Genomic DNA, 144179 nt, shown 5'->3' with positions numbered 1-144179 from the left:
ACATTTCTGTTATAAACTGACTTGACTTTCAGCCAATCGAGTCAACCTTTTATGTCAAACAGGACATATCTTCGTCCAGATCTAGCAAACCAGTCTTGTGTACCCGCTACAGTGGACCTCACAAGGCTGGTCACACTGGTTGTCTTTAAAGTTAAGTGGGGATCATTGTCCACGTCGGACCTGTTTATGGGTTAGCGGTAGTCAGAGGAGCGTGTGACAGACAGACAGACAGACAGGGTTGATGTGAGGAGAGCGGGTGTGACGCTGCCCTTCACTGGACGATGGGGCCTGTCTCACAGCCTGCCTGTCCCCATCAGCGTCACCCCTCCATCAGGCCCAGTCATAAACCCCCCTTACCCCCCATCCCCACCAAACCCCGAACCCCGCTGGGGGCCGCTCAGCCGCCTTCACACACGACTACCAAAATACCCCCTGTCACCCCAGCAACAGCAGCAACAGGTGAGGGAGGCGAGATTTGGCCAAGTTGACCTGCAGCTGAGCTGACCACCGGAACGGGGATGGGACTAACTGACACCTCTGCCAGGAAACAGCCTGGAGGGAGGGGTGAGAACATGAAGTGAAGGGGTTGAAGGGAGAGACAGAGAGAGGGAGACGGACAGAGAGAGACAGAGAGGGAGAGAGAGAGATGCATGGATGGGTTTATTGGTGTGTGCATTGTGCTTGGGTCTAGGAAACAGGAATTGGAGGTTAAACGGAAGAGGCCGAGAAAAACATGTGAAAGGGTCGGGAGTTTCGTCCTAAGTGACTAATTACTGTATTTCATTTCTTGTTGATTTTATTTGTTGTTGATTGTTATCGTGACCTTCTTGTCTCCTGCTGTCCTTTTAAGGCTGTGGTTTAATTGAACAATTGAACAACAAAGCCCAAAGTTCTCCAACCATCTCTGGCAATCAATGCGGCTGTTGTAGGTTAAATCAAGACGAAAACGCAACAAAACAGTATCTGTGTGACAATGAAAGTGTTGTAGTCCACACACACCCACGCCCAGGCATGTATACACACAGATCCCACACACACCTTCTGTGTGCCTGCTTTAATGTGATGTAGGGAGATCAGAGAGCAACAGCTTGTCCTGCTGAGCCCTCAAGCTAATTATAACTTCACGGATGGTCGGCTAATGAAACACAAGATTACCCACACCCTTTGACCTTTCAGACACCGTCTGTAGTTTTCTTGTCCTGTGAAGAAGCCAAATGGGGAGGGACTTGGAAGCCATGGTTAAAGAGTCCAGGATGGGGGTGAAATGTGATCTCGTAATTATTGCCCCCTGCGTCATCGATGTGGGCGCTAGGGGGAGAGAGGGGAGTGTGTCGGAGGAAAGGGAGCAGGGGGAGGGGATGGGGAGCCCATGCAGGGCGGGTGGTGGTGTGGTGTTCCATGATGTTGTGAACTCTATTCCCTATATAGTGCACTGGACCCTTATCAAAAGTAGAGCACTATTTCGGGAATAGGGTGTCATTTGGGACATGATCTTACTCCCTCTGTGAAGTGGTTCACACAGTCCCTTCACCTCTATATCACCTGTTAGGCTGGGGGCAAGTAGCCTAGCGTTGGGCCAGCGTTGGGCCAGTAACCGAACGCTTGCTGGTTGGAATCCCCGAGCTGACTAGGTTAAAAAAAATCTGTTGATGTCCCATTGAGTAAGGCACTTAACCCTCATTTTCTCCAGGGTCACAGTCAATAATGGCTGACCCCTGGCCGTGACCCCACTCTCCAAGGGTGTGTCAGGGGGAGTGGGATATGCAAAAAACACATACAGTGCCTTGCGAAAGTATTCGGCCCCCTTGAACTTTGCGACCTTTTGCCACATTTCAGGCTTCAAACATAAAGATATAAAACTGTATTTTATTGTGAAGAATCAACAACAAGTGGGACACAATCATGAAGTGGAACGACATTTATTGGATATTTCAAACTTTTTTAACAAATCAAAAACTGAAAAATTGGGCGTGCAAAATTATTCAGCCCCCTTAAGTTAATACTTTGTAGCGCCACCTTTTGCTGCGATTACAGCTGTAAGTCGCTTGGGGTATGTCTCTATCAGTTTTGCACATCGAGAGACTGACATTTTTTCCCATTCCTCCTTGCAAAACAGCTCGAGCTCAGTGAGGTTGGATGGAGAGCATTTGTGAACAGCAGTTTTCAGTTCTTTCCACAGATTCTCGATTGGATTCAGGTCTGGACTTTGACTTGGCCATTCTAACACCTGGATATGTTTATTTTTGAACCATTCCATTGTAGATTTTGCTTTATGTTTTGGATCATTGTCTTGTTGGAAGACAAATATCTGTCCCAGTCTCAGGTATTTTGCAGACTCCATCAGGTTTTTTTCCAGAATGGTCCTGTATTTGGCTCCATCCATCTTCCCATCAATTTGAACCATCTTCCCTGTCCCTGCTGAAGAAAAGCAGGCCCAAACCATGATGCTGCCACCACCATGTTTGACAGTGGGGATGGTGTGTTCAGCTGTGTTGCTTTTACGCCAAACATAACGTTTTGCATTGTTGCCAAAAAGTTCCATTTTGGTTTCATCTGACCAGAGCACCTTCTTCCACATGTTTGGTGTGTCTCCCAGGTGGCTTGTGGCAAACTTTAAACAACACTTTTTATGGATATCTTTAAGAAATGGCTTTCTTCTTGCCACTCTTCCATAAAGGCCAGATTTGTGCAATATACGACTGATTGTTGTCCTATGGACAGAGTCTCCCACCTCAGCTGTAGATCTCTGCAGTTCATCCAGAGTGATCATGGGCCTCTTGGCTGCATCTCTGATCAGTCTTCTCCTTGTATGAGCTGAAAGTTTAGAGGGACGGCCAGGTCTTGGTAGATTTGCAGTGGTCTGATACTCCTTCCATTTCAATATTATCGCTTGCACAGTGCTCCTTGGGATGTTTAAAGCTTGGGAAATCTTTTTGTATCCAAATCCGGCTTTAAACTTCTTCACAACAGTATCTCGGACCTACCTGGTGTGTTCCTTGTTCTTCATGATGCTCTCTGCGCTTTTAACGGACCTCTGAGACTATCACAGTGCAGGTGCATTTATACGGAGACTTGGTTACACACAGGTGGATTGTATTTATCATCATTAGTCATTTAGGTCAACATTGGATCATTCAGAGATCCTCACTGAACTTCTGGAGAGAGTTTGCTGCACTGAAAGTAAAGGGGCTGAATAATTTTGCACGCCCAATTTTTCAGTTTTTGATTTGTTAAAAAAGTTTGAAATATTCAATAAATGTCGTTCCACTTCATGATTGTGTCCCACTTGTTGTTGATTCTTCACAAAAAAATACAGTTTTATATCTTTATGTTTGAAGCCTGAAATGTGGCAAAAGGTCCAAAGTTCAAGGGGGCCGAATACTTTCGCAAGGCACTGTAGGACAAATTATTATGATTATTATTATTATTATTATTGTACCACTGGTGTCTGTTGAGTGAGAGTGAAGTAGCGCTTCTCTTCCCTCCAACTGAACCAACAGACCGTCTTGCAGGTGGTTTATGTTTTACCATACCCCGATGATTCCTGCCACTGTTTCGCACAACAACTGAATGCAAATGCCAAGAATTTATTGGAAAGGGGAAACGAAAAACAAACACCTGCATTTATCCTTCCTTAGATTGTTTATGGCTCCCATGACACTGCCCCCGTGGTGCGGTGCCCTGGTAAAGCCAAAGGCCTGTTTTCGCCGTTGACTGGAGGCTTTTTTTTAAACGCCTGCTGGGCTTACCCTTTGATCTGGGTGGTCTGTGTACTGGTCCCCAACACTCCATCTGTTACTGAGACGCTTTAACATGCTGTGCTGAGAATCCATAATGGACTAGGCATTTCATTCTTTTCAACCAGGGCTAATACCTTCTGACTTCAAAAGGTTGAAATTCAATGATATTCACCCACTCTGCCCAGAGTGTTTCACTTCCCTATGTTTTAAAAGTTTTTTTTTACCAAGACAAATGTGTTCTGAGTCGTTCAGTGGGGCCTTTTCCTAACATATCACTAACATTATGTCCAAGAAGTCGGATTTTGTAACCTAATACATCCGATAATAAGAACTGAGCTCTTGTTGACAAACTGGCGCCGCTTTGAGGATTTGACATGTTGTGGTGGTCATATGAAAAGTTGTTTCCGCGGGTCTCAAAAATAAAAAAATGAACATGACACAAAGCTGAATTAAATGTTAAAGGCTTTGAAAATAAAACGCTTGCGTTACACTCAGTACTCTGTTGACATTTCACGGAGATATGCATCGTCTGCCACTGCCTGTCAGGTGTAAGATGGATGGCTTTGCTCTGGGGGGCATTTATCAGGTATGGACAAGCATCTGCTGAGGTGGGGAGGGGAGGGGCAAACATACACGCTCCTGGATGACCCTGTGACCTTATTCCCTCCCAAAACACAAAGTAAAGTCTCAGAGGATTCACAAGAAGTTCAGATTCACAGACAGTAGAACGTGAGTGAGCTAGATTGAGTATCTTTCCGCCATTTAGTGTCATGAAAGATTTTGGAGCTCAGTTAAGTCGTTGGCAAGTGACAAGCCGATAGCTCGTTATGTCTGATTTGCCTTCATGAAAACCTCTTACAAGTCGATTCCCACTTTATCTTTCAGTAAGGAGATGTACAGATTCATACACATTTGGAATAGTTAGTGTCACAGATGTCATTATTCCCTGTGTCTGTGTGTGTTATCTCACTCCATCTTAGTACACAGGTCCAATAGGGATATTGGACAATATCTACTATACTGTACAGTGGTAGGTCTGAAAGCCAGTTACAATGAAGGTTTCCCCATTTCTTGGCACGAGGTATGGAGCCTCTTTGCCTGTCTCTGTCTTTCTATTTCTCTCTGTTTATCTCTCTCTCATTATCTCTGTCTCCCCAGTCTTATAATCTGTAAGGATCCAGAGCTGCCCAGGAGTTACTGAGGGAGATAAGACTAATTAGAAGTGCACTGGGCTTTGCAAATATTGCAGACAGGCTCTGCTAGTGCCTGTTGTCTGCCTCTAACAAGGAAATGAATATACAAAGTAAATGAATCCCCCCCCCCCCTGATAAGTTTCAAGTTTTAATGTCACGTGCACAAGTACAGTGAAAAGCCTTTCTTGCAAGCTCTTATTCTAAAAATGCAGTAATCAATATATGTAGCACTATCAAATAAAGTAAAGTAGAACAGAAACACACAAGAAAAAAAAGAATAAGAAGAACACTAGAACGTAAGTAAGTATTGATCAATTCCAATACGATATTTGTGTGTGTGTGTGTGTGTGTGTGTGTGTGTGTGTGTGTGTGTGTGTGCGTGCGTGCGTGTGTGTGTGTGAGTGTGTGAATGTGTAGAGTCCTGTGAGTGTGCAATAAGAAAAATATCAGAATCTCATTTGCAGCTCTATTGTAGTTTGGAAATTAGTTTTGAAGGCCCTTAGGGGTGTTTGAGGAATTAAACTATTGAAACATTAGCCAAAACAAAATGGTATCCGCTGTCTTACAGGCCTATCATTAAACTGAGTGCTGCACTTCTAAACGGAAACAGTCCTCGGGCGGCCTGCATTATATTACCATTTGTCTTGAGGACAGACCGTGGGAGCCTTCACCACGCAGTTACACAATGTAAACTGGGAGCTGAATAATCAGACAAGGAAATATACATTTTAAACATGCATCTGAGTATCATCCAAAAGGCCAATGTCTTTGTGTTGCACAATGTTAGGAATCTTGTTAAAAATAGCATTGATTTTGTTATTTCTTCTGGCAGTGGGGCATGGGGCGTCCATGGCACTGGGCTGGCGCTAATGACCAAGCCTCCGGGGGCTTGGCTTGGTGAGGGGTGAGCAGGGGAAGGAAGGTGGCGGCTGCGTGAAAACACAAATGCCCACCATGTCCTCCATAACTGGTCTTCTGATGACTGGTTATTAATGCCTGCTGTCAGGACCAGTGTGGTTTAGCAGAACTCTGACGGAGGTAAATCCGATCCATCTTTACCTGCCAGCAGCACAGGGACAGTCTGTGTTGAAACTTTGTGTCCACAGTGTACACATCCATCCACGTAGGTGTAAACTCTCCTTGCGATGAAAGGTCTGCTCTGCTCTGTCTCCCTAGTTTTTGACTCTCCTGGCTTATGTCATCAAAGTTATATATCAGTCTCATCAATCTGTTTTATGTGGATGTGTTTGGAATGAGAAAAGTCAATGTGTTGCTAACGCTCTCTCGATCTCTCTCTCTCGTTCACTCTCTCCAGGATGGCTCCAAGCAGAGGCAGGTGAGGCAGAAGAAGACTGTCTCCTTCAGCTCCATGCCCAACGACCGTAAGATCAACAGCACAGCCGCCTGCATGGCCTTCATGATGGAGGGCTGCGAGATGAAGAAGGTGCGCTCCAACTCGCGCATGTACAACCGTTACTTCCTCCTTGACCCCGACATGCACTGGCTCCGCTGGGAGCCCTCCAAGAAGGACTCAGAGAAAGCCAAGTTGGAGATCAAGAGCATCAAGGAGGTCCGTCTGGGGAAGAAGACCCCTGTGCTGCGCAGCAATGGCCTGTCCGACCAGTTCCCAGAAGAGTGTGCCTTCTCCATCATCTACGGGGACAACTATGAGTCTCTGGACCTGGTGGCCAGCACAGCTGATGTGGTCAGCACCTGGGTGATGGGCCTCCGCTACTTGGTCTCCTACGGGAGGCACACAGTAGATGTGGTTGAGCCTAGCCAGCCCAGCCTGAGGACCTCCTGGATCGGATCGGTGTTTGAGCTGGCTGACATGGAGAGGAATGGCCACATCGACCTGTTCAGAGCCACCCAGATCATCAGGGGGCTCAATCCGGGCATGAAGGAGTCCCGGATAGAGCTGAAGTTCAAGGAGCTCCAGAAGGCCAAAGACCAATATGGGGAGGACATTGACATGGAAACCTTTGTGGAGGCCTACTGCGAGCTGTGCACGAGGCCAGAGATCTTCTTCCTGCTGGTGCAGTTCTCCAGCAACAAGGAGTACCTGGACAGCAAGGACCTGATGCTGTTTGTGGAGGTGGAGCAGGGCATGGAGGGCGTGACGGAGGACATGTGCCGGTGCATCGTCCAGAAGTACGAGCCGTCCGCCGAGGGCCGGGAGAAGGCCAGCCTCTCCATTGATGGCTTCACACACTACCTCCTCTCCTCAGAGTGTCACATTTTCGACCCCCAGCACAAGCGGGTGTGTCAGGACATGAGCCAGCCGCTCTCCCACTACTACATCAACTCTTCGCACAACGCCTCCCTCCTCGAGGACCACTTCTGGGGCTCCTCCGACATCAGCAGCTATATCCGGGCCCTGAAGATGGGCTGCCGCAGCCTGGAGGTCATTGTGTGGGACGGCCCGGACAACGAACCTGTGGTGTACGTGGGGAACTCGGTGGCATCTCAGCTAGCCCTCTGCAAGGTCTTGGATATTATAAACCAGTATGCATTTGAGAGCTCTGAGTACCCCCTCATCCTCTGCCTGGTGACACACTGCTGTATCCCCCAGCAGAGGGTCATGGCCCAGCACATGAAGAAGATCCTTGGAGACAAGCTGTATTTGGATGCCCCCAGCTCAGAGGACCACTACCTACCCTCCCCAGAGGAACTCAAGGGTAAGATCCTGCTGAAGGGCAAGCGGCTGCCCCCAAACTACCCCGAGTCAGAGGGGGAGGTGACTGATGAGGAGGAGGGTCTGGAGATGTCCAGGAGGGTGGGGGCAGATGATAAGGACCATCTCAACGGCCTTGGCTGCAAACGGCTGAGGCTGTGTAAGGAACTGTCGGACCTGGTCTCCCTCTGTAAGTCAGTGCAGTTCAGGGACTTTGACATCTCCAAGAGGGATCAGAAATACTGGGAGATGTGCTCTTTCAATGAGGTCGACGCCAACAGGTTCGCCAACGAGTTCCCCGAGGACTTTGTGTGCTACAACAAGCGCTTTCTCTCCAGGGTGTACCCCACTCCGATGCGGATCGACGCCAGTAACATGAACCCCCAGGACTTCTGGAAGTGTGGTTGCCAGATTGTAGCCATGAACTACCAGACCCCGGGCCTGATGATGGACCTCAACCTGGGATGGTTCAGGCAGAACGGGAACTGTGGCTACGTGTTGCGGCCAGCCATCATGAGGGAGGAGGTGTCATACTTCAGCGCCAACGCCAGGGAATCCCTACCAGGGGTGTCCGCCCAGCTTCTCCACATCAAGGTGATCAGCGGGCAGAACCTGCCCAAGCCCAGGGGCTCCGCTGCAAAGGGAGACGTGGTGGAACCCTACATCTATGCAGAGATCCACGGCATCCCGGCTGACTGCGCCGAGCAGAGGACTAAGACGGTCTCTCAAAACGGGGACAACCCCGTCTTCGACGAGAGCTTTGAGTTCCAGATCAACCTGCCGGAGTTGGCGGTGCTACGCTTCGTAGTGCTGGACGACGACTACATCGGAGACGAGTTCATCGGCCAGTACACAATCCCCTTTGAATGTCTGCAGCCGGGCTACAGGCATGTCCCCTTGCAGTCGCTGACGGGGGAGTTCCTACCCAACTGTACCCTGTTCGTACATGTGGCCATCACCAACAGAAGGGGAGGGGGCAAGGCCCACAAGAGAGGCCTGTCGGTGAGGAAGGGCAAGAAGGCTCGTGAGTACACCTCCAGCAAGACCACCGGTATCAAGGTGGTAGACGAGCTCTTCAGAGCCTCCACCCAGCCTCTGAGGGAAGCCACAGACCTCCGGGAGAACGTCCAGGTAAAGTACTTAACATTCATTATATGTACACATTTTTATAAATTATTATGAAGGAGCATTAAAGGCAGGCACTTCCCCTTGCATACATTACATCTGGAAATGACATCAGCTTGTGTGGAGATATTAAGCAGTCGTGATTGCCTCTCAGGCTGCATTTCCGTAATGGAATACGATAAAACTGTTCAATCATTCCACAAGCGATAGAAGGAGACGCCAATTAGGAGTGAGGGAGCCTGGGAAGAAATAGTATAGCACAAGTAGTAGCTAGACAGGTGACCCCTCAGCACCTCTGAATAGAAACCAAACGTTGTTGAGGTCACTCTCAGCTCGTTCTCTGTCTGTCGCTCCGATGGATAGAGAAGAGTTGCTAATTGTGTTGTATTTACATGATGTAAAAGGCAGGAGCCATAAATGAGAATGTCAGTAAAGCTGGACAATTAAAAGGCTTATGCAAAGTGTCGTCATTAAGCGGATGATGGTCTGTGTTAGGCTCTGTGAGCACCCTTATGAACCCCCTACAGAAATGATAAATGACAAACCAGTCATGTTTCATAATAGTTTGTTATGAACCCCCCCCCCCCTCCTCCTCTACCCCCACCCCTGAGATTATAAGTGGCCATCAATTTATGTTTCGTAACAATTTATTTTCAGATGTTTTGTCGGGAGAAGATGGCAGTTCGAGTACAGCTTGTAATTGTTGTTGTCATGATTGAAGGGCGTAAAATGAAGCTTTTCTCTGTCTTGTCTGGTCTACTGTCTGTCTGTGTGATGATAAAGATGGGAAGAGAGGAGGCTTTACACGCCCTGTGTACTTTGTACATCAGCTATCTGGTTTAGACTGGCAGGCCTCTTGTTCCTGTCTGACAGATTTGAGAATAGACTATTTCTCTGGATACTTTGAACTTGATCGGGGTCAGACGTTGACTCATAGTTTGCTGACATTGCTTTACATCCCAGGTAACACCATCAACAACACTCGATTTGCCCGAGGAATGGACCTGGTTCCTTAATAAACAAACTGCCACAGCTCTTGGAAAATGTATAAACATGTGAAAACACGGAGCATCATAAAACACATTTCTCTATTTGTGTCTTCCCTCTATTCTTTGTTAGCTCCATTTCTACTATCTTTCTTCATTGGATTTCCTTCTTTTACTACAGTAGCTCATGAGCACTTATTGTTTCATGTGAGGGATTTAGGCCTATTTCAAATCATTTCAAACTGGCAGTAGCTTAGGCTGCATAGTCATAGGGTTTGAATCCTCCGTTTCCGTCTATCGCTTTAGTACTGTAGCTGCATCAACTTGACAATAGCTCTCTTTTTTTTCTGAAGAAGGATCTTTTCTTAATGAATATTTCTGTGATGATAGTTTGTTATGAATGGCGTTCATGCAAATGTGTTTTCTCAAGGGTTGAGACGATAGTTTTACATAAAAGAGAGCTGCAATGCACACCCATAGCTAGGTCTCAGGGAAATTCAGATCAGTACTTATTATGACTATTGGCAGCAATTTTTTACATGGTCTCTCCAAGCGCTGAAAAAGCTATTGTTGTACCAGTAAATAACACATGTAACAAATGTATGATTGTTAGACGTTGTGTTAGTTAGCGAAGGAAGGAAACTAGGTCACTATGTATCTTCAGTCTGTGATCGGTATGAACCCAGGTACATAGAGCTACCTACTTTCTCAGCTTCCAGATGCTCTGTTTTTCAAATCACAACCCCAGATATCAGCACAATTGATTCCTGATCTCAGGAACTATACTTGGTAATCCTCTCAGAGCCTTTAGGACTGCCTCCATACCTGTTTGTTGTTCTGTCTTAGCCTAAAACCCAGCATCGCTGGAGAGCTGTGGTAGGTGGGTCTGTTCTCCCGCCAGCCAACCTCAATCTAGGCCCAAGGACATGGCAAATAAGAGCCAAGAACCACAATAACTAAGCAGGGGATGTGATTAGAGATCCTGTGGCATGCTGTCACACATTTTTCATTTGTGGAAATTGATGCAGATGATCTTGACTCTCTATTTTCCAAAAAGTGTATCTGGTTTACCCAGGCACTGTTACAGAAAAAGGAGATGTTGTTGTGTTCCAGACGGAAAATTAAAACGGTGATTTTGGGGAATAGTTTTCCTTATATGTGATAAGTGGAGGGTAATTTGCAGGGAAATGACCGGATACAATCTATACCAGTAAATACTATGTTTAGAGAAATGTTTTCAGCTGGACATATTTTGGGACTCGATACAAGCCTCATGCAGTTGTTAGATGGGGATGGAAGCAAGATACCTGACACAGATACTGTCAGCTAATCATTTTGTCACACTTTATTTTGGATAGTCCAGCTTTTCCATCTCTAGATACCGTGCTGATGGGCATACTAACTGCTTGCTGAGGTTACGTTTAGGTTGAGGTTTAGAAAAAGGATTAGGGTAAGGGTTGAGGTTAGGGTTTAGGGTTAGGGTAAGGACTACATTTAGGGTTAGGAGAAGGATTAAGTTTAGGGTTAGAGATAGGTGTAGGGTTAGTAGATAGCTGAAATGTTACTGATAGTCTGTAATTACAAACACCATCTCTAGATGCTCTATCCAAATATAGTGTCACCAGTCATTATATTTCAAAGCTGTGCTTGTGTGTGAGTCAGAAGTTGGGATTGCACAATGTTCAAAATAGGCCAGTGACAATGACTCAGTCTAAGCTAACACCCCCACATTAAATCAGGGGCGGGGGGGGTCTATACTAAGCATGGAAATGATACACAAGCGAGACATGTTAGTTGTGACGTTTTTGTGTGCATGCAGGAGCTATTCATTTTCCTATCAATAGACAATTATGATGGGAAAATAGAAGACAATTACGATTTGGTAACTGGTACAGCAGGTGACAAGGTGTGTGTGTGTGTGTGTGCTTGTGTTTTTGCCAGCCTTTGTGTAGACTACACCGCAGTAGCCCCTGTTCCATAAAGGGAGATGTAAAATGTCCATCTCCCTCAGAGGAACAGAGATAGAAACGGGCAAACAGCCGTTTCAATAGACTGAAAAGAGAGGCCTGATGTGGAGATGGAGCACACTGTGGTGTGCATGGCACACTGTGGTTGGCATCAATGCTTTCTTGTAGATGGTCTCCCCAGATGGACCCTGCCTGTACCCGTATAAGTGAAGGTAGAGGTTGTGGTGCTAGGGGCAGGAGGACCCAGAGGCGAGGGGAGCCAAATCCCATTGGATGATATTATCACCTGTAGAGGAGACCAGAGCTGGCAGCTGGCAGCGTCACACATTGTAGTCTGGCCTCCAATAAAGAGCCTCCTCTTCCCTGAGACACACAGCCACTGACTCACACAGGACAGAGTAAAGAAGGGAGACTTCAAGGAGACTTCAAGTCTTCTTCACAAAGGCCTGTGTTGAGGGTGGATGGTAATGAGAGAAACCTCAACACACACTGTCACAGCACCACAATAGCAGCAAAATAGCACCACAATAGCAGCAAAATAACACCACAATAGCAGCAAAATAGCACCACAATAGCACACCCATTCATGCGTAAAGGTATACATGCAGATTGATACTGTATAGTGCAATCTTTTTATTTTATTTTTCTTTTACCCCCTTTTTCTTCCCAATTTCACGATGTCCAGTTGCGATCTTATCTCATCGCTGCAGCTCCCCCAACGGGTTCGGGAGGCGAAGGTCGAGTCATGCGTCCTCCGAAACATGACCCGCGTAACCGTGCTCCTTAACACCCACCCGCTTAACCCATAAGCCAGCTGCACCAATGTGTTGGAAGAAACACTGTTCAACTGACGGCCCAAGTCAGCCTGCAGGCGCTCGGCCCGCCACAAGGAATCGCTAGAGCACGATGAGCCAAGTAAAGCCCCTCCTGCCAAACCCTCCCCTAACCCGGACCACGCTGAGCCAAATGTGCGCCGCACTATGGGACTCCCGGTCACGGCCGGTTGTGACACAGCCTGAGACCGCTGCGCCACTCGGGAGTGTAGTGCAGTCTTTTAATTCAAATGTTGGCCGTACACGGAAACACACACAAGTCACTCTGGTCAGCTGTAATTCACTCTGGCCAGCTGTAAGTCACTCTGGTCAGCTGTAATTCACTCTGGCCAGCTGCAAGTCACTCTGGTCAGCTGTAATTCACTCTGGCCAGCTGTAAGTCACTCTGGTCAGCTGTAATTCACTCTGGCCAGCTGTAAGTCACTCTGTTCAGCTGTAATTCACTCTGGCCAGCTGTAATTCACTCTGGCCAGCTGCAAGTCACTCTGGCCAGCTGTAAGTCACTCTGGTCAGCTGTAAGTCACTCTGGCCAGCTGTAAGTCACTCTGGCCAGCTGTAAGTCACTCTGGCCAGCTGCAAGTCACTCTGGTCAGCTGTAATTCACTCTGGCCAGCTGTAAGTCACTCTGGCCAGCTGTAAGTCACTCTGGCCAGCTGTAAGTCACTCTGGCCAGCTCTAAGTCACTCTGGCCAGTTGTAAGTCACTCTGGTCAGCTGTAATTCACTCTGGCCAGCTGTAAGTCACTCTGGCCAGCTGTAAGTCACTCTGGCCAGCTGTAAGTCACTCTGGCCAGCTCTAAGTCACTCTGGCCAGTTGTAAGTCACTCTGGCCAGCTCTAAGTCACTCTGGCCAGCTGTAAGTCACTCTGGCCAGCTGTAAGTCACTCTGGCCAGCTGTAAGTCACTCTGGCCAGCTCTAAGTCACTCTGGCCAGTTGTAAGTCACTCTGGCCAGCTCTAAGTCACTCTGGCCAGCTGCAAGTCACTCTGGTCAGCTGTAATTCACTCTGGCCAGCTGTAAGTCACTCTGGCCAGCTGTAAGTCACTCTGGCCAGCTGTAAGTCACTCTGGCCAGCTCTAAGTCACTCTGGCCAGTTGTAAGTCACTCTGGTCAGCTGTAATTCACTCTGGCCAGCTGCAAGTCACTCTGGCCAGCTGTAATTCACTCTGGCCAGCTGTAAGTCACTCTGGCCAGCTGTAAGTCACTCTGGCCAGCTGTAAGTCACTCTGGCCAGCTCTAAGTCACTCTGGCCAGCTGTAAGTCACTCTGGCCAGCTCTAATTCACTCTGGCCAGTTGTAAGTCACTCTGGTCAGCTGTAATTCACTCTGGCCAGCTGTAAGTCACTCTGGCCAGCTGTAAGTCACTCTGGCCAGCTGTAAGTCACTCTGGCCAGCTCTAAGTCACTCTGGCCAGTTGTAAGTCACTCTGGATAAGAGCATCTGATAAATTACATTATTATTATTATTTTTTGCCTACAGTCACACCCCATAATACGCATGGAATGGTATTAAGAAATGCCTTATCACACTTCAGTGACCTCTGACAAAGAGTGATTGATCATCTCAAATAACTACTTTTCCAGGTGATCTACTCTGAACAATAACCGAGTGAAGTGCGTTCCTCTTACAGGGGATTGGAGAGGAGGAGAGTGGGCGAGGAGACTGGCCGTTACAGAGAGGCTCTGTAGGAGTGGCAGGAAATCGATTCAGGCTATTTAGGATTTAACTCTCTCTTTCCTTTGTGTGTGTGTGCCTTTGCGTGGATATGTTTGTGTGTGTATGCGCATACACTGTGTGTGTGTGTGTGTGTGTGTGTGTGTGTGTGTTTGAGAGAGAGAGAGAGAGAGAGAGAGAGAGAGAGATGGGACAAACACCAAATTGAGACTGCATGCAGAATTCTGAAAATATATGTACAATATGTACAATATAAAACACCAAATAATGCATGAAAAGCAGAATTAGGCCGATATCCGCTAATGATCAAAATCCAGAAAAGAGACGTTAAATTCTATAACCACCGAAAAGGAAGCAATTCACAAACCTTCCACAACAAAGCCATCACCTACAAGGAGATTAATCTGGAGAAGAGTCCCCTAAGCAAGCTGGTCCTGGGGCTCTTTTCACAAATACCAACAGAACCCACAGAGCCCCAGCACAACAACACAATTAGACCCAATCAAATCATGAGGAAACGAAAAGATAATTACTTGACACATTGGAAAGAATTTCACAAAGAAACTGAGCAAACTAGAATGCTATTTGGCCCTAAACAGAGAGTACACAGTGGCAGTGTAATGCTCCGGGTGTTGTGGGTGTGGAGTCAAATGCAGGAGACAGAGAGTTCAATGCTGCGCGTCTTTTAATCGCACCAATGCACCACAGGGTGCTCACAAAAACGTTACGCTCCCAAAACACAGGGAAATCAAAATGTACAATGGGAAACAATCCCGACCGGACACTAACACGTGCCTATACCACAGAGCCGAAGGTTTACATAGAAATAATCCCGCACAACAACCAGGCGGGCCGGCTGTCTAATAAAGACAAACTAATCAAACATTCACAGGTGCTACCACTCAACATACAAGGAGGGGAAGGAAAAACAATCAGTGGCAGCTAATAGGCCGGTGACGACGACCGCCGAGCGCCACCTGCCCGGGAAAGGGAAACACCCTCGGTCGGACTCGTGACAGTACCCCCCCCCTGACGCGTGGCTCCCGCAGCGCGCCGACACCGGCCTCGAGGTCGCCCCGGAGGACGAGGCGCAGGGCGATCCGGATGGAGGCGATGGAAATCCCTCAACATGGAGGGATCCAAGATGTCCCCCACCGGTACCCAGCACCTCTCCTCCGGACCGTACCCCTCCCAGTCCACGAGGTACTGCAGGCCCCTCACCCGGCGTCTTGAGTCCAGAATGGCCCGGATCGTGTACGCCGGGGACCCCTCGATGTCCAGCGGGGGGGGAGGGACCTCCGGTACCTCACTGTCCTGCAGGGGACCAGCTACCACCGGCCTGAGGAGAGACACATGAAACGAGGGGTTAATACGATAATAGGAAGGGAGTTGTAATCGATAACACACCTCGTTTATCCTCCTCAGGACTTTAAAGGGCCCTACACACTGCGGACCCAGCTTCCGGCAGGGCAAGCGGAGAGGTAGGTTTCGGGTCGAGAGCCAGACCCTGTCCCCCGGTACAAACACGGGGGCCTCACTGCGGTGGCGGTCAGCACTCCTCTTCTGCCGTCCACTCGCTTGTCGTAGAGATTCCTGGACGGCCCTCCAGGTCTCCTTGGAGCGCTGTACCCATTCCTCCACCGCAGGAGCCTCGGTCTGGCTCGGATGCCATGGTGCCAGGACCGGCTGGTACCCCAACACACACTGAAAAGGGGACACGTTAGTAGAGGAGTGGCGTAGTGAGTTCTGAGCCATTTCAGCCCAGGGAATGTATCGTGCCCACTCCCCTGGCCGATCCTGGCAATACGACCGCAGAAACCTACCCACCTCCTGGTTCACTCTCTCCACCTGCCTATTACTCTCGGGGTGATAACCGGAGGTCAGGCTGACAGAGACCCCCAAACGTTCCATGAACGCTCTCCATACCCGGGACGTGAATTGGGGGCCCCGATCAGAAACGATGTCCTCCGGCACCCCGTAGTGCCGGAAGACATGGGTGAATAACGCCTCCGCAGTCTGTAGGGCTGTAGGGATACCGGGCAACGGGAGGAGACGGCAGGACTTAGAGAACCGATCCACAATTACCAGAACCGTGGTGTTCCCCTGAGACGGCGGGAGATCGGTTAGGAAATCTATGGACAGATGTGACCATGGCCGCTGTGGAACAGGGAGGGGTTGTAGCTTCCCTCTAGGAAGGTGCCTAGGAGCCTTACTCTGAGCGCACACTGAACAGGAGGAGACATAACCCTTAACGTCCTTAGCCAACGTAGGCCACCAATACCTCCCCTGAAGGCTCCCCACTGTCCTCGTCACCCCAGGGTGACCCGAGGAGGGTAGGACGTGAGCCCACCGAATCAGTTTGTCCCGAACACCAAGCGGCACGTACCTTCGCCCCACTGGACACTGAGGAGGCGCGGGTTCAGCCCGTAACGCCCGCTCGATGTCCGAGTCCACCTCCCATACCACTGGGGCTACCAGCTTCGAGGCGGGAAGGATGGGAGTAGGTTCGGTGGACCCATCCTCCGTGTCATAAAGGCGGGACAGTGCGTCAGCCTTCACGTTCTGGGAGCCCGGTCTATAAGACAAAGTAAATCGGAACCGGGTGAAGAACATGGCCCACCTTGTCTGACGTGGGTTAAGTCTCCTAGCTGCCCGAATATACTCCAGATTCTGGTGGTCGGTCCAGATGAGAAAGGGGTGTTTAGCCCCCTCAAGCCAGTGTCTCCACACCTTCAGAGCTCTAACCACCGCTAGCAACTCCCGGTCCCCCACATCATAGTTACGCTCCGCTGGGCTGAGCTTCCTTGAGAAGAAAGCGCAGGGTCGGAGTTTTGGTGGCGTACCCGAGCGCTGTGATAGCACGGCACCCACCCCAGCCTCGGACGCGTCCACCTCCACTATGAATGCTAGAGAGGGGTCCGGATGCGCCAACACGGGCGCATCAGTAAACAGCGCCTTCAACTTGTTGAATGCTCCGTCCGCCTCTGCTGACCACTGCAAACGCACCGGGCCCCCCTTCAGCAGTGAGGTGATGGGAGCCGCTACCTGGCCAAAACCCCGGATAAACCTCCGGTAGTAGTTGGCAAAACCCAGAAAACGCTGCACCTCCTTTACCGTGGTCGGAGTCGGCCAATTACGCACGGCCCTAATGCGGTCACCCTCCATCACTACCCCCGAGGTGGAAATGCGATATCCCAGAAAAGAGACGGCTCGTTTAGAGAACACGCATTTCTCAGCCTTGACGTATAGGTCATGCTCCAGCAGTCTACCAAGCACCTTGCGCACCAGAGACACATGCGCGGTGTGAGTGGCCGAGTAGATCAGAATGTCATCGATATAAACCACCACTCCCTGCCCGCACAGGTCCCTGAGAATCTCGTCTACAAAGGATTGGAAAACGGCTGGAGCATTCTTTAACCCATACGGCATGACGAGGTACTCATAGTGGCCTGATGTAGTACTAAATGCGGTTTTCCACTCGTCTCCCTTCCGAATACGCACCAAACTATACGCGCTCCTGAGATCCAGTTTTGTGAAGAACTGCGCTCCGTGGAACGATTCCACCGCCGTAGCGATGAGAGGTAGAGGGTAACTATACCCCACTGTGATGGCGTTTAGACCTCTATAGACCTCTATAATCGATACACGGACGCAAGCCTCCTGCCTGAGGTGAAATAGTCGTTCTCCCGCCGCTCGGCCGTCTAGAGGGTGATCAAACACGGCGCGGAAGCGACGGGAAAACTCTGGGTAGTGCTCCCGCGCTGAGTCTGGACCATTCCAGACCGCGTTCGCCCATTCCAGGGCACGACCCGTGAGGCAGGAGATGAGGACACTCACCCTCTCTTCTCCTGAGGGAGTGGGTCTGATGGTGGCCAGGTATAGCTCCAGCTGGAGCAGAAACCCCTGGCAACCCGCCGCCGCTCCATCATAAGCCCTCGGTAGCGTCAGACGGAGGGTGCTGGAGTCGGGAGATGGGGAGTCCGGAACCGTGGGTGCCGAAGGTGGAGAGAGGAGCCCACTCCTCTCCCATCTGTCCATTCTCTCCATCACTTGATCCATCGCGGATCCGATCCGATGAAGGACGGTGGTGTGGTGGAGAACCCGTTCCTCCATCGATGGGAGAGGGTTGGCTGCTGCTCCTGCTGACTCCATCAATTTGATAGGTGCGGGATTCTGTAATGCTCCGGGTGTCGTGGGTGTGGAGTCAAATGCAGGAGACAGAGAGTTCAATGCTGCGCGTCTTTTAATCGCACCAATGCACCACAGGGTGCTCACAAAAACGTTACGCTCCCAAAACACAGGGAAATCAAAATGTACAATGGGAAACAATCCCGACCGGACACTAACACGTGCCTATACCACAGAGCCGAAGGTTTACATAGAAATAATCCCGCACAACAACCAGGCGGGCCGGCTGTCTAATAAAGACAAACTAATCAAACATTCACAGGTGCTACCACTCAACATACAAGGAGGGGAAGGAAAAACAATCAGTGGCAGCTAATAGGCCGGTGACGACGACCGCCGAGCGCCACCTGCCCGGGAAAGGGAAACACCCTCGGTCGGACTCGTGACAGGCAGAATACCTGACCATTGTGACTGACCCACATTTAAGGAAAGCTTTGACTATGTACAGACTCAGTTAGCATAGCCTTGCTATTGAGAAAGAGACAGGCTATACGCACACTGCCTACAAAATTAGAGGAAACTGAGCTGCATTTCCTAACCTCCTGCAAAATGGATGACCATGTTAGAGACACATATTTTCCCCAGATTAAAATAGATCCACAAAGAATTTGAAAACAAACCCAATTTTGATAAACTCCCATATCTACTGGGTGAAGCAGCAAGATTTGTGACCTGTTGCCACAAGAAAAAGGCAACCAGTGAAGAACAAACATCATTGCAAATACAACCCATATTTATGTTTACTTATTTTCCCTTTTGTACCTTAACTATTTGCACATTGTTACAACACTGTATATAGACATAATCTGACATTTGAAATGTCTTTTGGAATTTCTGTGAGTGTAATGTTTACTGTTTTTGTTTAGTTCACTTTTGTTTATTATCTACTTCACTTGCTTTAGCAATGTTAACATATGTTTCCCATGCCAATAAAGCCCTTGAATTAAATTGAGAGAGAGAGAGAGAGAGAGAGAGAGAGAGACGGCCCCATACTCTGTTCCTGCAGCATGCGTTCCAGTAAAGGGCCTGCTGCATTCACTCCCAACTCCAAACTGCAGTCCGGAGAGCGAGAGAAAGAGAGTAGAGCAAGAGAGAGAGAGAGAGGGGGGGGGGGGGGGGGGGGGGATGCGAGAGGGGAACAAAAACAGCAGTGAAACCAGACACGCAGTTCTCATTTGGGGAATGTAATGTTGGAGGGGTAGAGGAGGAAGGGATGAGGATAATTAAAGACAGTGGCTAACTGTTCTGTTTGGTTCTGTGGCCCCTGCAGTCTGGATACAGTATGGAGTGTATAGAGCAACAACAACCACACACACAGGGGTGTGTACTCACACAAACATACAGAGACACACACAGGGGCGTGTACTCACACAAACATACAGAGACACCCACAGGGGCGTGTACTCACACAAACATACAGAGACACACACAGGGGCGTGTACTCACACAAACATACAGAGACAAACACAGGGGCGTGTACTCACACAAACATACAGACACACACACAGGGGCGTGTACTCACACAAACATACATAGACACACACAGGGGCGTGTACTCACACAAACATACAGAGACACACACAGGGGTGTGTACTCACACAAACATACAGAGACAGACACAGGGGCGTGTACTCACACAAACATACAGAGACAGACACAGGGGTGTGTACTCACACAAACATACAGAGACACACACAGGGGCGTGTACTCACACAAACATACAGAGACAGACACAGGGGTGTGTACTCACACAAACATACAGAGACACACACAGGGGCGTGTACTCACACAAACATACAGAGACAAACACAGGGGCGTGTACTCACACAAACATACAGACACACACACAGGGGCGTGTACTCACACAAACATACATAGACACACACAGGGGCGTGTACTCACACAAACATACAGAGACACACACAGGGGTGTGTACTCACACAAACATACAGAGACAGACACAGGGGCGTGTACTCACACAAACATACAGAGACAGACACAGGGGTGTGTACTCACACAAACATACAGAGACACACACAGGGGCGTGTACTCACACAAACATACAGAGACAGACACAGGGGTGTGTACTCACACAAACATACAGAGACACACACAGGGGCGTGTACTCACACAAACATACAGAGACAGACACAGGGGCGTGTACTCACACAAACATACAGAGACACACACAGAAACGTACTATGCGCACACACACAGGCACAAAGAAACACACGCACGCATACACAAACACACACACTTCCGCGAACACACACACACACACACTGGCACATGCACACACACACATCTACACCTACACTACAGTGAGAAACCCATACACGTCTTCTCCATTTCCCATTCAACAGTAAAAGCCACTCTCCTTGGCTGTGCTTCCTCTGCCGGAGGGTGTTAATAGCTTTAGTTGAGGCTGTGTGTGCATACAGATGCCTATGTCGGCCCACAAAATGACAGCCATCCTCCAGGGGGAGAAAAGAGCCTTTCTCCTGGACCGGAGGTCCTGCAGGGGGACACAGCCCGGTTCCCACACTGCCTGGTTTGTTGACCACTTCCAAACTACCATCACCACACTCTCTTCCTCCCTCAGTCTGTTGTTTCTCACCCTCCTTCTTTTATTCTGTCTTTCCCTTTTTTTCTCCCGCTTTTCCTCTTTCTCTTACGACTGATTTTCCCCACTTGTCTCTCTTTCTCCCTCCCTCCCGTCTCCCTTCTCTATCCCTCTCTTCCCTTCTCACTCTATCTTTCCAATTTTGGTCTCTCTTTCATCCCTCATTGCTTTTTTTCCTTCCCCTGTTTGGATGGGCCAGTGAATGGTGATGTACTGTGTGAATGGCCCAGTGGGCCCGAATCAGGGCTCAGGTTCCCATGCTGGAGGGAGCAATGCTGGGCTGTGATGTGAACAGCCACGTAGGGCTGGAGGTGCAGGCAGAGAGGCAGGCGTTGTGGCAGGGCCAGAACCAGGGCCAGGCAGCCTGAGGTGGAGGCTCCTGGGCCGCGTTGCACCACTGAACGAGCAGGCTGTGATGTCATGGGAAACGCTCGGTTCACTAATGAACACAAATGTAATCAGGACCGTTCTTCCTCTCCCGAGGTTCTCTCTGGCCTGAGAAGAGTATCAGGATACGGTCGACCACATTTATCTCATGTGCAGAGTACGATCTTGTGGGACATTTTGGTCACAATGATTATTGTTTTTTAAGTTGCTGTGGGCAATGTAGTAATAACGGTGAACTTGTCCCATGATCCTCTTGGAATCAATAAACCATCCTCTCTGTGTTTGAATTGTCCCTTGGGTCCGCTATCTTACAATCTCTTTCAATATTTACAGATTCCCGTGATGCTAACCCTCATCCATGATCCTCTCTGTTTATTTACCAGAATGCCATGGTGTCGTTCAAGGAGCTGTGTGGTCTGACGCCGGCGGCCAACATGAAGCAGTGTATCCTGACCGTGTCCACGTGGCTGATGAACAGCGAGCGAGCGCTCAGGGTGACCGTGGACCTGAGTCAAGCCTACCCCACCATGGAGGCCCAAGGGCCCGTCCCCGAGCTGCTCCGCAAGGTCCTCAACGCCTACGACATGGTACGCTATAGCAGCACCACATAGGCATAACATGCACTGCAGAGCTACCACTCTGTTGAGGTCTATGTTGTACTCAGAGAGATACGCTTTGTGGGTAAATGCTGAACGAGTGACGCAAGCGCAACGTTCATTGGCGGTTCATAGGCGTGGGAAACGTTATTCACTAAAAAGGTGCTCTGGAATGAAAAACGCTTCACAACCTGGTAAGGTGACAAGCTACAACACCCTCGTGCACTATACCGTCTTAAGAGTCTGTTGCACACTATGCCTTGAAATAATACTATCAGTGTAGGAAAATGTTATAAATTGTTAGCACATTATGACACAGCAAGGCAACATGCCACAGATGACCTCCACCACAGGGAGTGAACAAACCATTTCCTATAGCTCACTGCAGCGCTGTGATAAACGCTAACTCATCCCGGAGCGGTTCACCCTGCTGTGTTTCCGCGCGGCATCCCATCATGCCCTGTGTCTCCCCAAGCCGTCACTCTCCATCCTGGCTGCTGTCTGATCTGTGATGACAACCAGCTTATTCATTATTCACCAGGCACCTGCTGGTGCAGGCCAACACAGGGGTGGTTAAAGTTCCCCCCCAGCGCTCAGAGCAAGTCAACGCCCCACTATTCCACCTCCCTGATGGAGATTGGTTTGACCTATTGAACTGGGTCATCAGAGAGGAACTGTTGTGGTGTTGTAGCTACATGACATTACCATTCATATCCCAGTCACTCCTATTGCCGACACCTAGAGTGCAACAACCTCATATAAGTCCCTTAGCTGAGGCTCTAAATAGCTTTGTAGTTTAATCAGCTTTCTCCCTGGGCTTGTCTTTGAGTACCTCTTATGGCCCCGGTACATTACATTCACATGTGAAGGGCTTTAATGAAGAGCCTAAATGAAGGGCCTAAAAATAATTCCAATGCTGTTCCATTGCAACATTCCTGTGCTCCCAGCCTCCCAGCGTTAGCTAGCAGAGTCCCGACAGCTGAGGAGATGAATCTACAGTGAGGCTGAGTGTGTCTGAGACAGAGGCTGCCTGTCCTGAGCACAGGGTCAGTCAGCTGAGTGTTACTGTGTGCTTCCAAAGATTAGTCCATTGGCACACGCCCCACTCTCAAAAACAGAGGCTCCAGTGTTTGCGGGTGTGTGTGTATCCGTTTGTGTGCGTGTGCGTGTGCGTGTGTGTGTGTGTGTGTGTACCAGCCCTAGCCATTAAGACATTAATGGTTGTCCTCATGTGGGCTGGTTGGACGCAGGCGCCGTAACCTAGGAGTGAACTGAGCATCAGCAGATTGGAACTCTGTGGTCAGCGCCCTTGAGGCCAGGCCAGAGAGACCCAGCTCAGCCTGAGCCAATGGGAGCCAGCCCCCTGTCCTGTCTGCTGACCAATATGATCCCAGAGCCAGTGGCCCTGTACCAGCCCACACACAGTGGCCTGCTTCTTGTCTCTGTGCTCTTAACTAAAGTGTGAAACTTCATTAGCGTTCTCCTGCTGCTGGGTCAGGCCAGCTGCTTCTCGCTGTCTATGGGAGGGAGAGAGGCTGTAAAAGCAGAAGGTTTTCAGTTCAGGTCACAGGGTTGGGGATTGGAACTGGGCTAAAGCTGTAAGGCTGGCTCAATGCTTCCAGGAACACAGGTAGGGGACCAGACGGGGGCTGCATCACAACATGGCACCCTATTCCCTATGTAGTGCACTACTTTTGGCCAGAACCCTATGGGCTCTGGTCTAAAGTAGTGCACTAAATATGGAACAGGGTGTCATTTAGGATGCACCCAGACTGTTCTCACCTCCTGTCCTCTACTGTGTCACCACATGATCAGGACTCGCCGTGTGTGTGTGTGTGTGTGTGTGTGTGTGTGTGTGTGTGTGTGTGTGTGTGTGTGTGTGTGTGTGTGTGAACTGTGTGTGTGTGTGTTTTGTCTTGTCTGTCTCTGTGTGTGTGTGATTCCCAGGGTCTGGCAATTGCAAAGGGAGAAAAAAGTTTATAAGAGCGAATGATCCAAGGGCTTTGTGAAATGTTGACATACCCTCTTTCTCTTCCATTGAATGTCTCTGAGAAGAATTTCCCTTTAGACTTTGTTATTCATTATTCCTAGGGTATTCCCCCATGTTTGGCTATGCGTACATTCAATGATAATTCTGTGTTATTCTTTACTAAGAGGTTTTGTTTCCATTGTCCTGTTTAGCCTTGTCTACAGTAGGACTCATGGCATAAGAAGTCCCCCTGCGACACAGAAATTGCTTGATGCTGTACGACCTCACTTCCTTTTGCGTAATCTTGTCCCGTTTATTTCTCTATAGATGATTCAGACGAGCCGGACGCTGATCGAGTCAGCTGACGTGGTCTACTCCAAGCTCACACAAGCACAACGGGCAGGTAAGGCTTTGTAGTATTCACTTTATCAGTGACATAGCCTGGTAAAGTGCTGTCTCCTAAGGTCGGCAAGACAGCACAAACAGATCTCGGACCAGTCTATGCCACGGGTCAGTAGCTTCAACAAACCCAGACACTCCCATCCCAAACTGGTCGCTGATCAGTCTTTCTATTACATTTTTTTACCAGGTAAATTGACTGAGAACACATTCTCATTTACAGCAATGACCTGGGGAATAGTTACAGGGGAGAGGAAGGGGGGTGAATGAGCCAATTGCAAGCTGGAGATGATTAGGTGACCATGATGGTATGAGGGCCAGATGGGAATTTAGCCAGGACACTGGGGTTAACACCCCTACTCTTACAATAAGTGCCATGGGAGCTTTAGTGACCACAGAGAGTTAAGACACCCATTTTAACATCCCATCTGAAAGACAGCACCCTACACAAGGCAATGAGATATTATATAACACCACTTCCAGCAGCATATGGTCTCTCATTCAGGGAACGGACCAACCCTGCTTAGCTTCATAGGCACAGCAGTGGAATCAGTTTTTCAAAATTCATTTTTCAGTCATTTTTTCACAATTCCTGACATTTAATCAGAGTAAAAATTCCCTGTCTTAGGTCAGTTAGGATCACCACTTTATTTGAAGAATGTGAAATGTTAGAATAATAGTAGAGAGAATGATTTATTTCAGCTTTTATTTCTTTTATCACACTCCCAGTGGGTCAGAAGTTAACATACACTCAATTAGTATTTGGTAGCATTGCCTTTAAATTTTTTAACTTGGGTCAAATGTTTCGGGTAGCCTTCCGTAAGCTTCCCACAATAAGTTGGGTGAATTTTGGCCCATTCCTCTTGACAGAGCTGGTGTAACTGAGTCAGGTTTGTAGGCCTCCTTGCTCACACACACTTTTTCAGTTCTGCCCACACATTTTCTATTGGATTGAGGTCAGGGCTTTGTGATGGCCACTCCAATATCTTGATTTTGTTGTCACAACTTTGGAAGTATGCTTGGTGTCATTGTCCATTTGGAAGACCCATTTGCGACCAAGCTTTAACTTCCCTTTACTGATGTCTTGAGATGTTGCTTCACTATATCCACATAAAAAATGTCCATCATCATGATGCCATTTATTTTGTGAAGTGCACCAGTCCCTCCTGCAGCAAAGCACCCCCACAACATGATGCTGACACCCCTGTGCTTCACGGTTGGGATGGTGTTCTTCGGCTTGCAAGCCTCCCCCTTTTTCCTCCAAATATAATGATGGTCATTATGGCCAAACAGTTCTATTTTTGTTTCATCAGACCAAAGGACATTTCTCCAAAAAGTATGAGTTCTCATGTGCAGTTGCAAATCTTTTTTATGGCTGTTTTGGAGCAGTGGCTTCTTCCTTGCTGAGCGGCCTTTCAGGTTATGTCAATATAGGATTCGTTTTACTGTGGATATAGATACTTTTGTACCTGTTTCTTCCAGCATCTTCACAAGGTCCTTTGCTGTTGTTCTGGGATTGATTTGCACTTTTCACACCAAAGTACGTTAATCTCTAGGAGACAGAACGCATCTTCTTCCTGAGCAGTATGATGGCTGCGTGGTCCCATGGTCTTTATACTTGCGTACTATTGTTTATACAGATGAACATGGTACCTCCAGGCATTTGGAAATTGCTCCCAAAGATAAACCAGACTTGTGGAGGTCTACAATTTTTTTCCTGGGGTCTTGGCTGATTTCTTTTGATTTTCCCATGATGTCAAGCAAAGAGGCACCGAGTTTGAAGGTAGGCCTTACATCTACAAGTACACCTCCAATTGACTCAAATGATGTCAATTATCCTATCAGAAGCTTCTAAAGCCATGACATAATTTTCTGGAATTTTCCAAGCTGATTTAAGGTACGGTCAACTTAGTGTATGCAAACTTCTGACCCACTGGAATTGTGATACAGTAAATTATAAGTGAAATACTCTGTCTGTAAACAATTGTTGGAAAAATGACTTGTGTCATGCACAAAGTAGATGTCCTAACCGACTTGCCAAAACTATAGTTTGTTAACAAGACATTTGTGGAGTGGTTGAAAAATCAGTTTTAATGACTCCAACCTAAGTGGATGTAAACTTCTGACTTCAACTGTACCTGTGGGGATTTCATCATAGTCACTGTCATTGCTATTGCTGTAGCCATCCAGTAATTTACCATGTATCTTCAGGGACTCAGCCCTGGGTGGTTAACACGTCAGTGCATTCACTCACCGAGCAAGGCGGCATTGAATGGAACAAGAGGAGTGAATAAACTCAGTGAATAAAGAGGACAGGAAGGACAGTAATAGATAGAAAGATAGGATGAGGGAGAGAATGGAAGCAGGGAATCGTCAATACTGTTTTTTTTTTAAAAATGGCTTGTGGACGATAGCGGTGACTAAGGCTTTTGGTGCGTGGTTGTAATTGACTATAATGAGATCTTTTAAGTACAAAATGGCTCCAAATTAGGGGGCCAATGATTGTCTTTCTCCTGGCTCGCCATCCTCTGCGCGGGGCTGTAATTGCAGTTTGCCCCCCACTGCAGTACTGAGCGGCTGCAGACAGACAGATGGCTGCAGACAGACAGATGGCTGCAGACAGACAGATGGCTGCAGACAGACAGATGGCTGCAGACAGACAGCGCTTCTAAATGGCAGAGAAGATGAGATGAAGATGCATCAGGATTCCTGATTTATCCTCATTATGTTTGTTTACCTACAGTATTTGTGCCTGCCCGCCTCTGAAGGCGAGACATAACACAGATAGTACATCTGCACTGCTAAGCCCATGGATATTAAACAGATGCACGTAAACCAGCACACGTGTACACCTCCTAACGTTTTTATTTGGACAGTGAAGCAGCCTGTAGGGAGGAGGTCAGAGACCTGGCAGTGTGATGCCAGGACAACAACCTCTCCCTCAACGTCAGCGAAACAAAGGAGCTGATCGAGGACTACAGGAAACGGAGGGGCGAGCACGTACCCATCCACATCGATGGGGCTGTAGTGGAGCAGGTCGAGAGTTTCAAGTTCCTCTGCATCACTAAGTAATTAACATGGTTCACACACACCAACACAGTTTTAAGAGGGCACTACAACTTCCCTTCCCCCTCGGGAGGCTGAAAAGATTTGACATGGGCCCTCAGATCCTCCGAAAGTTCTACAGCTGCACCACTGAGACCATCTTGACTGGCTGCATCACCGCTTGGTACGGCAACTGCAAGGCGCTACAGAGGGTGGTGAGTACGGCCCAGTACGCCACTGGGGTCGAGCTCCCTGCCATCCAGGACCTCAATACCAGGTTGTGTTAGAGGAAGGCCCAACAAATTGTCAAAGACTCCAGCTTTGTTACAGAGGCATAAATATCACCCCCTGGTAATGGTGAGAGGCTCGCCTGTCTTGGGGGTATGATCTTTGACACTGTAACTTTCTCACTCATCGTTATTCACGATTCATTCAGAGTTATCTGTAATCATGGTAGCATCCTCATGAATGTAGAAGTGTTTAGAAATATATTCTGTTCTTATTTACAATTAAAAGTGACTCCAAAATAACACAATACATCATTTACCATTCATTTCTATTGGGCACAACATAATCCGAAACACAACCAAAACAAACTGCAAATGCACCCAACTACTTTGTAGTCACAAGCTTGATGTAGTCATCGTGTGCTAAGAATATGAGACCAAATGCAAACGTGTTGACTAAACTGAAAACACTAAGTGAATTTGTCCAAGTATTTATGACTAGATACATGAAGTGCATTCATTTCTAAATGGTGAAACAGATATGTATGAAAACATATATGTACTATAGTACATATAATACCAAATTGTTCGGGTATAGAGACAAATTAAACGCTTTAGCTTCACTGGCCAAATAAATACGTAGGGGAGTGTACAGTATATATTTATTCACACCCCTTGACTTTTTCCACATTTTGTTGTGTTACAACAAATTCAAAATTAATTCTATTGAGAAGTGGTGTTACTAGCCTACACACAATACCCCATAATGTCAAAGTGGAATTATGTTTTTAGACATTTTTACAAATAGATTACAAATTAAAACCTGAAATGTCTAGAGTCAATAAGTATTCAACCCTTTTGTTATGACAAGTCTAAATAAGTTCAGGGGTAAAAAACGTGCTTAACAAGTCACATAATAAGTTTTATAATAATAGTGTTTAGCATGATTTATGAATGACTACTTCAGCTCTGTGTCCCACACATACAATTATCTGTAAGGTCCCTCAGTCGAGCAGTGAATTTCAAACACAGATTCAACCACAAAGACCAGGGAGGTTTTCCAATGCTTTACAAAGAAGGGAACCTATTAGGAGATGAAAAAAGCAGACATTGAATATCCCTTTGAGCATGGTGAAGTTATTAATTACACTTTGAATGGTGTATCAATACACGCAGTCACTACTAAAATACAGGCGACCTTCCTAACTCAGTTGCCGGAGAGGAAGGAAACCACTCAGGGATTTCACCATGAGGCCAATGGTGACTTTAAAACAGTTACAGAGTTTAATGGATGTGATAGGAGAAAACTGAGTATGGATCAACAACATTGTAGTTACTCCACAATACTAACCTAAATGACAGTGTGAAAAGGAGGAAGCCTGTACAGAGTAAAATTATTCAAAACTTGCATCCTATTTGTAATAAGACACTAAAGTAATACTGCAAAAAAAGTGGAAAAGAAATGCACTTTATGTCCTGAATACAAAGTGTTATGTTTGGGGCAAATCCAACACAACACTTCACTGAGTACCACCTTCATATTTTCAAGCATGGTGGTGGCAGCATCATGTTAGGGGTATGCTTGTCATCGGCAAGGACTAGTGAGTTTTTTAGGATAAAAAGAAACGGAATAGCACAGGCAAAGCACAGGCAAAATCCTAGAGGAAAAACTGCTTTCCAACAGACACTGTGTAACGCTCGTCGGAAGAAGTGGACCAAGGTGCAGCGTGGGAAGTGTTCATACTTTTATTACAACTGAACACTAAACAAAACAACAAAAGAACAACGAATGTCACGTTCTGAAGGCTACACAGAGCTAACAAAAAAACATCCCACAACCTAAGGTGGCAAAACAGGCTGCCTAAGTATGATTCCTTATCAAAAGACAACGATGGACAGCTGTCCCTGATTGAGAACCATACCCGGCCAAAACATAGAAACACAAAACATAGAAATAAAGCGCATAGAATGCCCACCCAAATCACACCCTGACCAAACCAAAATAGAGACATTAAAAGCTCTAAGGTCAGGGCGTGACACACTGGGAGACAAATTCACCTTTCAGCAGTACAATAATCTAAAATACAAGGCCAAATATACACTGGAGTTGAGTACCAGGACACCATTGAATGTTTCTAAGTGGCCTAGTTAAAGTTTTGACTTAAATCGCCATGAAAATCTATGGCAAGACTTGATAATGGGTGTGTAACAATGAATGATCAACAAGCAACTTGACAGAGCTTGAATAATAAAAAAAATCGTAATGTGCAAATATTGTACAATCCAGGTGTGCAAAGCTCTTAGAGACTTACCCAGAAAGACTCACAGCTGTAATCGCTCCCAAAGGTGAGTCTGACATGTGTTGACTCAGGTGTGTGAATACGTATGTGAATTAGATATTTCTCTATTTCATTTTCAATAAATGTGCAAAAAAATTCTAAAAACATATTTTCATTTTGCCATTATGGGGTATTGTGTGGATATGGGTAAGCTAAAATATACATTTCATACATTTTCTATTCAGGCTGTAACACAACAAAATCTGGGAATAAGTCAAGGGGTTTGAATTCTTTCTGAAGGCACTGTATATATAATGAACTGAATGAATTGTGGATGGAATGAAAAACATCTACATGTTAACAGAACCAGACAGAGACAGGTTTAGTCTTAGGTTTAGAATTAGGTTAAGGGTTTAGTGGTTAAGGTTAGGAGTTATGTTTTGATTAGGGTTACAGGTTAGGGAAAATAGGATTTTAGGTCCCCTAAAATGTGTTTGTGTGTGCGTGTGTGTGTGTGTGTGTGTGTGTGTGTGTGTGTGTGTGTGTGTGTGTGTGTGTGTGTGTGTGTGTGTGTGTGTGTGTGTGTGTGTGTGAGTGTGTGAGTGAGAGAGAGAGAGACAGGGAGAGTGTGTGTGTTTAAGAGTGATACTGAGATGGTTGGGGGAATTCATCAGACACTGAAGCCACTGGACAGGCTTGCACATGTCCACCCAGTGTGCCAAATCTGATGAGATGAGCCTGCACCCCACAGGCCTCCCCTCAGTCTCACAGTAACAGGCTCATGCCCATGCCCAGCCACCTCCATGTGGGCAGCACCATGTCCCTGTGCCAGTGTCGTGCTTCCCTATTACCCAGGGATGGAGCATGAAAGCTGGGCTTGAATCAGAATGCACTCCCCCGCTCCTCCATAGAACAGCCCCATAAGAAGCCCTGGGCTAAGCATGGCTGAAACCCCACCAGTAACTACACAGCTATACAGTCACACAGCTGTGTGTTGGTGTCAGTAGTGGGATGTCAAAGGGTTGGTTGTGTAATATAATAATATAATAAGAAAACATTGGGGGTGGGGGAACTGGAGAAAAAAGAAGCCCTAGGGGCCCTCAGCCTCATGCCAAACACTTTCTCTAACATCCAGCTCCCTCCCTCCCTCACCCTCCTCCACCCCACCCTTCACCCAGCCCAGTCGTAAAAAGACATGTCCTGCAGCCATCCCTCCCCTCTCCCCCACCTCTCTGCTGGATTCACACAGATTTCTGAGACTTAACTTCTCCCATGCCTCTGCATCACAGCCCATGCTTTCTGACAAGGGCGCTGTTTTGGTATTGCTTGGCCAGGCGGAACAAAATGAAATGGAAAATATAAAAAGTGTGTGGCGAAGGAACTACAAACACAGGAAGCTGAAGCAGCTGTGACACACATGGCTGGGCTCTCAGCAGCCCCACGGAGAGACGACAGCACACCGCTGTTTACCCATAAGGCACCTGGGCATGGGGAGCACTGCTACACCACCGGTAATAAAACCAACGATGGGGAAAACTAGAAGAGGGATGGTTGGCTCATTCAGTGCGTGTGCATGTGTGTGTGTCTGTGGGTGCGTGCGTCAACGTGTATGTATGGTTTTAATAAAGCGGCCAGGACAGGAAGTAGGGAGGGCCCCTAGCGACTGTGTGGATGCCTCATTGAGTCTCTGCTGTAGTGTGGAACTCTGGAGGGCAGAGGTCAACCAGCCAGCCCACACATAAATATGTCCGTTTGCCAGCCAATCAAAAATAAAGGCCAACCACCAGAACCAGTCAGGGAGGAGAGAGCCGCTTGACTGCATGGCCAGATCAGACAGCTATTTTGAAATCAGCCAGTTATTCAAGACAGAACCAAAGATTCCCCTCCGACTGCAGATCAGGATGCATCCTGTGATTTTGGTCAGTGACAATCGCAGGGGTTCAGCCAGTTAACCAATGACGAAGGATCGAAAGGAATTCGATGTTAGGCAATGAGTCAATGTTTCCAGTCCATTTAGAGATTGATGAGTGTGTTTAGTGATAAACACAGTGTGGCACAATTTAGCCATCAACCCTTGCGCCATTACCTATCTCTCTCTCTTTCTCTCTCTCCCTTCGTCCCTCCCAGCCCAACCCTCTCTCTCTCTCATTCTCCCTCCCTCTCTCCCTTCGTCCCTCCCAGCCCAAGCCTCTCTCTCTCTCTCATTCTCCCTCCCTCTCTCCCTCTGTCCCTCCCAGCCCAACTCTCTCTCTCTCATTCTCCCTCCCTCTCTCCCTCTGTCCACCAGCTGGGCGACAGCGGTGCCGTCTTCCATTTCAAACGGCTGATGCCCTGAAGCTTTGTGTGTCCGTGTGGAACTCATCTCCTAGCTATCTGCCCACTGAATTAGGGCCTTAGGCCCTGCCAGCCTGCAGAGGGTGGGGAGGCAGGTTATCATACTCTGACAGCTCTCAATGTAAACGCAGGTCTCAGTGTGTGTTCCCCTGGCTTTAATAAGGATAACTTGTTTGAAGTTGGGACTATAGTCTATTATGGCCCCCTGAACCCACAGTCCAAACGGGTTACATGTTGACCGACGGGCCCCAATAGGAATCCATTTAGCCACTGTTAGTTGATATCCTAACCATCTATGTTCACTAAGTTATTCAGAGGACATGCAGAGGTCAGCTCAGGACTGTGTGATAGTCAACATAGACACTTTACATGTTAAGAGCCTAAAGAGATGGGGATATGCAGAGAGAGAGAGAGGGGGGGTGGCAGAGGTACATTCACATGGAATAGAAGGTTTATGTCCTATAATAGATTTTGATATCAAAAGGTATAATTAGCATTTAGTTGCTGGGTGAGAAACCATAAAAGGGGGACATTACAACCCAGATAAGCTGGCAGTGATCGACAGAAAGTTTTTTTTTAGGTGTGTTGTCTACCATGATGTCTGATTGCAGCTGACGCCTACACTGGTTATTTGAGGTACATGTCAGCGTGGTGCCGTCACAGTGGGACACGTGTGTCATCGTGCCGCTTGTAATTGATCAAGCTTTGATCACTGATGACAGTCCCCTCCATCAACACATACGTAAACACAAACACACACACACACACACACACACACACACACATCTGTTTGAAATATATGTGGCAGAGAAAACAGCACTCTGTTTGAATGGCTCTGTCCTCTGTCCTCCTTCCTCCACCCCCTCTGTGATCATTATGCCCAGCCATTATTGCTTCTAATCACTTTAATTTGGGAAGTGGCGCTGATGTGTTGATGAGGGGAGAGAGAGTGAGAGAGCGAGAGAGAGGCGGGACGTGAGGCGACCAGATGTCCCCGCTAACTCCTCTCTGCATGCACCTACAGAGGTGCCTGCCTAACGAACCCCCCTGGGTTGTATTGATGGCTCACCACAACACCGGCCGCACTAATGAACGACCACTCAGGCATCTGTGACATACGTTCTGGCACACAGATGCTACCTGTGGCTGTGTGCACAGGTGTGTGTGTGTGTGTGTGTGTGTGTGTGTGTGTGTGTGTGTGTGTGTGTGTGTGTATACGTGCATACGTGGTGCTTTTCATAACATGCACGTCATGTATATACCCCTAAAATTGCTTATTCAAATCCTGCGATCATGTTTAAGAGAACCACGGAGTTCATATCACCCGTTTTAATGGGGTTTTCCAGCCCTGGCACCAGAGAGACAGCAGCAGTAGACTGCTGTTAGCTAGCGTGGGTATAGGGCAGGAGGACTGATGGAGGGAGGAGGTAGGAGGCACAGCCTGCATGGACATGGCTATGTTTATTTATTGATATTCCTTCCTCCCTTCCCCCTCTCTGTCCCTTGGTGAGATTCTCCGCCGCCTCTGGCTGCGTTGGTATGGTTAGCAGCCTCTCACCATGGATCCCATTACCATGGAAATGCAGGCGATAAAGAGTCCCCTGTCTTTACATAGTCAATGCCGCCGTTCCGGACAGAGAAAATCCCATTCTCTGCGGTGTCCTGTGATGAAATCCGGCGTTGGCTGCTCCCTCCCTCGCAGCACATCACTCATAATAAATAAATGAAGCTCGGCTCGGAGCCTCTCTTTTTTGATTTCTCTCTCTCTCTCTCTCTCTCTCTCTCTCTCTCCTGCCTTTTTTTCCATTCTGTTCATTTCTCTCGTTAGTCCCGTTTTCTCACTCCTCTTTTGCTCTATTTTACTACTCACTCTTATCTCTCCCCCTGTTTCTCTCCCCGCCTGGGGCGGCAGGTAGCCTAGTGGTTAGAGTTTTGGGCCAGTAACCAAAAGGTTGCTGGATCGAATCCCCAAGCCAACAAGGTAAAAATCTGTCCTTCTGTCCGTGAGCAAGGCCCTGGGCGCCAAAGACGTGGATGTTGACTATGGCAGCTCCCCGCACCTCTCTCATTCAGAGGGGTTGGGTTAAATGTGGAATACATTTCAGTTGAATGCATTCAGTTGTACAATTGACTAGGTATCCCCCTTTCCCTATGTGTATATGGAGCATAGGTCTGTGTGTGTAGGAGCATTCAGAGAGAAGATTGCGTGGACATTTTGTTGCCCCTGATCCCGTCGGTCTCTCTCTGAGCACATCCCAGCACTGACACGCCTGTCTCTCTCTGAGCACATCCCAGCACTGACACGCCTGTCTCTCTCTGAGCACATCCCAGCACTGACACGCCTGTCTCTCTCTGAGCACATCCCAGCACTGACACGCCTGTCTCTCTCTCCCTCTCTCTTCACACAAGAAGCAGAGCGTGAGACTCAGCTGTGATAGAGTAGAGTATGCCATAGGGGCTCATTACTTGAAGTGACAGTTAGAAACAACAAGTGTGCCACCGGAGGAACACAGGACAAGTGTCCCACAGGAGGGGAACAGGACAAGTGTGCCACCGGAGGAACACAGGACAAGTGTGCCACCGGAGGGGAACAGGACAAGTGTCCCACTGGAGGGTAACAGGACAAGTGTGCCACAGGAGGGGAACAGGACAAGTGTGCCACAGGAGGGGAACAGGACAAGTGTCCCACTGGAGGGGAACAGGACAAGTGTGCCACTGGAGGGGAACAGGACAAGTGTGCCACAGGAGGGGAACAGGACAAGTGTCCCACTGGAGGGGAACAGGACAAGTGTCCCACTGGAGGGGAACAGGACAAGTGTCCCACCGGAGGGGAACAGGACAAGTGTCCCACCGGAGGGGAACAGGACAAGTGTCCCACCGGAGGGGAACAGGACAAGTGTGCCACTGGAGGGGAACAGGACAAGTGTCCCACCGGAGGGGAACAGGACAAGTGTCCCACCGGAGGGGAACAGGACAAGTGTCCCACTGGAGGGGAACAGGACAAGTGTCCCACTGGAGGGGAACAGGACAAGTGTCCCACTGGAGGGGAACAGGACAAGTGTGCCACAGGAGGGGAACAGGACAAGTGTCCCACTGGAGGGGAACAGGACAAGTGTGCCACAGGAGGGGAACAGGACAAGTGTGCCACAGGAGGGGAACAGGACAAGTGTCCCACTGGAGGGGAACAGGACAAGTGTCCCACTGGAGGGGAACAGGACAAGTGTCCCACTGGAGGGGAACAGGACAAGTGTGCCACAGGAGGGGAACAGGACAAGTGTCCCACTGGAGGGGAACAGGACAAGTGTCCCACTGGAGGGGAACAGGACAAGTGTCCCACAGGAGGGGAACAGGACAATTGAAAAATGAAATGGTCCGAGAGGCTGTGTGCCACAAGGTTCCTCAAGCTGAGGGATGGGCCTGGAGAAAAATGTAAACACTCTTATAGACAGAGCTATGGATGCAAGGACTGACCATCTAATATATAAAAAACATATTTTTAAGCAAGTTTTGAGGCTGTACAGAATTTGTTTACATGTATAATGTTTACAAACATTGGTAAAACAAGCTTATGTTTTGGGTTCTGATTGGATTTGACAGTTGAACTAAGCTCATTTATATGGTATATTCTTCAAGAAGGAAAAGGTATATAAATATATATAAATTCATAAGGTCAACAATGGATGTAGCAACTGCAGATCTCCCCTTTTAAGAACTGAGTCTGACACCTTTACTTCTGGTTTTGTTGTGAATATAAAGGAGATAAATGAATGGGTTGAGGTTCAGGATATGATATCTCACTGATTCATTTCACTGACAGCTCGTGGAAACACAGTACAAAAATATTCAATCCTCAAATAAATGGGAACCAAACAGCTTAATATAACAACAGTGATTATTATCACTTTGAAAGAACGGGCAGTAGAGTAAGCCAGGCGAGAGAGAGAGATGGGTAGATGACTAGATGGATGGGAGGAGAGCGTGTCAGAAGGCTGGGCACAGAGAGAGAGATGGGTAGATGAGTAGATGGATGGGAGGAGAGCGTGTCAGAAGGCTGGGCACAGAGAAAGAGATGGGTAGATGAGTGGATGGATGGGAGGAGAGCGTGTCAGAAGGCTGGGCACAGAGAGAGAGATGGGTAGATGAGTAGATGGATGGATGGGATTAGAGCGTGTCAGAAGGCTGGGCACAGGGAGAGAGATGGGTAGATGAGTAGATGGATGGGAGGAGAGCGTGTCAGAAGGCTGGGCACAGGGAGAGAGATTGTAGATGAGTAGATGGATGGGAGGAGAGCGTGTCAGAAGGCTGGGCACAGGGAGAGAGATGGGTAGATGAGTAGATGGATGAGAGGAGAGCGTGTCAGAAGGCTGGGCACAGGGAGAGAGATGGGTAGATGAGTAGATGGATGAGAGGAGAGCGTGTCAGAAGGCTGGGCACAGGGAGAGAGATGGGTAGATGAGTAGATGGATGGGAGGAGAGCGTGTCAGAAGGCTGGGCACAGGGAGAGAGATTGTAGATGAGTAGATGGATGGGAGGAGAGCGTGTCAGAAGGCTGGGCACAGGGAGAGAGAAAGAGAGAAATGACCTCTGGCTAGAAACGTATTGTTGCTCACCATTATTATTGTTGTTCGTATCACGCCCAGGTGCTATTTATAACACCTGGATGCCCCAGTTACACTACTGCTCAGAAGCAGCTCACTAATAATATATTTCTCTCTTTCCCTCTCTTGTTCTCCATGCCTCTCGGCTAGGGTGATTCTCAGCCACTGAACTGTGGTGGTGTGGGTGTGTGGGGTTTTATGGGCGTGTGCCTGTCAAGGGGGTGGCTCTGCTGGAGGGATGGAGAAATGGGTGTGCCAATGTGTGCCATGGGGAACCGGAATGGTGATGGCATACTTTGTTGAGGGGACTTTTTAAGTGGAGCACAGAACATGAAGGGTAGGGACATGTCTTTGTAGTGGGAAGTTGCTCTGTATTTAGACTTTGTCCTCAAACTCTGAAAAAGTGTCCAGGGAAGCAGCTGTACTCAGCATTACAGTAGCTGTGTACTGTAGAAGTCAGTGCCAATCCAGTGGTAGATGATCTGGACAGTGGACAGATTTACAGCAGTACAGTACAGGCCATAGGACCGTCCAGGGTGGTGTGTTACAGTATGCCCTACAGGCCATAGGACCGTCCGGGGTGGTTATATTACTGTAAGCTCTACAGGCCATGGGACCGTCCAGGGTGGTGATGGTATAGTATGCCCTACAGGCCATGGGACCGTCCAGGGTGGTGATGGTATAGTATGTCCTACAGGCCATGGGACCGTCCAGGGTGGTGATGGTATAGTATGCCCTACAGGCCATGGGACCGTCCAGGGTGGTGATGGTATAGTATGCCCTATAGGCCATGGGACCATCCAGGGTGGTGATGGTATAGTATGCCCTACAGGCCATGGGACCGTCCAGGGTGGTGTGTTACAGTATGCCCTACAGGCCATAGGACCGTCCAGGGTGGTGTGTTAAAGTATGCCCTACAGGCCATAGGACCGTCCGGGGTGGTTATATTACTGTAAGCTCTATAGGCCATGGGACCATCCAGGGTTGTGATGGTATAGTAAGCCCTACAGGCCATGGGACCGTCCAGGGTGGTGATGGTATAGTATGTCCTACAGGCCATGGGACCGTCCAGGGTGGTGATGGTATAGTATGCCCTACAGGCCATGGGACCGTCCAGGGTGGTGATGGTATAGTATGCCCTATAGGCCATGGGACCATCCAGGGTGGTGATGGTATAGTATGCCCTACAGGCCATGGGACCGTCCAGGGTGGTGATGGTATAGTTTGCCCTACAGGCCATGGGACCGTCCAGGGTGGTGATGGTATAGTATGCCCTATAGGCCATGGGACCATCCAGGGTGGTGATGGTATAGTATGCCCTACAGGCCATGGGACCGTCCAGGGTGGTGATGGTATAGTATGCCCTACAGGCCATGGGACTGTCCAGGGTGGTGATGGTATAGTATGCCCTACAGGCCATGGGACCGTCCAGGGTGGTGATGGTATAGTATGCCCTACAGGCCATGGGACCGTCCAGGGTGGTGATGGTATAGTATGCACTACAGGCCATGGGACCATCCAGGGTGGTGATGGTATAGTATGCCCTACAGACCATGGGACCATCCAGGGTGGTGATGGTATAGTATGCCCTACAGACCATGGGACCATCCAGGGTGGTGATGGTATAGTATGCCCTACAGACCATGGGACCGTCCAGAGTGGTGTGTTACAGTATGCCCTACAGACCATGGGACCATCCAGGGTGGTGATGGAATAGTATGCCCTACAGACCATGGGACCATCCAGGGTGGTGATGGTATAGTATGCACTACAGGCCATGGGACCATCCAGGGTGGTGATGGTATAGTATGCCCTACAGACCATGGGACCATCCAGGGTGGTGATGGTATAGTATGCCCTACAGACCATGGGACCATCCAGGGTGGTGATGGTATAGTATGCCCTACAGACCATGGGACCATCCAGGGTGGTGATGGTACAGTACGCCCTACAGGCCATGGGACCATCCGGGGTGGTGATGGTACAGAACAACCTACAGCTGAAGATGAATAACATTATTTTATTGTCCAAATGGACAGACGGTCCAACGGACTTCCACTTTATCCTAACCCCTCTGACCTTGGCTGCCTGTACCCTATGAACAGTTCATTCACCTCTTGTGTTTGTGTTTGTCCAGGACTGGATTTCCATGTGGACCTTCACAGGATCGGGGCGAAGGAGGGCCTGAAAGGCCGGAAGCTACATAAAGCCATGGAGAGCTACGCCTGGAACATCACCGTCCTCAAGGTATGAGTACAGTACATCCATCCATCCATCCTAAAACACAGGAAAATCTTTGACAAGATACTGTACTATTAAAGACTAATGGATAGTGTACTGTCAAGATAACACTAGCAATGTATGGCTAGTGCATCATTCCTTAGAAATACTGCTTCGGTCTGCATAAGTTCACAAGGTTATTGATTTGAAACAACTTCCAGTAATTTATAGAAGTGATGTTGCTGCTCTACTCTCCCAAGTGATTACATCTTAAGACAGCAATTTGGCTAATTGGCACCTCCCTTCTTTGTAATCCTTAAATCTCTTAATTAAATGGTGCAGCTCCAGCCTACAGCTGTATCAGTGGGCTCAGCAGTAACTAACATGATAACACATCCCACATGAAAGAATACCTTAGTGTACTATTTACATTTTAGGGGGGTGAGGGGTCTTAGGAGAGTAGGAGGGTTATTTAAGATACTGTTTGAAGAAGTAGGGTTTCAGATGTTTTCGGAAGATGGGCAGGAACTCTGCTGCTTCAGTGGGAAGCTGGTTCCACCATTGCAGTGCCAGGACAGAGAAGAGCTTTGACTGGGCTGAGCGGGAGCTGCCCTCCTAGGGGTGGGAGGGACAAGAGACCAGAAGTGGCTCAGGTTGGGGTGTAGAGTTTGAGCATAGACTGAAGGTAGGGAGTGGCAGTTCCTCTTGCTGTTCTGTAGTTAAGCACCATGGTCTTGTAGCGGAAGCGAGCTTCAACTGGAAGCCAGTGGAGTGTCAGAGAAGCGGGGTGACATGAGAGAACTTGGGAAGGTTGAAAACCAGGTGGGCTGCAGTGTTCTGGATAAGTTGCAGGGGTTTGATGGCACAAGCGGGGAGCCCAACAAACAGCGAGTTGCAGTAGACCAGAAGGCAGAGGACAAGTGCCTGGATTAGGACCTGCGCCGCTTCCTGTGTGAGGTAGGGTTGTACTCTACGGACGTTGTAGAGCATGAACCTGCAGGAGCGGGTCACTGCTTTGATGTTTGCAGAGAACAACAGGTTGTTGTCCAGTGTCACTCCAAGGTTCTTTGCACTCTGGGAGTGCGACACTGTGGAGTTGTCAACCGTGATGGAGAGGTCTTTGAGCGGGCAGGCCTTCCCCAGGAGGAAGAGTCGAGGTTGAGCTTGAGGTGGTGGGCCGACATCCAAGTTGAGATATCTGCCAAGCACGCAGAGATGCGTGTCGCCACCTGGGTGTCAGAAGGGGGGATGGACAAAAGGGGCTGAGTGTGAGGATATGACGGAACTGAGCGATTTGGTAAATAGAGAGAAGAGGAGAGGGCCTAGAACCGAGCCCTGGGGGACACCAGTAGTGAGAATACGTTGGGCAGACACAGATCCTCTCCATGTCACCTGGTAGGAGCGGCCTGCTAGGTAGGATTCAATCCAAAAGTGGGCATTGCCTGAGACGTCCAGCACTGAGATGGTGGAGAGGAGGATCTGATGGTTCACAGTGTCGAAGGCAACAGATAGATCTAGGAGGATGAGAACAGAGGAGAGAGAGTCAGCTTTGGAAGTGCGAAAATCCTCCGTGACACAGAAGAGCAGTCTAGGTTGAGTGACCCATCTTGAAGCCTTGACTGGTTAGGGTCAAGAAGGTCGTTCTGAGAGAGATAACGAGAAAGTTGATCAGAGACAACACGCTCAAGTGTTTTGGAAAGAAAAGAAAGAAGGGATACAGGTCTGTAGGTTTTGATGCCAGATGAGTAGTGTGTTGGTTTCTTGAGGAGGGTAGCGACTCGGGCCATTTTGAAGTCAGAGGGGACGCAGCCAGTGGTCAGGGATGAGTTGATGAGGGAAGTGAGGAATGGGAGAAGGTCTCCAGAGATGGTCTTGAGAAGGGGATGGGGTTGAGTATTCACTGTAGTGTTTTTGCAGACTTTGCTGTAGTATTAACTGTAGTATACTGTAGTATTTACAGTTAACTATAGTATAAATACTATAGTAAAATAAAACTGTAGTATATATATTATTGGCCAAAAGTTTAGAGAATGACATAATATGAATTTTTACAAAGTCTGCTGCCTCAGTATGATGGCAATTTGCATATACTCCAGAATGTTATGAATAGTGATCAGATGAATTGCAATTAATTGCAAAGTCCCTCTTTGCCATGCAAATGAACTGAATCCCCCAAAAAAACATTTCCACTGCTTTTCATCCCTGCCACAAAAGAACCAGCTGACATCATGTCAGTGATTCTCTCGTTAACACAGATGTGAGTGTTGACGAGGACAAGGCTGGAGATCACTCTGTCATGCTGATTGAGTTTAAATAACAGACTGGAAGCTTCAAAAGGAGGTTGGTGCTTGGAAACATTGTTCTTCCTCTGTCAACCATGGTTACCTGCAAGGAAACACGTGGCGTCATCATTGCTTTGCACAAAAAGGGCTTCACAGGCAAGGATATTGCTGCTAGTAAGATTGCACCTAAATCAACCATTTATCGGATCATCAAGAACTTCAAGGAGAGCGGTTCAATTGTTGTGAAGAAGGCTTCAGGGCGCCCAAGAAAGTCTAGAAAAAGGTAGAAGGATTGGACTGCTGAGGACTGGGGTCATTTTCTCTAATGAATCCCCTTTCGATTGTTTGGGGAATCTGGAAAAAAGCTTGCCCGGAGAAGACAAGGCGAGCGCTACCATCAGTCCTGTGTCATGCCAACAGTAAAGCATCCTGAGAACATTCATGTGTGGGGTTGCTTCTCAGCCAAGGGAGTGGGATCACTCACAATTTTGCCTAAGAACACAGCCATGAATAAAGAATGGTAACACATCCTCCGAGAGCAACTTCTCCCAACCATCCAGGAACAGTTTGGTGACGAACAATGCATTTTCCAGCATGATGGAGCACCTTGTCATAAGGCAAAAGTGATAACTAACTGGGTCGGGGAACAAAACATAGATATTTTGGGTCCATGGCGAGGAAACTCCCCAGACCTTAATCCCATTGAGAACTTGTGGTCAATCCTCAAGAGGCGGGTGAACAAACAAAAACCCACAAATTCTGACAAACTCCAAGCATTGATTATGCAAGAATGGGCTTACCATCAGTGGCCCAGAAGTTAATTGATTGCCGAGGTCTTGAAAAAGAAGGGTCAACACTGCAAATATTGACTCTTTGCATCAACTTCATGTAATTGTCGATAAAAGCCTTTGACACTTATGAAATGCTTGTAATTATACTTCAGTATTCCATAGTAACATCTGACAAAAATATCTAAAGTCACTGAAGCAGCAAACTTTGTGAAAATGAATACTTGTGTCATTCTCAAAACTTTTGGCCACGACTGTATTCTGCAGTATACTACAACATTCTATAGTAAGTACTACACATGATTGAGGGATACCACAGTGTGTAGTATAGTATTCTACAGTATACTATTTTTTACTATAGAATTCTATGGTAAGTACTGTAATATTCTATAGTAAACTGTAGTATTTTTTTCATGTAGGATGATACCATTGCACACCATTTGTTAGCCGATATGCACAGTAGGCTCCACCCCTCTCCACCATCACCCGCTCTCCCTGGAGTTTTGACCCAGCAGACGTGCCCTTAGGTGGGCCATTGGTGTCACACTCTCCCCCTTCTCTCTCCCCTCTTCATCTCACTCTCCTTTCCCCTCTCTCTCCTCTATATTCCCTCTCTCTCCTCTCTCCCTTCTCTGCCCTCTCTCCCGTCTCCTCGCCTGTAAACACAGGCCCACAATCATATAAAGCGGGGCCCAACACCCTCATTTCACAGCCTCAATGAATCATTACCCGTGGTAATAGCAACACTGATAAAGCATGAAGCCTCGCAACCATCTCGCCAAGACACAAATAAGGACATAGAGGGAATGTGTGATGTGTGTTTTCGATCTCATCTGGATGTAATTCTTCAGGATTGAGTGAAGTGTTTAGCCTGGTTTGGGGCTCTGCTGGGCTCTGCCGGGCTGGCAGCCAGAGAGAGAGGGAGGATGTGACCAGGGATACATTTGATTCCCCAGGACCTTTTTATCAGGGAGACGTCTGGGCTGCATCAAACAGGACCAGAAACGACGTTAAAGAACAAATGAAAAGGGATAGAAGACAGGATGGAAATATATATAATATATAATGTAGCTCAAAGGTAGAGCCACGAGACAATGTTAACAGTAGTTTGAGATGCACCTTCGAAAAGTGCGTTGCTCAGCCTATTTTGTTTGGACTCATTGTTCGTTGGCAGCCTATGTGGCTGGCAGTCTTATCTTAGTTAAGCTTTAATTCACTCTATAGAACTGAAGGACTTAAGCACTTAAGAAGCCTCACGTGGACACACAAAACCTAAGACCTTACCCCCTCCATCCCTCCACCCCTCATCCTTCTCCCTCCTTCCTCCTTCCTCGTGTCTGTACGGGGAGTTGTGGGTACAGGCTGCATGTCCGTATCTACATAGCACAGCAGACACGGGCACATTATCAGCCAAAATACCTCTCTTTATGGTGGTGAACATTTGGTATGAGGCAGTGTGGTCTGTGTGTGCCAGCCAGGCTTGGCAGCCCAAGTCCAGGCAGCCACCTCTCCATTCAGCCCAACTCACTGGTTTCACAGCCCACAGACTCCATGAGGGTACCCAGCCTGCCAGCTGTGGTAGGGGCTAGAGAGTGAGAGAGAGAGAGGATAAAAGAAGGTGCTAAGAGAAAATTGTGGATTCCTTTTATAGAAACTTAAGAAGCTCCAAAGACTCTATGGGATTGTAGAGACCCCCCCAGCAGCACCAGCTAGTCTGATTCTCTAGATACAGTATTGTTCTTGAAGCATAGTAACTTAGAAGTCAACGATTAAAGGACTGTCCATGTTGAAGCTCCTCCTGTCACCAGTTTGTCTCTATGCCTAGTGTTCTCTCCACAGCTAATCTATAGTCTCACTGAGTCCTCTGACCCATATATTCAGATCTGGAGGCAAATTGGAGGTTGAGATAAACCTTCCCATAAAAATAAATAAACATAGAAACAGGTGAATGGACTGTGTTAAGGACGAGGAAGGAACAACTGTGACTGGTTAGGAGTTCTACAGATGGAGATGTGTGATTGGTGGTTCTTTGGAGCCTCAGCCGTGGCTAACCCCCAATGGAACGCTGTGCTGCAGGCCAGGCCAGCTGCGGGGGTGAGTGGACCCGTAGCCATGGTTGAGCTCAGCCCATGGTGATTAGGTTCCGGTACCACCAGCCAAGACCCTGACTGGCACAGCAGCACCAGCTTTGTGACTCCCACGGGAACATTACATCATTTCTCAAACATCTGATTTATTCATGCTGTTGGAGTGGATTGTGTTCTGAGGCCCTTCATGTAGAAGACTTGTCGCTAAGCATTACCCTCATGCGAGAGGGGAACAAGAGGCATTTTGTCCAGAGTTGTACCCTCAACCCCCCCTATAATACACGCCACACTAACCTGTCTGCCCAGTGGCAATGGGTAGTACCTCCCGACAGACAAACAGACAGGCCGGCAGACACCCCTAGTACAGGCAGGACATATTCCTTGGTCCCCGCCTCAAACAGCATCGTCCCACAGGGACGTCGCTCAGGCTCCCTTAGCCAGCTAACTGCTGACGACGGCAGGGTGGTGATGAGACTCAAGAGAGCTTCAGAGAATAAGGGACGGTTGTTGTTGAGGTGGGCTGTGAAGGGATGTGGTGGGTGGGATGTAGAGAGAAGACAAGGAAGAGAAGAGGGGAGTGTTAAGTGTTTAGTAGTGAGGGTCTGTGTTTTTTTTTTTAGGGACACAAGTTCCGTAAGGGGGCTGGTTTTGTTTTGTTGTTGAGGATGCAGCCTCTACGTCTTTCCAGTCTGAGTGTCTACGGAGTTGAATCCAGGCCCACAACACTACAGAATAGAGCCAGCGGGGCTGCAGTAGCCCATTCTCCAACTCAGAAACCAAGGCAGCCACAGAAACTGCCCTGATTGACTTTACAACGCCATAAAGCGGGAGGCCTGCCCTGACCACTTCCTCCCCATCTGGCACGGTTTAATCTCTGGGGTGTTCCTAAATAAAGAGGACGATAATGATGGTGTGGGATCACTTATCAACAGATTACTTTTGAAGGGGCTCTGAGGAACCGCAGAGAATTCCACCAACCACACTGCAGCATGGATGTAGGCTGCCATCTGCTGGCTAAAAGAATGTAGTGCGTTACATTGTATTTGTTAAATGCTTTGTAAACAACAGGTGTAAACTAACAGTGAGAAGCTTACTTTTTCAACAATGCAGAGTTAAAGATAAAAAACAGAAATAGTGACACAGGGAATAACGCATAACAATGACGAGTTAAAATAACATGGCTATATACATGGAATACCAATACTGAGTCGATGTGCAGGGGTACGAGGTAATTGAGGTAGCTATATACATATAGGTAGGGTTAAAGAGACTAGGCAACAGGATAGATAATAGAAGTAGCAGTGTGTATCCATTTGATTAGCTATTTAGTAGTATTATGGCTTGGGGGTAGAAGCTACTTTAGGGTCCTGTTGGTTCCAGACTTGGTGCACTGGTACCGCTTGCCGTGCGATAGCAAAGGGAACTATCTATGGCTTGGGTGGCTGGAGTCTGAAAAATGTTTGGGTCTTCCTCTGACAACGTCTGATATAGAGGGCATTATTGAAACACATGAGTGACAGCATTCTCTCTCTGAGAATTCTTTGTCTCTCTCTTTCCTGTCTCTCTCTCTCTCTCTCTCTCTCGCTCTCTCTCAGGGTCAGGCGGACCTCCTGAAGCACGCTAAGAGTGAGGCTTTGGACACGCTGCGTCAGATCCACTGTGCCACCCAGTCCTGTGGCCTGAGCAAGAACGGAGCTACCTCCCCTCAGCTCCAACACCATCCACTGCAAGCACAGGCCCAGTACCAGGCCCAGCCCCACCATCCACCCCAACCTCACCATCTCCAACCTCAGGCCCAGACCCAACCCCAGGCCCAGCCTCTGTCCCAACACCTGGCTGAACCCCAGGCCGAGGCCCAACCACAGCTCCAGGCCCAGCTCCATACTCAACCCCATCCCCTGTCTCAGCGTCCGCTCCTGCCTCCCCTCCCACCCCAGCCCCCACAGTATAGGGCAGCAGGCTCTCACGATGCCATCTCTGAGAACGAGACGGCCAGCGATGGTTCCTGCTGACCCGTTGCCTGTACCCGCAGTGGAGTCCAGCCAAAGAGAGACAGGGAGAGGAGAATAGAAAGAGAGAGGGGGCTTGAGAAGCAGAGAGGAGAAGAGCAAAGAACATGGATGGTTCCTTTAACACCCCCGAAGATGGACAGAGAGGAGAGAATGAAGGAGAGGGAGAAGGAAAGGGAGAGGGAGAGAGATGGTGAGAAGGAAATAGCAGAAGAGAAACAGCAAATAGAGCAAGGGACGGGGAAGAAAACTCACCGTAAAAGACAAGAGACACAAGTTTGAAAATGTATTGTTTTAGAGACAAAGAAGAAATGTCTCTGTCAGCTCTCTCCCCGGGCCTATTTCTCTCTCTTGGATTGGAAAGAGCGAATAGCACCCATATTAGCGAGTTCAGTCAGTCTCTCAGTCAGTCAGTCAGGAGAGTCTCGCTGTCTTTCTCTGGGCAGTGCCCTGCGGGTACAGGCACCTTACATTGGCATTTCATACCGCACAAGTTCGCCTTTGGATTTCCCTAGGATACCCATAGCATGTCCAGGACCCTTTCTTTCTCTCCTCCTCTATCTTCTCCCTTATGTTTACTCCATATACCTGTAGATCTGCCCTTCCATGCGTCATCCCGAGCTTCAAGCCTGCCCTTCTTGCCGAGGAGGAGGCTGCCGTTTAACTGCACAACGTAGAGCAGCTCACACGGACTCTGTAGGGATCCGAGCTAGAGGACCATTACTGCACAAACCAACGGCGCTGTCTATGAGAGAGACGTTAAAGGACTGCAGCTCTGCAGCCTCTCTCTGTCTGTCACTACCTACCTGGCCTCTACAATGATGCACTGGCTCCCCCTGCTGGAGACTCCAACCTCCGCAGGACCCCATACACTTGCACAGTGCCCTTAATTAAGATTTGTATTTTTGTTAACTGTCAATCACAACATGCCTGGACGCTTAGTAGGGGGTCTCCCTAGCGCCTCTCAAGGGGCTGTGTGCATAACGTCCCGTATGTTGCTGTCGTCGTCCCATGGATGGAGGGAGCGTGGCCGTGCTCTGCGAGGTAGCTACTAGCTAGAGCTCACCAACCAGTTTTAACTGGAACAGTCTGTTGACCCCGTCTGCGCTGCGAAGACTAAAGGTCAAAGATCACAAGAGAAACATGGACCTGGGGCAGATTCCTGCTGTCAATCAAACACACACCTAACCTAAAAGAGAAACTGTGACTCTATATAGATGTATACTGAATGTATGTACAAGTATTGAAGAGACACTTTACATTTATCTCCGATAATTCTCCCTGAAACAAAACATCCCGTTGATATTCTTATTATTGTTATAATTGATGTTAGTTATATTCATATTACAATTATTTTCTATACAGTATATTCCTACATATACAGTGACTTGATACCTGTTGCTCTGTGCTGCAGATCAAGACAGGTGGTGTGGAATGTTGGGTGTAGGGGTTAGAGGTCAGGGTGGGTTTGGGTTGGGGGGTCATCATTCCAAAAATTGGATCAAACAATAACCTGACTTGTGTTTCACTGCAAAGTGGTGTGGTTCTGTATGAGCTCCTTAAAATGGCCCATTAAAACTGGCTTTGTTCGTCCTGCCTCCTATTCTTCAATTCTTCCACTTTGTCAGTGTCTTCATGCTGGCAGCCTACCTGACATGAATATGTAGGATTCCTTCTGCAGGAAAAGAATGGGGAATATAATTGCATGAAGACATTCTGAGGGAACATGTTATGAGTGACAGTGTCTGTGAGGGAAATGGGCATGAGGGATTCATCCTTTTGCCAAAGTCAGGTACGATAGGTCCAGGTCAAATAGGGGATGCTTATATCTGTCCTGTTTTACACCGTGTATTCAGACAGTATTCAAACCCCTTGACCCTTTTCACATTTTCCTGCGTTACAGCCTGAATTTAAAATGGATTACATTGAGATTTTGTGTCACTGGCCTACACACAATACCCCATAATGTCAAAGTGGAATTATGTTTGTATACATTTCTACAAATGTATTCTAAATGAAAAGCTGAAATAAGTATTCAATCCCTTTGCTATGGCAAGCCTAAATTAGTTCAGGACTCACTCTGTGTGCCATAATAGTGTTTAACATTATTTTTTTATGACTACCTCATCGCTGTACTCAGTTGCCGGTGAGGAAGGAAACAGTTCATGGCCAATGGTGACTTTAAAACAGTTACAGAGTTTAATGGCTGTGGTAGGAGAAAACTGATGATGGATCGACATTGTAGTTACTCCACAATGCTAACCTAATTGACAGAGGGAAAATAAGGAAGCCTGCAGTGCATCATACACAGGCGAAGTGCTTGGAGAAGGTGCAATTTGCAGTTCAAGATGAAGCAAACGTATAACTCTGGCTTGTCATGCTAAATTCAAAGCTGGGCTGTACAACATGCAAAAACGTAGGTAGCCTGAGTCTAGAAACGACTGGAGGGATTCAACTAGCAAAAGAGTGGGTGGAATGTACATTAACATCCTCTGCCTCAGATGTAAATAAGCCATAAAAAAAGGTTTTTGAACATGCCTGAACCAAGGGACATTTGGTGGCAGCAAGTCTCGTAGACAAGTCTAAAGAAGACACCCAGGTTATAGTTAACACACAAAATAAATACAAATAGACACTACAGACAGAATACAGTGGGGCAAAAAAGTATTTAGTCAGCCACCAATTGTGCAAGTTCTCCCACTTAAAAAGATGAGAGAGGCCTGTAATTTTCATGATAGGTACACTTTAACTATGACAGACAAAATCAGAAGAAAAAAAATCCAGAAAATCACATTGTAGGATTTTTAATGAATTTATTTGCAAAAAAATTATGGTGGAAAATAAGAAATTTGGTCAATAACAAAAGTTTATCTCAATACTTTGTTATATACCCTTTGTTGGCAATGACAGAGGTCAAACGTTTTCTGTAAGTCTTCACAAGGTTTTCACACACTGTTGCTGGTACTTTGGCCCATTCCTCCATGCAGATCTCCTCTAGAGTAGTGATGTTTTGGGGCTGTTGCTGGGCAACACGGACTTTCAACTCCCTCCAAAGATTTTCTATGGGGTTGAGATCTGGAGACTCAACCCCGAAGCCACTCCTTCGTTGCCCGGGCGGTGTGTTTGGGATCATTGTCATGCTGAAAGACCCAGCCACGTTTCATCTTCAATGCCCTTGCTGATGGAAGGAGGTTTTCACTCAAAATCTCACGATACATGGCCCCATTCATTCTTTCCTTTACACGGATCGTCCTGGTCCCTTTGCAGAAAAACAGCCCCAAAGCATGACGTTTCCACCCCCATGCTTCACAGTAGGTATGGTGTTCTTTGGATGCAACTCAGCATTCTTTGTCCTCCAAACACGACGAGTTGAGTTTTTACCAAAAAGTTATATTTTGGTTTCATCTGACCATATGACATTCTCCCAATCTTCTTCTGGATCATCCAAATGCTCTCTAGCAAACTTCAGACGGGCCTGGACATGTACTGGCTTAAGCAGGGGGACACGTCTGGCACTGCATGATTTGAGTCCCTGGCGGCGTAGTGTGTTACTGATGGTAGGCTTTGTTACTTTGGTCCCAGCTCTCTGCAGGTTATTCACTAGGTCCCCCTGTGTGGTTCTGGGATTTTGCTCACCGTTCTTGTGATAATTTTGACCCCACGGGGTGAGATCTTGCGTGGAGCCCCAGATTGAGGGAGATTATCAGTGGTCTTGTATGTCTTCCATTTCCTAATAATTGCTCCCACAGTTGATTTCTTCAAACCAAGCTGCTTACCTATTGCAGATTCAGTCTTACCAGCCTGGTGCAGGTCTACAATTTTGTTTCTGGTGTCCTTTGACAGCTCTTTGGTCTTGGCCATAGTGGAGTTTGGAGTGTGACAGTTTGAGGTTGTGGACAGGTGTCTTTTATACTGATAACAAGTTCAAACAGGTGCCATTAATACAGGTAACGAGTGGAGGACAGAGGAGCCTCTTAAAGAAGAAGTTACAGGTCTGTGAGAGCCAGAAATCTTGCTTGTTTGTAGGTGACCAAATACTTATTTTCCACCATAATTTGCAAATAAATTCATTAAAAATCCTACAATGTGATTTTCTGGAGAGAAAAAAATCAAATTTTGTCTGTCATAGTTGAAGTGTACCTATGATGAAAATTACAGGCCTCTCTCATCTTTTTAAGTGGGAGAACTTGCACAATTGGTGGCTGACTAAATACTTTTTTGCCCCACTGTATGTGTGTCATATGATCATATAGGCAAGAGGCCTATATATTCTCATACACTATATATACAAAAGCATGTGGACACCCCTTCAAATTCGTGGATTTGGCTATGTCAGCCACACCTGTTGCTGACAGGTGTCTAAAATCAAGCACACAGCCATGCAATCTCCATAGACAAACATTGGCGGTAGAATGGCCTTACTGAAGAGCTCAGTTACTTTCACCGTAATAGGATGCCTCCTTTCCAACAAGTCAGTTCGTCAGATTTTTGCCCTGCTAGAGCTGCCCCGGTCCACTGTAAGTGCTGTTATTGTGAAGTGAAAACATCTAGGAGTAACAACGGCTCAGCCGCAAAGTTATAGGCCACACAAGCTCACAGAACGGGACCGCTGAGTGCTGAAGCGTGTAGAGTGTTAACATTTTCTGTACTCGGTTGCAACACTCACTACCGAGTTCCAAATTGCCTCTGGAAGCAACGTCTGAACAAGAGCAGCCGCACACAAGCCTAAGATCACCATGCGCAATGCCAAGCATCGGCTGGAGTAGTGTGAAGCTCGCCGCCATTGGACTCTGGAGCAGTGGAAACGCGTTCTCTGGAGATATGAATCAAGCTTCACAATCTGGCAGTCCCACGGACAAATCTGGGATTGGCAGATGCCAGGAGAACGCTACTTGCCCCAATGCATAGTGCCAACTGTAAAGTTTGGTGGAGGAGGAATAATGGTCTGGGGCTCTTTTTCATGATTTTCAGCGTGACAATACCCTGTTCACAAATCGAGGTCCATACAGAAATGATTTTGGGATGAATTGGAACGCCAACTGCGAGTCAGGCCTAATCGCACAACATCAGTGCCCGACCTCACAAATGCTCTTGTGGCTGAATGGAAGCAAGTCCCAGCAGCAATGTTGCAACATCTAGTGGAAAGCCTTCCCAGATGAGAGGCTGTTATAGCAGCAAAGGGGGGACCAACTCCATATTAATGCCCATGATTTTGGAATGAGATGTTCGACGAGCAGGTGTCCACATACTTTTGGTCATATGGTGCTGTGTCATATCACATAGGCTGGAAGCCTATATATTCTTCTATGTGTGTTCTGCTGTAGTCTACATTGATTTAATTTACTTGAAGTTATTTTCCAATATTGTGATATTTGTTCTACTGCTACATTGAAAATTATATGAAATTCGGGTCTTGTCAGCCCTACAGCTGAGTATGTGTGCATACGCTTATGTCCGGTGTTCTGCAGTGACGTTTAAAAATGTTGCTGTACATTGATGTCTAGAAAACTAGGCTACATAAAACGTGGACTTGTGCAAGCCTCGCCGCTACACTCAAGTATGTGGGTGGGTCTGCAGTGACGTGAATTAATCAGCACCTTGGAGAGTGCTGTCCATTTCACCACCATAGATAGTAGGCTACTTGGCTGTTTACTCTGTCTGCTGTGCTGCTATGTTGCGTTTGACACTTTTTCTCTCTCAATGTGTTCCGGTAACTCAGAGCCCCCTGGATAACACCCCCTCACGCTCACTATGTGTTTCGGGACCTCCCGATTTACAAATTAAGCACTGCCCAACGCTCTAACCACTAGGCTACCTGCCGCCCTATAGGGAAAGGGAAAGGGGAACAAGGTGCCTCTACCACCAATGACCAATAGCTAGGGGGATAAAACAACAAACACACTGTTCTAGGTGTGTCAGTCTTCCCGGAGCGACACATGTCATATTTAATACAATAGAGAGAATGGTCATTAGCCCTCATTAGGACTGTTAGGTGACCCTCTAATTACAGACCATTCAGTCAGTCACCTTCTAAAGGTTATCAGGGATGGTTCTTTGTGTTCCCTCATACCTTTGATGAGAACATGTCTATTGCTGCAGCTAATTAACCATGTCTCCGTCACCACTAATCACAGCGCTATGTCCTAACGAAGCTCACCGCCGGCCTGACATAATAGCATTCCACTACTTTATTCAAAACCCGGGAAATATCCTAGAGATGGTCTGTGGCAGGATCAGAGTCATTAATAAGGACTTCTGATAGACCAATCAAATGAGCAAACGAGTCAAACAGAAAATGAGCACTGATGGACAGTCTTTTTGTTGATGTCCCCGTCGACTGGACTAAAGATATCTTAATGACGTCCATGGAAGGTGTAAATGAGACGACATAGGGACTTATAAAAGGAGACTGGCTTCAGAGAGAGGTGAGAGTAGAAGTGGACCCCACAGCCTTTGGCAGAACATGGGTTTCAACACAAAGCATCTTACTACAGCCCCAGGGATGGACACAGCATGCTCAACCACCAAGGTAGGATCGACGATGTAACACAGCTTTCTATTACAGATGTTTATACTGTGGAATAATTTAAGCTGCTATTATGGGCCTCAGACAAAGGTCATGTAAGGGGGTGTTCAGAAAAGTACATCAGGGATTGTTTTTGGATGCATTTAAATATGAATGGTAACGCTCGCTAATGCTCCCCAATTTGCATGGAGTGTTTTTAGAATAGAGATGGAACACCACTATTTGCACTTAGCGTGTCAGTCGCTGCCATGACATTTTCAGGGGTTTGAGTTCCTTTCAGTCTATTGAATAGGGTTTTGGGTAATGGGTTTTAAGGGTATTAAGCAATTACATCGTCTTTCAAAAATAGCAAGACCTTGTCTGAAGAAAATGTTCTAAAACGGATGGTTGTTTGCAGACATGGCTGAAATCTTTCTGAGATTGTATCTCAATTAATATTCCTGAGTACGTTTTAGCTTTCATTTTTTCATATTAACCATAAAATGATATTAACATAGGCCTATGCATGTCTCTCTCTATCTCACTCTCTCCTTTGTTTATGTTTGAGTTTGCAAGAAAGGCATTTCACTGTACTTTGCATGTGACATACATTTTTTTTTTAATCTCTCTCTCTCTCTTTCTGTCTCTGTCTCTCTCTCTCTCTCTCTTTCTCTCATGACGTTCTAACACTGAAATATTGTATCTGCTTTTACTGACAGAAGCTCAAGGTTCTCATCTTGTTGCTACTCGTCTCTCATCTGGCCTGTGACGCTCAGGAGGTTGCCAACTGTTGCAGACAGAAATCCCACTCCTGCCGTCTTTACGTCCTGCTCTGTCGCTCAGGTAATGGGACGGGGACAAGGGGACCCCTCACTGATGACGCAGCCGCTGGAATCCTCACACTCGGTAAACGGAAAGAAACTGATGAACGGCGCTTCCAGAGCCGGTTGAGTCAGCTACTCCATGGGTCACGGAACCAAGCGGCGGGAATCTTAACGATGGGGAAGAGGACCGAAGACACAGCAGAACCGCTCATGCGCTTGTTTCCCATTTTAGAGACGGCCCCCACTACCACAGCCCAGTTGGTTTTACAACTACCGTTCAAATGACTCATCTGGAAAACATCAATGTTGATGCATCATTTTTGAGGGACTGCGTCAAACATGTATATATGAAAACATGGGTTTTGGGTAAAATGTTCCTTTAAGATTGAATTTGTTTGTGGAGCAGGTGTTAGTAATTTTGTTAGTAATGTTGTAAATATTGTATATGATCTCATTGGTGTAATAAATGTGATAACTTTCACGTAGCACAGTTGAACTTGCTTCCCTGGTGTCTCTGTATTTTAAGTGATGGGAAAGTAAATATGAAGAAAGTGACTGTCATGAGGGTTGAGTCATCTAGTTGTGTCTATGTTATGGCATCACGTCACTGGCATCACAGTCAGACAACTCCAATAGCCCCAACCAGCCCAAATCATCAACCCCTCAATCAGCCATGAGCACATGTCTGGATGGGTAGGTGTGTTTGTTCGAGTGTATGTTCCAGAAATGAACTTTTCCCAGAAATACCTAGGTCTGCTGTATTTTCCATCTCTCTTTCATTCTAACCTGCCCTCCCTCTCCAAACTGACTCCATGATTCTTCCACTTTCACAGCTTTTCTCATGGGGGCAGCATGGAGCTGCTTCAAGGCTCAAGTCTGTGTGGATCTCTGTGTTACTCAGAGGGCACATATTGTAGTCTGTTGTATAGCCAAAGATCGAGGTCAAGACCCACTGTATTTCTCCATCATTGCATTACATTCTCTTGCCACATTTTTTGTCCCTCTCTTCTCACCTTGTAGCTTCTTTCTAAATGTTTGTACTCTATATATCGTTAATGACTGAAAAACAGCATTGTAACCATTGTAATGGAAGTAAAGTCTCAGGCTATTCTGCAGTCTTGTTTGTGTGTTCTTCGTGCGTACAGTACTTCCATCCACTCACCTGGTCACAAACACACCAACAATTCACCATGCCATATCGACAGAAACAAGCGCTCACCGTGCCATGTTTTCTCTCGGTTATGTGTCAGACCGCCTGGTAGGTATAGAGGAGGTGCTAATTAGAGCAGATGCTTAAGAGAGAGAGGGAGTCTGTCTGGGATACATTTCTATATTCATCTACTCATGCAGTACCAAGCTACCCAGCAAGCACATTTGGTTCCTTCTATGTTGTGGGAATGTGCATTTTAGGTTTCCCATTGGTTCTGAGAATGAAGCCATAATTTTCCTGACTGGTAAAACTGAATGTTTTTGGGAGGGTTCTGGGAATGTACATTTTTAGGTTGCAGGGAGGTTCTGAGAACATTTTTACTATGGTTCCCTGAAAGTTTTCCTGGGAGGTTTCATTAACAATCTGATAATGAAATGTAAAGGTTAGTTTGAGTTTTCTTTTGTAGTTTCCTAAACTTTCACTGACTGTTTCAATAAGACTTTTAATAACACTGCTAGCTTAGGTTAATTGTTTTGAACTCCAAGCACAGATAGGACATATGGAAATTAATTTGCTTTGCATTAATCATGCAAACACATTTCTTTTTTATTGTGGCACGGCATCAGCGGGATTTGAACCTTTGAGCTTCTATCTAAGGAATTTGTCCACTGGGCCACCAGGATGGAGCTAGCATGCCATGTTTTTGAATTCATACAAAGCTGTTCATTTTAGTCTATTCAAACAGACTCCATTTCAAAGGAAACAAGTGCTCATTAACATCAGGTGTGGCCAATTAGTGGACGCGGCCAACACACCTGAACACACTTAACAAGATAGAGGATAGAGAGACCCCTTGTTGACCCTGAGAACAGAATGTATACGTTTTAAAAATAATTCTTAAAACATTCTTTGAACGTTACTAATGTTTTCTTGTGGTTTTTATGGAAAGTCTTCTTAATGTTGCGAGAACATGACTTTAAATAGAACCATGAGAAAACCTACAGAAAACGTTATGCTGAAGTACTGAAATTCCCACAGAATACCACTGTTTCTTAATATACTTGGAACAATTTGAGAACATTATTTTAAATAGAACCATGAGGAAACCTGTAGGAAATGTTATGCTGAAGTACTGAAATTCCCACAGAAGAACGTTGTTTCTCAATGTTCTCTGAACTATTATTTGAGAACATTCCCAATGCCAAACCATTTGGAGAACGATTCTAAAACATTACCAAAAGTTAAATTAAATATAACCAGGTTTGAACTTTTAGGAAATGTTCTGTTAAAGAAATGAAATACCAAGAAAATTGTTTTTTTGTCAAGCTCCTTAAAATGTGCTGAGAGTGTTCCAAGGCCAAGCAACTATCCTGAACCATTCCCAGAACGTTGTGGGAAGGTTGTATGCAAAATAACCAGAGGACAACCATGCTCTCACCAAGCGCAAAGAAACATGGTTCTCAGAACATTATGTGCTAGCTAGGTAAGATGCTTATAAGACCTTAGAGGCTTTTGATGATGTACAGTATGTGTTTATGAATGTACAATTTGCCTCCCTGTGCATGTCAACAGGTATACATGGGCATTCTCATCCCTATTTCCTAGTAAGGATACAGGATCAGAAGGGGATGATGGCAGTGGTGTGCACAGCAGAAAAAGAGGGAGGGGAGGGGCAGAACGAAAGAGAAAGCCAGATGAGATTCACTGGTCTACTGACTGCCAGTGTTTCTGTTAGAGGGGGTGCAACAAGAGAGAGTGTCTATTAGTGTGTGAAGGAGAGAGATGACGAGAGGACAGACTAAAATAAGGTATAGAGCGTGCGCAAGAAGGAGAACGAACAGAGTAATTGATTGTTAATAAACAGTGAGAAGTGGAGAGAAGCAGGGGGCTCTCGCTTTCGGCGAAAGAAAGAGAGAGACAACAGAGAAAGAGGAAAGGGAGGTAGAGAAAGAGAGTAGAGGGTGGGAGAGAGAGACAAAGAAACAGAAACAGGGAGAGAGGGATGAGAGAGCGATAGAAAATGGCAAAGACTGTGTGATAGAGAGAGAGAGAGTACAGACTCAGATAACGGAAGTGGCGTGCGCATCCTGCTCTCCTGCTGGGACTAGATGAGACTTCAGACTGATCTGTGAGGAGAGAAGAACAGAGAGATACACTACCTAACTTGATGACTCGAAGCTGACAGTGAGTTACAACACCTTAGCTTGATCCGCGGTGAGAAGAATAACTACCCACACTACAGAGAAGGAAGGAGCTAAAGAGAAAGATTAGCAGCCTTACTTGGGATAAAGAGGAAAGGTGGAAGAAGGAAGACTATAAACCTGAGACTGAGGTAAATGCCACTGATACCCAGCTGACCTGTAGCTGAGTGCTGAGGCGGGATCAAGGAGAAGCATCTGTTGAAGTGCAGACTGCAGAGTCACGTTGGTCTGACTCACCCTCCTCTCAGCTCTGTCTGTTCAGGGATGGAGTGACTTGGTGAGCCCAGCTCTGTCTTCATCGTTGGACAACATGCCTGTGATGAAGGGCCTCCTGGCTCCCCAGAACACCTTCCTGGACACCATCGCCAACCACTTTGATGGCACCCGTAAGTATACCCTTTACTCAAGCCTTTCTGCCTTTGTGCCACCCTCCGTGCCCACCTAATTGGGATGCCTGCAGTGTTACAATGGGTTTGATTGATTGTAATTTACTGGTGAGGTCATTTACAAGTTGTGAACAAGTTGTGTTTAATACATTGTGACTTTTCACTGTGAGATTTCCACTTTGATTTTGTGTCAGCGGGTCAATGAAAATATGACCACCTTTAACTTTTAGCTTTGATTTTGGGCAGGATTCAATTCGTATCGCCAAAGTATTGAGGAAGATCAGCGTTACAGTTCGATTTAAAGGCAATGTCCCTGCGTTCGTGGAGACTGCAAATGCTGCGTATGTGGGCTCAATCGGCAGCTACCTTTACATTTTATTAACTCAGAACTACAGCGATACGGATTTAAATATATTTATGACTATCTCATTCAAATCGCATGGTGTCAAGCATTAGAACCATTGAGAAGCAAAACTTTTTTTTGGGGGGGGGGGGGGGGGGCTGCTGTGGGATTAACACAAATTCTCGAAGATGTTGGGGGGTGGGTTATGAACTGGCATATGGAATTGTTTTAAGATGGTCCTACCATGGATCATTTAGGTATTTGATTTAACATTTTAGGACCCTTTAGGTATCCCAAAAATATATTTTAAAAGTATTTGATAAAATATTGAATTTGGCCTTCAGTACCAAATACCACAGAAACACATTGAATAACACGTCCATCAATGGCAAAAAAGACAGTAAAAAAAATGAAATCCTAAGGAATAAGGTTTTGAAGTGTCTGTCCTATATCTAGGAGAAATAAGAAAGCTCCATCTTGTCAAGGTTGAGCTTGAGGTCGTGGGCCAGGCACGATATCTGCCAGGCACGCAGAGATGTGTGTCTCCACCTGGGTGTCAGAAGGGGCTGAAGAAGAAAAGGAGTTATGTCATCTGCATAGCAATGATAGGCGAGACCATGTGAGGATATGACGGAGCCGAGTGACTTGGTGTGTATGCAGGGTCGGGGAGATTACTTTCTAAATGTAATCCTTTACAGTTACTAGTTACCTGTCCAAAATTGTAATCAGTAACGTAACTTTTGGAATACCCAAACTCAGTAACGGAATCGGATTACATTCAGTTACTTTTAGATTACTTTTCCCTTAAGAGGCATTAGAAGAAGACAAAAATGTATGTTACCAATTGAATGACATCCATTGCAGGATAAAGCAATGTTTACATAGCTGGCCATGTTTGGCTGTTAAATTTTTTCGGGTTGGTTGTGTGGGCTTATTATAACCCATCGCTTTCTACTGCATATAATAATGTAAGAACCGAAGCTGGAGATGAGAAGCAAGTACAGGGAATGAACATTTAATGAACAGACAAGTGACAGAACAGGAACATCGTCAGAACAGGGGGAACAAAACGACATGACGACAATAAAGCTGAAGCCGGGAACAACCTAGGGAACAGACAAACATAGGGGAGGTAATGAAAACAGGTGATTGAGTCCAGGTGAGTCCAATGAATTACTGAAGAGTGTGACGAGGGAAAAAGGTGTGCGTAATGATGGTGGCAGGAGTGCGTAGTGCTGGGCAGCCTGGCGCCCTCGAAGTGCCCGGGAGGGAGAGTGGGAGCAGGCGTGACATAATATTATGATTAAATTATATCTTTACATTACTATATATAATTTATAAGTCCAAAAATGGATGTAGCAACTACAGATTGCCCTATTAAGTATATCAAAAGTGTACGAGTGTCCATTAGACCTATGGATTTTGTTTTATATCAGCATGAATTAGATTGAGCAATAAAAGCCCCAATTTTATTCCATAGCCTGGGATCCGCACTATGCAGCTGTTGTAAAAGAGCATTTTTCCCTGGCTGTCCACTGGTTTCAAAAACAAAGATTGATAGGCATCTTAAATTCAACCATTATTGGGTTCAAATGCACATTTGGATTTCTGAACAGCCGTAACGCACAAATAGTTACAAGCCGTAACGCAAAAATAGCTAAATGAGAGAGCAGCAGTGTGATTCACATCAATGCGCTACATAGGTACCAATAATAAGTGATATCCATATCGCCGTAGACAACGCCACTGCTGTCATCCTGACCTCCAAGCGTTTATTCAAGTTGCATAATCCTTGGATGCCGACAGCCGTCACACCATTGGAAGAAGACATAGCTTGGACTGTAGCCTACAAAAGCCTATTTCTGATATTTTCCACGATCCATCAAACACATTTGGTGTGTCATCATGGTGGACACTGACTTGTGGTCAGACACGCTCAGGTGGAACAAACTTAAAGTTGCGCCTTTTTACAATGCTGATTTGAATGTCATTAAGAAAACAGAGAAGTGTCACATTTTTCCCGGCAAAAAGTTTTTCAAAAGAACCTGTAATCTGATCACAATATTTTTGCTGGTAACGTAACGGATTCCAGTTACCGTTTTTTATAATCCCTTACATCCCCAACCCTGTGTATATGTAGCCTGGCGAAAGTAAACCCTCCACAGGACACAAACTCATTTGGGGTTGTTTATTCTGTCAAAGCTTACATTTCAAATAGGATAATGTAGGAGGGAAATCACCGCAAGTTGAAGTCACCGTAAAGTAAAGTTCAGTTTAAATCACGATCAAGTGAAATAAATCTGTTCGTAAAGTGGATAAAAACAATGAGTACAATAAGTACAAAGTGAAATGCATGAACGGTAGTGGCTCTGCTTTCTATAGAAACACAAGAAAATACCACAATGTTCAGTTAGAATGGACCTCTAACATTTCAGATATCTGGGTACAAGATGACCATGATCAAAATGACATTGTGCATGAAAAACAAAAATGCATTTAGTCATAAAACAATAGGAATACTTACAAACACACTGTCCACATGATGCCCTAACCCCTCATGGAAGAGTAGATCCTCATCTCACCCATAATGGAACTGAGGGAAATATCATATTAATATTTCAATCATTATTCAAAAATCAAACAAAATACAGCACCCTGAAGCTTTACAGGAAACAGAATGTCATTCTGATATTTACTCACGCTTCAAATAATGTTATTAACTCCACCACGTGGTTCTGAGAGCACTGGTATTCAGCTGGCAAGAAGCTAACATCCTCATGTCAATCTGAAAGTATCAACAAGCTAGCATGACCATCTTGCATAAATATTACAAAACAAACTCTTATACACTGCAGATGATGCAGAATATCATATATTCCGGTATAAGAGTAAGATAAAATGCAGTATTTACCCATCTAAAGTAACGTTGGACCCACGGTGGATTTCAACAGCTCTCCGATGTAATTGCTTGCTCTCACTCTTACACACTGTGCATGCACAATCTTATAACCTCTCTCACACATTATTTAAGGATCTCTTAAAGGGACTATGCCATCTAGTGGATATAAATGAATACATCTACGTGTTTTCACCACCTGGCTACATATAGAGAGAAGAGGTGAGGGCCTAGAACCAAGCCCTGGGGGACACCAGTAGTGAGAGTAAGTGGTGTAGACATAGATCCTCTCCACGTCAACTGGTAGGAGCGGCCTGCCAGGTAGGATGCAACCCTGAGACACCCAGCCCTGAGAGGGTGGAGAGGATGATCTGATGGTTCACGGTGTCAAAGGCAGCAGATAGATCTAGGAGGATGAGAACAGAGGAGAGAGAGTCAGCTTTGGAAGAGCGAAAAGCCTCCGTGACACAGAGGAGAGCAGTCTCAGTTGAGTGACCCATCTTGAAGCCTTGACTGGCTTGACACTAATTGCTAATTGCCTAGCTGAGGTGAAGAGCACACCTCCCGGTACTAATTGCTGATTGCATAGGAGAGGAGAAACCACTCCCCCTCCAATACAGCCACTGATTACCAAAACAATAACAGTCACAAATTGCCCTGCCCTTTATTCCTGGTTGATGTGTCAACAATCAGCTGCAAGTCATTTTTTAAAGTTGAACCTTTGTTTAACTAGGCAAGTCAGTTAAGAACAAATTCTTATTTACAATGACAGCCTAGGAACACTGGGTTAACTACCTTGTTCAGGGGCAGAACAACAGATTTTTACCTTGGCAGCTCGGGGATTCGATACAGCAAACTTTTGGTTACTGGCCCAACGCTCTAACCACTAGGCTATCTGCCGCCCCAGGTATCCTAGTGGCTGCTGAGCAGTCAGCAGTTCATACACTAAGTAGACTAAGTAGGCTAAGTAGGCTACTGGAAAGACAGACAGCACTTAAAGTAAATGGCCCTAGCTAGCAAAAATACAGTACTAAACAACACTAGATGAAGACAAAATTATACTTATTACTACTAGCGATATTAGGAGTCAACTAGCTATATAATTGAAGCTACACCACGGCATGGCAAAGCAAATAATGAACCACTGAAAACACTACCTAGATTTGAATTTAGTTCAACTACCACTTAGTCCAACTATCACTCCACTGCTACTACAAAATGTAATTAAATTACTAGTAGAACTATATGTAGTTCACCACTCCCCAACACTGTGTGTAAGTGGTACTGGAGTGGGGCAGCCAGTGAACACTGTGTGTACATGGTACTGGAGAGGGGCAGCCAGTGAACACTGTGTGTACATGGTACTGGAGAGGGGCAGCCAGTCAACACTGTGTGTACATGGTACTGGAGAGGGGCAGCCAGTCAACACTGTGTGTACATGGTACTGGAGAGGGGCAGCCAGTCAACACTGTGTGTACGTAGTACTGGAGAGGGGCAGCCAGTCAACACTGTGTGTAAGTGGTACTGGAGAGGGGCAGCCAGTCAACACTGTGTGTAAGTGGTACTGGAGAGGGGCAGCCAGTCAACACTGTGTGTAAGTGGTACTGGAGAGGGGCAGCCAGTCAACACTGTGTGTAAGTGGCACTGGAGAGGGGCAGCCAGTCAACACTGTGTGTAAGTGGTACTGGAGAGGGGCAGCCAGTCAACACTGTGTGTAAGGGGTACTGGAGAGGGGCAGCCAGTCAACACTGTGTGTAAGTGGTACTGGAGAGGGGCAGCCAGTCAACACTGAGTATAAGTGGCACTGGAGAGGGGCAGACAGTCAAGACAGTAATTCAGGCTGTGACAGTGATGGAGAGAGTGGTGAGAGCTCAGCAGAGGAGGAGTGGGTGTGCTGTTGTTTTGGATTGAAGTGCCACTTGTTGGGCTGTTGTGTGTTTGCTGTCTCTGTTGCTCCTCATTAAAGTGATACTTCGGGATTTTGGCAATGAAGCGAGCCAATGTTAACTTGTGTCAGTGCAAAATCAGACACTTGCAGTCATTGCACTAACGCTAGTTAGCAATTGCGCTACCACTAGTTAGCAACTCTCTTCAAACTGCACGCAGAGGCATACAAATCTTGGGAAGTAGATAAAGGTCTTCATTTTTTCCTGAAGTATCCCTTTACAGTACCTGTATCCCTATTTCCCCTTTATTTTAGCTCACTCACAACCTAAAAGCTATTTTTGTATTAGTCATGTGTTCACAGTTCATGCATTCTGTTTGTCCATCTATTAAGCACCTCTGCATTTGACCATAGGATATATACTGAGTGTACAAAACATTAGGAACACCTGCTCTTTCCATGACATAGACTGACCAGGTGAATCCAGGTGAAAGCTTTATGTCACTTGTTAATTAAATCCACTTCAATCAGTGTAGATGAAGGGGAGGAGACAGGCTAAAGAACTATTTTTAAGCCTTGAGACAATTGAGACAGTGATTGTGTACAGTGGCAAGAACAAGTATGTGGAATTATCTGGATTTCTGCATAAATTGGTCATAAATTAGATCTGATCTTATTCTAAGTCACAATAACAGACAAACACAGTTTGCTTAAACTAATAACACACAAATGATTGTCATTTAAACACTTACAGTGTAGGTTGGAATACGTATGTGAACCCCAAAAGCTAATTGGAGTCAGGAGTCAGCTAACCTGGAGTTCAATCATTGAGACGAGATTGGAGATGTTGGTTAGAGCTGCCCTATAATAACACTTACAAAATTGTGAGTTTGCTACTCACAAGAAGCATTTTCCTATTTTCCTGATGTGAACCATGCCTCAAACAAAAGAGATCTCAGAAGACCCAAGATTAAGAAATGTTGACTTGCATAAAGCTGGAAAGGGTTACAAAAATATCCCTAAAAGCCTTGATGTTCATCAGTCCACAGTAAGACAAAATGTCTATACATGGAGAAAGTTCAGCACTGTTGCTACTCTCCCTAGGAGTGGCCGTCCTACAAAGATGATTGCTAGAGTACAGCGCAGAATGTTCAATGAGGTTAAGAAGAATCTTAGAGTGTCAGCTAAAGACTGGAACATGCCAACATCTCTGTTGACGAGTCTATGATACGTAAAACACTAAATAAGATTGGTGTTCATGGTAGGACACCACGGAAGAAGCCACTGCTGTCCAAAAAAAACATTGCTGCAAGTCTGAAGTTTGCAAAAGAGCATCTGGATGTTCCACAATGCAACTGGCAAACATATTCTGTGGACAGATGAAACTAAAGTTGAGTTGTTTGGAAGGAACACAACACTATGTGTGGAGAAAAAAAGGTACAGCACACCAACATCAAAACCTCGTCCCAACTATAAAGTATGGTGGAGGAGCATCATGGTTTGGGACTGCTTCGCTGTCTCAGGGCCTTGGACAGCTTGCTATCATCAACAGAAAAATGAATTCCCAAGTTTATCAAGACATTTTGCAGGAGAATGTAAGGCTATCTGTCCGACAATTGAACCTCAACAGAAGTTGGGCGATGCAACAGGACAACGACCCAAAACACAAAAGTAAATCAACAACAGAATGGCTTCAACAGAATAAAATATGCCTTCTGGAGTGGCTCAGTCAGAGTCATGACCTCTACCCGATTGAGATGCTGTGGCATGACCTCAAAAGAGCGGTTCACACCAGACATCCCAAGAATGTTGCTGATCTGAAACAGTTTTGTAAAGAAGAATGGTCAAAAAATTCCTCTTGACCGTTGTGCAGGTCTGATCAGCAACTACAGAAAACTTTGATAGGGGTTATTGCTGCCAAAGGAGGGTCAACCAGGTATTAAATCTGAGGGTTCACATACTTTTTCCACCCTACACTGTGAATGTTTATACGGTGTGTTGAGTAAAGACATGACAACCTATAATTGTTTGTGTTATTAGTTTAAGCAAACTGTGTTTGTCTATTGTTGTGACTTAGAGGAAGATCAGATCAAATTGTATGACCAATTTATGCAGAAATCCAGGTAATTGCAAAAGGGTTCAGATACTTTTCTTGCCACTGTATGTGTGCTATTCAGAGGTTGAATGGACATGACAAAAGTACCTTTGAACGGGGGGGTATGGTTGTAGGTGCCAGGCACACCGTTTTTAGTGTGTCAAGAACTGCAATGCTGCTGGGTTTTTCACTCTCAACAGTTAACCGTGTGTATCAAAAATGGTCCACCACTCACTGTAGGAATCGTTGTAGTCAACATGGGCCAGCATCCCTGTGGAATGCTTTTGACACCTTGTAGAGTCCATGCCCCGACGAACTGAGGCTGTTCTGACGGCAAAAGGGGGGGGCAACTCAATATTAGGAAGGTGTTCCGAACGGTTTGTACAACAAGTATATGTCACTCATGGACTACTGTCCAAGCTACATGATGCACTTTCCCATGGTCAGATCGGGTCACGCTCTTCTCAGTGGGTTACAAGAAGTGGGACATGACATCATGCTAGCGTGTGGCCGCCGATCTGTGTCCTGGCTGAGTTAATGAATTCAGTGTGTCGACAAACACACTCACACTCTCTCTATTACACACACTGACACTCACACACACACACCAACCTGGACTCAGGAGTAGATGTAACATAGTAAATGTAAACCCAGGACACTCCAATTAGGATGATATGATATGTTACGTTTCATATGGTATGTATTCATTTGTGGATGTCCATCATCCATTTCGTATGACATGTTATGATTTACAATTTGTGTGATATGCAATGCATTGCAATTCGTACAATATGCTACAGATTTCTAAAATGTATGAGATGTAATGAATTACAATCTGTTGGCTAACGTTAGCTAGGTGGCTAGGTGGCTATCGCTAACGTTAGCTAGGTGACTAAGGTTAGCTAGGCTAGGGGTTAGGTTAAGGGGTTAAGGTTAGGGTTGGGCCTCCCAAGTGGCACAGCGGTCTAAGGCGGTGTAACTACAGACCCGGGTTCGATCCCAGGCTGTGTCGCAGCCAGCTGAGACTGGAAGACCCATGAGGTGGTGCACAATTGGCCCAGCATCGTCCGGGTTAGGAAAGGGTTTGGCTGGCCGTGATGTCCTTGTACCATCACGCTCTAGCGACGACTGTGGCGGGCTGGGCGCATGCACGCTGCACGCTGACTTCGGTAGCCAGTTATACGTTGTTTCCTCCGACACGTGGCTGACTTACGGGTTAAGCGAGCAGTGTGTCAAGAAGCAATGCAGCTTGGCTGGATCGTGTTTTCGGAGGACGCATGGCTCTCGCCTCTCCCGAGTCCATACGGGAGTAGCAGCGATGGGACAAGACTTAGACTACCAATTGGGGAGAAAAATGGGTAAAAAGTACAATAAACTGATAAATTAAGGTTATGGGAAGGGTTAGCTAACATGCTAAGTAGTTGCTAATTAGCTAAAATGCTAATGTTTTCCATAATGACATTCGAACATGTTACCTTTGGGTTGCTAGACGTTCGCGTTATACGCCTGCCTACGCCTGCCTACCCATCCACCCCGACCAACCACCCTACTTTCGTAGTGTGAGTGTGTTTTTCCCTTAATAAGTAGAATGCTGTCTCATGTAACCATACCAAATGTAACATATCATACGTCTAGTCTATGAGACCAGGCTGCACACACACACACCCACACAAATACAGAGTCAGAATAATGTTTTTCACAAGTTTGGTGGTTACAGGCCCTCCGTGTCATGGTGTGGGTGGAGGAGCTGGCCAAAAGCTTTAATGGACAAGACTGAACCGGTCTGGGCGAAGTGGGAGGTGCAGGGAGCCGTGATCCAAAGGGAAGAGATGTAGTCGGAGCTTGAAATGTCTGTAGGGAGCTGATAAAATAGTCCAAAACTTTGACATTCTTCTCTCCAAGTTCTGGGAAGCTTCCTTATTTTTTATTTTAATTTTTTATTGAACCTTTATTTAACTATGCAAATCAGTTAAGAATAAATTATTATTTACAATGATGGCCTACCCTGGCCAAACCCTAACCCTGACCACACTGGGCCAATTGTGCGCCTTAGACTGCTGCGCCACTCGGGAGCCCACACAGTGTATAATAGATAATTGACCTCAACCTATGACCTATGACACCAATATTCTAATTTCATGCGCGACAACAAGTGGGTGGATTTGCAACATGAAATGTACAGTGGGGCAAAAAGTATTTAGTCAGCCACCAATTGTGCAAGTTCTCCCACTTAAAAAGATGAGAGAGGCCTATAATTTTTATCATAGGTACACTTCAACTATGACAGACAAAATGAGGGAAAATGTTAATGAATTGATTTGCAAATTATGGTGGAAAATAAGTATTTGGTCAATAACAAAAGTTTATCAATTGTTTATCAATTGGTGGCTGACTAAATACTTTTTTTTACCCCACTGTATGTATGACTGCCTCTCTCAACTAAATGACCCTCTCCTTTGTGTAACGTGAATAGACCAAGCGATTACAGAATTAATGAAAGTGACAGCCAAGTGATCCCAACACGTGAGCAGGGACATAAATTACAGTTAATTATGCATGGGTTAAGCGCCAATCAAACAGCATCTGGGTATCGATATCAGTCATCCACTCTCTGTAAAAGTAGGCTGATAAGTAACTCCATCAATCCCATCCCAATGTCTGGTGGACTATAACACGCTGTAATAAAGGAAAGTTCCCTCCATAACGATCCATTATATAATTTCTAATTTCACTCCTAATACATTATTTAGTCGTTGCCAGAATGCAAACAAACTACTATATACAGTAGAAACGTACAGTACACATTGTACAGTTATTCCCATTTATATGTACATTTCAGGTTCTACTCTGTGGATTATGGTACCGGGATGTCAGAGCGGAGTTATCGATTGCAGCGTTTACACAGCAATAGTTGTATTTGTGTGCACAGCAGAAGGCTAAAGCTTTCATTGTTGTCTTGTTGTTGCTCCACAGAATGATTCAGTCTAATTCTCTGTGTGGGCTGGGAGCTACACACAGCTTTCCCCTCCTCGTTGAGGCACACAATTAGTTAATAGCATTTCCCCTCCATTTCAATTCACATATTGTGATTATTGTTGTTGTGATTGACGCAAAGGGCCTGGCTTTTTGCTTGTGCAATGTAAGTAGATTGGATTGGGTTTTGCTCTTCGTCACCTGATGTCAATTACCGAAGCTAGTGCATGAACAACGAGACAACAATGAAAGCTTTAGCCTTCTGCTGTGCACACAAACATAAATCTAATATAACTATAACTACACGCTGCAATCGATAACTCCGCTCTGACATCTCGGTACCATAATCCACAGAGTAGAACCTGAAATGTACATATAAATGTAATAGAAAAGTAATAGAAATGTAATAGAAATGTAATAGAAATGGCCAGTTATTCACTACAATGGAGAAGTCCCTTTTGTCGTGTGGACGGTCATTTCAGAAATGATTCTGGGAGAAAATGAGAGCGGCAAAGAGAAATAGAAGCTCTTAGAGAGAGCTCTTAGAGAGAGAGAGACTGGTAGACTGGATGCATTTTAGCAGAATAATAGAGTCATGTTGGAGAAAGAGCTTTACCATCTGTTTGCTTTGGTGTAGTGAAACCTTGTTTCACTTGTCTGTATCAGTCTAAGCCAGGTAACATGATGATCATGAAGCTACTGTAAAAAAAAACTTTATTGGTCCAAATGATGCAGTTGTTTAATAATCAGTATGTTTTCCCGTGGGATTAACTTATTGCAAATCTATTTGTGTTCTTCCTGTATAAAAAAGGGACCGTATCCTGGTTACCTCCTCCCTGTGGAAATAACAGCTTTGCCATATGCTTTTTATTAAAACAATTACAAATTGCTATGGCAACCCAATCCGGGGCACATAAAGTCTCATGTAGCTTCTGTACTAATTATCTCTACATCAGTCACTTAAGAGACTGACATTTCAGGAGGTTGATGTTTTTGCGGCGGCAGGTAAAAATGTGTCGTTCTGCCCCTGAACAAGGCGATTAACTCATTGTTCCTTTCATTGTAAATAATAATTTGTTCTGAACTGACTTGCCTTGTAAAATGTCTTAAAAAATGACGTCTTTCTCGACAGGAAATTCTGTATACGGTTAACAGTTTACAACCTACCTCAATCTAAAGATATCCTCCATCTATACACCTTTCAACAACAGCCGTGCATGGCTCAGTAGGCGAGTGTAGGCTGGGGGTCGGACTGTGGCTCGCCTCAAATGACAGAGTTCACTTAACAAGAGATCTGGAGCACTTAGGTCCTCTTCACCACTCCGTGTGAACTAATGATCAATTCGACTTGTGTACTAAGTGTGTATGTAATACTTATCTGCCACAACATCTGCAGTATTGTCAATGCAAATGTCTATTTTGTCCTTGGAGGACTTATTCAGATAAGCTAATGATAATGGGCTGCTTATGAAAAGACTTTCAAACTGTGACCTCGGTGTTTACGCACTACGCATCTAAAAATAAACGGAGATCATTAGTGTATTGATTGACAGGGTACGATCAGACCATCATCACATGTACAGTGAGAATAGGAAATTCTGTCTTGTCCAACTCAAACCACCCCTGTGTGGAAGAGCAGTGGATGAATAGATCAATTATGGAATTGAATTCAGTCAGTGGAATCATTTCCTATGAAACTCTATACAGCAGTGACCCAATGGACTTGATAGTTGGGGACAGGTGACAACGGACAGGCATTGGATTGTGGGAGACATCTGTGATCGGCAATTGTCTCTGCACAATGAGGGGCTGTGCTACACTACGGTCTACTTTGCCCTTTAGAAAGGGTGGAACAGAGGGTCAGGAGAAGGTACATTTATTTTATGGAGATGAGTTGTTCAACTCACTATGGAGGAATATATCATTCATTCATAAATGTTTACAGCTGTCCCAAATACACAACGGTGTTCTCTCTCTGAACAGAGTAAGCAGGTAAATAGCAGATAAATAGAGGTACATTTAAATCAAGCAAATCAAATTTGAACAAAAAACTGAGTATGTTAAATACTCCCACAGCACCCTCCGTCCTCCCATAAAAATAAAGACGTCTATAAAGAACTATAACACCCTTGCCTTTTGTGAACTAACACTCGCGCTTGACTTTTTTTTGCTGATAGTGTCTGTGATGAAGACGAACACACTCAGTCGCTCTGGATAAGAGTGTCTGCTAAATGACTAAAACGCAAATAGAACAACACAACACAAATGATTCATAGCTGAAATGTGACTTGGGCATATCGCACCTGTATTCTTACTGCTGAAAGTACATGTGCCTGCACAGTTCAACAGATGGGAGCAGCTCTGAGAGGTGGTTGGTATTTCAGTAGAGTCTGACAGAATCAAAAGGCAGCTACTGAATCAGAAGCTCCAGCCTGTCCTGTGATTGGCTGGCGCTCTCTTTGGTTACATGGGCAGGAGGATGTGAGGATACTACACATGATGCTCATTTCCTATCCCCATTAGTGTCCCCAGGCGCCTGCTGGGGGGCCCCCTGGGCTGTGGGCCCCCATAGAGTGAACTGGGTCCCCTCTTCTCTCCTATCACATCCACCAGACTTCACAGGTCTAAACTTCAAAGCCTGCTCTGATGTCCCTGCAGGCTGCTGTGGGTGGGTTCTATGTGCTAGTTAGTTAGTTAGTTAGTTAGTTAGTTAGTTAGTTAGTTAGTTAGTTCGACTGAGACCGAGACAGACAGAGCTCTTTTTCAGACAGCTAAAGGATGGAATAGACCCTGAGAGGAGAAAATGAGTGGGAGGAGAGAGAGATTCAGAAAGAAACCTGAAATCGACTGAATCCCTGACGCTATATTCCACCTTCATAGATGGCTGTATTCAACACAAGCTTGATTGTTAATTACATAGCCTAATTCAGCATCCAGGGGCAAGGACATTCATCCATTTAATGTCTGAGTCACACAGTGTACTCGAGGGACAGAAATAATTGGTTGACCACTTATACAGCAATCATTACGCAGACAGAGTTAGGGTACAGTACATCGTGTCTCTAATTTTCTCTCCTTGCTTTCCACAGACAGCAACTTCCTTCTTGGGAATGCCCAGGGTCGCCAAGGTTACCCCATCGTGTACTGCTCGGACGGCTTCTGCGAGCTGACGGGGTTTGTGCGCACTGAGGTGATGCAGAAAACGTGCACGTGTCGCTTCCTGCACGGGGCGGAGACCAGTGAGAGGGTGAGGCAGCAGGTGGACAAGGCCCTGGAGGGACAGCAGGAGTACCAGGGGGAGGTGTGCTTCTATATGAAGAACGGTGAGCATTCAGTCAACACATGGTGGCCCTCCATACAACATCATCCAACCAGATCTATCTTTTGAATGTATTTTTAGAACAATGGACAGAGGATGCAACATACACCAAGTTCACGTCTGCACAATATGAAGAGGGAGTCGAGTAAAATACAGTCCTCAACTCCATGTGTCATTATAATTGAACTCAGTGGTATTCAAAGTCATTTAAATTAAGAGTGCAGATTATTTAAGGGGACAATATACAAGCATTTTGAGAAAGATCCTTTGAGAAACACAATTTTTATTGAGTAAATGTATTTTGGTTCATTTTCATTATGATAAGAGATGAAAATGCAATGAATTGAAGGTTATTTGTTGATTTACAGATGTTGTAGGTTGTATTATTAGATTTGGGGTGGGATGGGATTGGGTCATGAGAAATTATTGGGAAAAGAATGGGTTCCCCAGAAGTTTTAGCGGGACAAAATTGGGTCCCCGCTGAAAACATTTGAATATCACTAAATCTAACTTCTTCTGTAATGTTGCTTCCGCAGGGAAACCATTCTGGTGCCTTCTTGACATTGTGCCAATTAAGAATGAGAAGGGCGAAGTGGTTCTATTCCTTTTCTCCTTCAAGGATGTCACTGAGTCGTACGGAAAAAGCCACCAGCACAGCAACAGGAGAGGGGTGGAGGCCACAGGTATCCTACTAACTCTGCAACACCGTGGCTTACACCTTTATTGAACCGTTTATCCTTTTATCCTACTATGGTACTTTCTACGATGATAGCATAAAAGGAAGGCTTTAAAAAGTGTAAAGACCCATTCTCATTATTGTCCTCATGTCATCAGGCATCTCAGAGGACGCACATCAGAGCAGAAAACGCAGCAGTTCCCACTTTTCCCAAGCCAGGGAGAGGGGAAGGACTGTCCTGTACCACCTCACCAACCAGTTCTCCAAGAGAGGCAAGGGGAAGCTGCCCAATGTGAGTTCCCCGGGATCTCACTGTACTGTACAGTAGAGTGTATTGACTCATTGACAAAAAGGACGTTTTTCTTTAGAGGAAAGGCATCATTTCATTATTTTACCAACTGCTTTCTGAAACATGACGTCATTTGTTTTCATACATGTACAATCACATTCTTACCGCATTCAAATGAAAACATATTTGAGCAGACGTGTTAGGGAGCATATAAGAGTGTGGTGACATTTACCTATCCATTTGAGGAAGGTTGAGCTTGGCCCAGATAGAGGAATTGATCAGGCAGCCTTTGAAGCTCCAGTCTGCTGTGTGTGGTCTTTGTAGTGCTGGTATATATATATAGAGCAACAGAGAGACGCAGTGTGGCCTTTTGCAGATTGGGACATGGGAAAGCTGGGGTATCATCTCACTAATTAAAGGAAAGTACCGGAAGAGTGGGCACAGTATGACACAGCAGTGGACAGATAGAACCTAGGATTTTCAACCTTTTCCCTCTTCCTCTCTTAAACACGTCTTATATGAGCTAGTTGTTGTTTAAAGATACGTCAATTGTACCGTTAAATGCTGAGAGACTTAAAACTTTAAAATATCAATGAAATGTATGACAATTCACTCTTTCCGAATCCTACCTTTTACATACTTGATGGGGATCAGTTGTTTAAGATTTTGTAGAAAATGAGGTTACCATTGACAACAGCATGGGCTATGTGGCATGGTTTGAAAAAGTTTCTAACATGCGCTTTTGCTGTGACAGTTGTTGTTGTGCATCTAAATCCTCCAATTACCAAGTAATTATCTCCCATAATGTACCCAGCTATTATCCCACCAAGGGTTCCCACTTGGAGGTTCTGCTGACCTATTCAGCAGCCTCTCTAGTCATGTTGAAGAACGACAGAGGGAATTTACTTTCAGATCTCATTACCTCAAGGGATCTCCATAGTACCTCATCCATATTTCATCTCCCTCATACCGAGTCATTTATGGAGGATAAAGTCAGTGGTTCTGCATATGTGTCGAACAGAACATGTTGATAATGGTCTCTATCGGTCTTTCATGTATTGTCAAATGAGCTTCCATTTGATCCCCAGGCCTGTTAGAGTACCTGCTACTGTTTCTGAAGTTACTACTGCTGTGAGCCTATGGCCACGAATTGCATGATGGTTATTTCTGTCTTGAAAAGATGCCATTGAACCCTTAAGATGTTTCTTGATTTTTGTTTATTTGGGTAATTGCTTGACATTTTACTTCACTGTTAGGCGCTAGAAACACAATTATTTTGCTGCCCCCAGCTTTACCATCTGCTAAACTGTGTACGCTACCGATAAACTTTGATTTGACGTCCTTTTTTCCTAAAAGAAACATTTACTCCTCCTCTCTTGTGCCACAGAGGAGTTTGGATTGGGGCCAAGGGAGTGCAGACACTGATTTTGATGTAGCTAGGGCAATTAGGTGTCATTGCATTCTTGAGATGTTCTCATAAGTACAAGTGCCACTGTGGTGTCTTGGGCTTTGTCTGTGACCTGGGACCTATGACCTGTGACCCTTGGCCCCTGTCTCCCTGCAGAGTGTATTCCAGAAGCCCTCTCTCCCAGAGTACAAGGTGGCAGCGGTGCAGAAGTCCCGCTTCATCCTCCTCCACTACAGCGTATCCAAGGCCCTGTGGGATTGGCTGATCCTCCTGGCTACCTTCTACGTGGCGGTCACCGTGCCCTTCAATGTCTGCTTCGTCAGTCACCAGGACGACACTGACTGGGACTCCCGTAGCACCATTGCCAGTGACATCGCAGTGGAAATGCTCTTCATTCTAGGTAACATACTGTTGTGTAACAGTACTGAGAGTGGCAACATAGTACTCCAATGGTAAATGTCATATCACTCCGGTGGCTAAATGAATTGGCACCAGTATCTAGCTCCTCTGGTATATAGTTGATCAATAACAGTTCTTTCCTGCTGTGGCAGTGGGTGTTTCCTTGGAAATCGGTCACACTTGACTGTACTCGCTCACCCACCTGCATTACCAACTCATCATGGTGTCTGTGTCACCCCTGGTTACAGCTCCCATTTTGAGCCACAATTAGAGACTTCCTGTCTCCGATGGATGTGTGATCCTAAAACAGCTGTGATGGGGCTCAGGCTTTTTTAAGTTGAGGAAATGGTAATTATGTGCAGTGACATTCATGTACAAAATTGTCATCACATTGTGTGTTATTCTAAACCGCTGGTGTCATGCCATAATTAGCATTTACAGCTCACCTGGAAAAATGCTGGAACGTAATAGCCTATTCACTCACCTTACACACTTGTTGTGTAATTGAGTAAAGGATAAAATATTATTTTGCTCATGTCCTGCTGGGTTTGCTTTCTGTTCCTCCCCAGATATCATCCTGAACTTTAGGACCACCTTCGTGAGTCAGTCGGGTCAGGTGGTGTACGATGCCCGCTCAATCTACCTCCATTACTGTGGCACCTGGTTCTTTATAGACCTCATCGCTGCTCTGCCCTTTGACCTCCTCTACGCCTTCAACATCACAGTGGTGAGTTTGTATGGGTGTCATGGGCATTTGGCTTTGCGTGTGTATGCAGTTCCTTATCCTATCTTGAACAGACAGTGCTTGTTTGATAGCCCTTCCCAGAATAATCGTTTTCCCTCTTAAAATATGTTGTTGGTCCTCTTTATTTCCCCTGAGCATTGAATTGTAACGGATTAGGTCTTGCCACCTCCATGCTTTATTGACTGCTCCTTCCTTCTCTCCAGTGTCCCTCCCCCTATCCACTAGCTGCACTCCCCATCGCTCTCTCTCTCTCTGTCTCACTGTTAAAATCTCAGCCAATAGCCTTCTCACTTAATCTTACCTGGGCTTCTGAGATGTGATACTGTTCAACTACCCCTTTTTTCCACCAATCATTTGTTTCTCCAGCTTCCCAAGAGATGTGCTGTTCTTTACGGATGAATGCGTCTTTAGCCTCTGGGGGAAGTGGGATATTGGAGTGGTAGGAGGAATGTTTGCTCACTGCATCTCAGCTAGACCGTGTCCCTGGAGATATCATTTCAGTACAGAGGATAGATCGTCTATACTGTACATAATGTCTGACGACTTTAACCGGACTATGACTCAACCCTCTAACGTCTTTTGGCCTTTACACTTGTCACAATGCAAATGGTCATCTCTACATGAATCGTTGCATGTAAACATGTCCGTTACCTCCTGTCCAGACCTCGCTGGTCCACCTCCTGAAGACGGTGCGTTTGCTGCGGCTGCTGCGGTTGCTACAGAAGCTGGACCGTTACTCCCAGTACAGTGCTGTGGTCCTGACCCTGCTCATGTCTGTGTTCGCCCTGCTTGCCCACTGGATGGCCTGCGTCTGGTACGTCATCGGCCGCAAGGAGATAGAGAGCAGCGACCCTGTCACCTGGGATATAGGTGAGCGCCTGTTTGTTAGTGTTCGCGTGTGAATGTGTGTATATTGCGTGTGGTTGTTGCACCACTCTCACACAGTAGACACATCAACAGAACGTTTCCTTTTGTTGAGCACCTCGGCTTACTATAGGAAGCAGCCATGTGTGACCACTATTTCCTCTACATGTGTCTGTTACACAGTAACTCGTTTCACTTGCCTGATAGCTAGATGCTATGGCCCCCTTGCACACTCGGTCCCTGGACAAGCCTAAATGCTTCTGAACTGGTCTCTCAGTCCATCACCCTCCATAACACCCTCCCAGTCAACCTCACAGCAAGTGTAGGTCACAGAGTAATGGACAGAGACTGTTTGGCTGGTCCCCCCTACAGTGACTATCTAATTTAACTCCCAGCAAGAATGCCTCACACTCTGTAATATCACCTCTGGATGGAAAGTCAAGCAGACACAAAGGAAAAAACAACCCCATCTCTTTCACGGGACTTCTATCAGATCCCTGTAATGCATTTTCCTTTTTCTCCTCCTCTCTCTTTGCCCTCCCTCCCTCCCTCCCTCCCTCCCTCCCTCCCTCCCTCCCTCCCTCCCTCCCTCCCGCACTCTCTCTTACTTTTCCCCCCTCTCTCTTTCTCCCTCCCTCTCCCACTCTCTGTCCACCATGTCCTGCTGTACTCTCCAGGCTGGCTGCAGGAGCTCGGGAAGCGGTTGGAGACCCCGTACATCAACAGTACGATGGGCGGCCCCTCCATGCCCAGTGCCTATATCGCCTCCCTCTACTTCACCCTGAGCAGCCTCACCAGTGTGGGCTTTGGCAATGTGTGTGCCAACACAGATGCTGAGAAGATCTTCTCCATCTGCATCATGCTCATGGGGGGTAAGCTCATCTGCATCTTGCTCATGGGGATAAGTTCATCTGTATCATGCCCATGGGTGATAAGTCCATCTGCATCATGCTCATGGGGTTAAGTCCATCTGCATCATGCTCATGGGGAATCATTTCATCTGTTATATTCTCATGGGGATAAGTACATCTGCATCATGCTCATGGGGGGTAAGTCCATCTGCATCATGCTCATGGGGGATAAGTTCATCTGTATCATGCTCATGGGGATAAGTTAATCTGCATCATGCTCATGGGGATAAGTTCATCTGTATCATGCTCATGGGGGGTAAGTCCATCTGTATCATGCTCATGGGGGGTAAGTCCATCTGCATCATGCTCATGGGGAATCATTTCATCTGTAATATTCTCATGGGGATAAGTACATCTGCATCATGCTCATGGGGGGTAAGTTCATCTGCATCATGCTCATGGGGGATAAGTCCATCTGCACCATGCTCATGGGGATAAGTACATCTGCATCATGCTCATGGGGGGTAAGTTCATCTGCATCATGCTCATGGGGGATAAGTCCATCTGCACCAAGCTCATGGGGGATAAGTTCATCTGCATCATGCTCATGGGGGATAAGTCCATCTGCACCAAGCTCATGGGGGATAAGTTCATCTGCATCATGCTCATGGGGATAAGTTCATCTGCATCATGCTCATGGGGGGTAAGTTCATTGGAAGCAAGGCAGTGTTAGTAGACATCTTGATACACAAGCTGTCTTATTAAGACTTCTTGAAAACACTTATTAAGATGTCTTCACAAATCTCTATAAAAAAAGACTTAAGGCATGGTGATGGCTTTGTATGACTCTCTTCTGCATATGTGTGTGCTTTGAGCTCAAATGAGTAATCTTGTAATACTCCTTGACCCCCATGTTCCCTGTTCCTCTTCCGACCTGCAGCCCTGATGCATGCAGTGGTCTTCGGTAACGTGACAGCCATTATCCAGCGCATGTACTCTCGGCGCTCGCTCTACCACACGCGTATGAAGGACATCAAGGACTTTATCCGTGTGCACCGTCTGCCCCAGCTGCTGAAACAGAGGATGTTGGAGTACTTCCAGACCACCTGGTCTGTCAACAACGGCATCAACGCCAACGAGGTGGGTCACATGACACATATGTATTTAACAATGGTGGTAACAAACTCCGGCCAATGATTACAACAATCCAATGCTTTCAAATCCCTGATGGGGAGTGGGCAAGTGCACACTTTAGGATAACAATGGACCATTGGGATGCAGCCATTAGGGTAGACAAACATACTGTACTGACAGACTGGTCTTTATATATTTTCAGATGTAAATAATTAGCCTTTCAGAAAGAGTACACCTTATGTTGGGAGTAGTTTTCGAAAGAAATCTTTCCGAAAGAAATCTTTTGTATCCCTGCCAAGGTCTTTCGATCAGATGGTGTTGACAGTGTGGGTGTGTATTGTCACATTCAGACATGAATGGCCTCGTGGTCTAGTCGTGTCTCCGTGTGGGATGGCGGATTCTAAATCAGACATGTCATTTTACATCTAGGTCATCTCCACCTTTATTTCCCAATCTTCTCTCAGTCTCTGCCCAATGAGGTTAGATTGGTTTTTTTAGAAAGTAGTCTTTTGTTCACAGTGATGGGCTTAGATCTAGTATTGCCTAAAAGTGCTCCCTATTGTAGGAACGACCTACAAAATTCCTTTCACCTTGATTCGGCAGTTTGGGATTGCAGTTGTTTCGATTGATTCTAGAGTATTATTTGTTGATATTGTGGTGTTGAGGTGTGGTTATTTTTTATTTATTTGTAATGCACATTTTTCTTCCTGTTTGTGAGAAGGTGTTTGTACTTAGGGCACCATTGTGAATGAGGCCAAGGTCTCATTTGGGCTACCCTGAATAAATACAAGTTCATAAATCATTTTAGGCTACGGCGATAGGATTAAACATGTTGGTACTCATTTACACCCTCTCGACATCAGCTTCATAATTTATTCTCCGCTGAAGGGGCGACAACAGACGCTACGAAGGATCCCGAGAACTTGCAAATGTATTACACCTCTTAGCTGGTGCTACTGCCAGGCTAGCGTTAGTGAAACAGACCAACAGTGCACATTATACGTAGAGATTTGAGTCATCTAAGAAGGCTTCCATGAAAACAACTACTGTACATTGAAGAGTGTAGCCACTCGGCAAAATGTAGCTAGAGTCCAACACAAAATACAAGGTATTGTATACTCACTGAGAATTGTGTGTGTTTCCACAACACATAAAATACATGTTTGTGAATAACTGTTGATTGGCTGTCCACACAGTGTGCATAGGCTTGAACTTGGTTTATACTGTCTCGTATCTCATATGACAAGAGCATTCCTTTAGCCTTGATCCCCGGACACCACTGTCCCTCTCTGGTACCTCTAATCTCATACAATCTGATCTGTAATCTGATACAAAACCATTGCATTGTGGGTGCTGAAGTCCTCCTTCTCTCCTCCTGTCAGCTGCTGCATGACTTCCCAGACGAACTGCGTGCGGACATCGCCATGCACCTGAACAAGGACATCCTGCAGCTGCCAGTGTTTGAGCGGGCCAGTAGGGGGTGTCTGCGCTCCCTCTCCTTGCACATCAAGACCTCGTTCTGTGCCCCGGGAGAGTACCTCATCCGCCAGGGGGACGCGCTGCAGGCCAACTACTTTGTCTGCTCTGGGTCTCTAGAGGTGCTGAAGGACGAAATGGTCCTTGCTATCCTGGGTACGTCTTAGACAACTCACTTCCCTGTTCTGGAGTACACTTTCTTTTTATAATTTCCTTTTTCTGTCTCTCGTGTCGGCGATCCGTCTCTGTTATCAACTCTTTGGCCGCGTCTGAAGTGGAATCTGAATCCCTTTATAGTGGAATACTTTTGGCCAGAAAAGCAGTGCACTATACGGGGAATAGGGAGCTAGTTTTCTTTATCCATCAATTGTTATCCCAGCAATGTGGATGTTGTCGTTATAGTGTATGAGAGAAGCATCAAGTCAACTCAGATTATTAATTGGGTAATCTGTCTCTAGGCAAAGGTGATCTGATTGGGGCAGACCTGACAGCGCAAGACCAGGTGATCAAGACCAATGCGGACGTGAAGGCTCTGACCTACTGTGACCTGCAACACATCAGTGTCCGTGCCCTGAGGGAGGTCCTGGGCCTCTACCCAGAGTATGGCAATCGCTTCAGCTCTGATATCCACCACAACCTCACCTACAACCTGAGAGAGGGCAGCGAGGCAGAGGTGAGAACCACACATGCTCACTCAATCACTCACTCACTCAAACTTTACTCTGTGTGGCCTGTGTAAACTGTAATGGAATTGTGACTCATTCTGACTCACTGTCCAGGGGCTGACAAGGTTCTCACGGTCCCCTCGGCTCTCTCAGGTAAATGTGTGCCTTTTTATTACTATACTACAGATGGGGATTACTATGACCTATCAGTCTGCTACTGACAGATAACTCAGGGATGCTCCTACAGCCACAGCCAACATATCTACAAAGTCACAGCTTCACATTGTCAATTCAGAGCTCAGAACAATTCAGAGCTCAGCACATTTGTAGTCATAGCCAGAATATTTTAAGCTAAATGTCCAAGTAAAATATTTACACCTTGAGATGTGAATAGGCTTTGTGACTCATCATTCCATTTTTCAAAGTGTTTATATATTGGTCTGGGACAGAGACATTTAAATGATTGAAGTTGATATAAGGGTTCTGGGCCCTGACCTGTTGCCCTTCCTTCTTAGGGGAACATATAACTTGATAAAAGGCTGCACGCAATGTTCTGATCTAGCCCATTCCCAGATAGAACTTTGGAAGCATGAAGCATGATTGCACTTCTCACAGCCCCATTTTTCCACCTTTGTTGAGAGCTTAACAAAGGGCTGTCATTAGTGTGTCTCGGTATCTCTGTGAGGCTGATTTTGTACTCTTGTTTTTTTAGATTTGAGTGGGTGTTGGACTAGGCATTTGCCTTTGTGTGTGTGACCTTGTGTGTGCACATGCATGTGTGTTCCTATGACATGCGAGTGTCCACGTGTTAATGTTTCTACATTGTGCGTGGGAGTTAACTGATTCTCTCAAAAATAATTTACCAGAATGTGAAAATTGTCTGGTAGCAATAAACGTAAAAAAATAAATAATAACCTGACAGAAAAAATGTCACTCTGAGGAATAACAATTATAAACCACAATGAGGTCATAACAGCTAAATAATCTGACTCCTACTGAAAATGCCAAGAAGGCAGTTCACCTCAGTGCACCTAATTTCCTATGTTTGCCACTAAGAGAAAGGAACAGCACTGACTCAAAGCAGAACAGCTACAGTGCCTTGCGAAAGTATTCGGCCCCCTTGACCTTTGCGACCTTTTGCCACATATCAGGGTTCAAACATAAAGATATAAAACTGTATTTTTTTGTGAAGAATCAACAACAAGTGGGACACAATCATGAAGTGGAAAGACATTTATTGGATATTTCAAACTTTTTTAACAAATCAAAAACTGAAAAATTGGGCATGCAAAATTATTCAGCCCCTTTACTTTCAGTGCAGCAAACTCTCTCCAGAAGTTCAGTGAGGATCTCTGAATGATCCAATGTTGACCTAAATGACTAATGATGATAAATACAATCCACCTGTGTGTAATCAAGTCTCCGTATAAATGCACCTGCACTGTGATAGTCTCAGAGGTCCGTTAAAAGCGCAGAGAGCATCATGAAGAACAAGGAACACACCAGGCAGGTCCGAGATACTGTTGTGAAGAAGTTTAAAGCCGGATTTGGATACAAAAAGATTTCCCAAGCTTTAAACATCCCAAGGAGCACTGTGCATGCGATAATATTGAAATGGAAGGAGTATCAGACCACTGCAAATCTACCAAGACCTGGCCGTCCCTCTAAACTTTCAGCTCATACAAGGAGAAGACTGATCAGAGATGCAGCCAAGAGGCCCATGATCACTCTGGATGAACTGCAGATATCTACAGCTGAGGTGGGAGACTCTGTTCATAGGACAACAATCAGTCGTATATTGCACAAATCTGGCCTTTATGGAAGAGTGGCAAGAAGAAAGCCATTTCTTAAAGATATCCATAAAAAGTGTTGTTTAAAGATTGCCACAAGCCACCTGGGAGACACACCAAACATGTGGAAGAAGGTGCTCTGGTCAGATGAAACCAAAATTGATATTTTTGGCAACAATGCAAAACTTTATGTTTGGCGTAAAAGCAACACAGCTCATCACCCTGAACACACCATCCCCACTGTCAAACATGGTGGTGGCAGCATCATGGTTTGGGCCTGCTTTTCTTCAGCATGGACAGGGAAGATGATTAAAATTGATGGGAAGATGGATGGAGCCAAATACAGGACCATTCTTGAAAAAAACCTGATGGAGTCTGCAAAAGACCTGAGACTGGGACGGAGATTTGTCTTCCAACAAGACAATGATCCAAAACATAAAGCAAAATCTACAATGGAATGGTTCAAAAATAAACATATCCAGGTGTTAGAATGGCCAAGTCAAAGTCCAGACCTGAATCCAATCGAGAATCTGTGGAAAGAACTGAAAACTGCTGTTCACAAATGCTCTCCATCCAACCTCACTGAGCTTAAGCTGTTTTGTAACGAGGAATGGGAAAAAATGTCAGTCTCTCGATGTGCAAAACTGATAGAGACATACCCCAAGCGACTTACAGCTGTAATCGCAGCAAAAGGTGGCGCTACAAAGTATTAACTTAAGGGGGCTGAATAATTTTGCACGCCCAATTTTTCAGTTTTTGATTTGTTAAAAAAGTTTGAAATATCCAATAAATGTCGTTCCACTTCATGATTGTGTCCCTTTTGTTGTTGATTCTTCACAAAAAAATACAGTTTTATATCTTTATGTTTGAAGCCTGAAATGTGGCAAAAGGTCGCAAAGTTCAAGGGGGCCGAATACTTTCGCAAGGCACTGTATTAGAAGGAAGTTACACACCATCTCTTGTTACCGAAGTAGGTGAGGATGGAGCGGGAGTGGTCCGGAGGGGGGCTGGACCCTGAGAATTTAGCATTTTCTAAACACCTAAAACAAATGTTCCTTCAAATTAGAGCCATAATCATTATACCTAATTCTATTCTACACAAATCTCAATATACTGCACTAATGCCTAGGATATTACATCCTAGTATTTTTCTATATCTAAGCGTACCTCTTGACCGGTCTGGTGGTTATTTTTTTAAAGAAACGAAATATGCTTCTCTGCATCTCTGCTAAAATCTGGGTAAAAGACTAAGATTATTCAGTACATTTAGTAATTGCTTGGTTTTCTAAAGTCTAGCAAACTTTGCCTGAAATGGCTTGGTAGCTAGTTATGAGGTTGGGAGATTGGGAAAGTATCTAGCTTGCTAGCTAAAGCCAACTTCATAGAAAATGCTATGGCTCTAGATTGCAGGAGAAAGCTGTTTCATGTGTTAAAAAATATAACAATTCTCCAACAAGCTCCCCTCCGGACAACCCCCCCAGCCATCCTCATGTACTCTGTGCCCCCTCAGATTTTTAGGGTGCATGACGCCCCTGCTACCCATTACCGGCAGCTAAAATCAAATTAAACTCTGTGTGTTTCCCTCTACACTCTCTCTCCTCCTCCACTAGCAATAGGCTACTGGAAGACATGTATGATTGTTTGTGAGAACTACAGAGAACCTGTTACTCATGCCTCTCCTCTCCCACCCTCTGCCCCTCAGGAGCGAGCTGATAAGGACCACAAGCTTCCCTTCATTGCGGAGGCAGAAGATGTGGAGTCTGGTGAGGACATGAGCCACTGTCCCACTGGTGCATCCCACCAAGGGCGGCTGCTACTGATGCATGGCCTGAGCAGCCCCGTCTGCCACCCTGGCTTCAGCAGCCTGCTGGGGGAGGAGCTTCGACGTGTCAATACACTCCGTCTCTGCCGCTCCCCAGCCCAGGGCTGCAGAGGCCGTAACCCCTCCCCTCAGCTGCTGTCCAATGAGGAGGTTACTCTAGCCCCGGTGCCCACCATGGTCACAGATCATAGCTCATCCCATAGGCCAGCCAAGCTGCTCATACCCTCCCTACATTGTGTCAGCCCTCTGGACCTCAGCCCCAGGTGAGTAATGAGACATAAGTGTCAATCAAAATGACTAGCGTTTGTATTTCATTAGCCCAGTACCTAAACCTAAGGTTTGTAGGATTATAAGACTATAACCATTAACCAAAAAGTAAATCACATTTTCCAATGGATTTACCCGGTAATAACAGCAAAGACAGATTACAGTTCAATTTATTTAACTGAAAATCACTTCATATTTAATCATAACCCACTTAAGCATGAACCTCTCTTCCTATCTCCTCTAGGGTTGTGGATGGAATTGAGGATAATGGGCAGTCTTTTCACTTCAATGTGGATCAAGGCGAGGCAAAGATCAATAGCAAAGGTAATGGGCTCAGGTTAAACAATGGTTTAACTACAAAAAACGATGTTTTTCTATCAGTGGATTTCTAACAGTAAATAGAAACGTGTTTTAGGCAAGGATACTGAATTGATTGGTCAGAAAATTGCTTTTTTAGAATGATCCAAAGCAGTACAAGTAGGCTACTCATACAAATGAAATGGTATGAGCAAAGTACTTTATGTTGGCGTGGGGTGTGAAAGCACTGATCTCATCCATCCTTGTCCATCCCATCCCCCCCATAGACCCATTCCAGGTTAGCGCCAACTTACTTCTGGAAACACAGGAGGTGAGACAGAACATCAGCCAGCTAAACAAAGAGGTAGGAACATACAATCACATTGACGGAGTAGACGGACACATAAACCAACATAATGATGTATCAATGAACTGATAAATGAATGATATGCTCCATCTAGGTAGAGAGACCTCAAGAGACAAACTTTTTTGTTCTCCCACTTCATTTTCCGTACTCCACTTTCGCTGTACCCTAAAGAGTGTCTAAAAACAGGTCATCCCTGACACACTTTCAGCATTAAATACACCACTCAGGCTATGTAGGCAAGAGAACATTGAAAGACATTTTTCCTCAAATAAAATGTAGGATTGTTAAATTGGAGATGCTCCAGATTTGAAAGCTCACGTAACACCGACTGATAATTTATGGCTGTGCTTGTTTTTGGTTCCCACCATTTCTGACCTAGAAAGAGACAATAGAACTCTAATGCTTATGTCTCCTGCCTTGGAATAATTACTATTCAACCAAGCAACAGATTGTAGCTTTCATTATTCTGCGTGCCATCTATTTTCCAGATGAATACCCTTAACCAGGAGGTGTCCAACCTGACCAAGGAGCTCCATGAGATGATGCATTTCCTGCAGGCCCATGTGACCATGTTACATTACCCCTCTGCCATCTCCACCTATCCTTATGGCCTGCAGATGGCCCCTAACCTCAACCCCAGCAGCAACATGATTGCTGCCAATGACTGGCAGACACGGGTGCCTTTCAGTATGCCTGCTGGACCTCACCCATCTCACCTCCAACATGACACCCTCAGCCACCCTGCCAGGAACATGTGGGCCTACAGTGGGGTGCCCCCCCAGGGCAGAGGTCAGAAGGTGGAGGTTGAACACCATCACCAGACGTCCAATCCCAGGTCATCCTGTTTACATCCGTGCTGCTCGGACAGAGGCATAACCACTGGTCAGGGACTTGAAGCCCAGTACAGGCCTTTCCCGACCTCCAGAACTACACCCAACTCTCCCTACATGGGCCACTCCCAATGCCGGACTGGGCCATCTCTTCTGAACCTCAACTCTGCCTTCCCAGTACTCCGAGGTGCGGGTCCTGGTCAGGTTGAGTACAAAGCCTCCATCCCCACCATCAGTACCTTTCGTCCCCTATGTTCCCCAGGCAGCCTCAGCCAGTCCCACCCCTCCCTGAGTGTCCAGGTCAACTCTGACCGCAGCCATTCACCGTCCATCTCCCCAACGCCTATCCACGTCTCACTGACCCCTACCGGCCAACCACAGCTCCACACCGCCTTCAGCTCTCAGTCTGGGGTCTACACGTCTGTCAGCCCAACATATAATCAGATGCACAACCAGACCACCCAGGGGCAGGGCTCTCTCAACAGAGCCAGGAAGAATGACCTGGTGGGCTCCAGCCCTGTCCACACACTGGACTCATCCCTACATCTGGCAGGGCAGCCAGCAGGGCAAGGGCCAGACTGTGGAGGGCCTAAGACTGAGTACCCACAGGGCAGGGAGAGACCTGAGAGGATGCAGAGTGATGCTGAGCGGGCAGAGTCCCAGACCCAGGGGACCAACATCAGCACACAGCAGGCCCTGGAAGTCGAGCCTCTCTGGGGCTTGGAGGTGACTCATTAGCAGCTGTCTGGAGCCCCACAGAGACCGGATAAATAAACGGGTCATTACTGCTGCAAAGTAACGCTGAGCCCATCAACTCAACTCTCCCTTTTTGATTGCATCTCTTATGCTACTCGAGTTTACATCTGAGAAAAGAATGATTGCTTGACAGTCTAAAACGTTCACTACACAGCAATCACGCTACATAATATCGACACTGATTGTACTTGATGTACTGTTTATTTAATTTGACTGTAAATACAGCATTGATATGGACCAGAGATTATGAAGACAAGCTGACTCAGTTTACAAAAATATTCAGCTTTGTGTTTATTATGTATTTCTTGTGAACTGAAAGTTGGGTATTACTAACCGGAGGGTATCTCTAGACATATCACATTGAGACCTGGCAGCCATGGAAACAGCAAACCCCACCCCTTTCCTTCATTATATTGTGTTTACATAGAAAGTATCATCACCTAATGAGCATTTTGACATGTGGTTTTAGGTGATTTCATTGTCTGTGAACACACTGTGGAGCTCAATCTACAAGCTGTCTGGACATTACAGCATACGACCAAGGTTTGTGCTCATTATTTTAAGAAATTGTCTCTTGGCTAGCCTGCCAGAGGATTGCTGGCCAAAGAGGACCTACGGTTATTTGTGTTTTTCCCTCTTCTGCAATATGGCTATTCATAGCTCTGCATCTCTTTTTGCTCTGGTGTCTGGATCATTTTCTGACTTTTTCTATGCTGTATATTTAACTGTTTCTTTGGTAACAGAGACTGAAATAAGACGTGCAATGAGTTGAACAACGTGTGCTCTCTGAAAGAGTTGTAGTATATCATTTTGTTTGTTTGTAACTGATATTAGTTGTAAAATAAAGCTATTTAAGATGCAAACAGAATATTAACATATATATATATATATATATATCTATATATATATATATATATATATATATTTAAAACAGGGACTCTGAGAAATACAATTGCATCTGAAGTGAAAAATGAAATAACTTGAAAGGTTAAACTGAGCAGGTCACAGTAGTGGTGCACAATTACATAAATATTGTTAGTCAATCACTCAACATCCAACAATATCTCTTTAGCTAGACCAATGGCTTTAGATAAACCCGCCCTAAAATACGGGGGCTTCTGCATTTGATGCCCACAACATGCCCAAACACACGTTTGGGCCAATGAGTTTACTTTTATGAACAAAATGTAGATCTGAACTGATGTCAGGTGATGGCAAATATCATGGTCTTTAGCGCCACCAGATGGTTATACATTTAAAGCAAATATTTTATTAAATACATTTGAAAAACTATGGGACCGAATGTGAGTGAGTAGTTGATTGCCAGGAGTGTTTCTTTTGACCAAAAATATCAGCTCTGAAAAAGATCTGATTTTAAAATATCTGATGTGATTGGTTAAAATACAAATGAGTGTACAAAATATCAGAACTGGGCTGCTTGTGTAAACGCTAGTTGGATGTTTTTTTTTATATATCTTTAAAAAAATCTCGGATATGGTTTTTATATTGCGCTGGGGAATGCCACTGCTTGCCACTCCTAAATTAGTCTCGTAAACCCGATCATAAGCCAAATCAGTTGCATTGATACATTGTGGGAGCCAACAAGTCTGTCTACGGAGACGACTCCTAAATAATCAGCCCTGACCAAATTTGTGTTCATTGATTTAGTAGACTACAGTTCCCAGGTTCCCAACGACACAATCAGAGGGAAGCCACACCTTCGGGAAGTGGGAGGATCCCGGAAAAAATGCTCTAAGCAGAAGTGAAGGCCGGGGCCTATGTGTTGAGCAGTCGTAGTGAGCTGTGATAGAGAAAAGTCGTCAAAGTCGAAATTGTGGAAAGTGAGTGTATACGAAGAAAAGGGAACGCATGTTTGACCTTTGCCTTTAACGGTAAGCTGTAAACTATACTATTTTGGTTCAGATTTCCACTGTCAAATTTTGCTCAAGCAACCAGCCAGTAAACTAACGTTAGCTAGCTACCTAGCCAGAGATACGTCGCTAGCTAACGACTGTCAGATTGATATGTTAAATGGGACTGATTACTTGTCCAGATATTTAATGAGGTAACTAGTTAGCAAACAATAACACGCTTTGTTCATAATTTGACCAAATAGTTATTTATCTTTAGATGTTTGGTTTACCCCGTCTTTTCTTTGTGATGTCATCATAAACTTAGCCAAGTTAGTTAGCGTTAGCTAGCTTTCGTCAGTGTCGTCCTATTTTGTTTTTACTGGCAGTAACGTTAATTTACAGTAGACATATTTTTGTCGTTGTCTGCTCAGCTAACTAGCTACTCAACTTTAGCTCTTATTGACATTATATAACAATTTTTAAAAATGATGGCTTTAAAAAGCTAGCTAGTTACTGTAACTTGGTGGGCTAGCTAGCTAAATTACAGATATGTCGTGTTAGATTTGTATTTATATTTCATACCTAGTTAGCCTTTAACTGACAGCTAACTAACTATATAGCGAGTAGATTTTCCTTTTGGTCCAATACATTTTATAAACCTTTCATATGTTGATTTCAAGCTTTCAACAGAGTATCTTAGCTCATTGCCATTGGTGTCAGCGGTGATGACCGATAGTATGAGGAAGTTTGAAATCCACCAACTTAATAGCTATTTATGGTTTCTGCCTGGTAATGAAAACGAATTACATTCCATCTTGCAGAAACCCACATGTCACCAGGTAATTTACGTTAATTTACGTTACGTTAGCCTAGTGGTTAGAGCGTTGGACTAGTAACCGGAAGGTTGTAAGTTCAAATCCCCGAGCTAGCAAGGTACAAATCTGTCGTTCTGCCCCTGAACAGGCAGTTAACCCACAGTTCCTAGGCCGTCATTGAAAAATAAGAATGTGTTCTTAACTGACTTACCTAGTTAAATAAAGGTCAAATAAATAAAATAAAAATAATCGTTTACTTAGCTAGGTCTCAAAGCATATCTCGCATAATTGGAGTTCAAAGTCCATGGCTGTCTCTAATTAGGCTCATAATTTTTTATGCCATCAATGCTGAGTTACAGTTTTGGTCTGTACTTGGTGTGTCAATGGTGGTACAGGTAGGTCAGTTGTCTGATGTAGCCCTCATCGTGTGAGTCTGTCTGTGTCATGTTACTTTTGTATGAATGCATGCCTCCTTTTCTCTGGTGGAATGTGGTGTCCCTCATACCTTACTGTGTCTCATCAGTCCTGTACCCTTGTTCACTCCTTCACCTTTGCTGCAGGTCATCTATGGCAGGGGGGTGGGCACGGGAGTCCCCCAGAACTCAGTTCGGCTTTCTACTTACTCCTGAAAGTTGTAATAGTAGAATGTACAACTATGGAATTGGGTAGTGCGTTGTCCGGTTTCCTCGTAATGTCAGTCATTGCATATCTTAGTGCAGAGTTTCCCAAACCCTGGGTGCATGTTTTTGCCTTTGCACTATACAGCTGATTTCAAATAACCAACTTGTCTTGAGATGTACCTTTTGTTACGTAAGTCATTTGTTAAATGGGGTGAGAAGGAGACTGAAGTGCCACATTAATGTAAGCTCTAGTGTAATTGAGTTTCTATCAGGAGTGAGACACTAAGACTTTGGGCAAGCAGAGTCAACCTCTGCATCATTCAAGACCGTTTCTTTGTAGGAAGCTGTTAAAGTTCACATTTTAAACATTGTTATGTAAATGCAGGCTGAAAAGTGGAATGGGTTTGTGTCTTTTGGGTAAACACCAGGGTAAATCCTCATTGGAAACTCATTGGTGTGTTATGGCTTAATAACAGGACTAGAGAATGGATTTTTAATAACTTGCCTCAGCTGCTGCCATGTTATGGTGTGGACCTTGTCCTTAGAGAGTGGTGACACATTTTGACACATGCAAACATTATAAAAGGTAATCTTACTAGGTGGCATGAAATGTTTTTGATTTGGTGTTGTATGGCTAGTTAAGAAAGTTTCTCTGATATTTCCAAATATTCCTGACAGAATGGCGAGTAAAATAACACATCTGCGTGAGACCCAACCCTTTTCAATGTTTAATCCCAAGTAAGCCTAATTGGTATGCGTTAGTGTGGTCAGAAAGGTTGTAATGCATTGGAGTCAATGGAGGAATGAATGAATCGGGTGTGTAGGAGGAGAAGCATGCCCATTCACAACGGGTCAATCTGATTACTCCTCAAAAGACTGAAGATATACTGTAGGTGCGACTTTTTTCTATTACCCGAGCTGAAGAGTTCTATGTGCAGAGTGGGTTACTGGTCAGTTTGCTACCAGACTTGTTTGAGACTTACAAGATCAATGTATGGCCCCTATTGATTAAACCACAATTTAGGCCTAAACAAATGGGAAATAATTTCTTTAAGTTTGAGTCATTAATCATTAAGTGTGTGCTTCCTTGCAGCCAGATGAGACACCCACTAACCCCACCCTGACCCTTTATCTCTGCAGCTGAGCCCCTGTCTGGGGTTCTTATCTCTCCCACTAGTCCCATGCTCAAACTGAATGGGGGGGTTGGGGTTTAGTCTAGTAGGCTTATGCAAAAACAGATGCTTTTTTATCTCACTTAGGATTGCAAAGCTACCGGTAATTTAAAACCGTCACCTGAATCTTTGGTCATTTTTGGTCATAGATTACCTGGTAAGTTTGGTAATTTATACTTTAATTATACATATTAGTATTCATAAAAAAATATATTAAAAGATCTGTGTCCATATTGTCCACGAGATTCTAGTAGATGGACCATATGGTTCAATAGACACTTTTTTTGAGGAATTTTCTCGTCTTAATCAACAATGGCTTTATTTTCAATTAACTCTGAAACGGTTGTCTTTTTCCACAACTTGTTGGCTATATTTCCCTTTAACGTGGTAGGCCAAAATTATCGGAGTAGAGTGGAGTAGAATTGTATTGCACAGGCTTTTGCTTGGCTGTCATGTTTCACACACAGAGGGAGCCAGAAAGAGAAGGAAATTATTTCCCCCTTGCCTGCCCCCATTTGCTAGTGATGTGTATCCTGTTTGCATTCCCAGAGATTTAGGCTGTGTTTAGACAGGCAGCCCAATTCTGATATTTTTTTCACCCATTGGTCTTTTGACCAATCACATCAGATCTTTTCACATCAGATCATTTTTAGAGCTGATCTGATTGGTCAAAATACCAATGAGTGGAAAAAAAATAAAGGAATTTGGACTGCCTGTCTATACTCAGCCTTAGTCACCATTCCTTTCCTCTTCCAACTGACCCATCCCTTAGTCATTAGGCTATCGTTTCTCTTGCATACATATTGAAATTGTCTGCTGTGCTACTCGATTGGGGTGTCTCGCTTTCTCTTCTGTCGCTGGGTTTATCCTCCCTGACGGTTTCCCATGCAGGCCCAACCCTTTTATACTTCAGATGAAAGCCAAGCTAATACCGGGATGCAGACTGGTATGGCTGCTGCTAGCTCCACCCTCCCTCCCTGTTACATCTAATTCCTCTGGTCCCTCCACCCTTGGAGTTCAGAGAACCTGTTGTCATGTCACCACTTATTCCTAGGTAACTGGTTAAATTAATTATGCCTGCCTGACAGCTTGTTGCACCACTAATTCCATGGCATTGATGACGAATGCACATTGACACAGTCACACGCCGCCACATCTGTAGATAATGGCTGTGCCAGGAAATGGGCTAGCTGATGTTTCAACTGGAGTCTAGGAGTGGGAGTCTGTTTGAATTAGAGGTCGACCGATTATGATTTTTCAACGCCGATTTATTGGAGGACCAAAAAAGCCGATACCGATTAATCGGCCAATTTAAAAAATAATGTTTTTATTTATTTGTAATAATGACAATTGCAACAATACTGAATGAACACTTATTTGAACTTAATATAATACATCAATAAAAATCAATTTAACCTCAAATAAATAATGAAACATGTTCAATTTGGTTTAAATAATGCAAAAACAAAGTGTTGGAGAAGAAAGTGCAATATGTGCCATGTAAAAAAGCTAACGTTTGAGTTCCTTGTTAAGAACATGAGAACATAGGAAAGTTGGTGGTTCTTTTTAACATGAGACTTCAATTTTCCAAGGTAAGAGGTTTTAGGTTGTAGTTAATATAGAATTTATAGGACTATTTCTCTCTATACCATTTGTATTTCATATACCTTTGACTATTGGATGTTCTTATAGGCACTATAGTATTGCCAGTGTAACAGTATAGCTTCCATCCCTCTCCTCGCCCCTACCTGGGCTCAAACCAGGAACACATCGATAACAGCCACATTCGAAGCAGCGTTACCCATCGCTCCACAAAAGCCGCGGCCCTTGCAGAGCAAGGGGAATAACTACTCCAAGTCTCAGAGCGAGTGACGTTTGAAACGCTATTAGCGCTAACTAGCTAGCCATTTCACATCGGTTACACCAGCCATTAGGCTGATAGGCTTGAAGTCATAAACAGCGCTGTGCTTGCGAAGAGCTGCTGGTAAAACGTACTAAAGTGCAGTTTGAATGAATGAGCTGCCTACCACTGCTCAGTCAGACTGCTCTATCAAATTATAGACTTAATTATGACATAACACACAGAAATACAAGCCTTTTGTCATTAATATGGCTGAATCCGGAAACTATCATTTCGAAAACAAAACGTTTATTATTTCAGTGAAATACGGAACTGTTCCGTATTTTATCTAACGGGTGGCATCCCTAAGACTAAATACTGCTGTTACATTGCACAACCTTCAATGTTATGTCATAATTATGTAAAATTCTGGCAAATTAGTTCACAATGAGCCAGGCTGCCCAAACTGTTGCATATACCCTGACTCTACGTGCAATGAACGCAAGAGAAGTGACACAATTTCACCTGGTTAATATTGCCTGCTAACCTGGATTTCTTTTAGCTAAATATGCAAAAATATATACTTCTGTGTATTGATTTTAAGAAAGGCATTGGTGTTTATGGTTAGGTACAGTCGTCCAATGATTGTGCTTTTTTTTTTGCGCAAATGCACTTTTGTTAAATCATCCCCCAGCGTTGCATCGATTATATGCAATGCAGGACACGCTAGATAAACAAGTAATATCATCAACCATGTGTAGTTAACTAGTGATTATGATTGATTGTTTTTTATAAGATAAGTTTAATGCTAGCTAGCAACTTACCTTGGCTTCTACTACATTTGCGTAACAAGCAGGCTCCTTGTGGAGTGCAATGAGAGAGAGGCAGGTGGTTATAGCATTGGACTAGTTAACGGTAAGGCAAGATTGCATCCCCCGAGCTGACAAGGTGAAATCTGTCCATCTGCCCCCGAACAAGGCAGTTAACCCATCGTTCCTAGGCCGTCATTGAAAATAAGAATGTGTTCTTAACTGACTTGCCTAGTTAAATAAAGGTATAAAAATACATTTAACAAATCGGCGTCCAAAAATACCAATTTCCGATTGTTCTGAACTTGAAATCGGCCCTAATTAATTGGCCATTCCGATTTAATCGGTCGACCTCTAGTTTGAATTGTCCTTTGGGAACACAGCTCATATGCCTATGGTGGTGTGTATTGTTAGCAGTGCTTACAATAGGTTGCCTAGTGGTTAGAGCGTTGGACTAGTAACCGAAAGGTTGCAAGATCAAATCCCCGAGCTGACAAGGTAAAAATAAATCTGTCGATCTGCCCCTGAACAAGGTAGTTAACCCACTGTTCCTAGGCTGTCATTTAAAATAAGAATTTGTTATTAACTGACTTGCCTGGTTAAATAAAGGTCAAATAAATAAATAAATATTCTAATATGTTGTTTCATTCTGTCCAGTCCAGTAGCATCTGTTGCTCTTTCTGATCATCACCCATTTCACCCCTTGCTGATTACCATGAACAGCACGGGCCTAGGAGTTTTACGTAGCCTGATTCTAGATGTGTTTTTGCCTAATCCAATGTCATTGACAAGTCTTTCAGCAATGTTTGGTATGACAATTCCATAACGAGTTGACAAGAGAGCAGAAACTAACCGGCACCCAGGCTAAGTTGTACCTGACAGCAGAGCACAGTGGGACTGTGAGCTGTGACTGAAGCATACCTTTAGGCCAGTTGTGGTCAATAATGGGGTTGGCTGTGAGGGCTCTGAGGTTAAGAGTAGGGCCGGGACGATACCAGGATATGTTTTCAATGTCAAAAATGAAAACACGAAGCAGATCTAACTCTTTGTTTCTTCAAAAACCTGCTGCATTTAAAATATTGTGTGCTATAGCTTGGAAAATAAATGTGACTCTGGATGACAACATAAGATGTTTGTTTCCAACATTATGGCTATTTTCCTCAAGTTAAATCCACTTTGTTTTAATTCGTTGCCACGATACTAACGAGTATTGCAATAGTGGTAGGGTCCTGGCCCTAGTTCAGAGTAGTGTGGGGAATAGCAGATGGGGTTCATGGCTAAATATGAGAGTGGGTACTTCAAATGTTAGCTAACTTAAGGCCAGTTGGGTGGACCAGTCATTGTGTGTGTGTGAAATGTTTGGGATGTCAAGTATAAGAGGAAACCCACAAGGTGATGGTAAATAGAAACTGAAGTTACTGAGAATTTCCCCCTCTCCCACACACTCTTTTCCAGACTTAACATAACATTCTGACAAAACTGACCATGTTGAATAACATGAATGTGTACATTTTGTTATTCAATCATTTAATCCAAAGTGCTGGCGTGCGTAAACGTGCGTCTGCGTAGCCAGGCGCTAATAGAACTTGGTTCTATTTTAGACTCTTGGTGCACTGCAAGTCCCGCCTCTCCCAACTACCTCCCATCTAAAGTTGATTGCCAACCGCCATGTGAAAGATCCGGCAAAACAAAAAAGGGCCATGTGTATTTCAGGTAAAATAACAACCCACCGTTTTATCTTCCAGGACCAATTACCTAGCAACAGCAAGCTAGCTAGCTAAATGTCCAATCATGTTTCATGTGTGTTTTTACCTGACCCCAAATTAATATAGTTGCTTTTGGTATTTGAACCTGCATGAAACGCGTCTGGTGGGGATAGACAAAACCAACGTGCACACGCGGAGTCGGTTTGTCCATCATGAACGTGGCTTCTTCATTTGCTATATCTGTGCATGCGTTGTCTTGTATAGCGTTAAAATCTACCCTATGCATGCGAGTGAGAAACTGTTGCATCATGGGGGCAATGCATGCAATATCTGTATGTAGTTAATTGTGTGTGTGTGTGTTGCTACCAGTTCTCAGTGGCTGTGTTTTACTAAGTGCTTGGATATCAAGCTAGCAGCAAAGCCCACGGGAGGCTGTATGAATATTTCACCGTCTCTTCCTACCTTTCTCTCCATCCCTCTCGCCTACTCTCTCTTTGACCCAGCCTCTCTCCCCTTCATCTCTCTGACCCACTTCAGTGTGTAGAGGTCTCCAGAGCCCATTAAAGATGCCAGCAGAGAGCTGCTTAGAAGCAGGATGCTGCTCTGAGTGACTCTCAGAACAGGAGTGTGTGAGTGTTGGGCCAGCCACTGCAGCCCTCTAGCAATCAGTCAATCATATTACCAAGGATAATTTGTATTTTTTATTTTATTCAACTAGGCAAGTCAGTTAATGACGCTCTACCCTGGCCAAACCCGGACGACGCTGGGCCAATTGTGTGCCGTCCTGTTCACTATACTGTTCAATAACCATGTCCTAAACTCTTAGGCCTAAATCCACTGTTTTGGTTTATGATGGTGGATTGAACATGGGCTTTTGATGCTGCTCAGATTTTCAGTTATTTGTCCTCTGTGTTTATATTATATTGAGTGTTAACATCAGTGTTACTGACACTAATATACAATATGGCCTCACATATGACTAGCCTAGGTTAAATGTTCTTTCACTCTTATCCTGTTTGTTTCTGAAGCCCTTATCTCAGGCTGGGAATCACCCCAGCCTTCCTCCCCTCTTCTCCCAGTCCTTGGCTACGGAGCCTTGTCCTGGGGCAGTGAGGCATGCTGACCTCTTCATTTCCATAGTGTGTGTAGTAGACTATCAGGGTTGGAGAGCAGTCACACCTGTTGTTTTGCCTTAGAATGGTATACATACTGGTAAGGGTAAACGGGTTGTGTGAAAAGTGCCTCAACGTTTGACAGAAGTGACCTGTTTAGGCTAGCTTTTGTATTTCTTTTTTTGTTAACTGACATGCCTAGTTAAATAAAAGGTTAAGAACAAATTCTTATTTACAATGATGGCCTACTCCAGGCCAAACCTGGACGACACTGGACCAATTGTGCGCCGCCTTATGGGACTTTACGGCCGGATGTGATGCAGCCTGGTTTCGAACAAGGAACTGCAGTGACTCGTCTTTTGCACTGAGATGCAGTTCCTTAGACCGCTGCGCCACTCGGGAGCTTAATTAGAAGAGATACCAGGATGTTTCTACGTTCTTCTCAGAAACACAAGGACATTGGGCTTTAGTTCCACAGTCTTGGTCTATGTTGGCTTTGTTACAACTTCCTCTCGTTTGCACCTCGGCTTCGTCATATTAGCACGTACATGTTGACCCAATGAACATGCAGCTGTTTCTCTCCACACTCACTGTGGTCTGTCTAGGAATCCCTCGGATGGTGTGTATGTGGCAGTAGTCTAGGCCTTTGGTGTGCTACCTTGCTGTACTGTCTGCTCTGTGCTGGGCTGACCCTCTCAGGCCAGTGTGTGGTACCCACACAGTGTGATCTTCTGTCACATGCAGAAGATTAGAGCCTTGCCTGGCCTGGGAAAGACTGAGTGCCAACAGCAACCCTACTCTGGCTGGCCTACCCCTCTCTCGCTCCTTAACCAGGACCCTATAAAATCCATGTTGTGGACGGAATCACGGAATCCAGAAAATAAAACAGAATTCAACAATATTCCCAAAAATGTATTGAACTTATTAGAAAATGTATTAATTTGCCCAAGTTGATCATAAGACATGAACTAAATGCATTGGTGATTTTGTATTTTCCTGCAACTTTCTGAAACTGTGTGTGCGCGCATATGTCTCCACTTTGTATGGCCGTGTAGCGTAGATGCTAATGATAAGTCTTCTGGTAGAGATGGCTTCCCCAAAAACATTGTCAATTAAATGTTATCTACAAAGTAGCCACCTGGCAGAATGATTTCATGATTATTTTATCAATCCAGTGCAGAGTATACAAAACAAATGGCCAATCACATGAGCACTACAGAAATGTTGCTAACCAAACAAGTCTCTTGCTGGTGCACACTTGCATTTAAAAAATGTCGATGTCTTTAAGCATTGTTGTGCAATTTAAAACGTCCAATTTTTGTTACAATTTTTAATAGTAATAAAAAGAGACTGCAAAACGGAAACCTGTTTTTTAATTATTTTTTTTATATATATAGTTTTTAAATTAAAAATGAAGAAAATGAGAATTGTGGGGGAAAAAATAAACTGAATATGCCATGGGACCCTCATTGATTTAGTTTTGTTTGAGTCACTGTAAGAACACGGCATAAGCGATGGCAAAATGTGTAGAACTGTAGAAAATTTGCTTTAAAATTGCAATTTATTATCACCCCCATGACTGTGTAGACTTCCAGAAAACTGTACACCCCCCCAGATATTACTCTCCCCCTCTAGTCAAGTGTGTTCTTTCAATCTGCACTCACTGTTGAAAGACAGGCCTATAGTATAAACCTATACACTGTAGTGTCATGTAGACCTATTTTGTGACGTTATTGTGATGTTTCACACTTAATTATGGATTTTAGCATTGTGGGCTAACCTAGGCTGGTTGTCCTAACAGTTAATGGCTTAGTGTAACGGGCCAACTCTGTCTGTGCTACTCTGTCCTTCTGCAATGTTCACTTCCTGCTTTGATAGTCATTCCGTGCCCTGTCCCTTTCACCAAGCAGAAGCTGACTGACCGTGTAAAGTAGCACAATGGAAGATGTGTTGTTTAAAGTTTTTCTTACTGTAGTCATATTCCACAGTCAATGTAAAGAACAACACTTGGACTCTGAGTACACTGGCCCAACCATAAGAATACAATCTGCGCATCATCCTGTGACTAACGTGGACCTATCGACGTTAAGATGGATGTGTGCAGGCCCAAGGTGGATTGTAAACACAGAAACAGGAGTCCTTGGGGCAAGCAGACTATCAGTTCCTCAGACTATCAGTTCCTGTTCTGTATTTTCACTGTGGTCCTCAGCTCTGTGGTCTCTGAGAACACACACACACACACACACAGGTTGCATTGGGTTGGATGTGAACACAGTTGAACGCCGCTTTAGGCTAATGTGTCTAGACAGAGGTCTGGGGGGGTGGGGCGCGTCCCCGTCCCCCCCCTGATTTGGCGTTCAAGCGTCATGATTGTAAATGTTCATGGTTAATTGTGGTCGTACTCATCATGACCCAATCTGTGTATCTAAATGTTGCTTTAGACAGGACCACAGGACATTTCCTTCACTGCTGTGTTTGACTGTTGAGTCTAAAGTAAATATAATTGAGAGAATAGGACAGGGCTTATCTCCCTGTCCAGCCCCATTCAAACAGACGTCCAGGCCACAATGGGGGTTTCCAGTAGGCCAATCAGAAAATAACCTTAATTTAAACATTTGGACTGTTTTCTTGTCAAACCATGGCATTCAGAAGCACTGAGATGTTCCTCGACCAATAGTGTTTATCAGAACATTATTGATTTACAACACTGAACTGGAGCAATTAGTCTGCTAGACATTAATTTGAGGCATTTCTGGGATTTAATGAGTAAGTGATGCACATTTTTTAAAGGTTTGTTTGAACCTGAATAATAAGCCCAGTCAAAGGTTAAGATACAAAGGACTCAACACTGGAACATGAAAGTAGATTGGTTTATACCAGACACTTGCGGGAGTAGCTAACTTGGAAAGATTTGTTTTTCATTTATTTTGAAACATTTATTTAACCTTTTTATTTAACTAGGCAAGTCAAATGATTATTTACAATGACTGCCTACCCCGGCCAAACCCTAACGACGCTGGGCCAATTGTGCGCCGACCTATGGGACTCCCAATTACGGCCGGTTGTGATACAGCCTGGAATTTGAAAATGTCTTGAATCAATAAGTATTCAACCCTTTTGTTATGGCAAACCTAAATAAGTTCTGGAGTAAACATTTGTTTAACAAGTCACAAGTTGCATGGATTCACTCTGGGTGCAATAAGTGTTTAACCTGATTTTTGAATGACTACCTTATCTCTGTACCCCACACACACAATTATTTGTAAGGTCCCTTTCCAATGCTTTGCAAAGAAGGGAACCTATTGGTAGATGGGTAAAAAAAAAGAATCAAGTAATTGACTATCCCTTTGAGCATGGTGAAGTTATTAATTACACTTTGACTGGTGTATCAATACACCCAGTCACTAGTAAAATACAGGCGACCTTCCTAACTCGGTTGCCGGAGAGGAAGGAAACCACTCTGGGATTTCACCATGAGTCCAATGGTAACTTTAAAACAGAGTATTTAATGGCTGTGATGGGAGACAACTGAAGATGGCTCAACAACATTGTAGTTACTCCACAATACTAACGTAATTGACAGAGTGAATAGACGGAAGCCTGTACAGAGTAAAAAATATTCCAAATCGTACATCCTGTTTGCAACAAGACACTAAAGTAACACTGCAAAAAATATGGCAAAGCATTTACTTTTTATTCTGAATACAAAATGTTATGTTTGGGGCAAATCCAATACAAGAGAGAGTACCACCCTCCATATTGTCAAGCATAGTGGAGGCTACATCATGTTATGGGTATGCTTGTAATTGTTAAGATCCTCCAGTCCTTTCAGGATAAAAAATAAACAAAATGGAGCTAAGCACAGGCAAAATCCTAAACAAAAACCTGGTTGTCTGCTGACCCTAGGAGATGAATTCACCAGGACAATAACCTAAAACACAAGTCCAAATCTACACTGGAGTTGCTTACCAAGAAGACAGTGAATGTTCTTGAGTGGCCGAGTTAGTTTTGACTTAAATCTACTTGAAAATGTATGGCAAGACACTTTAAAAATGGCTGTCTTGCAATGATCAACAACCAATTTGACAGAGCTTGAAGAATTTTGAAAAAGAATAATGGGCAAATGTTGCACAACCAGGTGTGGAAAATGAAAAAGATGCTTCTACAAAGTATTGACTCAGGGGTGTGAATACTTATGTAAATTAGATTTTAATTTAATTTTCAATAAATGAGCAACATTTCTAAGCATGTTTTTCACTTTGTCATTATGGGGTATTTTGTGTAGATGGTTGAAAACAGAAACTATTTAATCCATGTTGAATTCAGGCTGTAATACAACAAAAAAGGGGTATAAATACTTTCTGAAGGCACTCTAGTTTACTAAAGTTTTCCTGTCACACTGGCTGCCTACTAGTGATATTATTACTCAGTCGGTTCTTTCTTCCAGCTCCCACAGGTGAAGTCCCCTCTTCCTCCGGCCCCCTCACTGCCTGGCCTAGACTCGCCTGACCCAGCTTAGCCCACCCTCACCTGGCCCTGTCTCGGCTCCAGTCCCTGCTCCGCTTCAGAGCCCCAGTCCTCCGCCCAAGGCAGCCTCATCCTCCACCAAGAGCCTCTTACCCCGTTGAAGCGCTCTGCTCGGCAGCATGGCAGGTCGAGGAGGACCAGCACGGACCAACGGCGCGGCAGCCAGCAACAAGATCTGCCAGTTCAAGCTGGTGCTGCTGGGAGAGTCAGCGGTGGGCAAATCCAGCTTGGTGCTGCGCTTTGTCAAGGGCCAGTTCCACGAGTACCAGGAGAGCACCATCGGAGGTGAGTAGGCACGCCGTTGGCATTAGGATTGTCATTCTTCTGACTATGTCTGTCATGCTTAGTGTTTTGTGTTGCTTTACAGCTGTCCGTGTGTTGAGTCAGTATCATGTTATAAAGATCAAATAGAATGTGTAGTGGACTGAAGGAAGACCACTTTGAATGCCTTGGTAACCGGAGCTGTGTTCCTGCTAGCTAGCAGCCCTTACCCTGGCTGTTGTCAAGGCCAGGTCAGGAGTAGACCTTGAGCTACAGAACCAGATTTTTCTTGGCAGCTGATCACCTGACTCTTGCATGAGCAGCCGAGCCTCTGACTGACAGTTTTAAATATGCCACAAGGAGTGGGATGTCCTTACTCCCGGCCACAGAAAGCCTTATAGAGAATGTTCAAACCAAAACTGAAAATAGGTAAGTGTGAGAAAGAGGTACTTGTCATCTGCCTAATAAGGTATGTATTGACTTGCTAGTCAGAGTGGAGCAGCGAGAAGGGGGTCTCTCCCTGTGGGCTCTTAAAACAGGAAGGAAGTCGGTCAACAATGGGATTTCCTGTCCTGGAACTGCTCTAATATCTACCCATCTGGAAGCCAATACTTGATGTCTCAAGTTTCTGGTTTTAACATTTCAAAGAATTCCACTGCAAAAGTTGGATAATGACTAATGAGTAACTATTTATTTTCAGCTTCACCTAGTGTTTCAAACCTACACACGGGTGTTGGGAATTTCCATGATGTTTTAGTGGTTTACTAGCTAGATTGCTTTCTTCATGATTTATGCATTACCCTTCCTATAAATAAATAAAGTAGAGTCGCAGCAACAGCAGGGTGAGGCTGGAGAGGCAGGATGCTTGGTGCTTACACTAGCCAAAGCCTTAGGACGAGTCAGCATTTTAAAAACATTTTAAAACCGGTTGTCAGCTGTCTGGTCAAAGGTCACCGAGCTTTTAGTATGGAGCAGGCTTCCTCTATGAGTGCTGCTGTACATTTCCCTCAGCCATGTGACACAACGGGCTGAATTAGCATTCTCTTTGTGTTCCATGGATTAGCCAATAGACAGCCACATGTTTTGTTCTCTTCGTCACTTTTTTTTAACTCTCACTACATTTCTCGCAGTAACCTTTTACCCGGTGCTTAGTGCTCTGCGATTCGATCTTGTTTATTTACATAATTGTCCCTTCCTCCTCTCTCTAACGTTGGAAGGCTCCCAATTCTCCTCAGCGCTGGCTTTGTAGCTTCACGAGTTCTCATTAAGCCACTGTTCATGTTTCCTCTTAACTGTCTCATGGCCTTGGCTGTTGGGGGTTATGTTTGCCTTGTGCTAGTTTAACTCGGCCCTGTCAAATGGTGTCCTAGGGGGTATAGTTGTCCCTATCTAAGGAAGAAAACAGAATACCTGTCCTGTGCAGATACTGAGTATTACTCCACTGTGAGGAAATGCACAGGCAAAGTAAAATGTACACTTATTTTCTATGTGTAGGGCATTTTCAGACTTCAAAATAAAAATAGACCCTGAAACTAAGTCTGATTTGTCTCTACACCCATCCAGCTGCCTTCCTCACACAGACTGTCTGCTTGGATGACACAACAGTTAAGTTTGAGATCTGGGACACTGCAGGGCAGGAACGGTATCACAGCCTGGCCCCTATGTACTACAGAGGAGCGCAAGCTGCCATCGTGGTCTATGACATCACCAACACAGTGAGTGACAGCTCTCGTAACTCACACTTCTGTAGATGTATAAATAGAGCTCTTGTGTGAAAAACACACATCCATTGTGTAATCTTCCTTTGTCATGTATTTCATCATATCACAAATGTTTTTATGATGTTAAGAAAGTTTTTTTTTTTTTTCTTCCTGTGCAGGATACATTCACACGTGCAAAGAACTGGGTGAAGGAGCTCCAACGACAAGCCAGCCCTAATATCGTTATTGCACTGGCAGGGAACAAAGCTGACCTGGCCAACAAAAGAGCTGTGGACTTCCAGGTACTGAGGAACTCCTAACAATTAGATGCTGCTCCCACTGGACTATTAGTGGAACATGTCAATGATACGTTTGTTTAAACAGGAGAATGTCCTAGAAATGTCATTTTTATAGTTTCTGTTGATATTCAAGAATGCTCACGAACTCTCAAAGCGTATGGGTTATTACTTATTGTATCGACATGTTTGTGATGGAGCTCTAAAGATCTCTGTCCTGCCTTTGTTTTTTGTGTAGGAAGCACAAGCGTACGCAGATGACAACAGTTTGCTCTTCATGGAGACTTCAGCCAAGACGGCCATGAACGTCAATGAGATCTTTATGGCCATAGGTACGTGTACCACAATATTATATGTGCATTTATAAAACTGGGTGATTCGAGCCCTGAATCCTGATTGGCTGACAGCTGTGGTATATCAGACCGTATACCACAGGTATGACGAAACATTTATTTTTACTGCTCTGATTACGTTGGTAACCAGTTTATAATAGCAATATGGCACCTTAGGGGTTTGTGGTATATGGCCAATATACCACGGCTGAGCGCTGTATCCAGGGCATTGTGCCTAAGAAAAGCACTTAGCTGTGGTATGTTGGCCATATACCACAACCCCTGGTGCCTTATTGCTTAATTAGAAACTCTTTCCTAATTTTTAGTTGCACCCATCCTTTTGCCCTCAGAACAGCCTCAATTCATTGGGGGCATTGACTCTACAAGGTGTCAAGCGTTTCACAGGGATGCTGGCCCATGTTGACTCCAATGCTTTCCACAGTTGTGTCATGTTGGCTGGATGTTCTTTGGGTGGTGGACCATTGTTGATACACACGGGAAACTGTTGAGCGTGAGAAACCCAGCAGCGTTGCAGTTCTTTACACAAACCGCTGCGCCTGGCACCTACTACCATACCCTGTTCAAAGGAACTTCAATCTTTTGTCTTGCCCATTCACCCTCTGAATGGCACATACACAATCCATGTCAACTGTCTCAAGGCTTAAAGATCCTTCTTTAACCTGTCTCTCCTTCATCTACACTGATTTGAAGAGGATTTAACAATTGACATCAATAAGGGATCCTAGCTTTCACCTGGATTCACCTGGTCAGTCTGTCATGGAAAGAGCAGGTGTTCAAAATGTTTTGTATACTCGGTGTACATTTCTTCCCAGAACAAATGAAATATGTAGAAACCATAAAGGCTTCCTACTTTCTTTCTGTCCTTCTCCTGTAGCCAAGAAGCTTCCTAAGAACGAGCCAGCGGGTGGAGCCGGTGGCCGGGCCGGTGGTCGGGCAGGAGTGGACCTGCAGGAAGCCGCCCCACAGGCTGGTGGAAGCAAGTGCTGTGGTGGGAACTAACCAACTGGACCGACACACCAACCAACCTGCAGTATCAACCAACTGATTAGACCAGCTGACAAACACATCCCACGGTCAAACCAACTGACGGTCTGACCAACCACCATGCACCGATCAACTGATAAGCAAACCAGCTCACAGGCCAATCAACTGTCAACACACAACTCCAAGGTTCCAATGATCAGACAAATGACACAATTATGACCAACATGACGACCTACAACTGTTTTAACTTGCCCGAGGACATAACAACCCATTATCTCCAACCAACCAAACGATGGACATCTGACATCACCCAGGCAAAAAACAACAACCCACTTAGGGAGGGGGGGAAAAGATCAATCCTTACCAATCGCACTTAACAGAGCACTGTAATTTTTTTGTTTCACTGTATTTCTGTAAGAAGAAAATCAAACTCAACTGGGAGGAATAATGAACAGGCTCTTTGGCCCTCTCCTTTCTCTCTCTCGCTCTCATCTTTCTTTACCATAATGCTACAGTATTTCAACGTATGTCTTCTGTCACTTCTAACCCTATTTTAGTTTGGGGGTGGGTGACTGTAGCAATTCTCATGATTTCATTTTTCCTTGTTCCCGATCGTCACCCTTGGGCAAGAGAAGGGAGAGAGGTGTTCAACCCCAAAAAAGGAGTTAGGAGAACAGTTGTTTCCTTCCAGATATAGCAGTTGTGTAGATGAACTGAACTATTACGTTGTTATTATTATTGTTGACTTATTTTTGGCACACGTTAAACAGTATGATTTCAAAGACTAGACCGCCTAAGGTTTTCCAATCATTAATCTATGATATCCAACCATATGCATAGTGCATTAACATCAGTCACCAATAAGTCATTTTAGCATTAATGTAATGTTTTTGAATCATTCATATACAATGACGAAAAGGATGAAGCAAGAGTTGTTTTCCTGACCAAAATCACAGATGTGTATGTTGCTATTATTTGTATAATTATTTTCTTCAAACATGTAACCAATCAGTAGTTACTGTCAATACAATACCTTCCCAATCTCAACATGATGCTTTGTCATCCTCAATTATTTTTGTCATGTAAAGATGTATTTTTTTATTTTGTGTACAACTCTTTTGTTTTCTGAAGAGTCTCTGGTGTTGGGTGCACTGCTTCTTTCACCTCTTGTGATTTCAGACGTTCTCTTCAGTTTCTTTCACTTTTTTTTTTTTTTTGTGTTACTTTTTCCTATCGGGGCGGGATTCCTCTGACCAGTCTGCGTCTGTTATGACATCAACGACTAGCACAACTGTACCTGCAGCTGTCAATGCTGTGAGATGGGGGCCAGGGGGAAAACGAAGCAAAACAACAAATTGTCATTTACCAATAAATAAGGGGGAAGGTATCTCATTGACTGCCTGTCTTCTCATTTGTTGTGTGACAATGGGTATTTGAGTAGATTTTTTTCACTGTTAGATTTCACCTAACAGCTATTCGTATCTCTACCAACATGTTGAGCGTATAGTAGTTTCCAGTCATTCCAACCTTTGTTCTCTAATTCTCGATCTTGCTTAAGATCTGCTCAATAGATCAAGATCTGCTCAAAAGAAGCCAGCTGAGCTCAGTGAGTCTAACACTGGTCTGACTGAATTCCTCACATTCCTGCTCCCCCCCCCCCCCCATCCCATCCCTTCCCAGTGGATTTAGTTGGCCAAAACCCCTTTGCTCTCTCTGATTTAACAGTAATAGTTGGGGCAGATTCTATTTTCCCATACTAATTGTAAACAGCTGTTGCCCCAAAGCTGAAACCTTTAATTTCAAAAAGCAAAGGGATAAATACACTAAGTTATTTCGATTATTTATCCTACATGTTACATAAGAACCTCTCACAACAGTCCTCAGTCCTCTACTGACCTCTACTGGATCGTTCAAGTTGGATTTATACTCAATGTTGCTCAATAAATAGTGTACCTAATTCAACAGTGTAACAACGTATTTTTCTATGTAAATGCATTTCTATGTTTTTATTGCAAACTTTGACTACTCCGGCCACGTTCAATACATTAGGCAAACTGCAGGTGCCATAGACTACAGTACCCATACTGCCTTTCTTCAGATCCAGGGCGAGGGGAGAGGTGAGCGACCCAAGCAGGGGTGGAGTGGAACCAATGATGTGTATACGCACCATTGAGTGGAACAAGCAGCAGTGAAGCGTGCGTTTTGATATGTCGGACCCGGTGGCACAGGCCTTGCAACCCCGGCTACATCAAGCTCAGTCTGGTGGGACTGCTGGGTCTAACGCTGCTGCGGTGGGATCTGGATCGGGGAACAGTGACCCAGTCAGACCAGGTCTTAGCCAACAACAGCGGGCGAGTCAGAAAAAAGCCCAAGTCAGAGCTTTTCCACGGGCGAAAAAGCTCGAGAAACTCGGCGTCTTCTCCGCTTGCAAGGTAGCTAGCTAGCTAACGGTAGCTATATGGCTAGGCTAGCTAGCATAGCCAACTTCACCAAAACAATGACTAGCTAACTAGCCATTTCCCCTGCTGGTATAACAGTCTCAACAAACAGAAACCAAAACACCATTTGTATTTGGTTTCTAACATGCAACAATAGCCTTCATACATGTATATGGCGTAGCTAACGTTACTGTAAAGAATATAGTTAGCAACAGCAAGGTTAACCAACTTTGCTAACTAGACAGCCAACGAGCATGCATCTATCTGCTTTATGGTGCTAGTGTGGGGATTCTGATTTACTTTCCTCTTTTCTTTAGGCTAGTGACACATGCAAGTGCAATGGCTGGAAGAACCCACAACCGCCGACTGCCACCCGAAGTATGGATTTACAGCAACAAGCGGCCAGCCTTAGCGAGTCCTGCCGCAGCTGCGGGCATGCCCTGGGTAGGCTGCCTTATGACTCAACACTAGTTTGAAGGATAGATACGCTCCATGATCACACTGAACCTAATGTCATCAATACACATCATATATATAGAATATAGATATAGAATCTGTATGCTATTCCATAATAGCAATAATTATAATATGAATTGCACAATGTAGGTTTCAGTCTCATATCTTTGAGTAGTAAAGTAAAATGCTTAGATATCCTCCCTGTTTAAAGGGGAAATCAGCAGTTGCTACATCCATTTGTGTACTTATACATTTAATTAAATCTTTTGTCACCTTTATTTAACCAGGTAGGCTAGTTGAGAACTAGTTCTCATTTACAACTGAGACCTGGCCAAGATAAAATGAAGCAGTGTGACACAAACAACAACACATGGAATTAACAAACATACAGTCAACACAATAGAACAGGTATATATGTACAGTGTGTGCAAATTAGGTAAGATCAGGGAGGTAAGGAAATAAATAGGCCACGGTGGTGAAGAAATGACAATTTAGCAATTAAACACTGGAGTGACAGATGTGCAGAAGATTAATGTGCAAGTGGAGATACTGGGGTGCAAAGGAGCAAAAAATATTTTATAAAAAAAAAAATAACAGTATGGGGATAAAGTAGTTGGATGGACTATTTACAGGTGCAGTGATCTGTGAGCTGCTCTCCAGCTTCAGTGATTTTTGCCATTCGGTCCAGTCATTGGCAGCAGAGAACTGGAAGGAAAGGTGGCCAAAGGAGTAATTGGCTTTAGGGGTCACCAGTGAAATATACCTGCTGGAGCGCGTGCTATGGGTGGATGCTGTTATGGTGACCAGTAAGCTGAGATAAGACTGGGCTTTACCTAGCAAAGACTTCTAGATGACCTGGAGCCAGTGGGTTTGGCGACGAATATGAAGCGAGGGCCAGCCAACGAGAGCATACATGTCGCTGTGGTGGGTAGTATATGGGGCTTTGGTGACAAAACGGATGGCACTGTGATAGACTGCATCCAATTGGTTGAGTAGAGTGTTGGAGGCTATTTTGTAAATTCCATGGCTGAAGTCAAGGATCGGTAGGATAGTCAGTTTTACGAGGGTATGTTTGGCAGCATGAGTGAAGGATGCTTTGTTTCGAAATAGGAAGCCGATTCTAGATTTAATTTTGGATTGGAAATGCTTAATGTGAGTCTGGAAGGAGAGTTTACGGTCTAACCAGACACCTAGGTATTTGTAATTGTCCACATATTCTAAGTCAGAGCCGTCTAGAGTAGTGATGCTGGGCAGGTGCGGGAAGCGATCGGTTGAAGAGCATGCATTTAGTTTTACTTACATTTAAGTGCAGTTGGAGGCCACGGAAGGAGAGTTGTATGGCATTGAAGCTCGTCTGGAGGTTAGTTAACACAGTGTCCAAAGAAGGGCCAGAAGTGTACAGATTGGTGTCGTCTGCGTAGAGTTGGATTAGAGAATCACCAGCAGCAAGAGTGACATCATTGATGTATACAGAGAAAAGAGTCGGGCCAAGATTTGAACCCTGTGGCACACCCATGAGACTGCCAGAGTTCCGGACAACAGGCCCTCCAATTTGACACACTGAACTCTGTCTGAGTCGTAGTTTGTGAACTAGGCTAGGCAGTCATTTGAAAAACCAAGGCTGTTGAGATTGACAGAGTCGAAAGCCTTTGACCAGGTCGATGAATACAGCTGCACAGTATTGTCTCATATCGATGGCAGTTATGATATTGTTTAGGACCTTGAGCGTGGCTGCGGTGCACCAGTGACCGGCTCAGAAACCAGATTGCATAGCGGAGAAGGTACGGTGGGATTCGAAACGGTCTGTGATCTCTTTGTTAACTTGGCTTTCGAAGACCTTGAAGACCTATTGATTCTTAAAGAATATAACTTACAGTGCCTTGCGAAAGTATTCGGCCCCCTTGAACTTTGCGACCTTTTGCCACATTTTAGGCTTCAAACATAAAGATATAAAACTGTATTTTTGTGAAGAATCAACAACAAGTGGGACACAATCATGAAGTGGAATGACATTTATTGGATATTTCAAACTTTTTTAACAAATCAAAAACTGAAATATTGGGCGTGCAAAATTATTCAGCCCCCTTAAGTTAATACTTTGTAGCGCCACCTTTTGCTGCGATTACAGCTGTAAGTCGCATGGGGTATGTCTCTATCAGTTTTGCACATCGAGAGACTGAAATTTTTTCCCATTCCTCCTTGCAAAACAGCTCGAGCTCAGTGAGGTTGGATGGAGAGCATTTGTGAACAGCAGTTTTCAGTTCTTTCCACAGATTCTCGATTGGATTCAGGTCTGGACTTTGACTTGGCCATTCTAACACCTGGATATGTTTATTTTTGAACCATTCCATTGTAGATTTTGCTTTATGTTTTGGATCATTGTCTTGTTGGAAGACAAATCTCTGTCCCAGTCTCAGGTCTTTTGCAGACTCCATCATTCTTCCAGAATGGTCCTGTATTTGGCTCCATCCATCTTCCCATCAATTTTAACCATCTTCCCTGTCCCTGCTGAAGAAAAGTAGGCCCAAACCATGATGCTACCACCACCATGTTTGACAGTGGGGATGGTGTGTTCAGCTGTGTTGCTTTTACGCCAAACATAACGTTTTGCATTGTTGCCAAAAAGTTCCATTTTGGTTTCATCTGACCAGAGCACCTTCTTCCACATGTTTGGTGTGTCTCCCAGGTGGCTTGTGGCAAACTTTAAACAACACTTTTTATGGATATCTTTAAGAAATGGCTTTCTTCTTGCCACTCTTCCATAAAGGCCAGATTTGTGCAATATACGACTGATTGTTGTCCTATGGACAGAGTCTCCCACCTCAGCTGTAGATCTCTGCAGTTCATCCAGAGTGATCATGGGCCTCTTGGCTGCATCTCTGATCAGTCTTCTCCTTGTATGAGCTGAAAGTTTAGAGGGACGGCCAGGTCTTGGTAGATTTGCAGTGGTCTGATACTCCTTCCATTTCAATATTATCGCTTGCACAGTGCTCCTTGGGATGTTTAAAGCTTGGGAAATCTTTTTGTATCCAAATCCGGCTTTAAACTTCTTCACAACAGTATCTCGGACCTGCCTGGTGTGTTCCTTGTTCTTCATGATACTCTCTGCGCTTTTAACGGACCTCTGAGACTATCACAGTGCAGGTGCATTTATACGGAGACTTGATTACACACAGGTGGATTGTATTTATCATCATTAGTCATTTAGGTCAACATTGGATCATTCAGAGATCCTCACTGAACTTCTGGAGAGAGTTTGCTGCACTGAAAGTAAAAGGGCTGAATAATTTTGCACGCCCAATTTTTCAGTTTTTGATTTGTTAAAAAAGTTTGAAATATCCAATAAATGTCGTTCCACTTCATGATTGTGTCCCACTTGTTGTTGATTCTTCACAAAGAAATACAGTTTTATATCTTTATGTTTGAAGCCTGAAATGTGGCAAAAGGTCGCAAAGTTCAAGGGGGCCGAATACTTTCGCAAGGCACTGTACATATGCTTAATGAGCTTAGTTCAACCGTCGTACCCCATCAGAACCCAAAATATAAGCTTGTTTGTATTTTATGTTTATTTATTTAACCTTTTAACCTTCTTATTTACGGTGATGGCCTACCAAAATGCCTCCTGCTGGAATGGGGATTAAAAATACATGAAATAAAAATAAAGGACAAAACACACATTACAACAAGAGAGACAACACAACACTACGTAAAGAGAGAGACCTGAGACGACAACAACAGCATGGCAGCAACACAACATGACAACAGCACAACATGGTAGCAGCACAAAACAGGGTCCAAACATTATTGGCCACAGACAACAGCACAAAGGGCAAGAAGGTAGACACAACAATACATCACGCGAAGCAGCCACAACTGTCAGTAAGAGTGTCCATGATTGAGTCTTTGAAAGAAGAGATAAAACTGTCCAGTTTGAGTGTTTGTTGCAGCTCGTTCCAGTCGCTAGCTGCAGCGAACTGAAAAGAGCAGCGACCCAGGAATGTGTGTGCTTTGGGGACCTTTAACAGAAAGTGACTGGCAGAACGGGTGTTGTATGTGGAGGATGACGGATGCAGTAGATATCTCAGATAGGAGGGAGTGAGGCCTAAGAGGGTTTTATAAATAAGCATCAACCAGTGGGTCTTGCGACGGGTATACAGAGATGACCAGTTTACAGAGGAGTATAGAGTGCAGTGATGTGTCCTATAAGGAGCATTGGTGGCAAATCTGATGGCCGAATGGTAAAGAACATCTAGCCGCTCGAGAGCACCCGTACCTGCCGATCTATAAATTACATCTTGCTTGGTTAGGATGGTACACCGAATCAGGGTTAGTTGAGCAGCTGGGGTGAAAGAGGAGCGATTACGATAGAGGACTTCTAGAACTTCAGCCTGCAGCTCTGATAAGTGCTGAGAGAAGGACAGTGTACCGTCTAGCCTTACTCCCAAGTACTTGTATGAGGTGAAACAATGTAAACATGAAGAAACACTGTAGAGCCTAAAAACATGGGTAAAACTATCATTGTAATACCACGGATGGTCAGTCCTTGCATCCGTAGCTCTGTCTATGAATTTGAGAGTAGTTACATTTCTCCAGCCACATTCTTCAACTTTTTGAGGGGGTCCTTTGTCATTGTTTCAACTGCTGATTGACACTTTAAGAGGCTGATCTGTTATTGAACCCCTCCTGTGCAGCGGCCCATGTGTCCCACCTGGAGAACGTGTCAGAGGAGGAGATCAACCGGCTGCTGGGCATGGTGGTGGATGTGGAGAACCTCTTTATGTCTGTGCACAAGGAGGAGGACACGGACACCAAGCAGGTCTACTTCTACCTCTTCAAGGTATGAAATCACTTCCCTCCATTCTAACCAGACAGACAAGTGTAGATGGCCATAACCTCTACTTTTCTGGCTTAGCACATCTTGACACTCTCTCTCCGTGGGTCTCTATCCCCCCCAGCTGCTGAGAAAATGCATCTTGCAGATGAGTCAGCCGATAGTGGAAGGATCATTGGGGAGTCCCCCCTTTCAGAAACCCAACATTGAGCAGGTAGTAACAGTCTCCTTCCTACCTGTTTCTCAAGCTGTTCTTTCCTTCTTCCCCAACGGAAAAGTACTTTTTGTACACGTTTGTTTTATTTTGTTCCTCAGGGAGTGTTGAACTTCGTTCAGTACAAATTCAGCCACCTGGCACCCAGAGAGAGGCAGACGATGTTTGAGCTCTCCAAGATGTTCCTCCTGTGTCTCAACTACTGGAAGCTGGAGACTCCCACGCAGTTCCGCCACCGGTCCCAGAAGGATGATGGCACAGCCTACAAAGTGGACTACACCAGGTGTGTGTGTGTGTGTGTGTGTGAGCCATGTGTTGTGGAAAATATATATATTTTTAATTTGCAGCGTATTGCATCTTGCTTTTTTGATATTGTTGTATTGCATCTTGTTTATGTTCTGTTCATGTGGAGGTCTCACTGCATTCTGCTCTTTTTGTTCCCATCAATAGTGACTCACAACGACTGTAATCTAATCTGTGTCTTGTTTCCCAGGTGGTTATGCTACTGCCATGTCCCCCAGAGTAACGACAGCCTGCCGCGCTATGAGACCACCCAGGTGTTTGGCCGCAGTCTGCTCAAGTCAATCTTCACCGTGACGCGCCGCCAGCTCCTGGAGAAGTTCCGAGTGGAGAAGGACAAGCTCCTCCCAGAGAAACGCACACTCATCCTCACACACTTTCCCAAGTACGTGGTGTGCAACCAATCCGTAGTAATCCGCTCGGAATCAAAGTTGATACTTATTGTGGTTTCTCCCTCGAGTTACAACCGAACCAAGATTCTGGAGTGAGTGAGATGGACGCCGTGTATCTGTGGCTTGTAACAAAGGGTTTGTGTCCCAGGTTTCTGTCTATGCTAGAGGAGGAGATCTATGGGGAAAACTCTCCCATCTGGGAGGCTGACTTCACCATGCCTGCCTCCGAGGGGGGCCAGCTGGGTCACCAGTTAGGTGAGGGGCACCTAACAACTAAATAAGTGGTTCTCATAAGATCCATAAAGGCACTTATAGGTTGTACAACATGTAATGTATGATTTCCCGCTCTCCATTTTCAATAATTCTGTCTGGTTTCGGTCATTGTCCTGTGTGTTTCTGATCATGGCAGTGATCAGCCCTGCTGCAGTGTCGGGCTCGCCCTCCTTCTCTAAAGGCAACAGTGGCCCTTCGCTAGGCAGTCTGGGGCTGGACTCTGGCGTGGCCGAGCCCATAACAGGTCAGTAACTCTGGCAACACCGCCAAGCTAACTTTTGCTTTGCACCGGGTGTGAAGTAATAGCGGACGTTTGTTTTTCTATGTCTTATCTGTCCCACGTGGGAGATTTTATTTCCCATGCCTCTGTGGGATATAGCCTCACACATAAAACAGCGTTTAAATTAATGGTGGTTGTACTGTCTCTCCTCAGGAGAGAAGAGGAAGCTTCCAGAAGTTCTGACCCTGGAGGATGCTAAGAGGATCAGAGTGATGGGAGACATCCCGATGGAGTTGGTCAACGAGGTGATGATGACCATCACTGACCCGGCTGCCATGTTGGGCCCAGAGGTGAGTTCTTCCCAAGACCGAGGCGCATCATTTAATGTCCTTTCGCCAGTGCAACATGGATATTTATGTTGACTGTGGATATGTTTTATCTAGTCTTAACATCTAAGTATGGAAACGGGATGTTTGTTAGAATGAATATAATTAATTGACTGTGTTGATCATCACTGTCACTCTCTGATAGACGAGTCTGCTGTCTGCCAATGCTGCTCGTGATGAGACAGCCCGGTTAGAGGAGAGGCGGGGCATCATAGAGTTCCATGTCATAGGGAACTCCCTTTCCCAGAAGTCCAACAAGAAGATTCTGATGTGGCTGGTGGGCTTGCAGAACGTCTTCTCCCACCAGCTGCCTCGCATGCCCAAAGAGTACATCACACGCCTAGTGTTTGACCCGTACGTAGACATTTGAACGGTGTCTCTCACCTGTACCCCGTCTTCAGTGAAGCCTCTTGAAATGAACTTTTTGTGACCCTTTCTCCCCGCTGCCTTGGACCGTTCTCTGTCCAGGAAGCACAAGACGCTGGCCCTAATCAAAGATGGCCGTGTCATCGGGGGAATCTGTTTCAGGATGTTCCCCACCCAGGGCTTCACTGAGATCGTCTTCTGTGCCGTCACATCCAACGAGCAAGTCAAGGTATGGACGCGCCTCTCCTTTACATACAACAGCAAAAATACTGGAATCAATTACCTGGGTAAGTTTGATATAATGGCTTGTTATTGGACTTACGGTATCTGTCAGAGTTCGAATGTATGTTGGACTAAGAGCCCAACATTTCCCCCTGATTGTCTGCCATTGGGGTTTCAGGGCTACGGTACTCACCTGATGAACCACCTAAAGGAGTACCACATCAAGCACAGCATCCTGTACTTCCTCACCTACGCTGATGAGTACGCCATTGGCTACTTCAAGAAGCAGGTATGGTATAGGATGATAACATGTACCTCCCTCTCTTCCTCACCTCTCCTTTGACCTCTCTCCTCTGGCTCTTTTTGCCATTGCAGGGTTTTTCCAAAGACATCAAAGTGACTAAGAGTCGTTACCTTGGTTACATCAAGGACTACGAGGGGGCTACCCTCATGGAGTGTGAGCTGAATCCCAGAATCCCCTACACGGAGCTCTCTCATATCATCAAGAGGCAGAAAGAGGTGAGAGGACTCTCTGTAGGAAGTCCTCACATTGTGGGGCACACAGGTTGAGGTGAATGTCATTGGACGGTTATGCATCTCTGTACCTTTCTCCATCTGTTGATGAAAGGACAGTGTTAATGTCCATGTTGGTGTGTTTTTGGTCAACATGTCCCTGTGTTTCCATGACTGGTCAGATCATTAAGAAGCTGATTGAGAGGAAGCAGAGCCAGATCAGGAAGGTATACCCAGGACTCACCTGCTTCAAAGAGGGGGTACGGCAGATCCCTGTGGAGAGCATCCCTGGCATCAGTAAGTGGGTGTGGGTCCTTCTAATACCTTGTTCAGGGTATAGACTATTAATGCCTTGTCTGATGTCATGTTTTAATTATTTTTTTCTCCCTAGGGGAGACAGGCTGGAAGCCCAGTGCAAAGGAGAAAGTGTAAGCTGAATGTTTGGTCTATCAGGAAATAACAAAAATAAAAAATTGATGTGCAGTATTGTCATAAAACAACTGGCAGCCTTTACAATCACACTCATCTGTCATTGAATTGATATATTATTACCTATCCTGTCTTGTAGGAAAGAGTTGAAAGACCCTGACGTGTTGTACAACATGCTGAAGAATCTCCTGGCCCAGGTCAAGGTAAAACACTGACACGCACCGATACAACCCAGTGTTCAACCTCAGGAGTGGTCAGACAGGAGTGGTCAGACAGGAGTGGTCAGACAGGAGTGGTCAGACAGGAGTGGTCAGACAGGAGTGGTCAGACAGTCTGCATCCCAAATGGCAACCTATTCCCTATATAATCCCTGATAAAAGGCCTCCCGAGTGGTGCAGCGGTCTAAGGCATTGCATCACAGTGCTAGCTGTGTCACTACAGATCTTGGTTCGATTCCAAGCTGTGTCGCAGCCGGCCGCGAACGGGGAGACCCATGAGGCGGCACACAATTGGCCCAGTGTCGTCCGGGTTAGGGGAGGGTTTGGCCGGCCCGGGATGTCCTTGTCTCATCGCGCTCTAGCAAGTCGTGTGGCGGGCCGGGCGCAGTGCACGCTGACACGGTCGCCAGGTGTACGGTGTTTCCTCCGACACATTGGTGCAGCTGGCTTCCGGGTTAAGTGGGCGTTGTGTCAAAAAGCAGTGCGGCTTGGTGGGGTCGTGTTTCGGAGGACGCATAGCTCTCGACCTTCGCCTCTCCCGAGTCCGTACGGAAGTTGTAGCGATGGGACAAGACTGTAACTACCAATTGGATTCCATAAAATTGGGGAGTAAAAGGGGGTAAAAAAAGACATGGCATCCCTGATCGAAAGTAGTGCACTCAGTAGGGAATAGGGGACCATTTGGGATTCAGACTGAAAGTCATAACAACGGTGTGGGTGTGTTCCTATCCCAGACTCACCCTGATGCCTGGCCCTTCATGGAACCTGTGAAAAAGACTGAGGCTCCAGACTACTACGAGATCATACGCTTCCCCATTGGTGAGTATATCATCCGCTCATTATTCCCTGGCTTGTTTATATGTCCCAGCCATGACAATTATCCAGCTCTTTGAACTCATTTTGATAGTAAAATAGGAGAAAAAGCATTCCATGTTTCACCAACTCCATGCGTTTTTAATTGTAAGTCCGTCTGGATATGCCGTTAAACGCGCTGAAGGAATATTTCAAATATAACCTCCGTGTCCCCCTCTCCTCTCTCCCTCCTTCCTGTAGATCTGAAGACCATGACGGAGAGGCTGAAGAACAGATACTATGTGACCAAGAAGCTGTTCATAGCAGACCTGCAGCGCGTCATTACCAACTGCCGTGAATACAACCCCCCGGACAGCAAGTACTGCAAGTGTGCCAACACCCTGGAGAAGTTCTTCTACTTCAAGCTGAAGGAAGGGGGCTTGATCGAGAAGTGAAGCTAGGGTCACAGGGTCACCATGCACGACGGCCCCACGGCGGAACAGCAGGAAGGAGCGCTCGTGGACACTCACTCACGCACACCGTCTTGTGATGACATAGTCAGGGGGTCATTGCTAGCCGTATTCCAACCCTTTTTCCCCTTGTCTTTTCTTTTAGGAAGCCTTCATTAATGGCAGTGTGTGTTTATGCATGTTTATATTACTGGTGGTTGAAGGGAACAGTGGAGTATAACAACACAATCGTGGAGGTAATTGGAAAGGCTCTATGGGCGAGGTTAAGTTTGTTAATGTGTCGAAATGACTCTCCATCAATCTCTCACTCTCTGTTTGTCTGTCTCCCTCTATCCCCGTCTCACTACCCTCTGTAGTATAGAATCTCTGTGTGTTGCCGTCTCATTCTGGTTTCATTCTTGCTCTAAGTGACACATAGAAGGAGCTGTAACGTATTCCTGTGCCTAAACGACTGGTCCCACAGCAGATCATGTCACACTTTCCACATAGGTTACGTTCAAATTATAGGATGGCATTTTCACGGGATTGTTTCTCAATCGGATGAAATAATGCCCGCTTAGACATTCACACTCGCAGCTCCTCCAGATGGGAGTTGTATTTTTTGGTACTGTCGTGGAAACGTGAGTAGGGTGGGGGGGGACCTACGCCGTTGTTGCCTTCCTGTACTGACATACACTTGAAAAGAGGCCAGTAGACTTGGAGGGTAGAAACACAATGTGCCCTTGAGTTAGAAGACGAGAAATGTTCCGACTCGCATTGTCAAGTCACAGATAATGTCCGCGTTCCAGGCTGACTCCGTCGCAGACGCCTGCCACACCTCACAAGGCCCGGATAGCTATTTACCCATCATTTAACCACATCATGGAACAGGACACGCTAACCATCGGTTGATACAATGCAACAACTGAAATGTAGTCAGCCTGAAGCGTGACCATAGATATCCCTGTCTGACACCGCGTTATGTTGGATTTGCCATCATGTGATTGGTCAGTAGCAAAACTTCCAATTTTCCTATACGTTTCATCTTCATGGTTGCCCTCGAATAATTCCCCGACAACTACTGTATGTTGAACTTTGTATTTATTTATTATTTCACCTGAACAGTATAATGAAAACCTACCGCTACATTTGAAGGTACTTAGGCCTAATGTTAGTGTAGTCGTCAATACTGTTCTTTTCCCATTCTCTTCTGGGCCAGTATGGCCATGTCACTGATCTCAAACATGGTTGTTTTTCTTGGGGAAATATCAGAGATGGCGTAGTAATGTGTCATTGTTGTTTTAATGGTGTTGCCTGATCTGAGGGTAGTCTCTGGTATCCCAGACCAAGGGCGACATCAGGAGCGTTGTTAATGTGGGAGCCAACCCGTCTGCCTAAGGAGACTACTCTGAGGGTTACTGGCCACCCTTTTGTTTAGGTTTCTGTTCGTCCTAGAAATAACCTGTTTCTGATGGAAGCACAGGATCCAACCACAGTGGTAAACATGACCGTTCGGTTTGTCAGTATTTCGCTGAAAAGGCCATAGAGCCCTGTCAATACAGTATGTGGGTGTTGCACAGCACTTACCCTCCCTGCTGGTTCTGTCTCTTCTATGGTGGATATGCATTGTGTTATTATGATAATGGCTGACAAACACACAAAAAAACAAGTGTCCGGTTTGGTGTTCACTCCATACTCACAAGCAGTACTGCATGGTGGAGACCTTGAATCTGCATCCATTTCTGTTCTGTTGTTACTGAGATGGCCACGGCTATTCACATACACTCACTTCTTGTTCATGGTCGGTGTCTGATTGTCTGCCTCTTGAGATGCCTTTGGTTCTCTGCTATTTTGTAAAACGTTTTGGGGGGAAATGACTGGTCTGTGCTGTGTGGTTGAGTATTCCACTGAACTGTTGTGTGTGTGTGTGTGTGTGTGTGTTTGTACTTGAATCATGACTAGCTTTGAGCAACTAAAGTGATGTCAATGTTTCTTTATTCAGGGTTGTCAGTTATGTATCTCTCAATCTACCTATGTATGCTGCATTACGTTTCTGAAAATACTGTGTGAGTGAAATGTAAAAATATTAGCACTGCTACAGTTTCTTTTAGTTATATGGTTTGAAGAGCTCTTTACTGTAATACTGTTCATGAAAATAAAGTTTTTATAGTCAAATATTTCTGTGCTTATTATCTGCTTGTATGACTGGGTGTCCAACAACCCAGCACTGCAGCGTGCTGGTATCAGGGCAGCCATTCTGACTGGCGCTGGCAATGGCACCAATTACATGACCCAGGTAACTTGACATTAAACACAGTCAGAACTTTTGGAGGTATAGCAAGGTGGGTTGGAAAGTGTCAAGACCTGTGTTATACCAACAACTGACCTCTGTTTGTGTGTTTCTGTGGGTGCGCTTATAGAATGAGCAGAAGGACACAATCCGCAACTTCCGCCTGGGCTCCCTCAACCTCCTGATCTCCACCAGCGTAGCCGAGGAGGGCCTGGACATCCCAGAATGCAACCTGGTGGTGCGCTACGGGCTGCTGACCAATGAGATCGCACAACAGCAGGCCAGTGGCCGGGCTCGGGCGAGTGACAGCGTTTACTCTGTGGTGGCCCAGGCGGGGGGGCGGGAGGTGCGTCGGGAACTCCTCAATGAATGTCTGGAGGACTTGACTGGCAGGGCCATCGGCGAAGTGCAGAGGATGGAGCCCAGGGAGTTCCAAATGAAGGTAAGGCGATTCCTCATGGTGGTGAGGCTGGTATCTTTCTCTATGTTCTACCCCCTGCATGTCTCTAATCTCTTTGGGAAAAAGGACAGACCTACACTCACTCACTTTGCTTTTTTCATGTATATGCCTTTTGAACCCGGCACCAAAATGATTTTTGTTACTACAAACTTTTGAGTTGAGCACGCCCGTTCCTCATGATCTAATCTTGTTTTCACTTGATTTCTTCTCTCTCTGCCTCCACTATTAGACCACTGATCTCCAGACAGAAGCGTTGTTGACAAGACAGTTGGCAGAGCAGTTGAAGATCAAGAAGAGGAGTCGTTTCAGTGCTGCTACGGTTCAGCTCTCGTGTCGAGACTGTGTTGTGCCCGTGGCCTTTGGCAATGACATTAAAGTCATTGAAAACGCACACCATGTCAACATCAACCCGGACTTTGAGTAAGTTGTGTTTCTCTCATGTCTGTCCTGATACTGATCACAAGACTTATTGGTCCACATTGCAAGGCTAAAAGAGCACATGTTTGAAGTGGTTTTGCATCAGTGTGTGTGAGGAGGTGACCTGTGCATGTGTGTTTGTTTTCAGGAAGTACTATAAGACCGGTGGGCAGCCCGCGCTGAAGACTTTTGAGGACTGGCAGCCAGGCCGTGTGATCAGCTGTGCTGCCTGTGGCAAGGTGAGGTTGACTTTTAATCTATAGCTTTTTATTTTAGGCCGAGACTGCGGATCCGTAGGCATATATTTTGCCTAGTGGCGTGCGCTGTTGAGGTTGTGGACACATGAGAGAGAAATGCAGCCATTCACACAATCATCCTAAAACCTGAGGTGGTGTTTTTTGTCTATTACACTGAGTGTCCAAAACATTATGAACACCTGCTCCTTCCATGACATCGACTGACCAGGGGAATTCAGGTGAAAGTTACGACTTGATGTCACTCATTAAATCCACTTCAATCAGTGTAGACGAAAGGGAGGAGACATGTTAAATAATGATTTTTAAGCCTTGAGTGTGTGCCATTCAGAGGTGAATGGGAAAAACAAAAGATTTCAGTGCCTTTGAAGGGGGTATGGTACTAGGTGACAGGCGCACCGGTTTGTGTGTGTAAAGAACTGCAGCGCTGCTGGGTTTTTCACACTCTACAGTTTCCTGTGTGTATCAAGAATGGTGCACCACCCAAAGGACATCCAGCCAACTTCACATAACTGTGGGAAGCATTGGAGTCAACATGGGCCACCATCCCTGTGGAACCCTTTCGACACCTTATAGAGTTCATGCCCCAACGAATTGAGGCTGTTCTGAGGACAAAAAGGGGGTGCAACACAATATTAGGAAGGTGTTCCTAATGTTTTGTACACTGTGTATATTCAGTTCGGTTATGTACAATACTATCGTTGTGTGATCTTGCCGACATTGATTCAGCTTTGATCTCCCTTTATTAAACGAGCAGCATTCGCCAGAGTAGCCTGTTCTATACGATTAGAACAGAGACTGTACGTAAGTACAGAATCCTGCACATGCGCAGAAACTTCGGAAACCATCAGTCCCCGGGAAGAAAGGTCCAGTTAAAGTTGGACCAGCAGCCATTCCGTTTATCTTATGGTACTAGGATTATTCTATTGTCGTTTAATATGCTTATATATGGAAATCTACATCAGTATATTTGTTTATGTATTTAAATCTGAACAGCAATGGGGAAGGGAAATGGTATATAAGGAGATTGCCCTGCTGCCCAGTCTGGCCATCGAGAACTTTGCCATGGAGACTCCGGAGGGAAGAAAATTAGCCAAGAAGTGGAAGAAAGTTGAGTTTACAGTGGAGGAGTTTAACTTCAGCACGTACTGTCAAAACAGATTCCCTAACATGTTGGATTGATACGCTATTACACTGGAGGAAGGACTGTAACTGGGGGCTTTCATGGTGTTTCCACCTCGTACTGTTTTCACCTTTCCACTAACCTTCTCTTCCTTTCTCTCCTCTGTCTGTCAGTCTGTGTTGCTTAGTCTAGACTACCATTGTGTTACTTATGCATGATCCTGAAGTGTGTCATTGTCCTATTTTCTATTTTATTCCACCTTTATTTAACCAGGTAGGCTAGTTGAGAACAAGTTCTCATTTACAACTGCGACCTGGCCAAGATAAAGCAAAGCAGTGCGTCACAAACAACAACACAGAGTTACACATGGAGTAAACAAACGGATGACACTGTGATAGACTGCATCCAATTTGCTGAGTAGAGTGTTGGAGGCTATTTTGTAAATGACATTGCCGAAGTCAAGGATCGGTAGGATAGTCTGTTTTACGAGGGTATGTTTGGCAGCATGAGTGAAGGATGCTTTGTTGCGAAATAGGAAGCCAATTCTAGATTTAATATAGGATTGGAGATGTTTAATGTGAGTCTGGAAGGAGAGTTTACTGTCTAACCAGACACCTAGGTATTTGTAGTTGTCCACATATTCTAAGTCAGATCCGTCCAGTGTAGTGATGCTGGACGGGCGGGCAGGTGCGGGCAGCAATCGGTTGAAGAGCATGCATTTATTTTTACAGGGGGAGAGATGCAGTGCCTTGGGTATGGTTGGCCCTGTTAAATCATGTCTTGCCAGGCCTCCACACTGCTATAGGCAGTGTGACGCTGCAGTGTGCTAAAGCATGTTACACAATGGTCAGGGTTAGAATTAGTGCGTCAGCTTTGTTTATGCCCAAGGTCCTCTCTCCCCTCTTTCCCTCCCCCTCCCTCTCTCTCTCCTGGGTTTCTTCTGCTCCATCGCAGCCAAGCACGCAGAAACATGTGAACTTAGCACCCCTGTTCTAACATGAACTCAAATTATCTGTTTTTCTATTTTCAGCAAAGTAGTATCAGCATGGTCCACATTTTGTCATAAATGTTATTTACTGTGAATCGGTACTGTCTTTGTTTTAGATTGAACCTGAAACTTATTCCCCTCGCCTGATACTCTTTGATATTTGATGCTACTTGATCATGTATGAAAAATGTTAAAATTGGGAATTCAATATATTCCACATGTGTACCATTTCCTTGCCTAAATTAATGAAATGATCTACTGTAATATTTTTTATTTATTCTTGATAAATAATTTGGTATTATTTGTCTGAACATGTCTATATTGAATGTTATAAATGAAAAATAAAATAACTAATAGATAATAGAAGTATATAGATCTTGCCTTCATTGCTGTCTTCATACACTCTTCCACAAGATGGCGGTCTTAGCCTTCCAATGTCTACTTCCATACCTGCAGTAGAGGGAGCTCATGGTTTTAGATTCCCTCCTTCCCTAATCCGTGCCCTTAAGTTTAGTATGGGGAGAGATATTTCGTTTAGTATGGGGAGAGATATTTAGTTTAGTGTGGGGAGAAATATAGTTAGTTTAGTATGGGGAGAGATATTTAGTTTAGTGTCGGGAGATATTTAGTTTAGTGTGGGGAGATATTTAGTTTAGTGTGGGGAGAGATATTTAGTTTAGTATGGGGAGAGATATTTAGTTTAGTATGGGGAGAGATATTTAGTTTAGTGTGGGGAGAGATATTTAGTTTAGTATGGGGAGAGATATTTAGTTTAGTATGGGGAGAGATATTTAGTTTAGTATGGGTAGAGATATTTAGTTTAGTGTGGGGAGAGATATTTAGTTTAGTGTGGGGAGAGATATTTAGTTTAGTGTGGGGAGATATTTAGTTTAGTGTGGGGAGAGATATTTAGTTTAGTATGGGTAGAGATATTTAGTTTAGTATGAGGAGAGATATTTAGTTTAGTGTGGGGAGAGATATTTAGTTTAGTATAGGGAGAGATATTTAGTTTAGTATGAGGAGAGATATTTAGTTTAGTATGGGGAGAGATATTTAGTTTAGTATGGGGAGAGATATTTAGTTTAGTATAGGGAGAGATATTTAGTTTAGTATGGGGAGAGATATTTAGTTTAGTATGGTGTGGGGAGAGATATTTAGTTTAGTATGGGGAGAGATATTTAGTTTAGTATGGGGAGAGATATTTAGTTTAGTATGGGTAGAGATATTTAGTTTAGTGTGGGGAGAGATATTTAGTTTAGTATGGGGAGAGATATTTAGTTTAGTATGGGGAGAGATATTTAGTTTAGTGTGGGGAGAGATATTTAGTTTAGTATGGGGAGAGATATTTAGTTTAGTATGAGGAGAGATATTTAGTTTAGTATGGTGTGGGGAGAGATATTTAGTTTAGTGTGGGGAGAGATATTTAGTTTAGTATGGGGAGAGATATTTAGTTTAGTATGGGGAGAGATATTTAGTTTAGTGTGGGGAGAGATATTTAGTTTAGTATGGGGAGAGATATTTAGTTTAGTATGGGGAGAGATATTTAGTTTAGTGTGGGGAGAGATATTTAGTTTAGTGTGGGGAGAGATATTTAGTTTGGTATGAGGAGAGATATTTAGTTTAGTGTGGGGAGAGATATTTAGTTTAGTATGAGGAGAGATATTTAGTTTAGTGTGGGGAGAGATATTTAGTTTAGTAGGGGGAGAGATATTTAGTTTAGTGTGGCGAGAGATATTTAGTTTAGTATGGGGAGAGATATTTAGTTTAGTATGGGGAGAGATATTTAGTTTAGTAAGGGGAGAGATATTTAGTTTAGTATGGGGAGAGATATTCAGTTTAGTGTGAGGAGAGATATTTAGTTTAGTAAGGGGAGAGATATTTAGTTTAGTATGGGTAGAGATAATTAGTTTAGTGTGGGGAGAGATATTTAGTCTAGTGTGGGGAGAGATATTTAGTTTAGTGTGGGGAGAGATATTTAGTTTAGTAGGGGGAGAGATATTTAGTTTAGTATGGGTAGAGATATTTAGTTTAGTGTGGGGAGAGATATTTAGTTTAGTGTGGGGAGAGATATTTAGTTTAGTAGGGGGAGAGATATTTAGTTTAGTATGAGGAGAGACATTTAGTTTAGTATGTGGAGAGATATTTAGTTTAGTATGGGGATAGATATTTAGTTTAGTATGGGGAGAGATATTTAGTTTAGTGTGGGGAGAGATATTTAGTTTAGTATGGTGTGGGGAGAGATATTTAGTTTAGTATGGGGAGAGATATTTAGTTTAGTATGAGGAGAGATATTTAGTTTAGTATCGGGAGAGATATTTAGTTTAGTATGGGGAGAGATATTTAATTTAGTATGGGGAGAGATATTTAGTTTAGTATGGTGTGGGGAGAGATATTTAGTTTAGTATAGGGAGAGATATTTAGTTTAGTATGGGGAGAGATATTTAGTTTAGTATGAGGAGAGATATTTAGTTTAGTATGAGGAGAGATATTTAGTTTAGTGTGGGGAGAGATATTTAGTTTAGTGTGGGGAGAGATATTTAGTTTAGTGTGGGGAGAGATATTTAGTTTAGTATGAGGAGAGATATTTAGTTTAGTATGAGGAGAGATATTTAGTTTAGTATGAGGAGAGATATTTAGTTTAGTATGGTGTGGGGAGAGATATTTAGTTTAGTATAGGGAGATATCTTTAGTTTAGTGTGGGGAGAGATATTTAGTTTAGTATGGGGAGAGATATTTAGTTTAGTGTGGGGAGAGATATTTAGTTTAGTATGGGGAGAGACATTTAGTTTAGTATGGGGAGAGATATTTAGTTTAGTATGGGGAGAGATATTTAGTCTAGTGTGGGGAGAGATATTTAGTTTAGTGTGGGGAGAGATATTTAGTTTAGTATGGGGAGAGATATTTAGTTTAGTATGGGGAGAGATATTTAGTTTAGTATGGGGAGAGATATTTAGTTTAGTATGGGGAGAGATATTTAGTTTAGTGTGGGGAGAGATATTTAGTTTAGTGTGGGGAGAGATATTTAGTTTAGTGTGGGGAGAGATATTTAGTTTAGTGTGGGGAGAGATATTTAGTTTAGTATGGGGAGAGATATTTAGTTTAGTATGAGGAGAGATATTTAGTTTAGTATGGGGAGAGATATTTAGTTTAGTATGGGGAGAGATATTTAGTTTAGTATGAGGAGAGATATTTAGTTTAGTATGGGGAGAGATATTTAGTTTAGTATGAGGAGAGATATTTAGTTTAGTAAGGGGGGAGATATTTAGTTTAGTGTGGGGAGAGATATTTAGTTTAGTATGGGTAGAGATATTTAGTTTAGTGTGGGGAGAGATATTTAGTTTAGTATGGGGAGAGATATTTAGTTTAGTGTGGGGAGAGATATTTAGTTTAGTATGGGGAGAGATATTTAGTTTAGTGTGGGGAGAAATATAGTTAGTTTAGTATGGGGAGAGATATTTAGTTTAGTATGAGGAGAGATATTTAGTTTAGTATGGGGAGAGATATTTAGTTTAGTATGGGGAGAGATATTTCGTTTAGTGTGGGGAGAGATATTTAGTTTAGTATGGGGAGAGATATTTAGTTTAGTATGGGGAGAGATATTTAGTTTAGTGTGGGGAGAGATATTTAGTTTAGTATGGGGAGAGATATTTAGTTTAGTATGGGTAGAGATATTTAGTTTAGTATGGGGAGAGATATTTAGTTTAGTGTGGGGAGAGATATTTAGTTTAGTATGGGGAGAGATATTTAGTTTAGTATGGGGAGAGATATTTAGTTTAGTAAGGGGAGAGATATTTAGTTTAGTGTGGGGAGAGATATTTAGTTTAGTATGGGTAGAGATATTTAGTTTAGTGTGGGGAGAGATATTTAGTTTAGTGTGGGGAGAGATATTTAGTTTAGTATGGTGTGGGGAGAGATATTTAGTTTAGTATGGGGAGAGATATTTAGTTTAGTGTGGGGAGAGATATTTAGTTTAGTATGGTGTGGGGAGAGATATTTAGTTTAGTATGGGGAGAGATATTTAGTTTAGTAGGGGAGAGATATTTAGTTTAGTGTGAGGAGAGATATTTAGTTTAGTATGGTGTGGGGAGAGATATTTAGTTTAGTATGGGGAGAGATATTTAGTTTAGTATGGGGAGAGATATTTAGTTTAGTAGGGGAGAGATTGTCAATCATGAAAGGCAAGATTTATTTCCAGTGCAAAGCTTTCTTTGCTCCTCATCTCCATTCTTGAAAACACTTGTTAGGGTTTAGCAACTTCTAAATGACAGATTTCGCCACATAATTACAAGATTAAAGCTGTGTCTTTTGAATTGCCTTTTTTTGTTCACTTATTTTTTTCTTGAAACAATTTACTGTTCAAAGAAAAAAAGACTTCATTATCTGGGTTTCTCAACTCCACAATACGTACATCTCATTGGAGTTGCATGTTGAGGAGCACCTTCACCGTGTCACATGATTACTAATCCCTTCAAAAACCACTGTCTCTCTAGGACATGTTTTATAACAACTAGGAATTATAGGAGATGATTTAGCCAGAGAAGCCTGCAAAACAGGGCCTATTTTGTTTTCATGGGGTGTTATCCACTATATTCAGACAGACAGACAGATGCACAGACACAATCAGAGACAAGAAGACCGACAGGGAGCAGAATAGCTGATGTGCAGAATAGCTGATGTGATTTGGCTTAATCAGGCCTGGGCTCTGTAATCATAGCTGACTACTTGGCTGATGCTAATTCCGTTCACGTTAATTGCAATCAACTCCTTGTCTGACATGAAAGCAAGGTTGTTGAGCAACTATTTATGATGCCAAGGCCGTCTGATGGCAGTCTGTGATTGTGTGAAGGAGTTGATCAGATAAGTGCAGACATTGACTTGAGTGACAGCGGCACACCACTTCCACATAGTTTATACTTATGATAACTGCCTGACGCTTCCAATGTCAAAGCCACTCCAATGTGAGAGATGACCTGGAAGTGAATTTAGAATGGCTGCGTGGAGAAAGAATGATACTGACAGGCCTTGAACATACCTTTGTCTATCATGGAATATTCCCTTTTCTCTCTCTCTCTCTCTCTCTCTCTGGGTGAAGGCTTGGCCAAGGCAGCTCACTTTATTTATTTTCAGGGTCTAGAGGAGTAAGAACAACTCTGTTACCGGATGTTGTAATGCATGCCGCCCAAAGAAACATGTTCCCTCCTAACACATGGTGAATGTAATGTACGTTAGTTGTCCGTCCTGGGTGGGCAGGAGGTTTAGTGCTTGGACTGTAGTATGTTGAATGATCAATAGAGGGACAGTATGACAGGTTAGAGGAAGAAGCAGGGAGAGGATGTCTGGTAGAGAGGTGGGGAAATGAGCACAGCGGGGATTACTGGAAAAGAAACAGCACTTTGTGTCAACATTTAAATGGTTCCGATTATACTTTAGCTTGTCTTTTTATAACATCCGCTTGGCTCTCTAAGACGTCTCCCCTGTTACGTATGTGTTGTTTGTGAATTACCTCTACATGCTGTTTTGTTTTTAAGCACAGTGAAAAGCCTGCTGGGTCGGGCCTCTCTCCTCTGTCTCACACATCCACACACAAATACTCTCACATGCTGTACAGACACATACACACTTGGCACACTCAATATTTTCACACACGGACACTGACAGACAGGCTCTTAGAGACACATGCACACATACACTTTAACACACACATACTGCCAGTCACCAGGACATGGTCTCCCCTGAGATATGTTGTGTTGCAGCCAGCTGCCCAGCCAGGCTGAGTGTTTGTGCTCTGCTGCCTGCCAATGAGTCAACTGGTGCTGCTGTACCCTCCGCTCAGTCCCCCTCCCTTCCCAGCAGAGAACCAGGTGACGGGCATCATTAGCCTTATTCTCCTGCCACTGCAGTGGATCCAGTTACAATTGGTTTTAACGCCACCACATTATTCTACACTAAGGCAGGCGATGACATGGGCAGTATGGTGTGTGTGTGCGTGTGTGCGTGCATGTGTGCGTACTTTGGAGGCACTTTTATATCTAAAACACCATTTGACCATCAGAGCAGTCTAACAGATCAGTGTAGCACGCCATCACACTCAGAATGACAAAACACGGCCTGTTGTTGTTGTCTTGTGAAGTCACTCAAAGCTCAGAGTTGAGTTGAGTGCTCAGTGGATATTGCAAAGGTCATAATCATGTCTCTCATCGTCTGTATGAGGAGAAAGCATATTTGAAAACACAGTAACTCAGTTTATTAGGAGTGCTTCTCTTTGTGGAGGGAACATGAAAATAATTATAAACCAGTACATCAAGAAGAACATCTTTGTTGACTTCTGCTTCCTTTGAACCAAACAGAAAAATGCAGTGTGGGCTGGAGTCAGTGGTCTGCTAGCTGTGGCTCTGAAGTGAGCCGTGACCTCACTTCAGAGCCAGGCGTTAACTCATTTTAAAGGCTACTTCATGCTATATTATGGCCCTGATAAAAGGGAAGCTTGTCTTCTCTCAGTGCCACTCTGAGAGTGGCTGTGCTTTTGTCTCCTACTCACTTCTTTTTTTCCCCCCTCCGTGTCTCTCTCGGAGACTGGATGGACTGCCTGTGAGATCAGGAACCTTCAACACACCCCACTGTGTTCCTGTCACTAAGGATTGAGAGCAGAATGAGGATAGGAATATAGCATGACTTGAATGCAATGACTAATTCATAAACAACATATTAACTGATAATCAACTGTTTATAAACCCTTTACAAATTACCCCAGGGGCAGACTGGGACCAAAAATCAACCCTAGCATTTCAGAAAGGCCCATTTATTTGCTGGAGTCTCCCACACAGGACCATTATTTTCAGTAAAAAATGACAGGCCCACTAGGCTAAAAAGGTACCAGCCCACCTGGCTGCCCCTGAGTTACTCCCTTAACGAAACGTATTGTAAGGTATTGCCTATAGAACCAGATAAATATATATTTTTAATGGTGCAGGAGACTGATATTGATACTCTTTTTGTAAGGAAACCCAGTCATCTTTCAGTGGGCACTGATACATGTATGTCTGTGTAGGAAGTGATGCGTGTTGAATGTTATATGTGTGATCGTGTTGGCACGGACGGAAATGATTTTCTCTTACTCTTCCTTTCCCCCCAGAAAACAGATCCTTTAGTTTGAATCTCTCCCTTTAATCTGTCCAGACAATCACTCATACGGGCATGATGAGGATTACTGGAGAAAGCCATTCTATAGTCCAGAAACAATGTCCACTATTGTAATGGGGTGCGTAACTGGTGGGAGGGAAGTCAGACGCAGGAGAGCAGAACTCGGTAATAGCCGGAGCAGTTTAATTTCAAAACCAAAGGCATAAAGCATAAACCAACATGGGCACAAAACCCGACGCGCACCAGTTAACATGTGCACCTACAACAAACAATTCCACACAAAGACATTGGAGGAATAGAGGGTTAAATACACCACACTTAATGAGGGAAATGATAACCAGGTGTGTAGGAAAACAAGACAAAACCAATGGAAAATGAAAAGTGGATCGAAGATGGCTAGAAGACCGGTGACGCCGAACGCCGCCCGAACAAGGAGAGGAACCGATTTCGGTGGAAGTCGTGACAACTATCTATTACGCTCACCAACCACTGAGTTTGATGTGAAGAATTATGTATAGTAATGTATAGTTTCGCTTATTTTTTCATAGCTTTGTACTGTTTGCATGTGCTAGTGTGTGCATTTGTGAGTGTGAAAAAATGTGGGTTGAAGTCATAAAACTCAATGAGGGTATTTTTTAACTCTGCTACATGTGCGTGCTTGTGTGTCGATGTTGTTCAGGGCAAGGCTGTGGAGGCGGGAATATGTGAGAATGGTTGATGAACCACTGAGCACTGCCTGGGTTTAGGGCTAGGAAAGGAGGCCAGGCCTGAGGTTAGCACTGAGGGTAGTAGGGCTTACACAAATATGTCCCTCCCTCCCTCTCATGGACCAGCAAACTAAAGAGACGAGGGCACACGGATATCGCCTACTAAGTCTATTTTAATGCAGAGCTCCAAAATAACATAGAACTAGAGCATGGCTAGACCACGGCTGTCCTGACAAATGTCTTAGAAATTACACTGTTGGAGAGTAGTAGTAGCTTTATCAACACTGTGAAACTCTTCTAGAATCTGTTAGACAGACGGAACACATGGAGGGAGAGAGGAGAGGCACGAAACCAAGGTCATGCAGACTGCAGAGAGAGAAATTATTCAGCAACTTTTGGTAGGAGGGTGAGAAAATAATATCAAATCAAAATGTAAATAAAGTTAATTGGTTGTGTACACAGTTTAGCAGATGGTATAACAAGTGCAGTGAAATGCATGTATTTCTATCACCTCACAGTGCAGTAAAATGACAAACAAGTCAACAAATAACAAAAAACTAGAAGCAAGAAATCAAGAATGTCTGAACGAATCCAATTAACTACCCAAATAACGCTGTACCAGTAATCTAAATGCAATCTACGCGTATAGACACCAAAAATATATACTAAGAATGATATGTGCAGCAGTAGATGTATTACAGTGAGCTATGTCAAGAATCCAGAATAAAAATATTTGTTGTGTATAAGCAGTATGACAAAAATACAATGTACAGTAGTAGAAATATTAGAATGAGCTATGTGAAGAATACAGTATAGGAATACACAGTGTGAAAAACAGTATAAAAGAAATGGGAAGCGTCCAGTGATTAATGTCTCTATGTACAGTGTATTCGGAAAGTATTCAGACCACTTGACTTTTTCCACATTTTGTTACGTTACAGCCCTGTTCTAAAAATGTATTCAATAGTTTTTTTCCCTCATCAATCTACACACCATACCCCATAATGACAAAGCAAAAACAGGTTTTATATATACATGTGTATAAATGTATATATATATAAAAAAACTGAAATACCACATTTACATGTGTATTCAGACCCTTTACTCAGTACTTTGTTGAAGGACTTTTGGCAGCGATTACAGTCTTAGTCTTCTTGGGTTTGATGCTACAAGTTTGGCACACCTATATTCTCAGAGTTTCTCCCATTCTTCTCTGCAGATCCTCTCAAGCTCTGTCAGGATGGATGGGGAGCATCGCTGCACAGCTATTTTCAGGTCTCTCCAGAGATGTTCAATGGGGTTAAAGTCCGGGCTCCGGCTGGGCCACTTCTGCGTTGTCTTAGCTGTGTGTTTAGGGTCATTGTCGCCCTAGTCTGAGTTCCTGAGTGCTCTGGAGCAGGTTTTCATAAAGGATCTCTCTGTACTTTTGTGCCGTTCATATTTCCCTCGATCCTGAGTAGTCTCCCAGTTCCTGCTGCTGAAAAACATCCCCACAGCATGATGCTGCCACCACCATGCTTTACCGTAGGGATGGTGCCATGTTTCCTACAGACGTGACGCTTGGCATTCAGGCCAAATAGTTCAATCTTGGTTTCATCAGACCGAGGAATCTTGTTTCTCATAGTCTGAGAGTCCTTTAGGTGCCTCTTGGCAAAGTCCAAGCGGGTTGTCATGTGCCTTTTACCGAGGAGCGGCTTTCCGTCTGGCCACTCTACAATTAAAGGCCTGATTGGTGGAGTGCTGCAGAGATGGTTGTCCTTCTGGAAGGTTCTTCTATCTCCACAGAGGAGATAGAAGAAGCTCTGTCAGAGTGACCATCGGGCTTTTGGTTACCTCCCTAACCAAGGCCCTTCTCCTCCGATTGCTCAGTTTGGCTGGGCAGCCAGCTCTAGGAAGAGTTTTGGTGGTTCCAAACTTCTTCCTTTTATGAATGATGGAGGCCACTGGGTTCTTGGACTTTCAATTGTCAAAAAAAATGTTGGTACCCTTGCTCTGCCATGCACTGTCAACTGTGGGACCTTATATAGACAGGTGTGTGCCTTTCCAAATCATGTCCAATCCATTGAATTTACCAACTTGAATTTACCACAATCAAATTGTAGAAATATCTCAAGGATAATCAATGGAAACAGGATGCACCTGAGCTCAATTTCAAGTCTCCTAGCAAAGGTTCTGAATACTTACTGTATGTAAATAAGGTATTTCTGTTTATTATTTGTAATACATTTTCAAATTTTTCTAAAAACCTGTTTTCGCATGTCATTATGGGGTATTGTGTGTGGATTGATGAGGATTTTTTTTATTTAATCCATTTTAGAATAAGGCTGTAAAGTAACAAAAAGTGGAAAAGTCAACAGCTCTGAATACGTTCCGAATGTACTGTACATGGGGCAGCAGAGTTGGCTGTATGTGTGTGCATGTAAGTACAGGAGTCTGCGTGTGTGTGAACTTTTGTGTGTGTTTTGTGTGAGTGAGTCTATCTTTGTCTGTTACTGCAGGATATTGTGTAATGGCTGTTCAACAGTCTGATGGCTAGAAAATAACATCTGTTTTTCAGTCTTTCAGCCCAGGCTTTCATGTACTTGTACCATCTCTGTGTGCTAGATGGTAGCAAAGTGAACAGACCATGACTCCGGTGGCTGAGGTCCTTGATGATCTTCTTGCCCTTCCTTTGACACAGAGTGCTGTAAATGTCCTGGAGGGCAGGCAGCGTGCCCCCGGTGATGCATTGGACTGACCGCACCATCCTCTGAAGAGCCATTCGGTTGAGGGCAGTGCAGTTGCTGTACCAGGCAGTGATGCAGCCCGACAGAATGCTCTCAATGGTGCATCTGTAGAAGTTTCTGAGGGTCTTACGAGCCATGCCGAATTCTTCAGCCTTCTTCACCAAGGTGTCGGTGTGGTGGGACCATTTCAGGTCATCAGTGATGTGCACGCCAAGGAACTTGAAACTTTTGACACTCTCCACTGCGGCCCAGTTGATGTGGATTGGGGGTCACTGTCTCCTGTTCTCCACAATCAGCTCCTTTGTTTTTTTCTTGTTGACGGAGAGGTTATTTTCCTGGCATCACTCCGACAGGGCCCTAACCTCCTCCCTGTAGGCTGTCTCCTTGTTGTTGGTAATCAGACCTACCACTGTCATATCGTCAGCAAACTTGATGATTGAGTTGGAGCAGTACGTAGCCGAACAGTCATGGGTGAACAGGGAGTACTGGAGGGGACTGAGCACACATCCCTGGGGGGCCCCAGTGTTGAGGATCAGCATAGCGGAGGTGTTGTTTCCAACCCTCACCACCTGGGGCCAGTCCGTCAGGAATTCTAGGACCCAGTTGCACAGGGAGGGGTTCCGACCCAGGGCCCTGAGCTTAGTGACAAGCTTGGAGGGCACTATGGTGTTGAAAGCAGAGCTGTAGTCGATGAACAGCATTCTCACATAGGTATTCCTTTTGTCCAGGTGGAAGGGTGGTGTGCAGTTCAACAGTGATTGCGTTGTCCGTGGATTGTTTTGGGCAGTATACAAATTGTAATGAGTCTAGGCTGTCAGAAAAGGTGGAAGTGAATTGGTCCTTGACTAGCCTCTCAATGCACTTCATGTTGACAGAGGTGAGTGCTACAGGGCGATAGTAATTTACCTTAGCTTTCTTGGATTCAAGAACAATGGTAGCATCTTGAAACAATGGTGGAAATCTTGAAGGAAGTGGGGACAACAGACTGGGATAGGGAGAGGTGAATATGTTTGTAAACACTCCAGTCAACTGGTCTGTCTGGGCCGGCAACCTTGCGAGGGTCAACACTCTTGAAAGTCCTACTCATGTCAGCTACAGAGATCGGGAGCCCGCCGTCCTCATGATCACCAAGGGCCCATGACAGCGGCTCTGTTGTTATCTTCGAAGCGGACAAAGAATATGTTAAGTTTGTCTGGGAGTGGGGCGTCAGTGTCCTCAACTTGGCTTGTTTTCCCTTTATAATCTCTGACTGTCTGAAGTTTGAGTTTATTTGTATTTTTACAGGGACAGTGCACATTAATCAACGTTTCAGTAAAAGTGCCAGTTTTAGCCAGCCGGCTAATTTGAAACCACAGTCCCTGGGCAGGTTATTAAAAACAATTACAATAACAATACAGACAAGCAAAGAGCAGTGAGCACAATCAGAGCAACATAGGACAATCAACACTTATCACAAAAAGCAACAAAACTACATTTTTAAAAGCGACATTGTTTCTACACCTCACAAGCTACAGACAACAGATAACATGGAAAGTGGCAATACACAGCTAGGGATTATGTTCACAAGTCTCATTGGCCTTTAGCCTTGTCTTCATGTTTTATGTGAAGGTGTGATAGGTGGTGCAGTTGTGTGTGTCTGATGGCAGTGTGTTCCAGACATGGGAAGCTCTCAGTGCGAAAGCAGATTGACTAACGATGCTTTTCCTTAGGGGAACTATAGTCTCCTCTCATGGCAGACCTTGTGGATCTGCTGCCATGGGTTGAGTTTTCTGTTCAACAAAAGTACTAAGTGGAGGGTGAGCCAAGCCATTTAGAATTTGGTACAATATTTTCCCAACTCAGGAACTCATGCTTTCTGAGGATGTAACAGTGAGGATGGCTATTGGGCTTTCTATCAAGCACTTTGAGAGCCTGTTTGTAGACAGGCTGAATGGGTTTTAATGTTGTACAGCAAGCTTGGGCCCAACTAGTCAAGCAGTATGCTAACTGGGGGAGTATCATATAATTTAAGTACAGTTTTGCTACCTCTGTAGTCAAAAATGTTGTATGAATCGGTAATTAGCTAGGTTGAATTTGATTATTTTAGCTACCTTTTTCACCTGCTTTTTAAAAGAGGTTGGAATCAAGTATGATGCCAAGGTACTTAAAATCGGATACCACCTGGAGCTTCTTCCCTGACACATAGACATCTGGCTCAGTTGCCATCTTTGTGAAGAACATGCAGACTGTTTTTTTCACATTGAGATGCAAACATGAGTCACTGAGCCTTTTTGTAACATGGACCATTACAATAGTGAGTTGTTGTGCAGCTTGTTGTTTCCTCTTTGCATGCACATATATCACTGTACCATCTGCATACATTTGAACTTCAGACCCAGTAAAGACAGAAGGCAGGCAATTAATGTACAGGCTGAACAGGAGGGGCCCCAGTATTGACCCTTGGGGCACGCCCACATCATAGCTGAGAGTGGGAGACAGCTCATTGCTCACTGACACACTGGGTTCTGCCCTCAAGGTATGATTTCATCCATCTGTCGTGACTTGACTATAACATAATCTGAAGACGCTTATTTATCTAATTAACTAACTATGTTTAATTGTTACTCGATTAAATGAATCATGTAACAATTAACTCATTAGGATCTGGGGTACCACGAGAGTGGTTCTTTAAAGAGTTATCATCTCCCGTTATCATCTCACAAATTAAACTCTAAAAGGTCTTTACCTATCACATCTATAAACAGTCAACTTATTAAACATAACCTCGTATCATATCATCATTCTGAACAGTCATAACCTCCTTGCATCTGCAAAAACCCAAGCCTTACTTATGATTCAGTACTACACATTGGTTTAATTATTTATTTACTAGCTAATTAAATGGGAACACAGGACTGGAGACATAATACTCTGAAAACAGGTCCCTAGCAGAATGACAACAACATTGATGCTTGTTAAAGAAGAGATGGAGAAGGACCGAGACACTTAACATTGATACATTCAGAAACTACTCTCACTTACAGTAACCATGTACTTTGCACACGAACCGCACACAAATTTACGTGAAATTCCTGGGTTCGCCGGGGGTCTCTCGGTGAACAGGGCAGCCTTGGAAAGGGGGTTGGGCCTTTTCGCAGAATGCTTGTAAGGCTCTGATTGTCTGAAATGGTTCTTCTGTTGTTCTCTTTCTTTGTAGTTGTCTGGTATCCGGTGACTTGTCGTGTAGTCCTGAACAAAACTACAGAGTTGACTTTCCTTCCATTCACTCTTGATGGGGCTTCTTTGAAAATAGGCTAGCCTGCCATATCGATGGTTTGAGCAGAGTAACAGGATGGTCCTACTTAAATTTGCTTTCGAAGATACTTTACTTAGGACAGCTAATCAGCCGTACAAGTGATTGTCTGGGAGGTGAGTTTATCGTCTCCACCTCGTGTAGAGATTCAAAGTTCAAACCACTTTAAACGTGCAGCTGCAGCTTCACGTCTTTCTGGTCTTAAAACATTATTTATACAGTTCACTCAACAAGGGCAGTTTCGACAGGCTGGCACGCTCCCTGACCTCACTCCGGGCGGTAACTACTCACTGTCCAAAGTTAGGTAAAACAATGATCTTTTATAGCTTCTCAAATCACATCCCTGTCTTAACAAAAACACATTCATCAATTTTCACTTACATGCACAATATATGCATATACATGCACAATATGCAGAATATGGAAACTTCATATATGTAGTGGGTATACTTTCCAAGTTACAGTATTTCCTTTATAACATTTTTAATGACATCACAAAATAACATTAGTGTTCTATAGATTGCCTCTGACCATTCCCCACGTTCTATGATAGAAATATTGTTCCAGTATTCACTTTTGAATGTGACTAGAATGCCAACTCTCCATCCTCTCTTTTGGTGGCATCTTTTTGGTAGAGCACCTCGGATGAATGGAGCTGCTTCATATAGTCAAAACAAAGGATCCCGGTCTGGGAAGTTGAAATTGTGATGAGTGATCTCCAGTCTAATATCTAGAAGTTCTTGTCGGTTACAGGACATTATTTCGTAAACGTTCTGAGCAAATAAAGAAAGAATATAAAGGGAGCAAAAGAAAGAAAGATGATCTCACATTGTGTGAGAAAGAGAAGAGAACTAGGGTTGGAGTAGCAGCAGAAGCTGCAGTTGAAGTCTGAAGTTTACATACACCTTAGCCAAATACATTTAACTCAGTTTTTCACAATTCCTGACATTTAATCCTAGTACACAAATTCTCTGTCTTAGGTCAGTTAGGATCACCACTTTATTTTAAGAATGTGAAATGTCAGAATAATAGTAGAGAGAATGATTTATTTCAGCTTTTATTTCTTTCATCACATTCCCAGTGGGTCAGAAGTTTACATACTCTCAATTAGTATTTGGTAGCATTGCCTTGAAATTCTTTAACTTGGGTCAAACGTTTCGGGTAGCCTTCCACAAGCTTTCCACAATAAGTTGGGTGAAATTTGGCCCATTCCTCTTGACAGACCTGGTGTAACTGAGTCAGTTTTGTAGACCTTTTTCAGTTCTGCCCACAAATTTGCTGTAGGATTGATGTCAGGGCTTTGTGATGGCCACTCCAATATCTTGACTTTGTTGTCCTTAAGCCATTTTGCCACAACTTTGGAAGTATGCTTGGGGTCATTGTCCATTTGGAAGACCCATTTGTGACCAAGCTTTAACTTTCTGGCTGATGTTTTGATATGTTTCTTCAATATATCCACATAATTTCTCTTTCTCATGATGCCATCTATTTTGTGAAGTGCACCAGTCCCTCCTGCAGCAAAGCACCCCCAAAACATGATGCTGCCACCCCCGTGATTCACAGTTGGGATGATGTTCTTCAGCTTGCAAGCCTCCCCCTTTTTCCTCCAAAAATAACGATGGTAAATATGGCCAAATAGTTATTTTTTTGTTTCATCAGACCAGAGGACATTTCTCCAAAAAGTACAATCTTTGTCCCCATGTGCAGTCGCAAACCATAGTCTGGATTTTTTTATAGAGGTTTTTGAGCAGTGGCTTCTTCCTTGCTGAGCGGCCTTTCAGGTTATGTGGATATAGGACTAATTTTACTGTGGATATAGATCATTTTGTACCTGTTTCCTCCAGCATCTTCGCAAGGTCCTTTGCTGTTGTTGAGATTGGGATTGATTTGCACTTTTCTAAAGCCATGACATCATTTTCTGGAATTTTCCAACCTGTTTAAAGGCACAGTCAACTTAGTGTATGTAAACTTCTGACCCACTGGAATAGTGATACAATGAATTATAAGTTAAATAATCTGTCTGTAAACAATTGTTGCAAACTTTACTTGTGTCATGCACGAAGTAGATGTCCTAACTGACTTGCCAAAACTATAGTTTGTTAACAAGAAATTTGTGGAGTAGTTGTAAAACAAGTTTTAATGACTCCAACCTAAGTGGGTGTAAACTTCTGACTTCAACTGTATGAACACATTTTTTTCAAAGTTATAGAAGTATAAATGACCAAAGTTACGATAGATTGACAGATTTTCTGTTAATTACCAAAATTACTAAAGGTTCCGGTAAATTACTGGTAGCTTTGCAACCCTATTTGAGACCCCCGCTTTCAAAGTCACTGAGATCTCTTCTTCTAGCCATGGCTGCCAAAATAATGGCCAACTTGGGCCTTTTTATACAGTACATGACCTTAAGCATGATGGGATGTTAATTACTTAATCCACTCAGGAACCACACCTGTGTGGAAGCACCTGCTTTCAATATACTTTGTATCCCTCATTTACTTAAGTGTTTTTTTGGGGGGGCAGTTACCTTGTTTTTCACTCTATACCTTTTGTCTTTGTCCAATACACAGTCTTTATTTAAAATGATACTGGTACCCCAACTGTTGGCCCGCGGGCCAAATTATTGCTTTATTTTTTTTAGTGTTGGACCTAAAAGACTGTAAACACACCAGGAAATCAGCTCCAAGTGATTTTAATTTTGGAAATGTATTCCCACGCATAATAGAGAGACACATGATTGTATAAAAATGTAAGGTTTGAAATGATCATGTTTTAATATTATATCTGTTTGGGATTCTTGTGGTCAAATTGTAGTCTACAAATTATTTGTAATTATATTCCGGCCCCCCGACCATCCACTCAACAAAGAAATCAGCCAGCGGCTGAATCTAGTTGATGATTGCCTCTGTATTATATGCATTGTGACACAGGATTACGCGTACGGTTGTTAGTGGCAGCTGTGTTCATTTGATGTAAGCTTTTAGAGTTGAAAGAAGAGATTGATATTAGAGTTACGTAGGGTTTTAGGATGGAGAGAGACAGAGGGATATAGGATGGAGAGAGGGACACTTCTCTGGACTGAGCTTTCTGACAGAATGTGACATGGATCCCCTTCTCCAGCTGAACTGGACAGAAGAGGAGAGACCAGGCTACTGTAATCTCCAAGTACACTCTAATTGGATTGGAGGCCATGATGCAGAGTCCTTCAGACAAACAACAAACAGAGTCCTTCAGACAAACAGAGCCATCAATCATGCAGAGAGAGCTGCCTGCTAGGGGCAAGACAGGCGATAAGCCTGAGGTCTGGTTGACGGCCACGTCAGCCGGCGGCTGCACATTAACCGTGGGTAGAGTTTTTACAGATCCAATTATAGAGAACCCTCCATCACTCTGCCATGCCAGGGCAGTGCCCCCCGGCCCCAACCAACCTACCAACCCCCAGCAGCCCACCAGCGCTCACCTGCCTACCTGCCTCAGACACACACCCAGAATAGTAGCCAGCCATCCAAATCTCCCCATGCCCCCTCCTGCTGCCTGGTCTCTCCTAAAGCCTATGATACTATATAGCACTCAGGACTTTGATATTGCCCTCAAACTAGAGGTTAAAATAAAACCATGTTCTCTCCCTTGTTTGTGTTAGAGTAAATGCAAAAATATGCCGATGAGATATTTCTTGGTTAAAGTACAGAAATAGTTGAGGACAATTGTTCCTTGAAGTCCTGCCTCAGACCAAGAATACTTTTCTCCATGCCCCTCAGCCCCTCCACACCCCTCACCATCTATTTGTGTCTGTAAGTCAGCTGCTCTCTGTTCTGTCCATATTAAAAAGTCAAAATGATAGGTTCTGTGTCGGAGAAAAGGAGTGAGTCACTTCACAACAAAGAGAGAGAGAGAGAGAGTGAGCACAGCACACATCTGGCGAGAGAGAGAATTCTTTTCACCCTCCCTCTCAATTATTTCAGAGAAAAACAGCGAACAGCGTACTTGTCAATCTTTTCCCTTTTCAATAGCTAATGTTCTATCTATTCCCATGCTACTCAAAGTCAGCCAATTAATTCTATCAAGCTGTAGAAGTCATTTGGAATCACAGCGGGAGTATTGGAAAAGGAGAGTGTGGACTCTGCTGTGTATTGTTGAGAAATGGTCATCACCCAGTAAAAAAAAATTAGTCTGAATGTACCGGGGGTAATTTCCCATCTAGCTTTCAATTTGGCCTTTGTATGTTACATCTCATAGGAGAGAGGACAGGTGGGTGGGCACGACATTTATGAGACACTACAGAAGAAGAGGCTGAAAAGAGGCAGAGAGAAAGAATGTTCGTTGAAAAAAAAAAAAAAATACTATAAGACAGGAAGTCATAATTTGTCTCTATTCAAACCATAGCAGTAATGTTTGCATTCAGTGTTTTTATGTCGTGTGGTTTGCATGTATTCTGTTTGGAACGGTATATAATTTAAACAACATACTGTATATCATGTTTTTGTGGACATCTGTCCGGTTTACTCTGTTTGCGTGCTTGCGTGCATGTTTTGGGTACGTGTATGCATGAGTATGATAATGTTGGTGCCGGGTTGTGGTATGACAGTGTGTGATACATGTGTATGTCCCTTGAGAAAATAGATCTCCCAAGAGGCACCTCTTTCCATTTCCTAGTCTCCTTACTCCCGGCACTCCTTAGGCTCTCCTCTATAGAGTAAAACGTGTCTCTCTGGTCTATACTATATAATTAAACCTATGTCTATCTGGTCTATACTATATAGTTAAACCTGTGTCTGCTGAGAGAGATGAGCCACCTCCTCCTTAATCTCTCTAAAGGCTTTCCACTATTCATCACAACACCATCCCAGGCAGCTGGCTAGCGGCTGATTCCAGAACAGCTATCTTTGTCTGCTCCACAACAGAACACCAAACGAGGACACTGTGCTGCAAATGTAATGGAAAATTATATTTTGCACAACCTCAAGCGTGAAGCTGGAATGGTCTCTTCCTGGTGTGACTTTGAGCTACCAATGTCTTCCTACAGTCTTTGACGTCTCTTCACATTGTCTTGGGGAGCTGCAGCCAGAAAATTGAAAGGGAAGATTAGGGGAGGATGTTCCTGGAGGAAACAAAACATGGATGACAATATTGACGCGAGCACACAGAAATAAACCAGTCTGGTGTGGTGGACTGGAGAGAACTGGCCAGGTGAGGAAGTATCAAGAGGTGAATAATACTCTGGATTTATGCTCATTATTAAGGCATAAAACAGGTGCTTCTAATTCTAGCTTGAATAAAACTGCGGTAAATTCACAGGGATGGTAAAGTTGTATGTATAACATTGATCCTCTATATCTCCACTATAACACATCTTTCTATAACACTTCTCCTGTCATACCTGACAGTGACAGGCCTCATAACCCTGAATCAATGCCAACACTCTTCGTAGAAAGCATTTTATACCCTGGGGAATCACAGAGAAACATACACACACACATAGCAAAAGAGCATTCCTCCCTGTTGTGTTAGGACTCAGGACTTACCTTTTATGTCTCACATTTGAAACTCATATATTGAAAAGGGAAGAGAGGCGTCCTTTCACTAACTGTCACTCTCCCAGACACTGTAAGTGCTCAGCCTTTGTCTGTCAATGAGCGGCGGTTCCCTATATTTTCTCCTGTGCTGATAAATCATAATTACAATATGAATTGGCCATTTCAGGTTGGGGAATAATGGCTGCTTTGAGACGAGGGTGAAACAGTATATTTCAAGCCTTTGTTCGGGTCACTTTAAAAGTGAATTGAGCATTTTCTTTCACTGTCGTTCTTCCTGAAGTTGCAGTCTAAAGATATTCATAAATTATCTTTTTACGTTAGGTTATGTAATGTTTTGGTACAGTCTCAATACAATGAAAAAGGTACTCAATCTGAATTTTCAAAGCGGTAAGAAAGTACATGGTCATCTCTTATAATATTTGGAAATCTGAGAGAAAAATGTTGTGCAGAGAAGCATTGGGACTGGGGAGGTATATAGAAATGGAGGGAGGGTGAAAGAGAGATATTTCATGTACATTTCTCCCAGCAGCAGCAGCAGGCTTGGTGGCGTAGTGGAACGGGAGGTGGGAAGTGGAGCTGTTGGGTCAGTGCTGAAAGTGGGTTTGCTCTGGCGGGAAATAGCTATTTATGTAGCTGAAAATGGAGTGGGCCTTTCTGACATTTTCATACCCCTGCAGGCACCACTAACCTTCAGGAGAAAACGGAGAGATGAAAGAAAAAAGAGAGCGAGGGAGGGAGCGAGAGAGCAGGAAGAGGTTGAGGCAGGGAGAGGTAGAGGGAGGTATAGCTAGAGAGAAAGAGAGAGGGAGGGACAAGGGAGAGGGAGATGGATGGAGAGAAGTAAAGGGAGGAGGCATGTTTACATACAGTAGGTACAGTACACAGGAAGTTGCTGAGGGAAGCCATGTTTTTGATGTATTTGATACCATTCCACTTATTCTGCTCCAGCCTTTACCACAAGTCCGTCCTCCCCAACTCAGGTGCCACCAACATCCTGTGGTAAAGTAAGAGCTGTGGGCTACTAAAACAGACAGAGGTGGAGGTGGAGATGGTGAGGAATGGAGGGAGAGAGAATGAAGGCACTGTTGTGTTACTGACAGCATGATTCGGGCCGTAGCCTACTTGTGGTTTCTGTGAAAGGTTCAAACAATGAACATATTGTACCCAAAAAACCTCACCCAGTCTCTCAGTACAGAGCACTACTTAAATACCATTATCAAACCATTTCAACCCACTCAACCTTGAATATCATGCAATGATGCGTGTAAAGATAACGGCAACAGACTTTAAATGGATAAAGACTCTGTTTTACAATTGTAACCTTTTTCTCCCCCCCCCCCCCCTCAATAAACTTGACAGGCAAATGTAGCACAGCATGAAGGGTCTCTCCCGTCTCTGTCTTGGTATGATTGCACAAGTATTTCCGAGCAAACTATCACTTATGTCAATAAATCGTTTGTGCCACGCAGCTATGGCTTCGTTTTCAATCATAGTGAGGGATTACAGCTTTTTTGGGGGGGGGGCAAATTGAAAATAGAAAATGGTAAAATGAAGGATTAGTGGAACGAATTGGGTTTGGTTTGCTAGTGTCTGGAACTATCAATGTTATTATTGCGACGCTTGGCTTGGCATGGAACACTGCATTATTTCACAATGAGTCCAATGATCACGTGGAATCACGTTATTCCTCCAGAGTGTGGAACCTGAGAGCACCGTTGGGCTTGCATGATGAAAAGGACAGTGAAGAAGATTCCACCATCAATAGCAATTTACACGGGGATTTCTGTGATGCGTTACGTGCATGTGTGTTGTTATTTACAATAGAATTCTAGATGTTCTGAATGAAGAGGGTGGGTTTCGTCCAAATTCTACAGCGAGATTTTAGCCAAAGATTGTGAACAGGTCCCGCTTGAGATGAGTCACTCTTTGAGCATGAGGTATGTTTCGTTGAACAAATGCTTGCGCACTTTTCAGGTGAAGTTAAGGGCAATTTCTAAGTCCATTGTAAACTTGTTTTTTGTTGTTGTTAGAAGTCTCACATTTCTTCCAGTGTTCTCATTTCTCAGTCTCTTTCACGTTCTTCAGCTGTTACAGAAATATTGTTACTTTTCCTCTTGAAATCCACAAGAAAGAAACTCAACAAGCCTCCAATTCAACACCCACCTTGTCTCGGTCCAGAGCAGAACTGAGCCATCAGATATCTCCGGTAGAAACGACATGTACTTTCACCACTGGGACTCGACTTCACGCAACTTCAGAAGTCAAGGTACTTCAAACGTGTGTCTCAAATCAACAGGAAAGATACATTGAGACACTAAACATCAGTCCCTGGCTCGCAGGTAGGATGTGACGACCAGGGTGTCTGTGATGACCCAGAGGAGGATTGGGCCACTCAACCCCTATTAAATAGTCCGCCTCCAGAGTGCCTCTCTGCAGCCACTCAGTGCCACAGAGTGCAGTGGAGAAGGTACGTGACATTTCAGAGCCACCTTGCCCCCTCTCCCCTGTGTCAAATAAAGCTTTATTTAATACAGCTCATTTCAGACATGGAATGCAACACAGTTTGTGCTTTACAGGTTGTCTTTTTTTGGCAGAAATATTTACTACACAACAAACATAAGATGAAAAGCAAAAGAATGACAAAACTGAACTACTAAAAAGCACCCTAAGGAAAAGAAAAGCTAAAAAAAATGTTTTAAGATGTCTTTTAAATATGTCCACGGTTTTTGCCCCAGTAACTGTGCTGCAGCATTCCTTTCTGTATGTTTTGCAGTTGACCAATGGCTTTCTTGGGTAGACCTGACAGGAGAGCGTTACAGTAGTCAAGCCTGCTTGTAATAAAAGCATGGATGTGTCTCTCTGTATCAGCCTGAGAGAGAAACGGCCAGACCGTGGCAATGTTGTGGTAAAAAGCTATTTTGGTCGCATTCCTAATGTGGGATTCAAAATTTTGTTCAGAATCTAAAATAACACCCTTGTTTTTTTTTACCTGGTGTTTTATCTTTATTGCCTGTGAATTAAAATGTGCGGCTAGATTCTCTCTGTGCTTTGGCTCCAACAATAAGTACCTTAGTCTTGTCTTGATTTAGCATGAGGAAGTTGTGAGGCATCCAAGTATTTAAATCACTAATACAGTCTAAAATTTGTCTGTGGAGATAACATCCTCTGGTGAAACAGAAATGCAATGTTGTGTATCGTCTGCGTAGCAGTGAAAATCAATATAGTATAATATGATAACGCTGCCAAGAGGTAACATATATAAACTG

The 144179-nt window shown here is 44.6% G+C and overlaps 6 protein-coding genes across 6 annotated transcripts in view; all 6 read left to right on the top strand.

Annotated features, from left to right (window-relative positions):
* Positions 1-47820, top strand: part of LOC110486262 (inactive phospholipase C-like protein 2) — a 96588-nt gene extending 48768 nt beyond the window's left edge. The window contains exons 2-6 of the mRNA XM_090196327.1: positions 6249-8738; positions 21773-21976; positions 24282-24357; positions 38974-39083; positions 45809-47820. Of these exons, the coding sequence (XP_090052453.1) occupies positions 6249-8738; positions 21773-21976; positions 24282-24357; positions 38974-39083; positions 45809-46225 (3297 nt within the window). The 3' untranslated portion in view covers positions 46226-47820. The remainder of the gene's footprint in view (positions 1-6248; positions 8739-21772; positions 21977-24281; positions 24358-38973; positions 39084-45808) is intronic.
* Positions 47821-52559: 4739 nt separating this feature from the next.
* Positions 52560-54666, top strand: LOC110486261 (uncharacterized). Its single transcript, XM_021557714.3, has 2 exons — positions 52560-52751; positions 53447-54666. Exons 1-2 carry the CDS (start codon positions 52686-52688, stop codon positions 53834-53836), a joined length of 456 nt encoding a protein of 151 aa, XP_021413389.2. The 5' UTR covers positions 52560-52685; the 3' UTR covers positions 53837-54666.
* Positions 54667-56898: 2232 nt separating this feature from the next.
* Positions 56899-86295, top strand: LOC110485164 (voltage-gated delayed rectifier potassium channel KCNH4-like). Its single transcript, XM_036940964.2, has 16 exons — positions 56899-57288; positions 70570-70803; positions 71336-71482; positions 71634-71767; positions 73329-73572; positions 74141-74298; positions 74979-75186; positions 75858-76052; positions 76972-77171; positions 78548-78797; positions 79100-79314; positions 79421-79459; positions 82799-83181; positions 83430-83509; positions 83770-83846; positions 84338-86295. Exons 1-16 carry the CDS (start codon positions 57213-57215, stop codon positions 85415-85417), a joined length of 3720 nt encoding a protein of 1239 aa, XP_036796859.2. The 5' UTR covers positions 56899-57212; the 3' UTR covers positions 85418-86295.
* A 714-nt stretch (positions 86296-87009) lies between these two features.
* LOC110486260 (ras-related protein Rab-5C) lies at positions 87010-104870 on the top strand. Its single transcript, XM_021557713.3, has 6 exons — positions 87010-87327; positions 99810-100174; positions 101714-101865; positions 102030-102152; positions 102385-102478; positions 103374-104870. The coding sequence occupies exons 2-6, from the start codon at positions 100009-100011 to the stop codon at positions 103496-103498; spliced, it is 660 nt and encodes a 219-aa protein (XP_021413388.1). The 5' UTR covers positions 87010-87327; positions 99810-100008; the 3' UTR covers positions 103499-104870.
* A 607-nt stretch (positions 104871-105477) lies between these two features.
* On the top strand, positions 105478-118157 carry LOC110486259 (histone acetyltransferase KAT2A). The gene is made up of 18 exons (XM_021557711.3): positions 105478-105915; positions 106239-106365; positions 111069-111214; positions 111333-111422; positions 111524-111705; positions 111916-112107; positions 112263-112369; positions 112524-112631; positions 112821-112957; positions 113139-113347; positions 113462-113588; positions 113760-113870; positions 113957-114100; positions 114277-114391; positions 114486-114522; positions 114663-114726; positions 115476-115560; positions 115795-118157. Exons 1-18 carry the CDS (start codon positions 105691-105693, stop codon positions 115986-115988), a joined length of 2400 nt encoding a protein of 799 aa, XP_021413386.2. The 5' UTR covers positions 105478-105690; the 3' UTR covers positions 115989-118157.
* Positions 118158-118181: 24 nt separating this feature from the next.
* On the top strand, positions 118182-121876 carry LOC149978902 (ATP-dependent RNA helicase DHX58-like). The gene is made up of 5 exons (XM_090196326.1): positions 118182-118278; positions 118403-118714; positions 118962-119152; positions 119298-119388; positions 120400-121876. Exons 1-5 carry the CDS (start codon positions 118270-118272, stop codon positions 120583-120585), a joined length of 789 nt encoding a protein of 262 aa, XP_090052452.1. The 5' UTR covers positions 118182-118269; the 3' UTR covers positions 120586-121876.
* Positions 121877-144179: the final 22303 nt, after the last annotated feature.

This window comes from Oncorhynchus mykiss, chromosome 13 (assembly GCF_057628025.1).
Source record: "Oncorhynchus mykiss isolate SJ-2025 chromosome 13, ASM5762802v1, whole genome shotgun sequence".
NCBI classification, from domain to species: domain Eukaryota; kingdom Metazoa; phylum Chordata; class Actinopteri; order Salmoniformes; family Salmonidae; genus Oncorhynchus; species Oncorhynchus mykiss.
This window is presented reverse-complemented; position numbering and strand designations above follow the sequence as displayed.

What these genes read in the sequence shown, in the direction of transcription:
- LOC110486260 (XM_021557713.3), top strand. Translation starts at nt 100,009, where the DNA reads ATGGCAGGTCGAGGAGGACCAGCACGGACCAACGGCGCGGCAGCCAGC. An exon ending in CCAGGAGAGCACCATCGGAG is followed by an intron (nt 100,175 to 101,713) that starts GTGAGTAGGCAC and finishes ACACCCATCCAG; the next exon opens with CTGCCTTCCTCACACAGACT. An exon ending in TCTATGACATCACCAACACA is followed by an intron (nt 101,866 to 102,029) that starts GTGAGTGACAGC and finishes CTTCCTGTGCAG; the next exon opens with GATACATTCACACGTGCAAA.
- LOC149978902 (XM_090196326.1), top strand. An exon ending in CCAGGGAGTTCCAAATGAAG is followed by an intron (nt 118,715 to 118,961) that starts GTAAGGCGATTC and finishes CTCCACTATTAG; the next exon opens with ACCACTGATCTCCAGACAGA. An exon ending in GCTGTGCTGCCTGTGGCAAG is followed by an intron (nt 119,389 to 120,399) that starts GTGAGGTTGACT and finishes AAATCTGAACAG; the next exon opens with CAATGGGGAAGGGAAATGGT.
- LOC110485164 (XM_036940964.2), top strand. Translation starts at nt 57,213, where the DNA reads ATGCCTGTGATGAAGGGCCTCCTGGCTCCCCAGAACACCTTCCTGGAC. An exon ending in CTGCATCATGCTCATGGGGG is followed by an intron (nt 76,053 to 76,971) that starts GTAAGCTCATCT and finishes TCCGACCTGCAG; the next exon opens with CCCTGATGCATGCAGTGGTC. An exon ending in TCAGCCAGCTAAACAAAGAG is followed by an intron (nt 83,847 to 84,337) that starts GTAGGAACATAC and finishes TCTATTTTCCAG; the next exon opens with ATGAATACCCTTAACCAGGA.
- LOC110486259 (XM_021557711.3), top strand. Translation starts at nt 105,691, where the DNA reads ATGTCGGACCCGGTGGCACAGGCCTTGCAACCCCGGCTACATCAAGCT. An exon ending in GCGTCTTCTCCGCTTGCAAG is followed by an intron (nt 105,916 to 106,238) that starts GTAGCTAGCTAG and finishes TCTTTTCTTTAG; the next exon opens with GCTAGTGACACATGCAAGTG. An exon ending in ATCCTCACACACTTTCCCAA is followed by an intron (nt 112,108 to 112,262) that starts GTACGTGGTGTG and finishes TTTGTGTCCCAG; the next exon opens with GTTTCTGTCTATGCTAGAGG.
- LOC110486261 (XM_021557714.3), top strand. Translation starts at nt 52,686, where the DNA reads ATGGGTTTCAACACAAAGCATCTTACTACAGCCCCAGGGATGGACACA. An exon ending in CAGCATGCTCAACCACCAAG is followed by an intron (nt 52,752 to 53,446) that starts GTAGGATCGACG and finishes TTTTACTGACAG; the next exon opens with AAGCTCAAGGTTCTCATCTT.